This window comes from Mya arenaria, chromosome 6 (assembly GCF_026914265.1).
Source record: "Mya arenaria isolate MELC-2E11 chromosome 6, ASM2691426v1".
In the NCBI taxonomy this organism is placed as follows: domain Eukaryota; kingdom Metazoa; phylum Mollusca; class Bivalvia; order Myida; family Myidae; genus Mya; species Mya arenaria.
Window position 1 is genome coordinate 32,961,413 of NC_069127.1, and position 118,440 is coordinate 33,079,852.

The window sequence follows — 118,440 nt, forward strand, 5'->3', positions numbered from 1 at the left end:
AATGTAGTCATTGTGCTTTTGCAGACATGATTTGACTTGGATTTGGATTGATAAGCAAGAACGCTACAAAGTCGAACGATACGAAGGAAGCTTTTATACGAAACAGTATTTACATATACATTTGACAGAAACATGTTGATGCATTTCATACGATTCTTATGGGAACATCACATTTGGCGACTGATCATGACCACATGAATGGTAATCTAACCCAGTGTGTTCGGTTTTTATAATCTAATGTGGAAACTTTCTTAAACATAACACAATAGTGAAAATTATGTAAACAGATTTTTTTTTATTTCATTTGATATCAAAGGGCAGGTAAATATCATAAATCCCTACTTCGAAATCCAGGTATTGGCATGGTAATACTTTCACCTTGAAATGACTATGCCGTGCTTAATGTCCACTGCCATATGAAAGAACATTTAACATATGCATATATATTCATATCAACACACATTCCTTGAACTTTAGGAGGAAGAGTATACTTATGCTTCAAAATTAAACTAAAAATGAAAAGTATGTATAAAAATCAGTGTCACTCGATGTACTTATCGAAATGTTTCCAATACCTGATCATGTATGAAGTTGGCATTTGTAGTGAGGGCAAGGAGAGAAATGACAGGTTAGGGCCGGTATTGATAAACATTGTAAGTCATTTTCTGTCTTTAGTCACTTTCTTAAGTTAAGTATCTCACTTATGATATGATACAATTGCTTTATGACATCTAAAATACTTTTTGTCATTGATCTGATTTAAAAACACTCTTTCATGTAAAAAATACTATAGTTTTCTTTTAATGTTACTACGAAAATACTCGGAATTTAACTTAAGTTAAGAAATGACATAATACTTTGTTTTATGAATACCTCTCCAGAGCTAGAGGGTAGACTTCGGAGGTCATTTACTGTTTCGTAGCACTTGATCAGAATATAGGTTTGGACATGTTTTAAGATTGTAGAGATATCTGGTCCGTGACGTCTTTTGATTTTTAATTGAGGAGTTTGGGTAGACATTAGTCTAAAAGAATGTAGTTTGTCATGTGTCGCTTGTGATTACGGACAATTGAATATCATATGGAGGACTTTACAAGCTTAATGGTTGGCAAAATGCGGTTTGTGTTGCAATGTGTTGCAATGTTTTGCCGCGATTACGTATTATGTTATGCATTAAAAACTTTTTGCCATAAAAAAGGGTAAATTCAGCGAATGATAAACACACAATTGGTTTCGTCTAAATAATACCTTATGTGTATTTGGTGTATTTGGCACGCATTTGGTGGTTTGATTAAGTCTTTACATTGACCCTTGGATTTTGGGCTGATTGCTGCCTAAATAAAATAAATTGGTGTCATGAAAGGCTTAGCCAAGCTCGGGTTTGTTTCATTATTGTATACTAAAATAGCTGGAAGCGCGCCTGTTAGATTTGCCATGTTCTTAATTGGCTTGATTATTGCCAAACAATAATTTATTTAGCATGGACTCGAATTGGGGAAGTTCCTTTTGTTGTTTGATTGGTGCTGCCTGAGGCAGGTTGTAATATCACCGGTTTTGGGTAGATGGGCGCGCTTTATTGTACTACGCAGAGCTGTTCTGCAGATTGATTTGGGATCTCTAATCATAAAAGTGCTTGGGGTTTACCTGTACGTTTATTATTATTTGTGTTATTGATAAGATTCCTCAAGTTAATGCATACTTTGTTAAGATTTACCTTTTGTGTTTTATCTTTATTAAGGATTGTTGGGATAAGAGTGAGGTTTGTGCACAAAAACTGGTTTAAACCCCCAGTAAATTTACATTTTTCTGACCGTTCCAAGTCGGTAACAATTCTTGATAAACATACCTAATAGTATATAGCATATATGCATTGTGCTGTTTGTAGCGTTTTGTGCTGTTCTTCTATGATTTTATGTTAACTTATATGTCTTTGGCGTTTACCAAGTGCCACTAAACCGGGTTTATGTTTAAACTTTTTGCTACTTAGCTTGTTTCTGCAGCTTTTTGCATAAATATTGTCTTGACATCAGAGTGCCATCGTTTAGTACTGGTGCAGTCATGTAAATGCAAAGAAATTGAACACGACATTATACAGCATATTTTATTAACAATACGTTAAAAACTTCATATTTGCATATTAAATGGACGGAAGTAAACATTGCAAAACATCAAACAACTGTAAAATGTAATATCCCTTTAATCCACAAGATCTGACGACGACGGAAAATGGTGATGTTCCCACGCTTTCCGTGCATCTGTTGAATATATCATCGGTAGATTCACGCTAGGAAAGTCTTTACCGACTCATTAACTGGTTTACTACACACTATTAGTTTTTAAGACATCATGTCTTTGCCTTGAATTTATAACTCTATAAATAAGTGTATTAAAAGCTATTAAACAATACGGTTATACGTCAGGTCACATTAATCCAACGAAACTGAGGACGATGGTCAATGGAGATTCTCATTTATCCGAGGGATTATTGAATAGATCATCACTAGCCTCAACCTAGGAACGTCTTTATCGTCTCCACCACTGGTCTGCTACATACTGGACAGATGGATAAGTTTGATCCACATTGCACGCATGCGGCTAAATGACTACAAGGCAGCAGCAAGATTATCGCCTGTCTCTCTCGACAAACTTTGCATGTAGTTCTTTCCCTTAGTCGATCATTTTGCTCTTCTAGCTGTTCTAGCTCGTCCTCGGTGTCTATGTGGTAAGATAAAATTTATGTTTAATAAAAAATGCGTAAGATTGCTAAACCGTTTAAGTGGGATTTGCATTTTATTCCATTTAAACATTGCATAACTAATTGTATTACTATTTTAAAATGTGTCCAATTCACCTTCTATAGCACCTGATATATCCGGCTCTTCAGCATTAAGATCCTGAAATTTAATAAAAATACGTTTTAGCCAAATATTTGTACTTTTACATTAATATAATGCCCTAGTTAATTGAACCCTTCCCTAAAACAGAACATTTAATATGTACCATATATTGAATACAAGTTTAAGACATCCACGTGAGTATCGTGTTTATTGTGTACATCGAATTTGATCGGTGAGTTTATCACTTGCCATATAAACGATTGTTTCATTTTTTGCATCTGAAAATACGAAGAACAACCATGTTATGTAACATCGCATATGTCGTTTCTTACTTGATGTTCGCCTGCGAGCTCGTTCAGGAAGGCGCACGATGACGTGCAGTTTTTAATATGCTCTGACAGCGGGTCATCATCGGCGTTTAGATATCTTAGCCCAAGACCGCATGCATAACATCGAACAAGGTCGTGGTATCCTGTAGATGCAAATTTAATACTAGTCTAATATTACCTTTCACATATTCGATTTATTTGATAATTTTGATTTAGTTCTAGTAATACCTCATAATAAGCCAATGTTATTTGTTTTTACATACTTACATACTACTTGTAGATATATATCAATTTTAATATTAGGTTTGATGAACTATAAACAGTTCGGTTAAAATATATCTGGGAAGGCAAGTCACGCTTATAAAAGAGTAAAGTCATACGTGTAATACTCCTCTTCTCAGTACCTCGTCGCAATCTTCCACTGAATAATATAATTATAAACACACATTCTTAATGAATCAATTGGCCTTGTTGTGACTAAATTTTCATATCCAGATTTTACTATAAAACAGTATGAAATATATGTTGAAACAATCTAGCTTACCTGTTGCATAAAATCCAGCATTAGCAAGTTTGGAGGAATCAGAAAGGTAGCTCCAGTTGGCGAAGCTTCTAATTCTGTTGTCCAACTCTTTGAAGTCGTTACTTTCTGGCATTTAGTTTGTTTGTAACGTAGTGCACTTTTTTAACACTCGCGTCTATAAATGATACAATCCTTTTAAAGCAGTTATGAATGTATTGAGATCAATCGTCGTATTTAATTGATGCTATGTCAAAAAAGCAAATGTACAATATGAATGTTTGTTTCGTTTTTTCGTTTATATACCTGATCCAGGCCATATGACACGAAGTGGAACAGACCAGAATGATCTAGGCTAAGATAATAATATAAACAAAGTGGCTGGTATTTAGAACGATTTTATGACTCATCGTTTACTATTGAGAACATTATTCTATATTTAGAAATATTACGTGACAATGCTTTTGCGATTTGTTTACAAACATAATTTCTTATATGTAACAGTTCATCTTTAAGATAATGGTTTATTCGATTAAATCGAAAGAGCATTGTTTCAAAATCTCACCATTTAGGCCCAATACAACAAATAACGTTAGAATCAGTCAACGATATATAAAAAAAATAATCACATGTAATGTATATCAAATTGCAAATAGAAATATATTATATTGGGAACCCGCTCTGATTTATTAATAGATGTACTTTCTGATTGCTTTATAATTGTCATACGATCTTGTCAGATTAGCGTTAGGCCAAACACATGTATTCATTTGATATTTTCGAATCAGGTCAATATATTATGCTGTGCCATCTTTTTCATTATTGTAAGATCTTAGAAGCTTAATCACGAGAACTCGAGAAAAACGCATGAGTTTTATTAGTTATCCCTAAGGTACTTTCTGCCGAAGTGGCTTTTTCTACAATTTACTGTACCATATTGATTTTAATTGAAAGAGCATATGTCCTTTTATATACAATCCTTCGCTTCAAATCATGTATATAGTTTAACAAAGTTAGTGTTTGACATTAGTTTATATGCATGCATATATATTACCGTTTATTGCATTAATTTTATCATGGGTCAGGCAAGCATATATCAATAATGTACTGATCGTTATATTTCCTTGAATATACTCTCTCTTGTTAATTGTTTTACATTTAAAATGATATCAGTATAATAAACTGGTTGGTTTGTCTAATTCAAAATTTGTTGAACAAATAAAGTACAATAACAGAACGGAAACGTGACACAAACGTTTAAGTAATATTTAACAAATACAACAACACACAAACATAACATGCCACATTATCTTATCCTTGTTTCTCTTTTTCGCTCCAAGGCCATATGGTCACATAATGGAATGAGACAGACATAATCAAGATAATTTAAGCGCCTTGAAGAGTTCTTAACACTCTCCAAACCCATTTAAAACCCACATAAACCAACTATTAACCGTTAAGTTATTTCAGTAGCGAAACAATCCCAAGATGGGCACTGCCCATGCCTTTTCTTTGCCAGAACCATGAAATGTGTTATGTGAACGAAGTAACGCAATGTAGCCTGTTTATATAACATAATTCATAACTTACAAACACATCCATAGGCTTGTGCAAATATGTGAGTTATGGTTATGTTTATATACCCAGTTTAGAAAAAATAAATATTGGAACTGTTCAAGTTAACTTGGTTGATCGGATAGATACGCAACGTTTGTTATACGATATATTACCAAAACACAGCAAGAGTTAGAGAGAAGACAACATGAAATGGTCATAATCTGAATATTCAGGGGCCATACGTCCAACGTTATGGCTTGTCGATGTAAACAGGTCATACGAGAGCTATACCAACACTTTGTGACAAGCTAAGTATATGAACTGGGGGGTCAAAAAAATAGCGAAAATAACGAAAGATGAATATGCTGGCATGATATGATATTACAATATAATTACAAGATAAGCATTTGTAAAAATAAGAAAAACAAAATAATAGTTTTCATTTGTTATTAAACACATTTAATAATATTTAACAAAAGTACCTTTACATTATAACAAATAAAACTTTTGCATAATATGCAGCGTTCAATGTCTAGCGTAGTGAAACTGCGTGTAACAGGATGAAACGCGTCTCGAAAATTAAGAACATCATGGGAGGGGCCAGTTTTCATTATATGTCTATATGAAAAACTTTCCCTTTAGAAACCATCGGCCCGATTTCAAAATATCTACACAGAAATGGTTCTTGACCCTTTTTCAAAATTATTTATAAGCGGCTTTCCAACAGAATTTACAATACAAACAGAACTGTGTTCTGGGGAGTATTCCAAACACTTAACTGTCGCTTCCCTTCCGGTTCAAAGAGAGATTAAGTTTCGTCCGCAGTCATGGTTTAGTCTAGTAATGGGAAGTCGTCAGCGTACGCCCGCGCACAAAATAAGACCGACAATGCCACCCGTTGACCTATTGACTCCTATTTAAATAATCGGGAACCCCATCTGGCACAAACACGTTTCATAATCGCGTCGTCGATAAGGATCCGATGCATCGAGGTTTTACTTAAATCTGTCAATTGTGCAATTTACCGATCAGATTGCCTCCTATCAGAATATACATGTCCTTTCGTTATGGATACAAACATACACAATGTGCCAGACCTACCCATTGTGAATACCACCAATCTTCACAATAAACCCATTAAGGGATATGATCAAATTGTCCGATGTTAAGTTTTAAAAGTAAGATATTTGAAAATATGTTTCTATGAAAATGAATCTCAGATTAATAAATCTCAGAGCAGCAACGATTTGAAAGTTAATAAAGATAATATGTAAAATGTTCTGTACAAACGGCCCATTGTATGCTTTTCACAGCTGTGAATGATCTTTCTATAAATACATATTGTCATTCCCTCGATGTATAACTAAAGGTCGAATGTCGATTTAAAAATATTTAAATGTTGTGGTCCATGTTGATTGAATGGACGTCATATTGTGTTAAACATGAATATATAACGCGGTAAATGTAGTCATTGTGCTTTTGCAGACATGATTTGACTTGGATTTGGATTGATAAGCAAGAACGCTACAAAGTCGAACGATACGAAGGAAGCTTTTATACGAAACAGTATTTACATATACATTTGACAGAAACATGTTGATGCATTTCATACGATTCTTATGGGAACATCACATTTGGCGACTGATCATGACCACATGAATGGTAATCTAACCCAGTGTGTTCGGTTTTTATAATCTTATGTGGAAACTTTCTTAAACATAACACAATAGTGAAAATTATGTAAACAGAAAATTTTCTATTTCCATATTTCATTTGATATCAAAAGGCAGGTAAATATCATAAATCCCTACTTCGAAATCCAGGTATTGGCATGGTAATACTTTCACCTTGAAATGACTATGCCGTGCTTAATGTCCCCTGCCATATGAAAGAACATTTAACATAAGCAATATTCATATCAACACACATTCCTTGAACTTTAGGAGGAAGAGTATACTTATGTTTCAAAATTAAACTAAAAATGAAAAGTATGTATAAAAATCAGTGTTACTCGATGTACTTATCGAAATGTTTCCAATACCTGATCATGTATGAAGTTGTCATTTGTAGTGAGGGCAAGGAGAGAAATGACAGGTTAGGGCCGGAATTGATAAACATTGTAAGTCATTTTCTGTCTTTAGTCACTTTCTTAAGTTAAGTATCTCACTTATCATATGATACAATTGCTTTATGACATCTAAAATACTTTTTGTCATTGATCTGATTTAAAAACACTCTTTCATGTAAAAAATACTATAGTTTTCTTTTAATGTTACTACGAAAATACTCGGAATTTAACTTAAGTTAAGAAATGACATAATACTTTGTTTTATGAATACCTCTCCAGAGCTAGAGGGTAGACTTCGGAGGTCATTTACTGTTTCGTAGCACTTGATCAGAATATAGGTTTGGACATGTTTTAAGATTGTAGAGATATCTGGTCCGTGACGTCTTTTGATTTTTATTGAGGAGTTTGGGTAGACATTAGTCTAAAAGAATGTAGTTTGTCATGTGTCGCTTGTGATTACGGACAATTGAATATCATATGGAGGACTTTACAAGCTTAATGGTTGGCAAAATGCGGTTTGTGTTGCAATGTGTTGCAATGTTTTGCCGCGATTACGTATTATGTTATGCATTAAAAACTTTTTGCCATAAAAAAGGGTAAATTCAGCGAATGATAAACACACAATTGGTTTCGTCTAAATAATACCTTATGTGTATTTGGTGTATTTGGCACGCATTTGGTGGTTTGATTAAAAGTCTTTACATCGACCCTTGGATTTTTGGCTGATTGCTGCCTAAATAAAATAAATTGGTGTCATGAAAGGCTTAGCCCAGCTCGGGTTTGTTACATTATTGTATGCTAAAATAGCTGGAAGCGCGCCTGTTAGATTTGGCATGTTCTTAATTGGCTTGATTATTGCCAAACAATAATTTATTTAGCATGGACTCGAATTGGGGAAGTTCCTTTTGTTGTTTGATTGGTGCTGCCTGAGGCAGGTTGTAATATTACCGGTTTTTGAGTAGATGGGCGCGCTTTATTGTACTACGCAGAGCTGTTCTAAGTATTCTGCAGATTGATTTGGGATCTCTAATCATAGAAGTACTTGGGGTTTACCTGTACGTTTTTTTATTATTTGTTTTATTGATAAGATTCCTCAAGTTAATGCATACTTTGATAAAATTTACCTTTTGTGTTTTATCTTTATTAAGGATTGTTGGGATAAGAGTAAGGTTTGTGCACAAAAACTGGTTTAAACCCCCAGTAAATTTACATTTTTCTGACCGTTCCAAGTCGGTAACAATTCTTGATAAACATACCTAATAGTATATAGTATATATGCATTGTGCTGTTTGTAGCGTTTTGTGCTGTTCTTCTATGATTTTATGTTAACTTATATGTCTTTTGCGTTTACCAAGTGCCACTAAACCGGGTTTATGTTTAAACTTTTTGCTACTAAGCTTGTTTCTGCAGCTTTTTGCATAAATATTGTCTTGACATCAGAGTGCCATCGTTTAGTACTGGTGCAGTCATGTAAATGCAAAGAAATTGAACACGACATTATACAGCATATTTTATTAACAATACGTTAAAAACTTCATATTTGCATATTAAATGGACGGAAGTAAACATTGCAAAACATCAAACAACTATAAAATGTAAGGTCCCTTTAATCCACAAGATCTGACGACGACGGAAAATGTTGATGTTCCCACGCTTTCCGTGCATCTGTTGAATAGATCATCGGTAGATTCACACTAGGAAAGTCTTTACCGACTCATTAACTGGTTTGCTACACACTATTAGTTTTTAAGACATCATGTCTTTGCCTTGAATTTATAACTCTATAAATAAGTGTATTAAAAGCTATTAAACAATACGGTTATACGTCAGGTCACATTAATCCAACGAAACTGAGGACGATGGTCAATGGAGATGTTCTCATTTTATCCGAGGGATTATTGAATAGATCATCACTAGCCTCAACCTAGGAACGTCTTTATCGTCTGCACCACTGGTCTGCTACATACTGGACAGATGGATAAGTTTGATCCACATTGCACGCATGCGGCTAAATGACTACAAGGCAGCAGCAAGATTATCGCCTGTCTCTCTCGACAAACTTTGCATGTAGTTCTTTCCCTTAGTCGATCATTTTGCTCTTCTAGCTGTTCTAGCTCGTCCTCGGTGTCTATGTGGTAAGATAAAATTTATGTTTAATAAAAAATGCGTAAGATTGCTAAACCGTTTAAGTGGGATTTGCATTTTATTCCATTTAAACATTGCATAACTAATTGTATTACTATTTTAAAATGTGTCCAATTCACCTTCTATAGCACCTGATATATCCGGCTCTTCAGCATTAAGATCCTGAAATTTAATAAAAATACGTTTTAGCCAAATATTTGTACTTTACATTAATATAATGCCCTAGTTAATTGAACCCTTCCCTAAAACAGAACATTTAATATGTACCATATATTGAATACAAGTTTAAGACATCCACGTGAGTATCGTGTTTATTGTGTACATCGAATTTGATCGGTGAGTTTATCACTTGCCATATAAACGATTGTTTCATTTTTTGCATCTGAAAATACGAAGAACAACCATGTTATGTAACATCGCATATGTCGTTTCTTACTTGATGTTCGCCTGCGAGCTCGTTCAGGAAGGCGCACGATGACGTGCAGTTTTTAATATGCTCTGACAGCGGGTCATCATCGGCGTTTAGATATCTTAGCCCAAGACCGCATGCATAACATCGAACAAGGTCGTGGTATCCTGTAGATGCAAATTTAATACTAGTCTAATATTACCTTTCACATATTCGATTTATTTGATAATTTTGATTTAGTTCTAGTAATACCTCATAATAAGCCAATGTTATTTGTTTTTACATACTTACATACTACTTGTAGATATATATCAATTTTAATATTAGGTTTGATGAACTATAAACAGTTCGGTTAAAATATATCTGGGAAGGCAAGTCACGCTTATAAAAGAGTAAAGTCATACGTGTAATACTCCTCTTCTCAGTACCTCGTCGCAATCTTCCACTGAATAATATAATTATAAACACACATTCTTAATGAATCAATTGGCCTTGTTGTGACTAAATTTTCATATCCAGATTTTACTATAAAACAGTATGAAATATATGTTGAAACAATCTAGCTTACCTGTTGCATAAAATCCAGCATTAGCAAGTTTGGAGGAATCAGAAAGGTAGCTCCAGTTGGCGAAGCTTCTAATTCTGTTGTCCAACTCTTTGAAGTCGTTACTTTCTGGCATTTAGTTTGTTTGTAACGTAGTGCACTTTTTTAACACTCGCGTCTATAAATGATACAATCCTTTTAAAGCAGTTATGAATGTATTGAGATCAATCGTCGTATTTAATTGATGCTATGTCAAAAAAGCAAATGTACAATATGAATGTTTGTTTCGTTTTTTCGTTTATATACCTGATCCAGGCCATATGACACGAAGTGGAACAGACCAGAATGATCTAGGCTAAGATAATAATATAAACAAAGTGGCTGGTATTTAGAACGATTTTATGACTCATCGTTTACTATTGAGAACATTATTCTATATTTAGAAATATTACGTGACAATGCTTTTGCGATTTGTTTACAAACATAATTTCTTATATGTAACAGTTCATCTTTAAGATAATGGTTTATTCGATTAAATCGAAAGATCATTGTTTCAAAATCTCACCATTTAGGCCCAATACAACAAATAACGTTAGAATCAGTCAACGATATATAAAAAAAATAATCACATGTAATGTATATCAAATTGCAGATAGAAATATATTATATTGGGAACCCGCTCTGATTTATTAATAGATGTACTTTCTGATTGCTTTATAATTGTCATACGATCTTGTCAGATTAGCGTTAGGCCAAACACATGTATTCATTTGATATTTTCGAATCAGGTCAATATATTATGCTGTGCCATCTTTTTCATTATTGTAAGATCTTAGAAGCTTAATCACGAGAACTCGAGAAAAACGCATGAGTTTTATTAGTTATCCCTAAGGTACTTTCTGCCGAAGTGGCTTTTTCTACAATTTACTGTACCATATTGATTTTAATTGAAAGAGCATATGTCCTTTTATATACAATCCTTCGCTTCAAATCATGTATATAGTTTAACAAAGTTAGTGTTTGACATTAGTTTATATGCATGCATATATATTACCGTTTATTGCATTAATTTTATCATGGGTCAGGCAAGCATATATCAATAATGTACTGATCGTTATATTTCCTTGAATATACTCTCTCTTGTTAATTGTTTTACATTTAAAATGATAACAGTATAATAAACTGGTTGGTTTGTCTAATTCAAAATTTGTTGAACAAATAAAGTACAATAACAGAACGGTTCTGATTATTTTGATAATCGCACTTCACATGTATTTAAAAACACGCCTGTTGTGGCTATTTATCATTTAAACCCTTGTACGTTTACAAAGACCTTTGTACTACATATGTATGTATATATATATATATATATATATATATATATATATATATATATATATATGTGTATATATATATATACATATACAGTTCAATACTTAAACCACTGTATAACATGTAACTAATACTACGTGACTGTCTATGTCTGTTAACTGTGGCGATTGTTTATTGAGGCGAATAATCCCCTCCACATTAGTATACAGCAATGAATGTTTATACGTCTATACTTTGTTAGATAAGGGCATTATTATTATATTGTACGCTTACTTGTTCGTTGCTATACGCTTAATTGAATTTTTTCAAACGATAGCATACACTAATGTGGCGCATGGCGCATTCACAAGCATTAATTGTTGTATCATTATTATTGAAATAATTATATTTGTACAACAATACACGTTTCAGCGTGTTCTACGTATTCGTCCATTGACAAGATGGTTTTTTGATAGATGTCTAAATGCAATATTTCTATACATACTAATTCTACTTCGCTTTTTGAAGTATTGTTTGTTTCTGTTGTGTATTAGAAATAATTGTTTGTATGGTGCCTTTTTTGCACTTCTTATCCTTACGCATTTGTTTACGATAAGAATGTACTTCGGGCTTTCATCATATTACTTCCTTTTTTCAGTTTAGAAATCTGTCAAACAACGATTTCTTTTTTCTCTCTCTTAAATCATCTATATTTAGGAATATCCTTATATAATGCAACACAGACAAAGAATCATTCATATTATATCTCTTAACGTTCAAGGTTTAAGGGATAGTAGTAAACGCGCCCGTTTAATTCAATGGTTAAAGAACCAAAAAGCAGATATAGCCTTTCTACAAGAAACACATTTTACTGATAATATCGACAAAATAATTAAAAATGAATTCATTGGGTGGACTCTTATAAATAGTTATGGTGAATCGAATAGTAAGGGTTGTTCAATATTGATAAAAAATGAACTTCAAATAAATATTTTGAACTACGTAAGCGATATACAAGGCAGATATACTTTACTCAATTTAGACATATTTGATAATACATACACATTAGTGAACTTATATGCCCCAAATGGTAAAAAAGAAAGAAATGACTTTTATACCAAATTATCAAATATCATATATGAAAATAGTTCAGGTATTAAGATTATTGGGGGTGATTATAATGACACATTAACAATTAGCGATCGAATAAGCAAGTCACAAAAGACCGAGATCAATACAGTTAAAAACCTATCGAATTTAATCAAAACGCATAAATTGTGTGATATTTGGAGATTACTTAATCCAGAGAAACAACAATTTACTTGGAGGCGTAAAAATGATATTGAGAAAAGTAGAATAGATTTCTGGCTAATTGAGCATAACTTTGTACCCCAAATATATTCCACAGATATAAGACCTGCCATCATAAAAACAACGGATCATATGGCTATCTCAATGAAAATCAAAATACCTAATAAACGAGGTCCTGGGTATTGGAAAGTTAATAATTCTCTCCTTCAAAATAATGAGTACAAAACTATTATCGGCATTTCTTTAGATACCATCATTCAACAAGATATTAAACCTCAAATAAAATGGGAAATTTGTAAAATAGAAATTAGAAATCGAACAGTTGAATTTTCGAAACAACAATCGCGAACTAGCCATAACCGCCTGAATGAATTAGAAAAAGAACTTAAAATATTATATGAATCGAATGAAAATCACCCAGATGTTGAAATTTCCGCACGTATTATTTTAATTGAAGGAGAAATAAAAGAAATATATAAAAATAAAGCCATAGGCGCACAGATACGGTCAAAGGTAGATTTTATTGAAAAAGGAGAAAGTAATTCAAAATATTTCTTAAATCTTGAAAAATCACGTCAAAGTAAGAAAGTCATTAATTCACTCAAGATTGATGGGGCCAGAATACTTATAACTCAAGATATACTCAATGCAGAAGTCGAATTTTATAAGAATTTATACACATCAAACTTTAAAAACGACGAACATTATAACCAGTATTTAAATGATATCGAATTAGATTTAACATTGGATTCAAAATTAGCCGATAATTGTGAGGGAGAAATTTCTTATGAAGAAGCTACAAGAGCACTTAATGATATGAAACTTAACAAAAGTCCTGGACTCGATGGTCTTACGGTAGAGTTTTATCAAACGTTTTGGCATTTAATTGGAGACCTAGTTATTTCAGCCTTAAATGAGAGTTATGAAAAAGGTGAATTATCTTTTACTCAAAAACAAAGTGTATTTTCGCTATTATATAAAAAAGGAGACCCAGAAAATCTTGAAAACTGGCGACCTATTTCTCTCTTAAATATTGATTATAAGTTAGCAGCAAAGGTATTAGCAAAACGACTTCAATCCGTTTTACCAAGCATCATAAGTCAAGACCAACAAGGATACATAAAAAATAGAAATATATGTTTTAACATTAGGCAAATAGATGATATAATTGATTATACGGATTTAACTGATTTAGACGGTGCTATTCTATTTTTAGATTTTAAAAAAGCTTTTGATACAGTCGAGTGGCCTTTCCTGTTCGAAATTTTGAATAAATATGGATTTAAACCCTCCTTTCTTAATTGGGTGAAAACTCTGTATTGTAACATAACATCAAAAATTGCAAACAACGGATGGATCACAAACTCATTTAGACTACAACGTGGTGTACGGCAAGGTTGTCCTCTTTCTGCGTTGCTTTTTATTATAGTAGCTGAAGTCTTATCAACACAGTTAAGAAAATGTGAAAATTATGAAGGTATAAAAATTCAAGGGAAACATCTTAAAGTTACTCAACTCGCTGATGACACAACTGTCTTTTTAAAAAATCACAATGAAATACCAATTGTTCTTGATATAATCGATCAGTTTGGAAATTATTCTGGACTGAAACTAAATAGGGAAAAAACCCAAGGCCTTTGGATTGGCAAATCAAAAAATAATATAAGTAATATTATGAATAACATAAAGTTTACGTCAAGATACGTTAAATCACTTGGAGTATATTTTGGAAATGATAAACATGAATGTATAAATTTAAGCTGGAATGAAAAAATAGATAAATGTAAACAATTGATAAATAATTGGAATAAAAGAAATCTAACTGTCTTTGGCAAAATAACTGTTATAAAATCTTTACTTTTTCCAAAACTTGTATATCTTGCTCAAAATATAGTAACGTCTGATTCAATTATAAAGACTATAAACTCCATGGTTTTTGAATTTCTTTGGAGTGGAAAAAAAGATAAAATCAAGCGCAAAACAGTTATGGGAAACAGACTTGAAGGTGGTTTAGAGATGCCAGATTTTGAATATTATTCTAAAACAATGACATTAAAATGGGTGATTAATCTGACTAATACAGTTGATGCAAATTGGAAAATTATACCATCAGTAATATTAGACCAATTTGGAAAGAATTTTCTTATTTTTCATATGAACTTAGACTCCATTAAGTCTTTACCTATTAAAACAAACAAAATCACACTGTTCTATAAGCATTTGTTATTAATATGGATTCAGTTTAATCAACTTCCAGTTAATCAAACGAAAACACCCAAAAGTTACTTCAATATTAGAAAAGAAATAATATGGGGTAATAAACTCATAAAAATAAAAAATAAAAGTCTTCTATTTAAGAATTGGATTGATTCCAACATACTATACATAAACGATATTCTTTCGAATTCGGGCAACTTAGACGCTAATTGTATTCTTGATAAGCTAAAAAATAAACAAAATTGGATTGCAGAAGTAAATATTTTAAAACAAGCAATTTCTAACACTTGGAAAGAAACTCTTACATCGGATATATCTACAAAAACAAACGTCAATCCAAAATTACTAATAAGTATCCAAAATAAACCTTTTAAAGATATGACGAATAAGCAAATATATCAAATATATATAAAGCAATTTTATGAAAAGCCTTACATTCATGGTTATTGGGATCGGCGGTTGCAAGAGCATATTTGCTGGAACTCTTGGTACTATATTGTTCATAAGTCCATTGTGGATAATAAAGTAAAACAATTTAAAATAAAGTTATTGCATAATCTTGTAGCAACGAATTTTAAATTTATTTACTTGGAAATTGAAGGATTGCCCTTTATGTATTTATTGTAATGAAGTAGAAGACTACGAACACTTCTTTATTAAATGTCCATTTTTGACAACTTTCTGGAATGATATACATGATATCTTTAAAAGATGCGGAATACAGAAAGAAATTAAGAATTTAAGATATATAGTAATAGGTTACAAAATCAACCAAAAAGAGTATAATATTGTAAACATTGTTTTAAGTCAGATTGCCTATTGCATCTATAAGACCTACTTTATTTGTGAAAGGAGATCCAAACCGATACATATTATGTACCATTTATATAATGATTTGAAAGTTCTTCAAACTCACTTGAACAATAAAAGCATTTCTAAACGCTTTTTAAACGATTTTGTTAATAAAATTACAATATAATGTTAAGGTATTTTCAAAATGTTTAATATTTACCTCAATTGTTAAATGATATTGTTCCACTTCGATATATATACTTATATATATTGTATGTAATGTTCGTTTTATAAAATAAAAGTGACAGATTTAAAAAAAAAAAAAAACAATAACAGAACGGAAACGTGACACAAACGTTTAAGTAATATTTAACAAATACAACAACACACAAACATAACATGCCACATTATCTTATCCTTGTTTCTCTTTTTCGCTCCAAGGCCATATGGTCACATAATGGAATGAGACAGACATAATCAAGATAATTTAAGCGCCTTGAAGAGTTCTTAACACTCTCCAAACCCATTTAAAACCCACATAAACCAACTATTAACCGTTAAGTTATTTCAGTAGCGAAACAATCCCAAGATGGGCACTGCCCATGCCTTTTCTTTGCCAGAACCATGAAATGTGTTATGTGAACGAAGTAACGCAATGTAGCCTGTTTATATAACATAATTCATAACTTACAAACACATCCATAGGCTTGTGCAAATATGTGAGTTATGGTTATGTTTATATACCCAGTTTAGAAAAAAATAATATTGGAACTGTTCAAGTTAACTTGGTTGATCGGATAGATACGCAACGTTTGTTATACGATATATTACCAAAACACAGCAAGAGTTAGAGAGAAGACAACATGAAATGGTCATAATCTGAATATTCAGGGGCCATACGTCCAACGTTATGGCTTGTCGATGTAAACAGGTCATACGAGGGCTATACCAACACTTTGTGACAAGCTAAGTATATGAACTGGGGGGTCAAAAAAATAGCGAAAATAACGAAAGATGAATATGCTGGCATGATATGATATTACAATATAATTACAAGATAAGCATTTGTAAAAATAAGAAAAACAAAATAATAGTTTTCATTTGTTATTAAACACATTTAATAATATTTAACAAAAGTACCTTTACATTATAATAAATAAAACTTTTGCATAATATGCAGCGTTCAATGTCTGGCGTAGTGAAACTGCGTGTAACAGGATGAAACGCGTCTCGAAAATTAAGAACATCATGGGAGGGGCCAGTTTTCATTATATGTCTATATGAAAAACTTTCTCTTTAGAAACCATCGGCCCGATTTCAAAATATCTACACAGAAATGGTTCTTGACCCTTTTTCAAAATTACTTATAAGCGGCTTTCCAACAGAATTTACAATACAAACAGAACTGTGTTCTGGGGAGTATTCCAAACACTTAACTGTCGCTTCCCTTCCGGTTCAAAGAGAGATTAAGTTTCGTCCGCAGTCATGGTTTAGTCTAGTAATGGGAAGTCGTCAGCGTACGCCCGCGCACAAAATAAGACCGACAATGCCACCCGTTGACCTATTGACTCCTATTTAAATAATCGGGAACCCCATCTGGCACAAACACGTTTCATAATCGCGTCGTCGATAAGGATCCGATGCATCGAGGTTTTACTTAAATCTGTCAATTGTGCAATTTACCGATCAGATTGCCTCCTATCAGAATATACATGTCCTTTCGTTATGGATACAAACATACACAATGTGCCAGACCTACCCATTGTGAATACCACCAATCTTTACAATAAACCCATTAAGGGATATGATCAAATTGTCCGATGTTAAGTTTTAAAAGTAAGATATTTGAAAATATGTTTCTATGAAAATGAATCTCAGATTAATAAATCTCAGAGCAGCAACGATTTGAAAGTTAATAAAGATAATATGTAAAATGTTCTGTACAAACGGCCCATTGTATGCTTTTCACAGCTGTGAATGATCTTTCTATAAATACATATTGTCATTCCCTCGATGTATAACTAAAGGTCGAATGTCGATTAAAAAATATTTAAATGTTGTGGTCCATGTTGATTGAATGGACGTCATATTGTGTTAAACATGAATATATAACGCGGAAAATGTAGTCATTGTGCTTTTGCAGACATGATTTGACTTGGATTTGGATTGATAAGCAAGAACGCTACAAAGTCGAACGATACGAAGGAAGCTTTTATACGAAACAGTATTTACATATACATTTGACAGAAACATGTTGATGCATTTCATACGATTCTTATGGGAACATCACATTTGGCGACTGATCATGACCACATGAATGGTAATCTAACCCAGTGTGTTCGGTTTTTATAATCTAATGTGGAAACTTTCTTAAACATAACACAATAGTGAAAATTATGTAAACAGAATTTTTTTTATTTCATTTGATATCAAAGGGCAGGTAAATATCATAAATCCCTACTTCGAAATCCAGGTATTGGCATGGTAATACTTTCACCTTGAAATGACTATGCCTTCTTAATGTCCCCTGCCATATGAAAGAACATTTAACATAAGCAATATTCATATCAACACACATTCCTTGAACTTTAGGAGGAAGAGTATACTTATGCTTCAAAATTAAACTAAAAATGAAAAGTATGTATAAAAATCAGTGTTACTCGATGTACTTATCGAAATGTTTCCAATACCTGATCATGTATGAAGTTGGCATTTGTAGTGAGGGCAAGGAGAGAAATGACAGGTTAGGGCCGGAATTGATAAACATTGTAAGTCATTTTCTGTCTTTAGTCACTTTCTTAAGTTAAGTATCTCACTTATCATATGATACAATTGCTTTATGACATCTAAAATACTTTTTGTCATTGATCTGATTTAAAAACACTCTTTCATGTAAAAAACACTATAGTTTTCTTTTAATGTTACTACGAAAATACTCGGAATTTAACTTAAGTTAAGAAATGACATAATACTTTGTTTTATGAATACCTCTCCAGAGCTAGAGGGTAGACTTCGGAGGTCATTTACTGTTTCGTAGCACTTGATCAGAATATAGGTTTGGACATGTTTTAAGATTGTAGAGATATCTGGTCCGTGACGTCTTTTGATTTTTATTGAGGAGTTTGGGTAGACATTAGTCTAAAAGAATGTAGTTTGTCATGTGTCGCTTGTGATTACGGACAATTGAATATCATATGGAGGACTTTACAAGCTTAATGGTTGGCAAAATGCGGTTTGTGTTGCAATGTGTTGCAATGTTTTGCCGCGATTACGTATTATGTTATGCATTAAAAACTTTTTGCCATAAAAAAGGGTAAATTCAGCGAATGATAAACACACAATTGGTTTCGTCTAAATAATACCTTATGTGTATTTGGTGTATTTGGCACGCATTTGGTGGTTTGATTAAAAGTCTTTACATTGACCCTTGGATTTTTGGCTGATTGCTGCCTAAATAAAATAAATTGGTGTCATGAAAGGCTTAGCCCAGCTCGGGTTTGTTTCATTATTGTATGCTAAAATAGCTGGAAGCGCGCCTGTTAGATTTGCCATGTTCTTAATTGGCTTGATTATTGCCAAACAATAATTTATTTAGCATGGACTCGAATTGGGGAAGTTCCTTTTGTTGTTTGATTGGTGCTGCCTGAGGCAGGTTGTAATATTACCGGTTTTTGAGTAGATGGGCGCGCTTTATTGTACTACGCAGAGCTGTTCTAAGTATTCTGCAGATTGATTTGGGATCTCTAATCATAGAAGTACTTGGGGTTTACCTGTACGTTTTTTTATTATTTGTTTTATTGATAAGATTCCTCAAGTTAATGCATACTTTGATAAAATTTACCTTTTGTGTTTTATCTTTATTAAGGATTGTTGGGATAAGAGTAAGGTTTGTGCACAAAAACTGGTTTAAACCCCCAGTAAATTTACATTTTTCTGACCGTTCCAAGTCGGTAACAATTCTTGATAAACATACCTAATAGTATATATTATATATGCATTGTGCTGTTTGTAGCGTTTTGTGCTGTTCTTCTATGATTTTATGTTAACTTATATGTCTTTTGCGTTTACCAAGTGCCACTAAACCGGGTTTATGTTTAAACTTTTTGCTACTAAGCTTGTTTCTGCAGCTTTTTGCATAAATATTGTCTTGACATCAGAGTGCCATCGTTTAGTACTGGTGCAGTCATGTAAATGCAAAGAAATTGAACACGACATTATACAGCATATTTTATTAACAATACGTTAAAAACTTCATATTTGCATATTAAATGGACGGAAGTAAACATTGCAAAACATCAAACAACTATAAAATGTAAGGTCCCTTTAATCCACAAGATCTGACGACGACGGAAAATGGTGATGTTCCCACGCTTTCCGTGCATCTGTTGAATAGATCATCGGTAGATTCGCACTAGGAAAGTCTTTACCGACTCATTAACTGGTTTGCTACACACTATTAGTTTTTAAGACATCATGTCTTTGGCTTGAATTTATAACTCTATAAATAAGTGTATTAAAAGCTATTAAACAAGACGGTTATACGTCAGGTCACATTAATCCAACGAAACTGAGGACGATGGTCAATGGAGATTCTCATTTATCCGAGGGATTATTGAATAGATCATCACTAGCCTCAACCTAGGAACGTCTTTATCGTCTCCACCACTGGTCTGCTACATACTGGACAGATGGATAAGTTTGATCCACATTGCACGCATGCGGCTAAATGACTACAAGGCAGCAGCAAGATTATCGCCTGTCTCTCTCGACAAACTTTGCATGTAGTACTTTCCCTTAGTCGATCATTTTGCTCTTCTAGCTGTTCTAGCTCGTCCTCGGTGTCTATGTGGTAAGATAAAATTTATGTTTAATAAAAAATGCGTAAGATTGCTAAACCGTTTAAGTGGGATTTGCATTTTATTCCATTTAAACATTGCATAACTAATTGTATTACTATTTTAAAATGTGTCCAATTCACCTTCTATAGCACCTGATATATCCGGCTCTTCAGCATTAAGATCCTGAAATTTAATAAAAATACGTTTTAGCCAAATATTTGTACTTTACATTAATATAATGCCCTAGTTAATTGAACCCTTCCCTAAAACAGAACATTTAATATGTACCATATATTGAATACAAGTTTAAGACATCCACGTGAGTATCGTGTTTATTGTGTACATCGAATTTGATCGGTGAGTTTATCACTTGCCATATAAACGATTGTTTCATTTTTTGCATCTGAAAATACGAAGAACAACCATGTTATGTAACATCGCATATGTCGTTTCTTACTTGATGTTCGCCTGCGAGCTCGTTCAGGAAGGCGCACGATGACGTGCAGTTTTTAATATGCTCTGACAGCGGGTCATCATCGGCGTTTAGATATCTTAGCCCAAGACCGCATGCATAACATCGAACAAGGTCGTGGTATCCTGTAGATGCAAATTTAATACTAGTCTAATATTACCTTTCACATATTCGATTTATTTGATAATTTTGATTTAGTTCTAGTAATACCTCATAATAAGCCAATGTTATTTGTTTTTACATACTTACATACTACTTGTAGATATATATCAATTTTAATATTAGGTTTGATGAACTATAAACAGTTCGGTTAAAATATATCTGGGAAGGCAAGTCACGCTTATAAAAGAGTAAAGTCATACGTGTAATACTCCTCTTCTCAGTACCTCGTCGCAATCTTCCACTGAATAATATAATTATAAACACACATTCTTAATGAATCAATTGGCCTTGTTGTGACTAAATTTTCATATCCAGATTTTACTATAAAACAGTATGAAATATATGTTGAAACAATCTAGCTTACCTGTTGCATAAAATCCAGCATTAGCAAGTTTGGAGGAATCAGAAAGGTAGCTCCAGTTGGCGAAGCTTCTAATTCTGTTGTCCAACTCTTTGAAGTCGTTACTTTCTGGCATTTAGTTTGTTTGTAACGTAGTGCACTTTTTTAACACTCGCGTCTATAAATGATACAATCCTTTTAAAGCAGTTATGAATGTATTGAGATCAATCGTCGTATTTAATTGATGCTATGTCAAAAAAGCAAATGTACAATATGAATGTTTGTTTCGTTTTTTCGTTTATATACCTGATCCAGGCCATATGACACGAAGTGGAACAGACCAGAATGATCTAGGCTAAGATAATAATATAAACAAAGTGGCTGGTATTTAGAACGATTTTATGACTCATCGTTTACTATTGAGAACATTATTCTATATTTAGAAATATTACGTGACAATGCTTTTGCGATTTGTTTACAAACATAATTTCTTATATGTAACAGTTCATCTTTAAGATAATGGTTTATTCGATTAAATCGAAAGATCATTGTTTCAAAATCTCACCATTTAGGCCCAATACAACAAATAACGTTAGAATCAGTCAACGATATATAAAAAAATAATCACATGTAATGTATATCAAATTGCAGATAGAAATATATTATATTGGGAACCCGCTCTGATTTATTAATAGATGTACTTTCTGATTGCTTTATAATTGTCATACGATCTTGTCAGATTAGCGTTAGGCCAAACACATGTATTCATTTGATATTTTCGAATCAGGTCAATATATTATGCTGTGCCATCTTTTTCATTATTGTAAGATCTTAGAAGCTTAATCACGAGAACTCGAGAAAAACGCATGAGTTTTATTAGTTATCCCTAAGGTACTTTCTGCCGAAGTGGCTTTTTCTACAATTTACTGTACCATATTGATTTTAATTGAAAGAGCATATGTCCTTTTATATACAATCCTTCGCTTCAAATCATGTATATAGTTTAACAAAGTTAGTGTTTGACATTAGTTTATATGCATGCATATATATTACCGTTTATTGCATTAATTTTATCATGGGTCAGGCAAGCATATATCAATAATGTACTGATCGTTATATTTCCTTAAATATACTCTCTCTTGTTAATTGTTTTACATTTAAAATGATAACAGTATAATAAACTGGTTGGTTTGTCTAATTCAAAATTTGTTGAACAAATAAAGTACAATAACAGAACGGAAACGTGACACAAACGTTTAAGTAATATTTAACAAATACAACAACACACAAACATAACATGCCACATTATCTTATCCTTGTTTCTCTTTTTCGCTCCAAGGCCATATGGTCACATAATGGAATGAGACAGACATAATCAAGATAATTTAAGCGCCTTGAAGATTTCTTAACACTCTCCAAACCCATTTAAAACCCACATAAACCAACTATTAACCGTTAAGTTATTTCAGTAGCGAAACAATCCCAAGATGGGCACTGCCCATGCCTTTTCTTTGCCAGAACCATGAAATGTGTTATGTGAACGAAGTAACGCAATGTAGCCTGTTTATATAACATAATTCATAACTTACAAACACATCCATAGGCTTGTGCAAATATGTGAGTTATGGTTATGTTTATATACCCAGTTTAGAAAAAAATAATATTGGAACTGTTCAAGTTAACTTGGTTGATCGGATAGATACGCAACGTTTGTTATACGATATATTACCAAAACACAGCAAGAGTTAGAGAGAAGACAACATGAAATGGTCATAATCTGAATATTCAGGGGCCATACGTCCAACGTTATGGCTTGTCGATGTAAACAGGTCATACGAGGGTTATACCAACACTTTGTGACAAGCTAAGTATATGAACTGGGGGGTCAAAAAAATAGCGAAAATAACGAAAGATGAATATGCTGGCATGATATGATATTACAATATAATTACAAGATAAGCATTTGTAAAAATAAGAAAAACAAAATAATAGTTTTCATTTGTTATTAAACACATTTAATAATATTTAACAAAAGTACCTTTACATTATAATAAATAAAACTTTTGCATAATATGCAGCGTTCAATGTCTGGCGTAGTGAAACTGCGTGTAACAGGATGAAACGCGTCTCGAAAATTAAGAACATCATGGGAGGGGCCAGTTTTCATTATATGTCTATATGAAAAACTTTCTCTTTAGAAACCATCGGCCCGATTTCAAAATATCTACACAGAAATGGTTCTTGACCCTTTTTCAAAATTACTTATAAGCGGCTTTCCAACAGAATTTACAATACAAACAGAACTGTGTTCTGGGGAGTATTCCAAACACTTAACTGTCGCTTCCCTTCCGGTTCAAAGAGAGATTAAGTTTCGTCCGCAGTCATGGTTTAGTCTAGTAATGGGAAGTCGTAAGCGTACGCCCGCGCACAAAATAAGACCGACAATGCCACCCGTTGACCTATTGACTCCTATTTAAATAATCGGGAACCCCATCTGGCACAAACACGTTTCATAATCGCGTCGTCGATAAGGATCCGATGCATCGAGGTTTTACTTAAATCTGTCAATTGTGCAATTTACCGATCAGATTGCCTCCTATCAGAATATACATGTCATTTCGTTATGGATACAAACATACACAATGTGCCAGGCCTACCCATTGTGAATACCACCAATCTTTACAATAAACCCATTAAGGGATATGATCAAATTGTCCGATGTTAAGTTTTAAAAGTAAGATATTTGAAAATATGTTTCTATGAAAATGAATCTCAGATTAATAAATCTCAGAGCAGCAACGATTTGAAAGTTAATAAAGATAATATGTAAAATGTTCTGTACAAACGGCCCATTGTATGCTTTTCACAGCTGTGAATGATCTTTCTATAAATACATATTGTCATTCCCTCGATGTATAACTAAAGGTCGAATGTCGATTTAAAAATATTTAAATGTTGTGGTCCATGTTGATTGAATGGACGTCATATTGTGTTAAACATGAATATATAACGCGGAAAATGTAGTCATTGTGCTTTTGCAGACATGATTTGACTTGGATTTGGATTGATAAGCAAGAACGCTACAAAGTCGAACGATACGAAGGAAGCTTTTATACGAAACAGTATTTACATATACATTTGACAGAAACATGTTGATGCATTTCATACGATTCTTATGGGAACATCACATTTGGCGACTGATCATGACCACATGAATGGTAATCTAACCCAGTGTGTTCGGTTTTTATAATCTAATGTGGAAACTTTCTTAAACATAACACAATAGTGAAAATTATGTAAACAGAATTTTTTTTATTTCATTTGATATCAAAGGGCAGGTAAATATCATAAATCCCTACTTCGAAATCCAGGTATTGGCATGGTAATACTTTCACCTTGAAATGACTATGCCGTGCTTAATGTCCCCTGCCATATGAAAGAACATTTAACATAAGCAATATTCATATCAACACACATTCCTTGAACTTTAGGAGGAAGAGTATACTTATGCTTCAAAATTAAACTAAAAATGAAAAGTATGTATAAAAATCAGTGTTACTCGATGTACTTATCGAAATGTTTCCAATACCTAATCATGTATGAAGTTGGCATTTGTAGTGAGGGCAAGGAGAGAAATGACAGGTTAGGGCCGGTATTGATAAACATTGTAAGTCATTTTCTGTCTTTAGTCACTTTCTTAAGTTAAGTATCTCACTTATCATATGATACAATTGCTTTATGACATCTAAAATACTTTTTGTCATTGATCTGATTTAAAAACACTCTTTCATGTAAAAAACACTATAGTTTTCTTTTAATGTTACTACGAAAATACTCGGAATTTAACTTAAGTTAAGAAATGACATAATACTTTGTTTTATGAATACCTCTCCAGAGCTAGAGGGTAGACTTCGGAGGTCATTTACTGTTTCGTAGCACTTGATCAGAATATAGGTTTGGACATGTTTTAAGATTGTAGAGATATCTGGTCCGTGACGTCTTTTGATTTTTATTGAGGAGTTTGGGTAGACATTAGTCTAAAAGAATGTAGTTTGTCATGTGTCGCTTGTGATTACGGACAATTGAATATCATATGGAGGACTTTACAAGCTTAATGGTTGGCAAAATGCGGTTTGTGTTGCAATGTGTTGCAATGTTTTGCCGCGATTACGTATTATGTTATGCATTAAAAACTTTTTGCCATAAAAAAGGGTAAATTCAGCGAATGATAAACACACAATTGGTTTCGTCTAAATAATACCTTATGTGTATTTGGTGTATTTGGCACGCATTTGGTGGTTTGATTAAAAGTCTTTACATTGACCCTTGGATTTTTGGCTGATTGCTGCCTAAATAAAATAAATTGGTGTCATGAAAGGCTTAGCCCAGCTCGGGTTTGTTTCATTATTGTATGCTAAAATAGCTGGAAGCGCGCCTGTTAGATTTGCCATGTTCTTAATTGGCTTGATTATTGCCAAACAATAATTTATTTAGCATGGACTCGAATTGGGGAAGTTCATTTTGTTGTTTGATTGGTGCTGCCTGAGGCAGGTTGTAATATTACCGGTTTTTGAGTAGATGGGCGCGCTTTATTGTACTACGCAGAGCTGTTCTAAGTATTCTGCAGATTGATTTGGGATCTCTAATCATAGAAGTACTTGGGGTTTACCTGTACGTTTTTTTATTATTTGTTTTATTGATAAGATTCCTCAAGTTAATGCATACTTTGATAAAATTTACCTTTTGTGTTTTATCTTTATTAAGGATTGTTGGGATAAGAGTAAGGTTTGTGCACAAAAACTGGTTTAAACCCCCAGTAAATTTACATTTTTCTGACCGTTCCAAGTCGGTAACAATTCTTGATAAACATACCTAATGGTATATAGTATATATGCATTGTGCTGTTTGTAGCGTTTTGTGCTGTTCTTCTATGATTTTATGTTAACTTATATGTCTTTTGCGTTTACCAAGTGCCACTAAACCGGGTTTATGTTTAAACTTTTTGCTACTAAGCTTGTTTCTGCAGCTTTTTGCATAAATATTGTCTTGACATCAGAGTGCCATCGTTTAGTACTGGTGCAGTCATGTAAATGCAAAGAAATTGAACACGACATTATACAGCATATTTTATTAACAATACGTTATAAACTTCATATTTGCATATTAAATGGACGGAAGTAAACATTGCAAAACATCAAACAACTGTAAAATGTAAGGTCCCTTTAATCCACAAGATCTGACGACGACGGAAAATGGTGATGTTCCCACGCTTTCCGTGCATCTGTTGAATAGATCATCGGTAGATTCACACTAGGAAAGTCTTTACCGACTCATTAACTGGTTTGCTACACACTATTAGTTTTTAAGACATCATGTCTTTGCTTTGAATTTATAACTCTATAAATAAGTGTATTAAAAGCTATTAAACAAGACGGTTATACGTCAGGTCACATTAATCCAACGAAACTGAGGACGATGGTCAATGGAGATGTTCTCATGTTATCCGAGGGATTATTGAATAGATCATCACTAGCCTCAACCCAGGAACGTCTTGATCGTCTCCACGACTGGTCTGCTACATACTGGACAGATGGATAAGTTTGATCCACATTGCACGCATGCGGCTAGATGACTACAAGGCAGCAGCAAGATTATCGCCTGTCTCTCTCGACAAATTTTGCATGTAGTTCTTTCCCTTAGTCGATCATTTTGCTCTTCTAGCTGTTCTAGCTCCTCCTCGGTGTCTATGTGGTAAGATAAAATTTATGTTTAATATAAAATGCGTAAGATTGCTAAACTGTTTAAGTGGGATTTGCATTTTATTCCATTTTAACATTGCATAGCTTCATAACTAATTGTATTATCATTTTAAAATGTGTCCAATTCACCTTCTATAGTACCTGATATATCCGGCTCTTCAGCATTAAGATCCTGAAATTTAATAAAAATACGTTTTAGCCAAATATTTGTACTATTACATTAATATAATGCCCTAGCTAATTGAACCCTTCTCTAAAACAGGACATTTAGTATGTACCATATATTAAATACATGTTTTAGACATCCCCTTGAGTATCGTACCCATAGTATAGATCGAATTTGCTTGCTGAGCTTATCAATTGCCATATAAACGATTGTTTAGTTCTTGTATCTGAAAATACTAGGAACAACCATGTTTTGTAACATGGAATATGTCGTTTCTTACTTGATGTTCGCCTGCGAGCTCGTTCAGGAAGGCGCACGATGACGTGCAGTTTTTAATATGCTCTGATAGCGGGTCATCATCGGCGTTTAGATATCTTAGCCCAAGACCGCATGCATAACATCGAACAAGGTCGTGGTATCCTGTAGATGCAAAATTAATATCAGTTCAATATAACCTTACACATAAGTCGATTTATTGGATAATTTTTAGTTCTAGTAATAACTCATAATAAGCCAATGTTCATTATTTTTACATACTTACATCATATGTGTAGATATATAACAATTTGATATTAGGTTTGATGAACTATAAACAGTTCGGTTGAATTATATCGAGGAAGGCAGGGGACGCGTATATAAGAGAAAATTCATACGTGTAATACGTGTAATACTCCGGTCCCCAGTACTCCGTCGCAATCTGCCACTGAGTAAAATAATTATAAACACACATTCATTATAAAACAATTGGCCTTGTTTAGATTAACTTTTCATTTCCAGAGTTTATTATAAACTAATAAATGAAATATATGTTGAAAAATATATCTTACCTGTTGCATAAAATCCTGCATTAGCAAGTTTGGAGGAATCAGAAAGGAAGCTCCAGTTGGCGAAGCTTCTAATTCTGTTGTTCAACTCCTTGAAGTCGTTAATTTCTGGCATTTAATTTGTATGTAACGTAGTGCACTTATTTATTCACTTGCGTCTATCAATGATATTATCCCTCTAAAGCAGTTATGAACGTATGAATTGAGATCAATCGTCGTATTTAATTGATGTTATGTCTCAAAAGCAAATGAACAATATGAATGTACGTTTCGTTTTTTTTTTCGTTTATATACCCTATCCTGGTCAGCGCATGTGACACGAATTGGAACAAACCAGAACAATCTAGGTTAAGATAAACAAGTAAACAAAGTGTTTATACTAGTTGTCTGGTATCTAGAACGATTTTCATTACTCATCGTTTACTATTGAGAACATAATCTATATTTAGAAATACTATGCTTTTGTGATTTATTTAGAAACATTATTTCTTATATGTAAAAGTTCATTATTAAGAAGATAGTTTATTATTTAACGATTAAATCGGAAGAGCATTGTTTTAAAATCACACCATTTAGGCCCAATACAACGTTAGAATCTGTCAACGATATATACAAATAATCACAAGTAATGTAAACATACCAAATTGCAGATAAAAATAATATTGGAAACCCGCTCTGATTTATTAATAGATGTACAATCTTATTGGTTTAGAATTGTCATACGATCTTGTCAGATTTGCCTAAGGACAAACATATGCATTTATTGGATATTTTCGAATCAGGTTAAAATATTATGGTGTGCCATCGTTTTCGTTATTGTAAGATCTTAGAAGCATAATTATGAAAACTTAAGTTAAACGCCATTTCATAAGTTTTTATTAGTTATCGCTTAGGTACTTTTTGTCGAAGTTGCTTTTTCTACATTTTACCGTATCATATTGATTTTAATTGAAAGAGCATAAGTCCTATAAAATACAAGCCTTCACTCCAAACCATGTATATAGTTTAATTAAGCAATTGTTCGCCATAAGTTCATATATATGCATATATATATATTACAATTTATTGCATTAATTTTATCATGGTCATGCAAGCATATATCAAATATGTATTGATCGTTATATTTCCTTGAAATACTCTCTCTTGTTTTTTTACATTTAAAAAGATAACTACTGGTTGGTTCGTCTAATTTAAAATCTGTTGAACAAATAAAGTACAATAACAGAACGGAAACGTGACACAAACGTTAAAGTAATATCTAACAAATACAACGAAAACAACAAAAAAACATAACATGCAACATTATCCTATCCTTGTTTCGCTTTCTCGCTCCAAGGCCATATGGTCACATAATGGAATGAGACAGACAGAATCAAGATATATCGGCTTGAAAAGAGCGATTATTATACCGCCTGGAAGAGTAATCAACACTCTCAAACCCGTTTGAAAGCGATCTTTCACACTAAGCAAAACGTTATAAATATGGTGGACATTTTTAGTAAACATCAAGAATGCAAAATAACGTCAAAATCAGCGTTACAAGCGTTGTTGATACGAAGATGATGACACAAACATCAGACGCAAATATGGCAAACTTACAAACACGCGAAGCACACATACAATGCAGAATCGACATCGATATCAATACAAAAATATAAAAAAATGTTATCAAAATAAACATAAGATAAAAGAAACTCGGCAGATTATCAACAACCCTCTCAGTCATCAAATGCAATAAAACAAAAGCCAGATTAAGATTTAATTGAATACGAAAAGAAATGCCTTGATATGTTTTTTCTTTCTTTAATACTTTATTTCACTTGATGAGACCGTAAATTCCACAAATCTCGATGCGATTGAACTAAACTAATAAATTCAGTAAACTATAAAATATGTACAAGTGGCCTTATTTGACGAACGAGCGACACGAACGAGCGACCGGATATTACTTCGAGTTATGGAAAGCCCCGCAGTTTCCACCATATATTCCGAATTCTCAGTATCATGCGATAGCGTAGTTGCTTTAAGAGAGGAGAAAATATACAAAATGAATTTCATTCGATTGGAATTAGCGTGCTTCGAAAGATGGATTATAAAAACATTTTATTCGTGTTTACATCAAGGGGTAACATGATGAAAGTAGAAAAAGAAACATGTTGAATTTGGAATCCCAAGTGTTTGCGGTGTTTCTATAGTTAGAATGACCTTATAATAGAAATAAGATGAGGCCGACCTGTCAACACGCGGAAATGATTCCTTGTTACTAGCGTTTTTTGTTGATATTGTTTGTGTTAAATAAGCTCATTGATTATGCATCGGACATATTAACATTATCAAAATCACGTTTGAAATGTTGGTTAAGATTAAAAAACAAACAGAAGACCGGATTATTTATTGCTTGCCAAATTTCTCCCAGTTGCCGGTATATCTTGGGGCTACCGATTTGGAATTTACATACGAATATGAGACAATTGCGGTATAAACGCAATCGCGGTCGGACTTTTGGCATCTTCCCCATTGCGCCAATGGTTAACTGCATTAAACTTTCTTCCAATGGATTATTCTTTACCAGCATTGACGCGGTAGTTGAATGCTACAATTGTAGAGAGCGCCACGGCGACTGGCACACTAACGACGAGCTCTACCATGATAAAATACATCACCACATACCTCGATGTTCCTTCCTAGGTGCCAGCGGTTTTCCTCTAAGGAATGCATTCTCTTCGGTTCGTTTCACACACGGTATGCAAGGTAAGTTTTTCCAAATTTCTGGCTACACAGAATACGCAACGAGGGAAGAGAGAAGTAAAGTAAGGATGAATTACAGTTACAACATTAAGCCTGTTTTATGTTATTTGTATTCGTAAAACACTAGCTTCAGCTAAACTTATAAACTTTACTTGTTTTGAACACACAAGTCCTTATTCGTTTTCTAAAAAGACTATCTTAAGAATATAGGAAACTATGTTGGATTATACTGCAATGTGAATGATACTGTTGATAATGTTACGAAGATACTCGTTGCAATTTACAGTTGAGAGTGACTAATCGAAAAATGTCATATGATTACTTCGACGAAGGTCGTTTTGTTAATTATGTTAGTAAGTCACTCCTTCCTAGGGACAGGTCAGAGTTGTTAGCGTCCATGTAGGTCATAGTGGGTATTGTGTTAGGAAGTAACTCATTACAATGTGAAGGTTACAGCGACTGTATCATGTATCTATTTTCTGTAGGTCATATCGTTTATTGTGTCAATTGTTACTTATTGTATTGTACAGTTAAGAGCATCTTTGTTAAATGTGTTCACACGATGTATGTTATATTGCTTATCGTGTTAGGAAGTAACTCCTCGTAATGTACAGGTGAGAGAGATTATGTTAAAAATGTTCATCTCTATGTATTAAATATTTTTTATAGTGTTAAAAAGTAATTCCTTGCAAGGGTGATGCTTCATGTGTTTATTTCTGTGTTTTACCAACTGTTGATGGTTTTTTAACTCCCTTTAATTTACAGGTGAAGGTGACACTATTCGTTTTTTTCACTGCAATGTAGGCCTTCGCAACTGGCTGGCAGGGGATGACCCATGGGCCGAACATGCTCGATTTTCATTCGAGTTTACATTCCTGAAAATAAACATAATGCAGGCAGTCGAGACTGTTGAGAATGTAAGTTACAAAATGTTTAAACTATCTCGTTTTTGAATCTCGATTAATTGGAAGAAAAGTACATTTTCATTCGACTGTAAGTTCACTAATATAAATAAGGACAGTGTGTTAAATCCATCAAATATGTTATTAGATATAATTGTCAATTAAACTTGACGAATTCTGCTCCTAATATGACATACATGTTCATTTCAGTCGCCAGTTCAAGTAAACCGCAGAGGCAATAACTACTACAATGGTATTTTTAAAATTATGTAATTAATGCGAATTTAAATTTGATTTCTGTGCCCTTTTTGTTTTTTGTAGTAAGTTGAAACTTTCTTTGTGTCTCTGTTGTGTTATTTTCTACATATTTGTGTGAATTTTAGCTCTTTTTGATTGTTTCACTTATACAATTAAATTGCTTGAAACAATTTCTGCATTTGTTCCAGAAAAATTGGAGAGGCTGAAAGCTGAAAACGAGAACCTTAGAAGGAGTATGGCGTGTATAATATGCAAGGAACGCGAAGCGGTTGTTCTGTTTCTACCATGTACCCACTTAATCACTTGTTTGGAATGTGCCCCGAAGTTTGGTAAATGCCCTATTTGCGGAACCGATATAGAGGGAGTGATTCGTGTTTTCAGAGCATAATGGTTTTAAAGATCATTGAAAGGAAAACAGCAGAGTTCTTGTCAGTAACTGTCCTGTAAAAATGGAGTGAAAGGCACATCTTGTTGTTAAAGGAAAATGAAATTCCAGACCATTCTCTGTTAATAAGAAACATCAGATACACTGCAGTAATCGACTGTATCAGTCCCATCTTAAAGGAACGATTGGTGTTGATAGATCATATTGATATTAAATGGGTTCATTTAATTATTAGAATGTCTGCAAGTGTACTGCGAATGAAATCTACAAGGAATATATAAAAGGAATATTGCCTTTTCGGACGTTCCGTCTGAGCATTATACGGCTATCTGTGTGCCTATGCTTTTACATATTTCTGTGTAAATGATCATAAATGTAATAGGTCATTCAATTTAGAATGCATTTGAATAAGTCACAGTGTCATAATACTATATATTTGTATTTTGGAATTAAAAACTGCCATGACAGAGAAGGGATTATGCTGGTTCTACCGCGTGGTTCCTTGAGGCATGTTCAAAGTGAGTTGGTACTATTTCTCAGAAGAAACTGTCATTTTTATGGCGGTGATGTAAACTCCAGATACGAACGGACATAATTCTGTCGAAATAATACATGTGTTTAAACACATCGTCTTTGATTAAAATTGTGGAAATATAAAACTAAATCAGTTGACTGTGCCTTTCGCTGTAAATAATAAGCCCTTAATTTCATGCCTCTGATCAGGGTCCTCGTTTAAATGTTCGGCTACTGTGATCGTCCCTGGAGTTTAGACAGTTAATCGGATTAATATACTATAACGCGGTTGAGTGCAGGGCTGCAAGGCCCAACTGTCTCGAAGTGGATTCATAGAACTTAAGAGGCTCCTGTTTCACCAATACCAGACCGGCTAAATAATTTTATTGGAGATTATAAATGTATCAACTGTTAAAAAAAATTATTTTAACTTTCTCGATATGTTCATTCTATATTATTTTTGTAAATGCAAACTCTCAAATATTGCTATCCAAAACTGTTAGCGTCGGTATAGGTCATACCAGCGTTAGCTACCAAGAGTATTTATCATGTATTTCGCTTTTTTGTGAACAATTGCCACATTTTGAACACAATTTGGTTTGCCAATGTTATGGGCTGTTGCATGGGCTATATGGCATCTTCGAAAAAGAAGTTATTGCAATCGCATGGTGATATGTTTACTTTGCTTTTTGCCATATCCAAGAAACAGGACTTTCACCATGTTATCTTGACCTTTACCAAGGATCATCGCTCAATATTATAGCTAAGACGTATAGATATGATTTTTTTTACTACATGGAAATTGGTTTGAATGTATTTTTCCATGTTATTACCATTTTTAGAAATTAAATGTTTTTAGATTTTTTGCTGGTGATAAAATTGTTTTAAGTTATGCATCAAGGAAATATGTATGGATTTGTTTTTCTTAACGTTGACATGTTTTGTTAATTTTTATATTATTTTAAGAAAATTATTTTAAAGGGTGATGTTGCCTGGTATGTTTCAGAAAATTTCAAGTGTTCTTTTGAAGTAGTATGGGATAAATAACGCAATCGTAGATATTGTTCTCAAACCAAACCGAATAGTTTTGATATTCCGCTCTTTTAATTCCACGCTGAAGTCTTTTTTGCCTAGTTATTCAAAAATTCATAAACATGTTTAATCAACCTTAACATGAAATGATGATGGCATATTTTCTTGATATACAAGAGATGTTAAAAATACATTTCTCATTTCAAAAAACATAAAATACACACTGAAACTCGATTCGTAGCCCAAAATTAGCATATTGATGCAAGAATATCTCTTAATGAGTCGAACGTGGTCCCTTATATCTTTTTCAAAGTCATTGATCGTTACCTGGCCTAAGTTGTCGAATTTTATGTCTGATTACGTATCAATTAACATACCTGTTAAACATTTGGAAGTGCTGTCATAGCCTAACAATAGTATTTCCTTATTTATTTATGTTCTCCTTTTATTTGTTTTCACGTAAGGAAAGCCATCCAATATTAGGATAACCAAAATTGTAAGTACTTTTTATTTTTTAAAATCGATATTATTTCTTGTTTAATTTTTATTGGCAAACCATTATCTTTATTGAATAACACCATACTGACGCTACTTTTGTGATTTTTATATTAAATGGAGGTAATAAAACACAAGCATTTTACTATCATTATTTCGCACATTGATTAATTCGCATTTTATTAACAAAACCTAATGCCTTTATGAAAGAAGCTGCCTGTGAAAGTCATAAAATACAGTTAAACATTTTGTTTTAAATTTCAAAAAAATATCACTTATAGCATATTATTGTTAATTCTATAGATGACTTTCTTTCAAAGTCAGTTAATGCTTTACTTAACAATATACATATTAGTTTGTCTTTGTTTCATATATGAACATATATGTTATACACTTTTTCATCCAAATTTAATTTCGGATACAAAAAAAGATGTAGATGTTCGTTCTGTCTCAATTCAAACGTATTAAGCAATTCAGATGTTAGCAGCATTTTCTCTCTGCCTCCTACATCATCCCAGGAAGGTCTTGACCGTCTCCATAACTTGTCTGTTACACACGGGACAGATGCTCAGGTTTGGTTCACACTGCACGCAGGTTGCAAGGTGGCTACACGGAAGCAACAGGATGATCGCTTGTCTCTCGCGACAAACCTTGCATGTAGTTCTCGCTCTCAGTTGTGTATTCTGCTCCTCTAGGCGAGAAAGCTCGTCCATTTCGTCTGCAAATAACAAATCCAAATTACAATTTAAGACGCAAGGTACATTGTGAGCTGTAACAAAGCATAACTCCCGTTTCTTTATCGAAATCAATAACTGTTATTGATTTCGATAAAGAAACGGGAATATATTGTTCATACCTGATTCACCATTCGTCGAATTTGTCGCACCATTCTCGTCCGTTTCTTCTTGCTGAATAAAATGAAGAAAAGCTATAACATTAAGAAATTCGAAAACAGAGCAATATTTTTAAATGGTTGTATGTGCCTCAGTGTTTGTTGGTGATCAAATATTAAAATAACATTCACCTTTTCATACTTCAAACACGTTCAATTAACCATTCTTTGATATGTCAAAGCAGAATGTAGCTTGTTTGAAATATAAACCCTGAATATTGTCAGACAAAGCAATATTCATTCTGTTTCCAAAAATCTAACCTGAGTATTGTCACACATCTGGATCAAGAAGTGACACGTGGTCGGGCCGTGCTTGCTGTGCTCGATCAAGGGGTCATCTTCGGGCTTCATGTATCGTAGCCCGAGACCACAGGCATAACACCTGACAACATCGTGGTACCCTGGAAAGGTGTACGAAAATGTTGACATAGAGTTTGCTTTCGTTCATAAGATTCTTCTACAAAATGTAGCATTTTTGTATTGAAAAACGATTTAAATACGTATATTTTATTAAATATGAGCGTAAATCATGTATAAAGATTAATTAAACTTTAACCTGTAGCATAAAATCCAGCGTTTGCCAGCTTCCCTGGGTCTGTCGTAAACGTCCACTCTTCAAAACTCTTTAAACGTCCTTCTAGTTCTTCGTAGTTTGTGTCTGCGCTCATTTAGTCTGCAAGTCGGGTCAAATAGCATCATTGAAACAAAGAGAGGATACATTTAGGCAGTGTCTGTCATATGAGGCAAACATATTTATCATATGAGGCGACACATTTATATCGTAATATGTTACATATTAATACAAGATGAATAAATTACCATATGAGGCTAAGCATTTGGCATATTTTGTAACAAATCAAGACAATGTGAATAACTTATTATATGATGCTTATAAATATGGCGTAATATGTTACTAATGGAGACAATATTACTTACTTAATCAGTTAATAAATATAGTAAATGTTGAACGTGCCTTGTATCATCAACTATTCATAGATTATACACGATTTATGACTATATCTATACTCAGCGTGATCTTTTATATAAGCAATGTTCTTACCCAATATTTACAAAGATTGTGACAGCCCAATACTTTTTTATAGAGAATACAGAGACGCTAAAAATACATCAAATGTTATACTTCAATTTGGTAAATAATTTTGACAGTATTCAGCTTAATATTATGTATGCACGTCTACGGATGTATATATCACTCATGTAGTGTTCATGTGTAACAAAACTAAGCATAATAAGCAAGCATCTGCGAATCTGACCCTGCATACATGTCATAAACAGTGACTCGTTCGTTAAATTTAACTTGAATTATAAATATAGTGTCGGGGTTAACCCAGTTTCGAAATACAATGTAACATTACATAATTTGTGATTGATAAAAGTGAACACCTTGTATTATAATATCCCACATGAGTATTTACGATATTTAACATATTCTCAGATTTATATGTTCTCAGAATACATGTTAAAAATAAGATAACTGAATTGGAAACGTTAAGGAAATAAATCAAACAAAGAAATCGAATATTTGAATACATTAAGCAAAACAGAAATAACGTTTTCAAAAAATATAAATTTGAGAATATGTTAAATATTTAGTGTTTTAATAAATATAAAACATTTTTTTTTATGATTTAGTGTTTTAAGTCCATAATTTAAATCATAAATATCGTCCTTACATACCTGGCATGACTTAGCTTACCACAATGAAATTCACAATTAACTAATTACGATATATGTTGCCAATCAATTAAATATGTTAACAGTAAAGTAACCGAATCAGATTTATTCATTAAAACCGCAACATCCACAAATACGTCAGTTGCACTGAGAACGCAACACACCCAAATGATATCCTATAATGCAGCCCACACTAGTGCCAATAACTCATTTATAAATGTTAAGGCGTATCTCCATGGAGCGACATTGTTATTTATCACTATGGATTTGAGTTCTTCCACTCACACTTAACGCCCTTCACTTTGTGTTTAAACAAGCTTTTATTTGGGTGAATCAGAGTGATCATTGTCACATACTTGGTTATTTATGAACCTAGTAGATTGCTTTATATTGTGTAGTGTTGGGTACAATAAAATATGCCAGCCTCTCAGTCAACCTGTACGTTTAAGAGCTAATAAAAAAGAATGAAGGTTTCGCAACCATACCTATAAAATGGTTCAGGTGTACATGCGGACGTGCGTTTGTGGATTTTAAAGAAAAGGAACCCTAATCTTCAAAAACAATGCCTCCATGACAATCCTTGGGAAAAGGCGCTGCAAAATTTAAAGGAGGAGGCGGCGCTTCTTTTAAAACTTTTATCGTAACATGTACGATATCGTAACTTGGAAGGCTACGATAATGCTTTTAATCAAAAGGGAAAGTCAACATTATGATTGTGCGTGTGCTTACTTCCAGTTTGTCGTCTGTAAAAGTTTACTCACAGTAAACTAGTGAGTTAGTCTAGAGTTCCTTACAATTACGCTATCGTTATGAAATATCAGTTCACAGGTAATCAGACAATTATTAAGCAAGTATCCAAATATACAAAATTGTCGTTGGTTTAGTTCTAACAGCAACAGGCGGAATGGTTTTCAATTTATGTGATATCAATCTGATTTTACATATATATACCACATAATCATGTAGTTTTCAAATGTATAAAAATAACCCATTTTGAACCAGACAATGTATTACTGTTATAAAACTGAAACTTGTCTGTTATCATAAATTTTCAGTTCTTAAAATAGAATCGGGGAAACCCGCTTTCAAAACCTTTACATTAATTTAAACAGATAAACGTGAATACCATGCACTATGAAAGCCCACGCGCATATATACATTTTGAAAACAATGAATATTTACTTTTTACGGGAACACTATTTTTAACAAATATATTCATTTTTGAGAAGAGATAATTTGGTATAAGTTCAAAACATTGAAGAAGTTAATTAAGTTAAAAAAGTGAGTTTTTTTATATCTAATGTGTTAAGCAAAATAGAAATTACGTTATCAAACATTTTTTTTAGACATATTTAATATCTAGTTTTATTTATATTTAGTCATTGAATATACACTTTAACTAATCAAATTGTATACTACCATGGCAAAGAACGCATTTACCGGATTACTAGTTACCAAAAAATCATGTTTAACTATTGATGACGTATCGGAAGCAGCTTTGTCTATTGAACACCCCAATCCTAGTACATGGCGTGATTTACCCACGCTAGTTACAATTAACAATAAATGTTTAGGGGTAACGACCAGTGTTATTTAACACGATTTTGATCTTACCCACGCACTGAACGACCTCCACTGAAAGCCGTTAAGTACAATGCAGACGAAAACTGTCCTATATGTACGATAGAGAACGCGTTTATATTGCAATTGAGAATTTAAACTTCAATAAAATACCAAAGAAAATGTGTTGAAAAGCAAACTAAAAAAATGATGAAGTTAATTCTAAAATATCTGTTCACAATACCATTCTTATTTTGTTGAGAATAAAGTGTAATATCATATTAAATAAGACTATATAACATTTCACGTCCTTTTTCCTGCTTTATATGTCGATCATTCACCGAAAACTCCCGCAATTAATCGAAAATCCCCGGAAAGCTAATCATTTGTTGCCTTTTAATGACATGAAGAAGCCCACAGTGGAAAGTTTACCCCACCTCCAAACTTGATGTCGAGAGGGTATGTTTAACCCCCGTGGGTATTATGTTATATACAGTCGAACCTCGTTATGTCGACTTTTTCGGGACCTAGTGAAAAAAAGTCGAGATAACGAAAAGTCGACTCATCCGAATTACAAAATAAATCACCAATCCCAACAACTTTGAGTTGGATTGTCCGATGTTTACATCCACAATGGAACGGTCTTGTTAGTTGCAAGGTATTTCAATTTAATCTGCTCATTAATTTTGAGCCAGGTTGATAGTGTGTTTAATGAAAACGCCGTATTCTGCCGCTATCTACTTCTTTGTCTTGATACCCTTCTCGACTTCGATGATGGCTTGGTACTTCTCGGTGAAAGATTTCGATGACAATTTTCTTTAAGAACCCTTACTCCCAATGGCCGATCCAGATATCCCCCCGGATTTTATACCGGGTCCTTCTCTGAATTGGTCGATCAGAGCAGTGGAACTACCATTTGACATTTTGAAGTTATTTTTTTTGTTCCCCTTCGGGGTTGATATCTGATCAATAAAATGTTCATGTTTTATACAATACCAAAAAGAGCTTGAGCAATAAATGTCTCGTTAATTAAATACATAAACAAACAACTTTAATTATTCGCACTTACCAATTACATTTTTGTATCCCCCAATTATGACAGTTTGCTATATTGACACGCACGGTATTTTGCGACATGTCGCAAACCGTCATGAATATTTTCACAGCTACGTCTTGATCTACAGTTCGACATAAAGAACATAGGAAATGTGTGAAATTCGACCACTGGGACTGAAAAACGAGGTCGACTAAGGTTCTTTCGGGGAACCTGAATTGATGAAAAGTAAAGCATTTGTTTCCTTTGTACTTTATTTCATGAAAGAAGATCAATCGAAAACTTATATATAGTCTTCAGTAATCGCCATATCTATACAAAATTTTCTCCCACCTCAGATAAATAGATCAAAATATTTTGACCATGCTAGATATTCTTATCTCGCCCACGAGCAAACATAAAACAAGTCCCCTTTTTAAACTCTTAACACAATTACTTCCCTTGTTGAAGACCGTCGTCTAAAGCATTATGGGAACCTTGTCTCGTGGCAATTTTTAAAATGCAAATTAATTATTTCTCGCTTCAAATGGCACCATAGACATTTTTCACGCAACATTCAAGAAATAATGCTGCATTCTCCCCAGAACTATTTAAAGACCAATTTGACTATTAACATAATCTGAATTACCATTGGGCGCAGATCCATGACAACCACAAACTATCACATATCCAAACGCATTTATTTTTCACTACGCACGAAAGAGTTCCAGCAAAAAATGTTTTTGTTTAATTGCGGTGGGACAAAAAGCTTCTACCATAGCCGCTCGTGTAAGACTATAAGTATCTTCCATGGCCGAGAGTTTAAGATAGTTTCATCCCGACCCGATCGTAGGGTGTTTTGCGGAAACGAGGTTTACCGAATTTTCGCAAAACACCCTGCTCGAGGGTCGGAATGAACCTATGGTAGATGTTTTTCTCCTACCTCATAAAAACAAAATTAAGTAAAAATGTATTTGTTGCTGGAACTCTTTTGTTCTTAGTGAAATAATTGCCTATTGATATGCGACAATTCGTGGTTGCCATGGACATGTGCGCAGAGATTCCGATTATGTTAATAGTCAAACCGGTCTTAAAAAGTTCTAAGGAGGGTGAAGCATTATTTCTTAAAAGGTGCGCGAAAACTGTTTTATAATGACATTTGAAGCGAGAAATAATTAATGAGCGTTCTAAATATTGCCACAAGACAAGGTTTCCATCATGTTTAAGACGACAGTCTTTAAAAGGGAGGTAATTACAATATGGTGACCATTAAAAAGAAGTTTCATACGGCCATTCTATCTTCACCCGTGGGCAAGATAAGAATTTCTAGTATGGTTAAATTATTGGATCTACTTATCTGAGGTGGAAGAAAGGTTCATCCTAACCCTCGCGCAGGGTTTTTGCGGAAACTCGGTAAATCTAATTTCCGCAAAACAAACTACGCTCGGGTCTGGATGAACCTATCTTACACTCTATCGGTGATGCAAGATTCATATAATATCCAGATTTCATTTGTTTAATGCAAATAGTGAATTCAATAACTTTTCAAATACATCATTAATTAAGCTGATCTTTTGCTTTATTTCTGTGTTTGGAATATTTTGGGACATAACTCAAAGTCATGAATGAACCCAAAGATATATAACCGAACCAATATTTTGAAATAACATTTACAAAAGTTGCGTCCCCTCTTTAATTTGAAAAATAAATGATTCAATATAAAGAATGGTGATGATACTAAGCAGCCCGGCCAATGAAATACGCGGGGATAAAGATGTCGTGAACGAATTATTCGCTGCACATAAAGGATGCCGTATATGGTGGCCATGTTTACGAACACTTAATCAGTACGTGACAGTTATGAGCCATATTCATACGCGTATAGATACGTATTAAAGACGATGTTTTAAGTACGACAATTTCATTGTAATGTGCTAAACGGAAACTCTCGATGTTGAAGTACTCTAGTACGTTACCGGTACGTGCTAACAACAGTTGAAAGTCAGGCCCGAAAAAGTTGGAGTATAAGTACAGAGAAAATATAATAATCAGCTAATAACTAATTAAACACACTCACTGACTCACTCAAGGACTGACTGACTGACTGACTGACTGACTTGACTGACTGACTGACTGACTGACTGACTGACTGACTGACTGACTGACTGACTGACTGACTGACTGACTGACTGACTGACTGACTGACTGACTGACTTACTGACTGACTGACTGACTGACTCACTGACTCACTCACTCACTCACTCACTCACTCACTCACTCACTCACTCACTCACTCACTCACTCACTCACTCACTCACTCACTCAATCAATCAATCAATTAATCAATCAATCAATCACTCACACACTCACTCACTCACTCACTCACTCACTCACTCACTCACTCCCCTCACTCACTTACTCACTCAACCACTCAACCACTCAACCTCTCACTCAACCACCCACCAAAAACCCACCAAAAACCAACCAACCCACACACCCACCCACCAAAACACCCACCCAAAATAAACCCTTCCATCCACCAACCCACCCCCACGTTATTGAATAACACAATACTGACGATACTTTTGTGATTAAATGTACCAATGGAGGTAATTAAACACAAGCATTTTAATATCATTATTTAGCACCTTTAATAATTCGCATTATATTAACACAGCCTAATGCCTTCATGAAAGAAGCTGCCTGTGAAAGCCACAAAAACAGTTATTTTTTTTGTTTAAAATTTCAAAGAAATATCACTTAAAGCATATATTTTTTTTTTAGATGACTTTCTATCAAAGTGATGTTCATGTTAAATTAACAATAAAAATGTTAGATTGTCTTTGTTTCATGTATGAACATAAAAATTATAAACTTTTTTTATCCAAATATGATTTCGGATCCAAATAATACATATGTTTGTTCTGTCTCAATTCAAACGAATTCAGCAATGCAGATGTAAGCAGCATTCTTTTCTCTGGCTCTTAGATCATCCTAAGAAGGTCTTGACCGTCTCCACAACTTGTCTGTTACACACGGGACAGATGGTTAGGTTTTGCTCACACTGCACGCAGGTTGCAAGGTGGCTACACGGAAGCAACAGGATGATCGCTTGTCTCTCCCGACAAACCTTGCATGAAGTTCTCGCTCTCAGTTGTGTATTCTGCTCCTCTAGGCGAGAAAGCTCGTCCATTTCGTCTGCAAATAATAAATCCAAATTACAATTTAAGACGCAAGATACACTGTGAGCTGTAGCAAAGCATAACTCCATAGTTATTGATTTCGATAAAGAAACGGAAATATATTGTTCATACCTGATTCACCATTCGTCGAATTTGTCGCACCATTCTCGTCCGTTTGTTTTTGCTGAATAAAATGAAGTAAAGCTATAACATTAAGAAATTCGAAAACAGATCAATATTTTTAAATGGTTGTATGTGCCTCAGTGTTTGTTGTTGATCAAATACCGCTTAACCCGATGCTTGCCGATGTTGACAGTGTCGTATCAACCATGGTTAAACACTGAAATTAAAACCTGGGTCAAACTTTGGACGTCTCCAGATTGATATTTTCTCCTGAACTTAATTTCAAAATGAGAGTAAATTTCGGACGAGCGATCCTTCAGAAGTACACATTCCACTTTGTATTAAAATAACATTCAGCTATTCATACTTCCAACACTTTCAATTAGCCATTATTTGACCTACCAAAGCAGAATGTAGCTTGTTTGAAATATAAACCCTGAATATTGTCAGACAAAGCAATATTCATTCTGTTACAAAGAATCAAACCTGAGTATTGTCAGACATGTGGTTCAAGAAGTGACACGTGGACGGGCCGTGCTTCATGTGCTCGATCAAGGGGTCATCTTCGGGCTTCATGTATCGTAGCCCAAGACCACAGGCAAAACATCTAACAACGTCGTGGTACCCTGGAGTGTTGTACGAAATAGTTAACATAAAGTTTGCTAATATCAATATAATTATTTTACAAAATGTAGCATCTTTTTATTGAACAAGGTTTTCATACGTAAATTTTATTAAATATGAGCGTATGTCATTTATATATATATATATATATATATATATATATATATATATATATATATATAATGATCTTTAACCTGTAGCATAAAATCCAGCGTTTGCCAGCTTCCCTGGGTCTGTCGTAAACGTCCACTCTTCAAAACTCTTTAAACGTCCTTCTAGTTCTTCGTAGTTTGTATCTTCACTCATTTAGTCTGCAAGTCGGGTAAAATAACATCATTTAAAAAAAGAAACATTTATGCGTTGTCTGTCTTTTGAGGCAACTATATGTATCATACGAGGCGACGATTTTATGTGGTTAAATGTTATAAATCAAGACAATGTGAATCACCTATGATATGATGCTTATATATGGCGAGATAATATTTACTTAATTAGTAGAGAAATATAGGAATAGTTAATCACACCTAGTTTAAAATAATCGTAGAGAATAGATGATACATTTATAATCAACGTGGCCTTTTATATTAGCAATGTTCTTACCCAATATTGACAAAAATTGCAACATCTATTGCCCAATATCATGTTTGTTAAGCATCTGACTATAAATAAATGTTATAAACTGGGACTAGTTCGTTAAGTTTAACTTGAATTCTAAATATAGTATCGGGGTAAACCCAGTTTCGAAATACTTTGAAACATTACATTATTTGAAATTGATCAAAGTGAACACCATGTATGATGATATCCCACAGGAATATTTACGATATTTTAAAAATTGGATAATTTACTTGTAATGAGTACATGTTAAAAAAAAGATAAAAAAAAGACGAAATCAGATTTATTCATTAAAACTGCAATATTATAAAATACGTCAGCTGCACGGAGAACGCAGCACACCCAAATGATATCCTATAATGCAGGTTGTCAGCCCACACTAGTGCCAATAACTCATTTATGAATGTTAAAGCGTATCTCCATGAATCGACAATGTTATTTATCACTATGAGTTTAAGTTCTTTCACTCACACTTAATTAACGCCCATTGACTTTTTGTTTAAACAAACTTTTATTTTGGTGAATCTGAGGTATCATTGTCACATACTTGGTTATTTGTGAACTTCGTAGATTGCATTATATTATGTAATGTTGGGTACAATGAAATATGCCAGCCTCACAGTCAACCTGTACGTTCAAGTACTAATAAAAATGCATGAAGGTTTCGCAACCCTACCTTTAAATTGACTCAGGTGTACATGCGGATATGCGTTTGTGGACTTGAGGAAAAGGAACCTTCATCTTCAAAAACAATGCCTCCATGACAATCCCTGGGAAAAGGCGTTGCAAAATTTTAAAGGGGGAGGGGGGCGCTTCTTTTAAAACTTTTATCGTAACATGTACGATTTCGTAACATGGAAAGCTAAGATAATTTAATAAATAGATCGCAAGTGCCGCGTAAGGTAAGTGTGTAACCAAACGTTTAAGGGAAGGTAATCAGACAGTTATTAAGGAAGTATCCAAATAAACATAATTATCGTTGGCTTAGTTCTAACAGCAACCTGCGGAATCGGTTCAATTTATAATTTATCAAACGGAGTATATATATATATATATATATATATATATATATATATATATATATATATATATATATATATATATATATATATATACTTTTATACATAATACATAGCCAGGCTCAAAATGGGTTATTTTGTATATTTTGTATGGCTATGTATATCTGTTATAAAACTTTATTTGATAACATAGACTTTCTGTTCTTAAAATATGACCGGGGAAACCTGCTTTTGCAATCTTTACATCAATCGAAACTGATCAATGTGAATACCTTAAACATGATAGCCCACGCGGATATATAATTTTTGAAAACAATGAATAATTTACATTTTACGGGAACAATATTTTTAACAATATATATATATTTTTGAGAAACGATAATTTGGTATCAGTTCAAAACATTGATAATGTTAATTAAGCTAAACAAGTGATTCTTTTATATCTAATCTGTTGAGCAAAATAGAAATTACCTTCTCAAACAATATTTTTAGACAATCATTCAGTATCTAGTTTTATTTATATTTAGTCAATGAATTTACACTTTAACTAATCAAATTGTATACCTGGAATAACTAAGCCTTCCACGGCGAAGAACACATTTAACTGAATAAAAGTTTCAATTAAACATGGCAATGGTGACGTACCAGAAGCAGCTTAGTGTATTAATCACCCCAATTATAGTACATTGCGTGATTTGCCTACACTAGATGCAATGAACAATAAATGTAAAGAGGTAACTTAAAAGTACGATCATTGTTATTTACCACGATTACATCTTACCCACGCACTAAACGACCTACCCGCTAAAATCCTTTAAAAGCAATGCAGTTGAAATCTTCCCTTTATGTACGATAGAGGACGCGGTTATATGGCAATTGAGAAATACAACTTTTAATAAAAATCCATAGAAAATGTGTTGAAAAGCACACTGAACAAAATGATGAAGTTAATTCTAAAATATCTGTTCACAATACCATTCTTATTTTGTTGAGAATAAAGTGTAATATCATATTAAATAAGACTATATAACATTTCACGTCCTTTTTCCTGCTTTATATGTCGATCATTCACCGAAAACTCCCGCAATTAATCGAAATAACCTCGGAAAGTTAATTATTTGATGCGTTTATATGACATGAAGAAGCCCACTGTGGAAAGTTAACCCAACCTCCAGGCTCGATGGCGAGAGGGTATATTTAACCCCCGTGGTTGTTTGCGTTTTGACTTTATACAGTTTGCCAACTATGGTTAAAATCGTCATATATAAGGCAATATTATATATGATTCGGGTGATTGTTGTTCGCGCATATCGGTCCCCGATTTTTTTAAGTAAAAAGTGTTTTTTACTCGCCCGTTATTACTTTCTTTAGTGATGTCTCAACAACTTCAGCTTTAGGTTATATTATCTCAATAATTTAGATTATTTTAAGAAGAGAAAAACGCTTCAAAACTGAATAAAACGCTTTTAATTACGGGGGTTTTCTCCTGTGAGATAACAATAACCAGATTTTATCAACAGCTTAACATTATAATTGTGGGCTGAAATATATTTACCGTTTGTAGTGAAGAACCTTTACGTACAATTTTGATCATTTTTTCATCGAATAGAAGGTCAAATAAAAACGGCTGGTTATTTTTCAGGGTACAAAAATCGCAAACAAACCCAGGACGTTGATGAAAACGCAAAACTACGACAGTACGATGATAATAATGCGATACACTATCGTGTTTTCATCATCGTACTGTCGTGTTTTCACCATCCTAGTTTCGTGATTTCGCGTTTTCATCATCGTACTGTCGCGTTTTTATCATCGTACCGTCGCGTTTTCATCATCGTACTATCGCGTTTTAACCATCGTACTATCGCGTTTTCATCATCGTACTATCGCCTAGACGTAGTAGAATTATCATTCGTAAAAAAAATCAATACTACTACTACTACTACTGCTACTGCTACTACTACTACTACTACTACTACTACTACTACTACAACTACTACTACTACTACTACTACTACTACTACTACTACTACTACTACTACTACTACTACTACTACTATTACTTCTATCACTACTACAACAACTGCTACTACTACTACTACTACTACTACTAATCCTAATAATACTACTTCTACTACTACTACTACTACTACTACTACTACTACTACAACAACAACTACTACTACTACTTCTACTACAACTACTACTTCTACTACTACTTCTACGGCTACTTCTACTACTACTGTTTTTACTACCACTACAACTGTTTCTACTACTACTATTTAACCATCGTTGTTTAAACTTTTAATGAACAGTATTTCAGATTAATTCAAAATGCGTTATAAAAGCTTCAGTTGAAGACATGATCCAATGACTTAAAACAAGCACTGTTCTATGCGCATGCGCACCGGAAGGCGATAGTACCATAATGAAAACACTACAGTACGATGATGAAAACACGACAGTACGATGGTGAAAACGTGATTGTAGATGATGAAAAAACAACAGTACGATGATGAAAACGCGATAGTACGATGATGAAAACACGACAGTACGATGATGAAAACGTGATACTACAATGGTGAAAAAGCGATAGTACGATGATGAAAACACGACAGTACGATGATGAAAAGCGATAGTACGATGATGAAAACGCGACAGTACGATAGTACGATGATGAAAGCGCGAACTCACGATATTACGATGGTGAAAACGCGAAAGTACGATTGTAAAAACTCGATAGTTTATTGCATTATCATCATCGTACTGCCGTATTTTCGCGTTTTCGTTATCGCACTGTCGCGTTTTCATCATCGTACTGTCGCGTTTTCACCATTGTAGTTTCGTGATTTCGCGTTTTTGTCATCGTACTATCAAGTATCTCGTTTCTGATCAATACATTCATTGTCGATGGCCCTAACGGCATTCCGTATATTTGTGGTATTTTAGATGCCGTTTAAGTTTAAAACTGTTTGACAATTTGTCTTAAAAAGGCAGTAAACGCACATTCAATGAGACCTTACTTGTCTAGTTGATAGTGTTCAGTGTCACTGATCAAAACGGTCTTTCTTTTCGATTGATTACTCATGGTATTTGGATAGAGATACACATTTGAGCATATACAATATAAATATAAACTATTTTGCAGTTTATTCACAGCATGTTTTTAACAAAGTTTACTTTGATTCACTCATTTAATTCTCTGTTGTATCTTATGCATGAATGGCACAACATAAAACAATGTATTCAACTTATTGAATACAAAAAACTCGAACAAAAACTGTACTATATCAACAACAAAATTGAAACCAGGCAGTTTCTCAGTTTCTCAGTTTTACAATAAATGTGAGTCTCAGAAAAAAGAATGTCAAATTCAACGCCTGTTTTTTCTTAAGAGTGACCATATGCTGATTACAGATATGTTACTAATTATCAATTGATAGTTTATATTATAATGAAAACTACATGGTCAACCCCAGTTACAAAATCAATATTTTAATTTAATCAGTTAATATTGTCTATACCAGGACAAACATATATGTAGGCATCGTTTAAAGCTCCATGCCATCATGCTACATCATCAATGAAGTTTCATATGATTTTAATGTTCATTATAATGCAGTACGATTACAGTATGTCTAAACATGACTGATTAGTGACTTCTACCTTCTGGCAAATCATTTATTTCTCAAGCAACTCAATTCCGTTTTGTTAATGCACATAAAAAAAACAAAAACAAATGCGCCATTTTATACACTCTGACTACCTGAAAGTATTGAGCATTGTTTTTACTTGAGACTATAAGTATCTATCATGTGTTTCCGGTACGGAAAGAAATATCCGACCCGAGGGCACGCGGGTATAAATTTGTGGAAAAATTGATGAAGAAAACGCACTTTTGTACATTCACCAAAAAGCGCGTGCGACGTTGGGTGACGTCATAAAACGCAGTAATTTTGAATCACCTTTGACGTCAATTATTTCCTCTAAAATTCGCGCTTTTACGGTTATTTATTTTTAATTTTAAATAAAGATATTGCGTACTTATATATTTGATTGCGCTTTATTGAAATGGTTAATCTACTTTTCAAAAACCATACAATAAAATAAGAAGTGGCGCTTTAATGGGCGGGACTCATCTTACATAGGGGATGTAAGACGAGTTTTTCAAGCACTTGTCACATGACCGGAAACACACGTCCGGTATGCAAGAAAATACTTTCTAACATCAGCTAAGTTAAACCTTTGAAAACGGGCTTCCATGTTTTAATTCATACAACAACTAAGTTGTTTATAACTACTTGAATGCTCAACCCGCACTAACAGACATAGGATGCCTCACTGTCGGTCGGGTTGGTGGTGGGAACCAACAGCATGTTTTTAACGATTTAACTTATAGAAACTTCAACTGAACCAAGGACCATATCCGCTCAACATCTGTTTTGGGGAACCAGAATTGGAGAAAAGTAAAGCTTTTGTTTCCTTTTTTACTTTATTCATAAAAGAATGTTTTATCGAAAACTTATATATAGTCTTCAGCAATCGCCATATCAAAACCAGATTATAACCAGATTTCAATTATTTATGTCTTTGATTTAAGTTAGAAATAACGAATAAAATAAGAAAAACTACCGGGACAAGCTTAAATGCTACCAAGTGTTAAGTCTAATATAATTTTCAACAGTCCGTTAGGAGAAAGAGTGATCTATATCTACTTCAATCAAATATCAAACGTTATTTCAGTTCATGGACGAATAATTTGTGAAACTGAAGATCGTTTAAAAATAAAGTTGTTAGGAATAATGACTTTAACATAATATTTTTAATTGAGTCATTAAAATTCCTGGGACATTACTCAAAGTCATAAATGAACCCAAAGATATATAACCGAACCCATATTTTGCAAAAGCGTTTACAAAAGTTGCGTCCCCTGTTTATTTTGAAAAATAAATGATTCAATACTAAAACTTATTAGATGATGATACTTAGCAACCCGGCAAATGTAAGACGCGGGGATAAAGACGTTGTGCACGAATTCTTCGCTGAACATAAAGAATGCCGTATATGGCGGCCATGTTTACGTCACAGTTACGAGACATCTTGGCACGCGTAGAGATGCGTACAAAATACGATGTTTTAAGTACGACAATTTCATTTTAATGTGTTTAACAGAAAATCTTGAAGTTGAGTTACTCTAGTACGTAACCGGTACGTACTAACAACAGTTAAAAGAGAGGCCCCAGAAGTTTGACTAATAGTACAGGGAAAATATAATAATCAACTAATAGTTTAAAAACCCGAAAATAAAAGTGTAAGTGGTCAGAAAAAATTGCTGTTTGATGCTTTCGTTTTGTTTATTGCTTTTTTATATAAGTATCCGTGATTTCATTGAAAACTCACTCACTCACTCACACGCTCACTCACTCACACGCTCGCTCACTCACTCACTCACTCACTCACTCACTCACTCACTCACTCGCTCACTCACTCACTCACTCACTCACCGAAATCACTCACTCACCCACCCAAATCACTAACATTAGCCATCCATCATTAGGATGAAGAAAATTATTAGTGCATTTTATATTTTAAAATCGATATTATTTCTTGTTTATTTTTTATTGGTTAATCATTTTATCATTTTTGCATTAATTACGTTATTGAAAAACACCATAGTGACGCTACATTTGTGATTTGATGTATGAAATGGAGGTAATTAAACACATATCATTATTTAGCACCTTTATTAATTCGCATTTTATTAACAAAACCTAATGCCTTTATGAAAGAAGCTGCCCGTTAAAGCCACAAAAAACCTTTAAACATTTTGTTTTAAATTTCAAAGAAATATCACTTATAGCATATTGTTGTTATTTTTAAAGAAGACTTTCCTTCAAAGTCATTTTCATGCTATATTTAACAATCAAAATGTTACATTTTCTTTGTTTCATATATGAACATATATGTTATATACTTTTTCATCCAAATATCATTTTGGATCCAACAATATACAGATGTTCGTTCTGTCTCCAATCAAACGAATTCAGCAATTCAGATGTTAGCAGCATTTACTCCCTGGCTCCTAGATCATCCCAAGAAGGTCTTGACCGTCTCCACAACTTGTCTGTTACACACGGGGCAGATGGTTAGGTTTTGCTCACACTGGACGCAGGTTGCAAGGTGGCTACATGGAATCAACAGGATAAGTGCTTGTCTTTCCCGACAAACCTTGCATGTAGTTCTCGCCCTCAGTTGTGTATTCTGCTCCTCTAGGCGAGAAAGCTCGTCCATTTCGTCTGCAAATAATAAATCCAAATTACAATTTAAGACGCAAGATACACTGTGAACTGTGACAAAGTCTAACTCAACAGTTATTGATTTCGATAAAGAAACGAAAATATATTGTCCTTACCTGATTCACCATTCGTCGAATTTGTCGCACCATTTTCGTCCGTTTCTTTTTGCTGAATAAAATAAAGTAAAGCTGTAATATTAAGAAATTCGAAAACAGATCAATATTTTTAAAATGGTTGTATGAGCCTCAGTGTTTGTTGTTGATCAAATACCGCTTAACCCGATGCTTGCCGATGTTGACAGTGTCGTATCAACCATGGTTAAACACTCAAACTAAAACCTGATTCAAACTTGGACGTCTCAAGATTAATATTTTCTCCTGAACCTAATTTCAAAATGAGAGTAAATTTCGGACGAGCGATCCTTCAGAAGTACACATTCCACTTTGTATTAAAATAACATTCAGCTATTCATACTTCCAACACTTTCAATTAGCCATTATTTGACCTACCAAAGCAGAATGTAGCTTGTTTGAAATATAAACCCTGAATATTGTCAGACAAAGCAATATTCATTCTGTTTCCAAAAATCTAACCTGAGTATTGTCACACATCTGGATCAAGAAGTGACACGTGGTCGGGCCGTGCTTGCTGTGCTCGATCAATGGGTCATCTTCAGGCTTCATGTATCGTAGCCCGAGACCACAGGCAAAACATCTAACAACGTCGTGGTACCCTGGAAAGTTGTACGAAAATGTTGACTTAAAGTTTACTTACATCAGCATAATTACTTTACAAAATGTAGCATATTTGTTTACAACAACGATTTAAATACGTATATTTTATTATATATATATATATATATAGTTTTTCGTAGTTCGTATCTTCACTCATATATATATATATATACATATATATATATATATATATATATATATATATATATATATATATATATATATATATATATATATATATATATATATATATATATATATATATATATCAAATAATCTTAAACCTGTAGCATAAAATCCAGCGTTTGCCAGCTTCTGTGGGTCTGTCGCAAACGTCCAGTCTTCAAAACTCTTTAAACGTCCCTCTAGTTTTTCGTAGTTCGTATCTTCACTCATTTAGTCTGGCACCATGAAGTAAAATAAAACAAATTATGTTTCTGTTATATTTGGCAAATAGTTTTAGTCATATGAGGCAAAACGCACGTAGTTCTATACTTTTGTAAATAATATTTATGACTGAATTTACAATCAAGGTGGCCTTTTATATAAGCTGTGGAATTACACAAGACTGATGCAACAGTCATTGCACATTACCTGAAAATAGTTACACGCTGTACAAACAATACTATTATACTACTTTCTTAAGGATATGTGGTTTTCAAATGAACTACAAAATAACTTTTTCAAACCTGACTCTGCATAACTGTCTATGTGCTAATATGCATTTGAGTTCTAAATATAGTTTCGGGGAAACCCGGTTTCGGATACTTTGTAACATTGTTAGAAGTAGTTCTATGATATCCTACTCGAACATTTACGAAATTCAAAAGATTGGATCATTAAACTAAACCAGTTCAGTATCAAATTAAATAAAAGAATAAGCCAGGAAGTTTGGTAACTATTCAATACGTTGATGAAATAAATTAAACAAAGAAAAATAATATGTTAGTATGTTTTGCAATATTTAACATACGTTTCATAAACGTGAAAACCTTTTACTGTGGTAGCCCACGCGGATATATACTAAGTTTTAAAGATTTAATAATTTACTTTTATATACATATATATGTATATGTATATATATGTAAAATTTCAAATCGTTGAAGAAGTTAATTAGATAAAGAAAAAAATAAGAAAAAACAGAATGTACGTTATCAAACAATATTTTTAAAAGTTTATTATACAGTTCATACCATTCATATTAAGCCAATGAATTAAAACTTTAAGAAATCAAATTGCTTACCTAGAATAAGCAAGCTTTCCACGGCAAAGAACACATTTAACTGAATACGAATTTCAATAAAGCATGGTAATGGTGACGTACCGGAAGCAGCTTTGTTTAGTAAATACCCCTATTCTATAATACAATATATTTCCGTATTGGGACGCACGCGCGATCAAAAATCCCGTATTTGTTCCGTCCCATGTTAATAATCATTATCATTATCTTTATTATAATAATACCTAAGATTATTATTATTATTATTATTATTATTATTAGCGGCTCTTCAAATACGACTTTCCAAGCTGTGTACTCGTAGAAAGATATATCCATATTATACAGAACAATGTTAAATAACCTTTATCCGAGTGCCCACAATAGTTGCAATTAACAAAACTGTTTGGGAGAAACTCCAAAGTGCGACCTGTGTTATTTAACACGATTTTGATCTTACCCACGCACTGAACGACCTCCACTGAAAGCCTTTAAGTACAATGCAGAGGTAAACTTCCCTATATTTACCATAGATGACGTGTTTATATGGCGATTGAAATTTTAAACTTTTAATAAAATGCCAACGAAAAGTGTTTTAAACGAACACTGAACAAAATGATGAACCTAATACTACAATATCTGTATACACTGCTACTCTTATTCTGTCGAGAACAAAGTTTAATTTTATATTAAATGAGACTATATGGACAATTTCCTTCCTCCTTTTCTGGTTTATTTGTCAATCGTATACTGAAAACTCCCGAGAAACATAGAAATACCCTCGAGGAGGCAAACTATTTTTGTTGCGTTTATATGTCATGATGAACCCACGGAAAAATACCAACCTCAAGGCTCGAGAACACGATGGTAAATCCCCCCCTGTTCGTGTTGTTTTTCGTTTATGTGCACATATTTGACCCACGAGGGTATATCTCGTCATATAAATGTGACTTGTAGATATGATTCTGGTGCTTTTGTTCGGTCCCCGCGTTTTGTTGCAGCAAAACATCTTCCTTTACTATCCCATGATTATTTTTTTTTCAGTGGTGTCTCAACTACTAAAGCTTAATTTAAGTTATATAAGCACAAAACACAAGTTTATATAACAAATGTTAGGACATTGGAAAATTAATAAAATAAACTAAACGATTTTCATCACGGTTTCATTTTTCCTGCGAGAAAGGATTCCGTTTTGCTAATGCACATAAAAAACAAAAAAAAGAAAGGCGCCATTTTATACACTATAACTACCTGAAAGTATTGTTGATACTTGAGACAATACTTTCTAACATAAGTCTTTCAAAACGGGCTTTTGTGTTTTAATTCATACAGCAACTAATTTGTTCATTTCTGCTTGAATGCTCAACGTATACCCCTTCTTACAGACATAGGATGCCTCACTGTGTAGGTCGGGTTGGTGATGGGGACCAACAGCATGTATTTTACTGTAAGTAACTTCAACCGAACCAAGGGATGCGCTTGGGTCTGTGAATAGTCATAGACGCACTCCTCCGTTCGACATCTGTATCGGGGAACCGGAATAGCAGAAAATAAAGCACATGTTTCCTTTGAACTTTATTTCTTGAAAGAAGGTAAATCGAAATTGATATTTAATCTTCAGCAAACGTCATATCAAGACCAGATCATATCCAGATTTCATAACATATTTTCTTTGATTTAATTTAAGAAACTACTATGAACACAATAGAAACTACAGGGACATGCTTAACCTCTAAGGAGCGCTTAAGTCTGCACTATGAGTTGAAACTATTATTCTTAACAGTCAGTTAGGAGAAAGAGTGATCTTCATCTACTTGAATTAAATTTCTAACGTTATTGTCGTTCCGGGAAGAATCATTTGTGTAACTGAGGATCATTTAAAATTTATTAGGAATAATTACTTTAACATAATATTTGTAATTGAGTCATTAAAAATCCTGCTATTCAATTACATGAGCATTACATACATATCTTCTCAGGTGTTTTAACTTATATTCAAAAATATATTGATACAGCAGACAGAGCAGGATTTCGTTAACTACATGATCATTGTCAATTATTCTTCAAGAGTGTCGATGTACACAAGTCATCATTTGATAAACAAATGCAAATTATGAATAATGTACACGGTTTTCGAATACATCATAAAATTATCTGATCTTTTTCTGTATTTCGATTTTTGGCATATTGTGGGGACATAACTCAAAGTCATGAATGGAAGAACAAATAGCATTTAATCATGACAAATATGAGACCCACAAACAAAAATGGAGAGTACTTGATATCGTATATGATTAATTTAAAAAAAAATGACATGAGTAGCCACAACAATATTAACAAAAAGAACCTTTTATAAAAAAACAAAACTAATTTTCATGAAAAAAGAGACATCACTCTGTAGGTGTGTTCATCCGTGCTAATGAGTTTTGTGTGGGCGTTTGTGTGTGTGTGAGAGAGCGTGTTTTCGTACGTGTGTACGTGTGTGTGTTTTTTTTGTAAATTGTATTGAGCATTGAATGTTTTTTTTTTTTTCAAAATATCATTTCCGTTGCCTTTTATGTTCACATACTAATAGTATGTAGAAAATTAATGAGAAAAAAGTCATGAATGAACCCAAAGATATATAACCGAACCCATACTTTGCATTATCATATAAAACAGTTGTGTCCCCTGTTCATTTTGAAAAATAAATGATTCAATTTTAAGATTTATTAAGTGAGGCTACTTAGTAACCTGGCCAATGTAAGACTCGGGGATAAAGACGTTATGCACGAATTATCCACTGCCCATTAAGGGTGCCGTATATGGCGGCCATGCTTACGAACATTTTACAGTTACGAGACATATTGACGCGCGTAGAAATACGTACAAAAGACGATTTGTAAGTGCAACAAATTTATTGTAATGTGTTTAAGAGAAAATCCCGATGTTGAGATACTCTAGTACGATAACGGTACTAACAACAGATAAAAGAGAGGCACCAGACAGTTGATGTATTAGTACAGAGAAAATATAATAAAATATAACAATCAACTGAAAGTTTATAAAACAGAGAAAAGTATAAGTGGTCAGGTATAATTGCTAAAAGTATTTAATGCTATCGTTTTTTAAGGTTAATAACCGTGATTTCATTTTAAACTCACTCGCTCGCTCCCTCCCTCACTCACTCACTCACTCACTCACTCACTCACTCACTCACTCACTCACTCACTCACTCACTCACTCACTCACTCACTCACTCACTCACTCACTCACTCACTCACTCACTCACTCACTCACTCACTCACTCACTCACTCACTCACTCCTTTTCGTTATTCTCCTCCTTTTTATTCTCATCCTAACCAGCATCATGATCATCAGCCTCAATATCATTTTAAATGTGTTATATTATGATCCGGTTTATGGTAAACAATGGAGTGCACTGTATATCTAAATTGCGAAGCTTCAATCAAGTTAAATGTCACCCTTTTTCACAACTGGAAACAGCTTGCGGTGAGCTTGACATAGTTGACACAATGGAGGCACGGTTTCTGTTTGTCACGCCGTCTGTGCGTGCGCGCATCTGTCTGGTTTTGGCTTGTTCGAGCTGTAATAAGTACATCCAATGGGTGATTTTAAGAAGAAACTGATAAAAGTGCTCACCATGAGACGACGGCTTGTCACGTATAAAATCGATGTCCATAGGTCAATGTTCAAGGTCACTTTTGAACTACAAGGTATGTTTTCAGTTTTATTTATATTTGTATAAGAAGCGAGCTCGGAATTTTTGCATTTCAAAAAAACAACATTGACAAATTTATCATTATCTTTTTATATGAACGTGCTGAACGACATTAGCCTTATTTCTCACTCCTTTTCATATCAATATTTCAAATTATATCTGTAATCGTAATGACTGTTAAAATATTTACCAATAATTTATCAACCATAATAATTTGTTTGTCATTGATGTTTGCTTGTTTGTTATTTTCTATTTTTTAATCTGATTCCGATTTAGTCTATACGTTGACTCTGTGCTAGCATATCGCGGCATCCGTAAGACTGCAAAATGGGGAGGGGGGCAATGCGGACACCAAAAGGGTATATTTTTTAAATTGCATTTCTGTAATCATAAAGTGAATTTCAGTCAATGTTTTACACTATTGTATCCAACGGCTTTCTTTTTAAAATTAAGTCAAATTAAAACGTAACAGGACATTGTTCAATGGAAGATCTCGAGCCTTTTGACACTAATTTGTATTGTCAAATAACTTTCTGTAAAATGCCAACGAAAATTCAACAAGAAATAAAAATCTTTGTTAACTTTTTTCACCTTCTCTTTTGCACCAACACATATAACAAGGAATGCTTCATCTACACTTTCTCAATCGTGCACCTCCGATCTAAATAGATAAGCATGTCTTTTAAACCTAAGCGTTTAATTCTTTACTAAATCTTGTCCATATTGGATATTTCTATGGGTTGATACTATTTGGTTTTAGCACGATTTAAAGACAGCTGAAAGCTTATATGTATTTATTTCTTTTTTTGTTTCCTGGACATAAACCAGTTCTAGTGTAATTTTGAGAGGTCAGAGAAATTACCCCTTGTGTTCTTGGGCAACCAACCTTTTGGGGCGGACACCTCTATCGCAAAACTACTCTCATTTTAGGAAATGTAATTAGATGATGATAGATAGAGAAATATTATTCGACTACAGCAATGTTAACAATATTTATATGAAAAACTACAGAATCAAGTTGTCGAAAGTTTAAACACAATCCCCGTTTTATGGTACAGGGTTAAAGCCAAAGACATAGAGTTTTTTCCCCTTCTTTTTGCACAAAAACATATAGCAAGGAATGTTTCATCTACACTTTCTCAATCGTGCACCTCCGATCTGAATAATTAGGCATGTCTTTACAACTTATGCGTTTATTTTTTTACTAAATCTTGTCGACGTCTCTTCTTGGATATTTCTATGGGTTGATACTCCCTGGTTTTATCTCGATTTGAAGAAAGGTGAAAGTTGATATGAATTTATTTCTTGTTTTTTGTTTTGTTTTCTGTATATAAACTATTGCGCGTGTGATTTTGAGAGGCCAGATAAAGTACCCCATGTGTTCTTGAGCAAACAACCTCTTGGGCGACAGGCAGACACCTCTATCACAAGGCCACTCTCATTTTAGGAAATGTAATTAGACAATGATAGATAGAGAAATATTTTTTCGACTACAGCAATGTTAACAATATAATAATCCCCGTTTTATGGCACAGGGTTAAAGCCAAAGACATAGAACACAAAAACTAACAATCACAAGGTTGAACCAGAAACATGGACCAACATCACAAAATGCCACACACAATGCAGTTTAAAATGTAGGTATGTAAATCAAAACCCTCATATATTAAATTATAAAAACCAAAGTATTGATATACGAAATAAAATGTTCTGGCTTTATTCAACCAGTTTCGTTTAAAATATGACGCAGACATCAACACAAATTACACTTCTGAGAAAGACATTAATGATCATATACTGGAATCGTTTGCTGCTTAGAGTTAGATCGCAACCCTAACACATCGTGTATGATTCTTTCTAGTTGTGTTTTTCGGTATGTATATGACTTGCTTTTGAATATGTGCTCAGCTTTCTTGTCGTTCGGGTACCATCCTGGTGCTGGTCGCGATAGCTGGCAGACTCTCTGTAAAGGAATTAATTCGTCATTTTAAAGGATGTGACCGGGCAACACTAAGACAAGTTTAGTTTTTAATATAATATAGTGTAGATTCACTATAGATGTTTAATGTACTTCTAAATAGTTTAACAAAGCTTTTGGTCGGAGTAACTGTGGGGAAAAACAAAATGTCAAAACCCATACAGATCAGCTCAAACGAGAAGTTGAACAAATGACAACAAATGGATTGAAGTCCGAGTGGTTTTGTGTTCCCGATGCAGATAAATCCTCTCCTGGCAAGACTTTCATCAGCATTTATTTTGAGGAGTTACGATAAAGGTCGTTTACCTTCTAGGGTTACTTTATTCTTATACTTTACATATAATGCTGGCCTCTAAGAGGCTATTGGGAAAAGATAAAAGCTTTGTGCATATAAACTAGTTTAAAACCACACCTTATGAACGCCTTTAACACTAACCGTTGAAAGGCGGTAATCCCATCATGTGTTAGTAAAGCTGACTTGATGTGTTACTTTGTGCCTCTGAATAGGGTTAATATTAAAATGATTTACTGTTGGCCGTGTCCATGTTGTTTTAAGTGTATTATTTATCCTAAGATTTTTATATATTAAAAGTTGAAACATATTCACCTTTATTTTGCAATCAATTAAATATTTTATACGAACTGATAAACTAACCTCTGTTATTGTACCCGTGCCTTTAATAGCCACCAAAGAAGACGCAACAACAAATATGCTGATAAGCGGAGCAAAGGCGATGGTACACCGAAGTTGACCGCAGAGGTGATCAGAATGGTCTTGTACATTTATAATTTATTTATAAAGAGCACATTAATCACTTGTAACAGATATCTGGCACAAAGAATTTTACTTTGTAAACATAAAAGTCGAGCCAAGTTTAATGATTTTCAGGACAAATTTGTCCCAGTGAACGAACTTTAAATAATATTTATTGGAACTGATCACAACTTTCTCAATTTGTATGCTTTTGCTTAACAAGTATGTGTGTTATGAAATAAAACGAATTATTTGATAAAGGTGCAATGATACAATGTCTAAACGTGTGTTGTTAAATAGAGGCGCAAAGAAAATGCAGAGATATCAGTGCGGAAGACTTTAAAGTATCTGATGTACACAGCAGTTTGCCATTGCATCGAGACCGTTATAGATATGTTAAATATTGATACCTGGTGACCATTTATCATTTTAACTTAATGTAAAAGGACATTGTTTGCTGATTGCCATTTTAAGCATGCGAAGCAATTTATAACATGTTTGGTTTTTGATTATCAAGTTTGCCATGAAATAATTATTTGCTCTTTTTCGTTCTTTTAAACTCAGACTCAAAAAGCTAGTAGATATATCCCCAATTGTTTGTAGAAAATGGTAATTGGTTTTAAAGTCTGTGTTTGTTTTCTAATCAACGGTTCTTTTAAAAAAATAAGCGCAACTGGCAATGTTTGTCAACTACTCTGAACGTGTTTCTTGGTATAAAACTTTAGCAACCTCAACACACTTGCTATGACAAATGGTTTCAAGTACATACTAGACCATCATATTTAATTTGATTTTGTAGTTTCGCAGAATATTTAAATATAATTTTGAAAAAGAAAGTGAAATGACCGATACTGCAAACTATTAAGGCCACAGAGCGTATTTGTTATATTGTTATTGGTATAATATTTACAATTTCTTTCTCTAGACTTATTCTCTTTCATTTTAAACCAAAATAGTCTGAAGTCACAAGTTATCAAATATTCACTTAACTTTTACTATGATAACTTTACATAGTAAAAGAGAATTTGAGAAACAAAGGGGCAACACTCGAAAAGTACTAAGGTATGGGCATGACATGTGCGTTTTTTCTCTGGCAATATATGTTCCAGTTTTCATTCGAATATTTCGAATGATTTCGGAGTTATGCCAAGTATGAAAATAATTGCACGACATCGACAATTGCCGATATCATAAAGGTTAAGACACTGTCTCGACGTTTTGGTTTTTAGACCAAATAAGCTTAAAATTAAAGTAAGAACTTCAGAATCTTCAAATAGTACTTCTCATACCGGCATTAGTTGATACGGAATTTACTTTACTAAATGTATTCCAGCTGTGTCCGGTTAGATGAAATAGCGTATCAATCCAGCGCTATTTATAGACACATAATTTATTGAAATGAGTAAAGAAAAGCTAGGCAACAATACACAATGATATGTATGCATATATCTTCCAGGTGACAGAGCTATACAATTACTTCCAACATCATTCCCGAACTACTTACGGATATGAATAATGGTATGATTATGGACCAGACGATTCGGACTAACAGAGGCGGGCGGTTGCCTGTCATCATCTCTATGTCTTGGCTGAAACGGTTTGCACCTGTAAAAGAGATGAAAAGTGTTACATACCTTTCATGAAGAGACAAGCCCAATAACGCGCAAACTTAATCAAACTTAAGAATCTATGCCTTCTGAGTTTTATTGGGACTGTTTATTGACAGCAATGGTAATTGTTTACACCATGATTTCGTTTAACATAAAATCATCTATCACTGCGCCATTTCGGTTACGTCTCTGGTTTGAAAATAGAAAACAATCACTTCATACTTATAACGTTTCGAAAATAACGTGATGGCCAATTGGAGCTTCTTTCATGTTTTTGTTTTACATTATACAGGGTTATGATAGGCGCCATAATAAAAAATACCATAGTATTTTAATAGAGTAGTTGATGGTCGATATATCATATAAATTTAACATATCAAACATTTGCTATGTCTTTAGATTCAACGGTATAAAAGCATTATAACAAATATCATTCTAGTCGGTTTATTTGTAGGGTGGTATCAACTCGATTTTGCTGTGTAGTATATTAACGATGTAAACAAACACAAACATCGGCGATAGATTCAGCCGAATAACGTAGCATTGTTTTTTTATGTTATAAATATACAACAAAGACTTTTGTTGCAAAGCATCAAACTGCGCCATAAATCAGTTTGTAATGTTAACAATTTTGTATGGAAATGGATGACACACGAAAAAGAATTGTTTTGTTTAATATGATTTCATCGGTTTAATAAAACATCAAGTGACTGTTTTCGTCATATGAGGGTTGTACCGATATATCAATAAACGTTTCGCGATATATGTCACGATACGCTACACACTTGTTAGGAGATATTGCGATACATATTCTTGTTTGCAACTTTAAAGTTATTCCATATACGCTGGTAAGACTATATTTTTTATAACAACGACTTTCATAAACATGAAAATACTGTTTGCTTGTTTATCTGTTATCGCATTTAAGACATATGTATTACAATTGCATGTTTATTTTACAGTTGCTGTAACAGTATCATTATTATTTTTTATTCAAGTGGCGAAACAATGCCCAAATTATTTAATGTTTCATGCTATTTTTTCAGTTCAAAATATAAACACATTTTGAACGGAATGATGGTCCATAAATATGCATTTATCTGTTGTCCTGGAATCAAGCCCTGGCTTTAAGTATTTTTAGGTTTAATTTGCAGTATGTCTGTCATCGCCTTTCCTAGGGAAACTTTAAAGTTTAAGCAATGGTTCAAGGTTAAAAAAATCTTCAAATTTTCAAAGGGGATTGACTTAGAGTAGTCTACATATCGTTACGTTCAAAGGAAATACCGGCCAGGCGAAAATGTTGTCTGCTTCGCTTTTCATTTTAAGCAGAAATAATGTCGTCATATTCTGAAAATTAATTCGTTGGGACTAGCTGTCCATTTTTATAGATGTTAAAAGTGTTTTTTATTAAGCGTGCTAAGGAAGGACTACAATAGTTCTATTTTTACAATGTTCTTGCCGTGTTTAAAACATTTCATCATTTAAATTTAACCAAAACGATGGACGATTAACTTAACGACTTTTATACGAATTTCATTTCTTACTAATTCCTTCTATGGACAACCACAAAACTCGTTACATAAAAGCCGCCCCGCTTCAGCGGTGAAGCAAATAAGACCAAAGTATGCCTGTTTAGGTTTGCGCAGTAATGCGAAAGTGTCAAGGGACCATACAATAAGGTGTTTATTATGAAAAGTATTTCATGTCGTATATACCGTACGGTTAATTTTTTTTAGAAAGTTAGACGGGACGTTTAAATGATAGAATAATTGATATTTCCCATCCCCCTCCCTTACCGTATATCCAAGAAATGATGATCGTCTTCAACAGGGCAACGAACACGATGCTGAAGATTGCGATATACCAGTCGGTCAACATAAAGATGTAGTATCCTCCCTGGAAAATTGCCCGTTATGAATTTTATCAACTGTAAAAGCCCCCTGTTCTAGTTTCAGACAAAACTCTACGAGCAAGTCAAGAAGCAAATTAAGATCATTATTGGTACAAACACTTTAGACGGGACGTTTAAATGATAGAATAATTGATATTTTCCACCCCCCTACCTTACCGTATATCCAAGAAATGATGATCGTCTCCAACAGGGCAACGAACACGATGCTGAAGTTTGCGATATACCAGTCGGTCAACATAAAGATGTAGTATCCTCCCTGGAAAATTGCCCGTTATGAATTTTATCAACTGTAAAAGCCCCCTGTTCTAGTTTCAGACAAAACTCTACGAGCAAGTCAAGAAGCAAATTAAGATCATTATTGGTACAAACACTTTATATCAATTTGTTGTAAAAAGGGTTCGTGTTTTCAAAAGGAAACTCTGGTCTAGTATCTTAATGAATTCTCCTTTTTGCAATGATAACATTTTCAGTTATTCAGGTAAAATATTATTAAGTCGGGTTAAAGTACGAGTGTTTCTCAATACAACTGTACAAGTCTGCAATATGACAGTTGTAGTGATTCAACAATGACAACATATTTTTAAATATTAATATTACCACTAAAATATCATATATTGTATCGTAGGAATATCATAGTCTTCATGAACAAACTCATTATCTACGAGACAAAGAGTGGATCAAAGAAAATCTTTTAGCACACATAAATCATTTAATATTTTGGGTTTCAGCTTTTAAATACACGGTTACAATTTTTCTATCAGTTATTAATATTTTCCATAAAATGTATTATTTAGTTAGTAATTACAGGTTTATCACTCTCAATTTATGTGTTTTATATATGTGTATGTATTGATTTGTCATTTTAAATCATGTTGTCAAGAACAACTTTTCAAAAGCGTCTAAGTGAATACCGTTATCATATCTCAACACGATACTATAGCACGATGAATCCCTAGGTGTGTATAAAATATTTTGGATCTAAAACGTTGTCCCCAACCCGAACTTTCACCGCATCAACAAAATAGGTGTGTTTAAACAATTTGCTTTCTCTGATACTTAATGTTAAACATTATCACAACAAGTTCATGTAAAACGTAAGGTAAGAATTGTATATTAATAGCTTAAAAAGTGCTTTCGATTTAATGTAGTTTGAAATTTGACTAAATTTAAAGCATATGATAACGAAAAATCCTACTTCATATTTATGACAGGAAAACTCTTATATATATATCACCTCCGAGCTCCTTTGATAAAAAGGCGAGTAAATCTAATAAAATCAATGAAAAAAGTACATATTCTTGTGTTCAATTTCAACGTCCCAATGCTGTTATGAATTTCATTGAATGGAATCTACAACACATCTTTAAGTAAAAAAGGTCATACACGATAAAACCTCGCAATCTTATATTCTTACTGATGTGCACAGTGGGATGCTGCCGGCAATGTTCAGAACGGTTAGCAAAGCGGTTATGTGGATGCGATATCGGTGGAGCCGCCGAAAATCATAGTCAACGATCGCATTAATCACCACTTCAAACGTCCCAAACTGAAATCAATCTAAGGGGTTAACCACATGTTGTATAACAATGTTTATTCTATTACAAACAATAAATGATTTAATTCGTTCATCAAATTCATCAAATAATTCTGAATAAACCTATATTAACTACATTTAAAAAAAGTCGTGACTTAAACCGTATCAGACGAGTATTTAGTTATGTTTATCTAAATCAATACGAAAATAAACAAGGCGTTTAAAACTGATAATTAGTTAGATAAGCTAATACAAATAGCATTTAATTTGTCAAGAAATACATACAATAACATTTGGTAATTAGCTGGCTTTCAATAAGCATATAAAGATGTAAAAAGCCCTAACATTTTTTTAAGAAAAATAGATACGGTTCTGTATTAAAATACGTCACTAGCTAAATACATTTTCTGTGCAAACTTAACATATCGATCCTTAAAAAAAAAAAAATGCCATATTTAATGTTGATAAAGCTTATTTTGAAAAGTGTCATTGATTGCAAACTTTAACTCGTTAGCAATACTTTGATCATTGAATAAATGTTAACCATTTAATGCCAGTCATTCTTTTAAAGCACACTACTTTTATCCGCTAGAATATAATACTTTAACAGTCCAAAGAAATGGTAGTGATATTTAAACATACAAATGAGTCGACGCCAACTAAAATAAGAGTGATGAAGAACAGCACAGCCCAGAGGTTTGGTAATGGAAGTCTGCTCAGTGCCTCTGGGTAGGCAATAAACGCCAGGGAGGCACCTGAAACACCCCAATTCAGTACGTTTTCCATTTGTTTCTTTTTATAATTGATAACTGACAAGGCACTTTCGAGTTTTACTCAAGGTACTTAACACATGTAGACTTTTTAGTGTACTAATTTCTAAAAACAAATCAACTCAAATGGATGGAAATCTGACACCATTGCCTATATTCGATTATTTATTTTTACACCACTAAAAGAAAATGAATATTCTTTTTTCAAGATTTAATCATTTATAAAGCAGTTTAAATTATCTTAAAGAACATTTGGAAACATTTTAATGCAGGATTTTTTGCCAATTTACAATATTTACACCTCAACTTCCATTCCTTAAATGAACTGCCTTTCGGCAATTACGTTTATTAATTGATCAATATCAATATCTTCGCATATGTTCGGATCGCAATTCATCGCATAACAATATACATGAAACATATTGATCTTGTTATTGGTTGTATTGTGTCTGCAGGTCCCGTAAAATATAGATCAACATTTTTAAAAGTGTTAGTTTATTATATTTTAAATATAATGGTACCAGAAGTGTTTCAAATTTATATTTTAAAGTGATTTCAAGTGGTTGATCTTTTTCCGCGTTTTTGTGACGTCATTTGAAAAAAATGTTTCCGGTTATAGTCGGGTCGTTCTATTTACAGAATGGGTAAGAACGGATTACTTAAAGGTTTTCTTAAATGAAATGAAGAATTTTTTTAACAATTCTTGAATGAAATAATGAACTATTGGTGTAAATATAAGGAATGAATTGCGGCGTTGATGTCATTATCGGGGATAAGAACGCAATTGGGTTGGTCAAAGTACGGGTGGAGTCCTTCGGACTCCACACACATTGACCAACCCAATCGCGTTCATACCCCGATAATGACATCAACCCCGCAATTCATTCCTTAATCAAAAACTTCATTGGTGGCCTTACCTGAAAAAGGAAGGTCGTCAATAGAGACGCCGGTTTCCTTGGCAAGGAATCCAAGAACTGAAAAAACAACCAGTCCACCAAAAAAGCCAGTAAACCCGTCCGCAAAACACACGATCACCGTATCCCTGAAAACAATCCTTGGATTAGTTTATCTCCCTTTATAGCAATAGATAAACACGTTGTTCTGAGGCTTTAACATTGTTGAAGAGTAGAGATAAATTATAATACAAGTGCTTGATTATGTAATAAGAAAAAGAAACTGTTGATTGCGAATTTATTTTCGTTCTGTTTATATAATTGTTATAAGTACACCAACACATTAATAAAGTTTTCTTACGTATATCATGTATAAGTCCTAACGATACTAAAACTACCTTAATGCGTTATGGCTGAACTTGTTGAAACTAGCCATAGTGATGACACCTCCCCATGCCGGTCCCAGCGAATAGAAGCACTGCACCCGCAGCCTCGATCCATAACTGAAAAACGGAAGGAAAACGTCAAGTGCTCCATGTTAGAGAGTGTTTTCGTTATCGATATATATATGATACCCATACTAGTGATTGAACGTTGACATGTAATTATTAAATGTTGACATGGTACAACAGAGTTACTTTATCCACAATCCTTCTTGATTAAAATTAAACAGTTTGCGGTATGCGATCGTGCTCTATTTCATCAATAGGGGCAGGGAGTGCAATATCATTTAATGAAAAGTGAATGTTAGTTTCGATAAAGACAAAAACATATTGTTATTATCATTATTATTATTATTTTTATAATTGTTTGTATTATCATTATTTTTATTAGTATAATTATGATTATTATTATTATTATTATTATTATTATTATTATTATTATTATTATTATTATTATTATTATTATTATTATTGTACAGCTGTGTCTGTTTAAATAAAACTAATTAAAACAAATACATAAAACATTATCAGTGTACCAAGGAACGGCAAATGAAGCATACTACTTCTAAAATCCTTTTAAATCAATTTAGTCTTCGCATGATTCATTTTAACTTACAAAGTCGTATTTGTAACAATGGTTGTATACATTTCGCCTCCTTCGATTGATGTTTTCTGAACAAACTGAGGAGACGGTACCTTTCTACCTTCCTTATGTTCTCGTACTCGTTAGGCCCGAAAGCAAAGAAAAGATATTGATAGACTGAATATTTGTGTCTTTGTTAAATGTGTGGGTACTTAGCTTTTTCTTGCGATTGATGATGAAATGTATTCAACAGGAAAATAATAATGGAGGAAAATGTTAAAGATAAAAGACAATTTATTTGATTGTGTAGCATCTGTACCTAAAATTTCCACTAAAAATGTATTTATCAAGGTATCATAATTGGAATTTGTAATGTATTACTTCAATACACGTTATTGCCCGTTTAAAAGTAATAGTCTAGGCAAGACAACTTAAATATTTATCAAGATGCATGTCAGTAAATACTTATATCATTAAAGCGTTATCATTTTGCACCGGTTGCGAAATAGGTTATTACATCAACATATATATCTAGGTGGTTGGCATTATGTAATGTGACAATGTGATCTTGGGTTTTGTGAAAAGCGTAGTCCCGGAGAAAACGATTATTCCGGCTAAGTTAATAATTCTAAAGAAGTAAAGAGTAATGACAGGGCATGCCATTTTAAGCATGCGAAGCAATTTATAACAGTTTTGGTTTTTGATTATCAAGTTTGCCATGAAATAATTATTTGCTCTTTTTCGTTCTTTTAAACTCAGACTCAAAAAGCTAGTAGATATATCCCCAATTGTTTGTAGAAAATGGTAATTGGTTTTAAAGTCTGTGTTTGTTTTCAAATCAACGGTTCTTTTAAAAAAATAAGCGCAACTGGCAATGTTTGTCAACTACTCTGAACGTGTTTCTTGGTATAAAACTTTAGCAACCTCAACACACTTTTTATATCTTCAAACTTCATCAAACAGCGTGAGATTCCAAAGCAGTTATCTAAAAAAGTAACTGATCTACTCATTGTGAACATATACTTTTTCTTACTCCCAAAATTCTGTGGCCGAAGTAGAAAAAATCAATTGTTCAGATTTATTTGGTGCCAGTTGTAACTTCATTTCCGTCAAATTTGTTGATGCATCTGAAAAGAGGGTTACTTGAAATCCTTGAAAGATAATAATATGGTGTACTGACCTTTTTAAACATATTTTTGTATGATTTTTCAAGCAAACTACCACGCGCAATGAAATTGGTAATAAAGTGGGTATAACCGTCAGTTTAATTCTCAATAGGGTACCCGAACATGCTATAGATATGATATAAAATAATTGTGTTACGTCTAAATTGTCGAGTGCATACAAGTTTAAGAGCAATCTCAAAATTATCAAAATTGTATTATTACAATTCAAGTATATTTTACTAGACATGTGAAAATTATAACGAACCTATACACAACTCCGTGTTCCAAGGCTGACCACAAGAGGCCCAAGTAAGGCTTGAGTGAAAGGAGTGAATGAGGTAGTAGATGATCCAGGCAAAACACGCCCCGAAGTACCAGTTCACTAAAAGGGATAGTCCAACCATCACAAACCCTATTCTTGGGGGAAAAGGAAATAGCCTCAAAATGTACCAAACCAAGTTTTGCAATGAATTTAATGTTTTCTCTTTTCAAGCCTTAACTTTTAAATGTATGTTAGGACTTGAGTCAAGTGGCACTTACAGGTTAAAAATATGTATACTGAGCTTGTCTCTGTAGTTTTCATTTTAGTATGCTAATTTTGCCTGGAATACCTGATTTTCAATTAAACAGAAATATTCAACCATCATAAACGAAACATTTGACATTGTATTTATAACATTACCCAAAACGTTTGATCATTTCATTAATATTGTGTTACCCAGGCGAAACACGCTACGCTTAAAACACGCTACAAAATAATCTGTATTGTCCTCATTGTATCAAGGATATTTAATAATCATATAAATCTTACATATCAGCTTTTATTAGCGGACAAAATATACTACTAAAGTTGGCTACGGATCACTTAAGCTACCAATACACCTCATCAGCTCTTCGTTCACTTAAACATATACTGTTTGAAAGAATACAGGAATTGTACCAATAATTCAGTCAAATGATTCGATCATTTGATTCTGCATGTGCCATAACATTAGTAACACTAACTTGCGATATATTAGAGTGCTGAGTATCATTTTCAGTCGTATATATCAGACTTACTAAAATCGTTGAATTCGGTTCATGTTTTATATGGTTTACTATACATATTAATATTTATATTTTTGAAACGTCTTGATAGGGACAACAACTATTGGTCGAATAGAAAATGTCTTGTTAATTGTTGTTTACATTTAATCTAGCAGGTAATATTTCTAATTACAGCTATAGCTTTTGGAACAAAAATAATTACAGGTTATCCTTAGCAAAGATCGAGTAGTAAAGACAATAAACTATACCCAACTGGTCATACCAAATTTTAGCATGGAAGTACTTGAAAACAAAAACTTCATTCAACGAACCTCTGATTAACGGACATATATACCAGACATCAACGGAGGACTGCCAAGGCAGACCTCAATGTAGTATAGAGGTCCTCCACACGATACCAAAAATAGCAGGAAAGGAATCAGAGCCACACCTGCAACAATGTTATTGTTATAAAAGAAAGGGGGCAATAAATGACACTGTCATAACACATTTTCAGTTTTAAGAAAATTTTAATTGAAATGGCGATAATTTGAAAATCATTGCGTTTTCCACAATTTTTGGTAACATTCTTAGATTTTGGAATTGCAGTTTGGTTAGTGGATTTGAGGGTTGTGTTCTTTCGGTAAGGTTTAAATTGCCCTTGGTATTTCGAATCGCTCATTGATATAATGCCATTGTAGACTTCATTGCAATACTCTGATTTGACAAGCCAATATTCCTTTCAACTGATATGAGCAATGATATATAAAACAATGTGCTGTTCTGTTCTTATACTATTTAAAATAATATGTAAACATACCTCCACCATTACGCTTTTCAAAATACGGGAACCTCCAAATGTTACTCAGCCCGACTGTATATCCCACCACAGAAAGGAGAAACTCAAACCGCCCTGACCACGTCTCCCTTACCACTTTTGGCCCCGTTGAGCTAGAGTCATGAGAACCGGAAACATAGTCCCCATTGTATATGGCACTCACATTAGCAGAAATGTCCATTTCGATATCATAATTGACATCTGCTTTTAATTCAGCTGCATTTACGTCCTCCCCAGTTAATCGCTAAAGTTCTAAACTTGTTTCGTTTGCGTTCATTTTCTCCTGGTGATGTTTACAATTCAACAATTCTCTGTTCGATAAACTCGCATCAGATATATCGATCTTGTGTTTCTTGCAAAGGAAGATATAGCTAAATGATACGGGTAATTTATTCTGGGTTGTATAAGTTTTTAAATTAAATGTATTTGCCGGATGGCTTCACTGAGTAATTCTGTTCACTTGTATAGTTTTCTTCATCACTACAACGACTTTATTATTATTACAATATTAAGTAACTTGTCAAAACACTTTACTTAACTATATGTTTTATATAAATGATATGTTTATGGTTACATAAACAAATGCTACTACATGAATTTGTAGTGTGCCTTAAGGTACTCACTCTTCTTGATGATAGAGGGGCCAGACACAACGCATACGTTAAGCATATGGATGAATTAGTTATCTTTGTTCGGTTCTATGCAAACTTTTATAATGAAGACACTTTTCCACGTAAGATTGATCACTGAAAATGAGATCACTATCCCAAGTAATTCAGCCATGGATTTCTAGAGAAATAGATAGCTATAATCCCGGACATAAAGAAAAACAATGTTGTCTATCGATCAGCTCAATACGTACCCACAATAGTGCACATTTAGGGAACTTTTTTAACTTTTGGATATTCATTTTGTTCCCTAAACGCCACAAGTAAACTGAGCCGTACCAATGTCAAATATATTCTTCAACTGTTACTCTACAATATATACAATTGTTAACATTCCGAATAAACACGGACATAACCGAACTATGACGGTTAAAATAACTTTCTAGATTGCAGTTACTCGGTCGTCTCCGGCATGCATAAATTATGTAGACAGGTACCTTGTATTATCACCGATAAAATTATTGGTGTCGGGTCGACTCGGCCGAGATATCATTTCGGCCTGATCCTTTTCGGTCTACTTTTATTCATTAATGTTCGTTTTAAATCGTGAGAATTACGCTTTGAACTTTCATTTTATATCAGTTAAATTTAAATTGTGTTAATTTCGTTATTGCGACTTATATGTGTTATTGTGCAACAACCTATATTGTATGCATGTAAAACAGTAATATCCCAAATCACATCTTACCAAGAAAATGATATTAACATGAAGTATGGAAACTTTAGATCTTGGGTTATTATCAATCAAACAAGTAGGATTTTCAGAAATGTTGCATCTTAAAATGTAAGGGTAGGAATGCTGTCCGACTAAGGATTGGAATTGCTGTGTGGCACAAAGGAGCAATGCTGTTCGACAGAGGATCGAAGCTACTGTGTGGCGCAAGGGTAGAGATGTGGTCCTGTAGCAAATCGGTACTGCTGTGTGGCACAATGGTAGGAATATTGTCAGACAGCGGATCGGAACTACTGTGTGGCGCAAGGGTAGAGATGTTGTCAAACAGAGGATCGGCACTACTGTGTAGCGCAAGGGTAGGGATGTTGTTTGAAATAGGATCGGAACTGCAGTGTGGCACAAGGGTATACATGGTGTCAGAAAGAGGATCGGGACAGCTGTGTGTGACAAGGGTAGGGATATTGTCAGAAAGTGGATCGGGACGGCTGTATGGCGAAAGGGTAGGAATGTTGTCAGAAAGAGGATCAGGACGGCTGTGTGTGAAAAGGGTAGGAATATTATCAAAAAGAGGATCGGTGCTGTTGTGTGGCACAAGGGTATGTATGTTGTCAGAAAGAGGATTGGGACGGTTGTGTGTTACGAGAGTACGAATGTTGTTAGAAAGGGAATCGGGATGGCTGTGTGTGACAAGGGTATGGATGTAGTCAGAAAGAGGATTGGAAAAGCTGTGTGTTACGAGAGTAGGGATGTTGTCAGAAAGGGGATCGGGACGGCTGTGTGGCTAAAGGGTAGGAATGTTGTAAGAAAGAGGATCGGGACGGCGGTGCGTGAAAAAGGTAGGGATATTGTCAAAAAGAGGATCGGTGCTGTTGTGTGGCCCAAGGGTACGGATGTTGTCAGAAAAGGGATTGGGAAGACTGTGTTACGAGAGTAGGGATGTTGTCAGAAAGGGGATCGGGACGGCCTTGTGTGACAAGGGAAGAGATGTCGTCAGAAAGAGGATCGGGACGGCTTTGTGACGCAATGGTAGAGATGCTGTCAGAAAGAGGATAGGTACTGCTGTGTGGCGCGAGGGTAGGGATGTTGTCAGACAAACGATCGGTGCTGCTGTGTAGCACAAGGGAAGGGATGTTATCAGACAGAGTATCGGTACTGCTGTCTGTGACAAGGATAGGAATGTTTTCAGATAGAAGATCGGGACGGATGTCTGTGACGAGGGTAGGGATGTTGTCAGACAGAGGATCGAGACTGCTGTTCGACGCAAGTGAAGCAGTGCTGTCTGACAAAGGATCGGTACTTCTGTGTTGCACAAGGTAAGGGGCGCTGTCCGACAGGGGATCGGTTCTACTATGTGGCGTAGGGTACAGATGCTGTCGGACTAAAGATCGGTTCTGCTGTGTGGCGCTAGGGTAGAGATGATGTCCGACAGAGGATCGGTACGACAATATGGCGCAAGGTTAGAGATGATATCCAACAGAGAATTGGTACGACAATGTGGCGCAAGGGTAGAGATGATGTCCAACAGCAGATTGGTATTCCTGTGTGGTTCAATGGTAGAGATAATGTTCGACTGAAGATCGGTACTACAGTGAAGCGCAAATACGACAGAGTATCGGTACTGCTGTGTGACGAAAAGGAAGCGATGTTGTCAGACAGAGGATCGGAACTGCTGTATGATGCATGGAAAGCGATGCTGTGCGACACAGGATCGGTACTTCCGTGTTGCGCATGGAATGCGATATTGTCCGACACAGGATGGGTACTTCGTTGTGACGAATGGAAAGCGATGCTGTCCGATACAGGATCGGTACTTCTGCCTGGTGCAAGGGTTGGTTTGCTGTCCGACAGAGGATTGGTACTGTTGTGTGAAGACTGTTATAACGGACAAACTAGTTTGAAATATAAACATAAGACAATACAGACAATACATCATTATATATGAATCAGTTATCAAAAATACCTCCATATATAAAAATGTGATTTTTTTTCCTTACTGAATATGTTTACATAGTGATGATAATTATGTTAGTAGCCATAAATAGCTACCTAAATACAGCGAGAAGTGTGAAGCCATAATAATGACAGGAATGCATCTTTTTTGCAATGTGGCTTGAAAGTGGTTCTTTTTTTAAAATTTATGTCAAAATCGATGTAACTCACAGGTAAAATTTGTAACTTTGGTCATTACAATACACACTTGTGGTAAAATGTATGGATGCTGCAAAGATATATTGCAGTTTTGTTTTTTCGTGCAGTAACTTGGCCATGCATTACAAATGAATTAACATAAATGTTCACTTGCAAAGATAGGCTGTCGTGTTCAAGACCTATATCTTGAGGTCAAGGTCAATATCACACCCAATTGTCAGTTGTCAAAATATTTTTGCATACAAGGGATCACTTTTCGGAATAAATGTAGGTACACGGTATGAACTTCTTTCTATAATAGGCTTCAAAGGAACCAAATCAGATTTGAAATATACTATCCCAAGCGTTTTCATGGTTCGATTTAAACCAAATCTCGACGCCACTCACTCATGACGTCATAAATCATGTCGAGTCACATGCAATCAAAACAAACAATGATGTTTTAAAAAGTAGCCAATTATATAAAACTGGTGAATTATTTTGTTTGGTTAAACTAAGCTATAATGTACATTGATTGGCAAATATTTATCCGATAATTACTAAGTCACCAATGAAATTATTTACAAGTGTAAACTAGCCAAAATTAACATGTGGATAAGTAAAAGAAATACATCGTTTTAATACAAACAATTTGCGATCACTAACATATTTGTATATTATGTAGTGTGTCAACACATGTATTACTTGTAATGCACCAGGAAAACTGGACTGTATTTGTACTGTAATTAACACCGTTAAATGAATACATAGAATCAGAACAGCAATGACATTTAATAACAACATCTGAGTAAAAGTTTATAGACATCCATGCATTTGTATTAAAAGATATATAAAACAAAACATCTCCGACACGTATAAAGCATAGAAATGTCTGACACAAAGCATTCACACATTAAACTTAATTTCAAATGACCCTACAAATCAATAGTGGAAATAATAATAATTCCCGTGCGACTAAATTGACCTTTTGACATATCCCTTATAAACAGTTAAAAGCTTTACACGAGTGTATTACATCTGTAAAAGACAGTGTATCTATTATGCCAATATGCCAAGCTTCACTGAGTCAATAGCGTTCCATTTGCCACTGTACTATTCATATTTTGGGTTGCGCCCCATGCCAGCGAGTCGATATTTCCAGTATGAGAGCATTCAACACCAAAGCCGGTAACAGACGCATTTGATACAATAATGAATAGCACAAGAACGTTCCTTACTTTGTCTAGCCGATCTTCAATGACCTTATGTCGTTTTTCTGTTGCGGCTAATGTATCTGGCACATGGGCAGTAGTCGTGGTACTGGTTGTTGCAGTTTCCGTGGTTCTCGTCTCCAGCCTTCGCTCGTTGAACCATATGACGAGCATGCAGATGGTAAAAATCACTTGTAAGCTGATGGAAAGGCAAATGAAGGTCAATGTTTAGGGGTAACTCTATTGTATGAATAGTGTAATTAAACCTGATCTGGATATAACCCACGCACTGAACGATCTCCACCCTGTGAGCCGTTAAGTACAATGCAGCCGAAAACTCCCCTAATGTACGATAGAGGGCGCGTTCATATGGCAATTGAGAATTTAAACTTTTAAGAAAATGCCAAAGAAAATTTGTTGAAAAGCACACTAAGCAAAATGATGAAGTTAAATCTTAAATATCTGTGCACACTGCCATTTTTATTTTGTTGAGATTAATGTTTAATATTATATTAAATCAGACTTTATTTACAATTTACGTCATTTTTCCTGCTTAACTTGTCGAACATCCACCGAAAACTCCCGAAATTATCAAATTAGGAAAGGTTAATATCGTCATATTAATTCGACATTAATTATAATTTTGGTGAATTTTGATCGTAAATATCGGTCCCCGGTTTGTTGTTTTTATTGCAGAAAAAAACAAACGCTTTTTACTACACCATGATTATTTACTTCAGTTATGTTTCAAGAAGTTAAGCTTATGGTTATATTAGAACAATAATTTAGTTTATTTCAAGAATAGAAAATGCTTGAAAACTGAATAAAAAGAGGATATTTGTTTATTACAGTGTAAGATCGTATCTTATTTCACGAGTGTCATAGAAAAACATGTCTTCACCAGTGGAGAAGCCACGAGTATAAATATTGTTTTACTATGATCACGAGTGAAATAAGATACGATCTGACACATAAATAAATTTTCTGTTTCTTTTATGCTTATTACGGAGTTTTATTTTTTTTTTTAATTTATTTCTTAATTACCCCCTTTTTGAAAAGGGTGTTATTAACCCGCTACCCGTGGGGAGCCCCTCACGCAAAATTATAGCTGTCAACTTTTCTATTTCCGGTTTGTTGAGATAATGTTCTCTGCTATTCTTTCTTATAGTTTATTATTCGCTCGTTTTTAAGTGTAAAGCTTTAATGAACAGTAATCAATGAAGTTTTGTGAGTGAACATATGTTCCAAAAAAACAATGAAAACAATTTTATTTTAAGCGGGGCATTAATGCATAACCAAATTACTATGCCACCTTTTAATAAATGAAAATTTGGAAGGTCAAATGTGTTAGCAAAAAAATGCGGAGAATCAATGGATTTTTAACATTTATATTTTGAGGCGTGGGTTTTGATAAAAAAAAATCAGTTTATCTGTCCTAGTTTTAGACTGTGTTCCATAAAACATTAATATTCAGTCATCTTATTGTTTGAGACCAGTCTTTTTCGCTTGAAAACAGGTTTGTTTTCAAGATTAAGAGTGAATGCCACGCTAGTTTGTTGACAAATTTTGAGGCGTGGGTTTTGGTAAAAAATATCAGTTTATCTGTCAATTGTCGTGTAGATTTTCCGGGAAGCTCGTTTTACGTATTATAAAAACAAACAGTAAATAATATTCATGTTCGAACAGTTGTTTTCGTCTGTAATTTGTTTGGTATGAAAGCAACTGTCAGCTAAGTTAAGCCTTTCAAAACGGGCTCCATGTTTCAATTCATTCAACAACTAAGATGTTCATAACTGCTTCTATGCTCAACCCGTACTTATAGACATGATATGCCTCACTGTCGGTCAGGTAAGTGATGGGGACCAACAACATGTTTTAACGAAGTTTTTTTTTAAGTAACTTCAACTGAACCAAGGCCCATAGGGATGTGGTTTGGTCTGTGAACAGCCATAGCCGCATTCTTCCGCTCGACATCTGTTTCATAAAACCAGAATTGGAGAAAAGTAAAGCATTTGTTTCCTTTGTACTTTATTTCATGAAAGAAGATTAATCGAAAACCCTAATACAGTCTTCAGCAAACGTCCTTTCAAGACCAGATCATATCTAGACTTCATAACATTTTTACCTTGATTTAATTTAAAAAAATACTATGAACACAATAGAAACTACATAATTAACCACTAAGGAGTGGTAAGTCTGCATTATGATTTGAAAATATCATTTTCACAGTCAATTAGGAGGAAGAGTGATCTGTAACTACTTCAATTGAATTTCAAACGTTGTGTTCGTTCCAGGACGTTCCAGAATTTGTCTACTGAAGATCATTTAAATGTAATGCTGTTAGGAATAATTACTTTAACATAATATATGTTACTGAGTCATTTAAAATCCTGCTATTCAATAACATGAGCATTACACACATATCTACTCAGGTGTTTTAACTTACTTTAAAATATAATGATACAGCAGACAGAGCAGAATTTCGTAAACCACATGATCAAGCTCAATTCACCTTAAGAGTGTCGATGTACACAAGTCATCATTTGATGAGCAAGTGAACAATTATGAATAATGTACACGCTTTTCAAATACATTATTAATTTGCCTCCTTTTTAATGTATTTGTATTTTTGGCATAGTTTTGGGACATAACTCAAAGTCATGAATTAACCCAAACAGTTGTGTCCCCTTTTTATTTTAAAAAAATAAATGATTCAATATTAAGACTTATTAGGTGACTAATTAGCAGCCCGGCCAATGTAAGACGCGGGGATAAAGACGCTGTGCACAAATTATTCAATCAGAGTCTCTTTCAGATTTACCTTAAAAACTATTTTATTTTCGAGCATGACTAATTGAAAATTGAGAATTATCAGTAATTGTTATGAAAATTATCATTAATATATTTATTAAAAAAAGGGTTCTACGCTTTTAATTCTTATATTGATAACGTCTTTATGTAACAATACCATCGGCATAGGGTAGATAGAGTGATATAACAAAAAATAGAACAAAACTCACAAACAGAAGTCAACATAATAACATTAATCGTCATATAAACTAATCTAACTTTGTCACATTTATAAGCAAAATCAAATTTATCCCATTATGTAAATCTACATAGTTCTGGAATGGGTCCATCACTTTTGTTAAAGTGCAGTGTTCTTGCGCTAAACAATAAAATAATTTACATACCGGTCGATTGAAAGTTCACTCTGGTGCGAGTGATCTTCCGTAGTTTTCGTAATTGTCGAAATTTTGTCAGAAGGCACAAAAAGGAACGACGCGGCTCATATTTATTGTAAACCTGAATTAAGTCAAGTCAATATTTTATTTGCAAATACATTTAATACATTGCCATTACACTGAATAAACAAGCATGGCGGTGAAATTTACAGTAAATCAGCATAATTGTAGCATCATATTATGGGAAAAAAGGTATGCAAACTATATGGGTTGCTAAGATCATCTTCAAAGTCTATTGATAATGTATAATTTGTCCCTGACTAGCGTAGCTTTTTCCTCCCTCATCTCTAGCTTTCCGGAGTGCCGAGAACAGCTGGCGTCGACGCTCGTTTATTAACTCGGCAGATATCGATCGCTGATTGAGTTATTGGTCTTTAAAAGTTTTCATTAAAATAGTTTAATATTATGAAAGACAAACTGCAAATACCATACATTGAAAAAAAGTTTGAAACGTGACAAAAGAAGTCTGGACTCACCTAAACGACAACACAGATCCCTAGGGGTGCAGTAAAAAGTGTAATGTAATCCATTCTGTTGAAACGGATCTAACGCCAGTTTAATCCAAATTAAAAAGACATTAGATGGGACAAGTTTAACTGTTATGGAGTGTTTTCGACGATGGTACGTATTTTCTAAATATTTTCTAAGATTATGGTGCCAGATTTTCCAATTATTTATCAACCTTAAAATTTTGTTTGTCATTGATGTTTGCTTGTTTGCTTTTTCTATTTTTGATTCTGATTCCGCTTTTCTCCATTCGCTGAGTCTTCACATATCGCTGCGTCCGGAAGACGGCAAAATGGGCGGCAATATGGGTACCAACAGGGGTTGCATTTTTGTAACCAGAAAGTGCACTTCAGTCAATGTTTTACAATATTGTATCCAACGGCTTTCTTTTTAAAATTAAGTCAAATTAAAACGTCACAGATCATTGTTAAATGGACGATCTCGAATATTTTGAAACTAATTTGTATTTTTTTCTGCAAACGAAAATTCAACAAGAAATAGAACTCTTTGTAAAGATTTTTCACCTTCTCATTGCACCAAAACATATAACAAGGAATTTTTCATCTGCACTTTCTCAATCGTGCACCTTCGATCTAAATAGATAGTCATGTCTTTTCAACCTAAGCGTTTAATTCTTAACTAAATCTTGTCCATATTGGATATTGATATGTGTTGATACTATTTGGTTTTAGCTCGATTTAAAGATAGCTGAAAGCTGATATGTATTAATTTCTTTTCATTTTTCCTGGATATGAACCAGTTCTAGTGTGATTTTAGAGATCAGAGAAAAACTACAAAATCAAGCAAAGTTGTCGAAAGTTTAAACACAATCCCCGTTTTATGGCACAGGGTTAAAGCCAAAGACATAGAATACAAAAAACTAACAATCACAAACCAGCACATGGACCAACACCACAAAATTCGAAACATAATGCAATTCAAAATGTAGGTAAGTAAATCAAAGCCCTTATATATACAATTGTATAAACCAAAGTATTGATATACGAAATTAAATGTTCGAAAATATATTCTGGCTTTGTTCAACCAGTTTCGTTTAACAAATGACACAAAACTGTACACAAATTTAACTTCTAAAAAGGACATTAATAATCATATACTGGAATCGTATGCTGCTTAGAGTTAGATCGCACCCCTAACACATGGTATATGATTCTTTCTTGTAGTGATGTTCGGTATGTATAGGACTTGCTTTTGAATATATGCTCAGCTTTCTCGTCGTTCGGGTACCATCCTGGTGCCGGTCGCGTTAGCTGGCGGACTCTCTGTAAAGGAATTAATTCGTCACTTTAAAGGATGTGACCGGGCAACACTAAGACAAGCCTTAGTTTTTAATATAATATAGTGTAGATTCATTATAGATGTTTAATGTTTTTCTTAATAGTTTAACAAATCTTTTGGTCGGAGTAACTGTGGGGAAAATAATGTCAAAACCCATACAGATCCGCTCAAACGAGAAGTTGAACATATGACAACAAATGGATTGAAGTCCGAGTGTTTTTGTGTTCCCGATGCAGATAAATCCTCTCTTGGCAACACTTTCATCAACATTTATTTTGAGGAGTTACGATAAAGGTCGTTTACCTTCTAGGGTTACTTTATTCTTATTCTTTTACATATGATGCTGGCCTCGAAGAGGCTGTTGGAACAAGATAAAAGTTATGTGCATATAAACTAGTTTAAAACCACACCTTATGAACGCGTTTTTCACTAACCGTTGAAAGGCGGTAGTCCCAACTTTTGTTAGTGTTACTAACAATCTTGATGTGTTACTTTGTGCCACTTAATAGGGTTTATATTTAAATGATTGACTGTTGGCCGTGTCCATATATATGCAAAAAGCTACAGAAACATCCTCAGTAGCAAAAAGTTTAAACATAAACCCATGTTGGTTTAGAGTAGCATTTATCCTTAGGTTTTCTATCATTGAACGTTGAAACACATTCACCTTTATTTTGCAATCAATTCATTATTTTTTTAAACTAATATACAAACCTGTATAATTGTACCCGTGCCTTTAATAGCTACCAAAACAGCTGCCACAACAAATATGCTGATAAGCGGAGCGAATGCGAGCACGTTACCCAGCACAACAGCATAGTCCGGGTACTGGTATCCTCCCTTGCCGAACGATGGTACGCCGAAGTTGACCGCAGAGGTGATCAGAATGGTCTTGTACATTTATGATTATAAAGAGCATATTAATCGCTTGTATAAGATTTCTGGCACAAAGAATTTCACTTTATAAACACAAAAGCTGAACCAAGTTTAATGATTTCCAAGACAAATTTGTCTCAGTGAACGAACTTTAAATAATATTTATTGGAACTGATTACAACGTACTCAATTTATACGCTTTTGCTAAACAAGTAAGTGTGTTATGAATCAACACAAAATATATAATAAAGGTGAAATGATACAATGTCTAAACGTGTGTTGTTAAATAGAGGCGCAAAGAAAATGCAGAGATATCAGTGCGGAAAAGGAGACTTTAAAGTATCCGATGTACACAGCAGTTTGCCATTGCATCGAGACCGTTATAGATATGTTAAATATTGATACCTGGTGACCATTCATCATTTTAACTTAATGTAAAAGGACATTGTTTGCTGATTGCCAAGATGTATGACAAATGGTTTCAAGTACATACTAGACCATCATATTTAATTTGATTTTGTAGTTTCGCAGAATATTTAAATATAATATTGAAAAAGAAAGTGAAATGACCGATACTGCAAACTATTAAGGCCACAGAGAGAATTTGTAATATTTTTATTGGTATAATATTTACAATTTCTTTCTCTAGACTTGTTCTCTTTCATTTTAAACCAAAATAGTCTGAAGTCACAAGTTATCAAATATTCACATAACTTTTACTAGGATAACTTTACCTAGTAAAAGTGTATGTGAGAAACAAAGGGGCAACACTCGAAAAGTACAAAGGTATGGGCATGACATGTGCGTTTTTTCTCTGGCAATAAATGTTCCAGTTTTCATTCGAATATTTCGAATGATTTCGGAGTTATGCCAAGTATGAAAATAATTGCACGACATCGACAATTGCCGATATCATAAAGGTTAAGACACTGTCTCGACGTTTTGGTTTTTAGACCAAATAAGCTTAAAATTAAAGTAAGAACTTCAGAATCTTCAAATAGTACTTCTCATACCGGCATTAGTTGATACGGAATTTACTTTACTAAATGTATTCCAGCTGTGTCCGGTTAGATGAAATAGCGTATCAATCCAGCGCTATTTATAAACACATACTACTTACGGATATGAATAATGGTATGATTAAGGACCAGACGATTCGGACTAACAGAGGCGGGCGGTTGCCTGTCATCATCTCTATGTCTTGGCTGAAACGGTTTGCACCTGTAAAAGAGATGAAAAGTGTTACATACGTTTCATGAAGAGAAAAGCCCAATAGCACGCAAACTCAATCAAACGTAAGAATCTAGTTTTATAGGGACTGTTCATTGACAGCAATGGTAATTGTTTACACCATGATTTCGTTTAACTTAAAATCATCTATCACTGCGCCATTTCGGCTACGTCTCTGGGTCGAAAATAGAAAACACTCACTTCATACGTATAACATTTCGAAAATAACGTGATGGACAATCGGAGCTTCTTTCATGTTTTTGTTTTACATTATACAGGGTTATGATAGGCGCCATAATAAAAAATACCATAGTATTTTAATAGAGTAGTTGATGGTCGATATATCATATAAATTTTAACATATCAAACATTTGCTATGTTTTTAGATTCAACGGTATAAAAGCATTATAACAAATATCATTATAGTCGGTTTATTTGTAGGGTGGTATCAACTCGATTTTTCTGTGTAGTCTATTAACGATGTAAACTCACACAAACATCGGCGATAGATTCAGCCGAATAACGAAGCATTGTTTTTTTATGTTATAAATATACAACAAAGACTTTTGTTGCAAAGCATCAAACTGCGCCATAAATCAGTTTGTAATGTTAACAATTTTGTATGGAAATGGATGACACACTAAAAAGAAATAATATTTTTTTAAATATGTTTTCATCGGTTTAATAAAACATCAAGTGACTGTTCTCGTCATATGAGGGTTGTACTGATATATCAATAAACGTTTCGCGATATATGTCACGATACGCTAGACACTTGTTAGGAGATATTGCGATACATATTCTTATTTGCAACTTTAAAGTTATTCCATATACGCTGGTAAGACTATATTTTTTATAACAACGACTTTCATAAACATGAAAATACTGTTTGCTTGTTTATCTGTTATCGCATTTAAGACATATGTATTACAATTGCATGTTTATTTTACAGTTGCTGTAACAGTATCATTATTATTTTTTATTCAAGTGGCGAAACAATGCCAAAATTATTTAATGTTTCATGCTATTTTTTCACTTCAAAATATAAACGCATTTTGAACGGAATGATGGTCCATAAATATGCATTTATCTGTTGTCCTGGAATCAAGCCCTGGCTTTAAGTATTTTTAGGTTTAATTTGCCGTATGCCGTATGTCTGCCATCGCCTTTCCTAGGGAAACTTTAAAGTTTAAGCAATGGTTCAAGGTTAAAAAAATCTTCAAATTTTCAAAGGGGATTGACCTAGAGTAGTCTACATATCGTTACGTTCAAAGGAAATACCAGCCAGGCGAAAATGTTGTCTGCTTCGCTTTTCATTTTAAGCAGAAATAATGTCGTCATATTCTGAAAATTAATTCGTTGGGACAAGCTGCCCATTTTTATAGATGTTAAAAGTGTTTTTATTAAGCGTGCTAAGGAAGGACTACAATAGTTCTATTTTTACAATGTTCTTGCCGTGTTTAAAACATTTCATCATTTAAATTTAACCAAAACGATGTACGATTAACTTAACGACTTTTATACGAATTTCATTTATTACTATTCCTTCTATGGACAACCACAAAACTCGTTACATAAAAGCCGCCCCGCTTCAGCGGTGAAGCAAATAAGATTAAATTTGACCAAAGTATGCCGGTTTAGGTTTGCGCAGTAATGCGAAAGTGTCAAGGGACCATATAATAGGGTGTTTATTATGAAAAGTATTTCCTGTCGTATATACCGTACGGTTAATTTTTTTTAGAAAGTTAGACGGGACGTTTAAATGATAAAATAATTGATATTTTCCGTCCCCCCTACCTTACCGTATATCCAAGAAATGATGATCGTCTCCAACAGGGCAACGAACACGATGTTGAAGTTTGCGATATACCAGTCGGTCAACATAAAGATGTAGTATCCTCCCTGGAAAATTGCCCGTTATGAATTTTATCAACTGTAAAAGCCCCCTGTTCTAGTTTCAGACAAAACTCTACGAGAAAGTCAAGAAGCAAATTAAGATCATTATTGGTACAAACACTTTATATCAATTTGTTGTAAAAAGGGTTCGTGTTTTCAAAAGGAAACTCTGGTCTAGTATCTTAATAAATTCACCTTTTTGCAATTATAACATTTTCAGTTGTTCAGGTAAAATATTATTAAGTCTGGTTAAATTACAGGTGTTTCTCAATACAACTATACAAGTCTGTAATATGACAGTTGTAGTGATTCAACAATGACAACATATCTTTATATATTAATATTACCACTAAAACATCACTTTCATATACTGTATCGTAGGAATATCATAGTCTTAATGAACAAACTCATTATCTACGAGACGAGAGTGGATCAAAGAAAATCTTTTAGCACACATAAATCATTTAATATTTTGGGTTTCAGGTTTTAAATACACGGTTACAATTTTGCTATCAGTTATTAATATTTTCAATAAAATGCATTATTTAGTTAGTAATTACAGGTTTATCACTCTCAATTTATGTGTTTTATATATGTGTATGTATTGATTTGTCATTTTAAATCATGTTGTCAAGAACAACTTTTCAAAAGCGTCTAAGTGAATACCGTTATCATATCTCAACACGATACTATAGCACGAAGAATCCGTAGGTGTGTTAAAAGTATTTTGGATCTAAAACGTTGTCCCCAAACCGAACTTTCACCGCATCAACAAAATAGGTGTGTTTAAACAATTTGCTTTCTCTTATACTTAATGGTAAACATTATCACAACAAGTTCATGTAAAACGTAAGGTAAGAATTGTATATTAATAGTTTAAAAAGTGCTTTTGATTTAATGTAGTTTGAAATTTGACTAAATTTAAAGCATATGATAACGAAAAATCATACTTCATATTTATGACAGGAAAACTCATATATATATATCACCTCCGAGCTCCTTTGATAAAAAGGCGAGTAAATCTAAAAAAAAATCAATGAAAAAAGTACATATTCTTGTGTTCAATATCAACGCCCCGTTGTTGTTATGAATTTCATTGAATGGAATCTACAAACCATCTTTAAGTAAAAAAGGTCATACACGATCAAACCTCGCAATCTTATATTCTTACTGATGTGCACAGTGGGATGCTGCCGGCAATGTTCAGAACGGTTAGCAAAGCGGTTATGTGGATGCGATATCAGTGGAGCCGCCGAAAATCATAGTCAACGATCGCATTAATCACTGTTTCAAACGTCACAAACTGAAATCAATCTACGGGTTAACCACATGTTGTATAACAGAATGTTTACTCCATTACAAACAATAAATGATTCATTTCGTTCATCAAATTCATCAAACAATTCTGAATAAAACTATGTTAACTACAGAGAAAAGCCCTTAGCCGACCATTTAAAAAAAGTCGTGACTTTAACCGTATCAGACGAGTATTTAGTTATGTTTATCTGAATCAATACGAAAATAAACAAGGCGTTTAAAACTGATAATTAGTTAGATAAGCTAATACAAAAAGCTTTTCATTTGTCAAGAAATACTTACCATTACATTTGGTAATCAGCTGGCTTTCAATAAGCATATAAAGATGTAAAAAGCCCTAACATTTTTTTAAGAAAAATAGATACGGTTCTGTATTAAAATACGTCACTAGCTAAATACATTTTCTGTGCAAACTTAACATATCGATCCTTAGAAAAATAAAAATAAATGCCATATTTAATGTTGATAAAGCTTATTTTGAAAAGTGTCATTGATTGCAAACTTTAACTCGTTAGCAATACTTTGATCATTGAATAAATGTTAACCATTTAATGCCAGTCATTCTTTTAAAGCACACTACTTTTATCCGCTAGAATATAATACTTTAACAGTCCAAAGAAATGGTAGCGATAATTAAACATACAAATGAGTCGACGCCAACTAAAATAAGAGTGATGAAGAACAGCACAGCCCAGAGGTTTGGTAATGGAAGTCTGCTCAGTGCTTCTGGGTAGGCAATAAACGCCAGGGAGGCACCTGAAACACCCCTAATTCAGCACGTTTTCCATTTGTTTCTTTTTATAATTGATAACTGACAAGGCAGTTTCGAGTTTTACTCAAGGTACTTAACACATGTAGACTTTTTAGTGTACTAATTTCTAAAAACAAATCAACTCAAATGGATGGAAATCTGACACCATTGCCTATATTCGATTATTTATTTTTACACCACTAAAAGAAAATGAATATTCTTTTTTCAAGATTTAATCATTTATAAAGCAGTTTAAATTATCTTAAAGAACATTTGGAAACATTTTAATGCAGGATTTTTTGCCAATTTACAATATTTACACCTCAACTTCCATTCCGTAAATGAATGCCTGTCAGCAATTGCGTTCATCAATCGATGAACGCAACATCTTCGCATATGTTCTGATCGTAATCTATTGCATAACAATATACATGAAAGCTATTTATCTTGTTATTGGTTGTATTGTGTCTGCAGGTCCCGTTAAATATAGATCAACATTTTTAAAAGTGTTAGGTTATTATATTTTAAATATAATGGTACCAGAAGTGTTTCAATTTTACGTTTTATAGTGATTTCAAGTGGTTGATCTTTTCCCGCGTTATTGTGACGTCATTTGAAAAATTTATTTCCGGTTATAGTCGGGTCGTTCTATTTACAGAATGGATAAGAACGGATTACTTAAAGGTTTTCTGAAATGAAACGAACATTTTTTTTAACAATTCTTCAATGAAATAATGAACTATTGGTGTAAATATAAGGAATGAATTGCGGGGTTGATGTCATTATCGGGGATATGGACGCAATTGGGTTGGGCTCCACACACATTGACCAACCCAATCGCGTTCATACATCGATATTGACATCAACCCCGCAATTCATTCCGTAATTAAAAACTTCATTCTTTGGTGGCCTTACCTGAAAATGGAAGGTCGTCAATAGAGACGCCGGTTTCCTTGGCAAGGAATCCAAGAACTGAAAAAACAACCAGTCCACCAAAAAAGCCAGTAAACCCGTCCGCAAAACACACGATCACCGTATCCCTGAAAACAATCCTTAGATTAGCTTATCTCCCTTTAAAGCAATTGATAAACACGTTGTTCTGAGGCTTAAACATTGTTGAAGAGTAGAGATAAATTATTATACAAGTGCTTGATTATGTAATAAGATAAGAAACTGTTCATTGCGAATTTATTTTCGTTCTGTTTATATAAGTGTTATAAGTACACCAACACATTAATAAAGTTTTCTTACGTATATCATGTATAAGTCCTAACGATACTAAAACTACCTTAATGCGTTATGGCTGAACTTGTTGAAACTAGCCATAGTGATGACACCTCCCCATGCCGGTCCCAGCGAATAGAAGCACTGCACCGCAGCCTCGATCCATAACTGAACAACGGAAGGAAAACGTCAAGTGCTCCATGTTAGAGAGTGTTTTCGTTATATATATATATATATATATATATATATATATATATATATATATATATATATATATATATATATATATATATATATATATATATATATATATATATATATGATACCCATACTAGTTATTGAACGTTGACATGTAATTATTGAACGTTGACATGGTACAACAGAGTTACTTTATCCACAACCCTTCTTGATTAAAATTAAACAGTTTGTGGTATGCGATCGTGCTCTATTTCAATCAATAGGGGCAGGGAGTGCAATAACTTTTAATGAAAAATGAATGTTAGTTTCGATAATGAAAAACACATATTATTATTATCATTATTATTATTATTTTTATAATTATTTTTATAAGTATTATTAGTATTATTATTATGATTATGATTATTATTATTATTATTATTATTATTATTATTATTATTATTTTTATTATTGTACAGTTGTGTCTGTTTAAATAAGACTAATTAAAACAAATACATAAAACATTATCAGTGTACCAAGGAAATAAATCTCACCCTCATCACGCTAATACAAAATGTTTGATATAGATGCCAATGACACTAAAGATACTGTGTACATAAAAATAATAATATCGTGCATCTGCAATGGTAAGGTACTCGCCATCGAACTGTCATAAAAAGAAATAGGGGATGACTAAACGGCAAGCGACAGTTTTCATTTAATTAAACCAAAACGAAAAATGTACCAGTGACAAATACTAACTATAACTATTACAATTGATATACTTATAATATACTATTTTTTTTACTTGTGCTTTCAATAGTTTGCTAAAGTCTGGATAAAGGTAGTGCTTGATTCCGTCAACCGCACCGTCCAGAGTGACGCCGCGAATCAGGAGCACAGTCAACAATACGTAGGGCAATGTCGCCGTCACGTACACAACCTACAAACGTTGTATTGTTACGATGGAAATTTGAAATATGTATACATGTATGGAAACGCAGTATCAATTACTTCAACTCAATAATACATTTAAGATTGTTAAGGAAAAAACGTATAATATAAACAAATATCACGTCATTCAATTGATGCATGATGATGTATCACATTGCATTTATTGTGTTAAGTTACATCGCTCTCGATGTGAGCTGGTTTTAAAAAATGAACAATGATGCAACCCGATATATCAGCTGACAAGCATAATAAAGATTGTTTTACGACGAAATCTTAATCAAAACAATTTGTCTTACTTTTCCAAGTGACTTGATACCTTTCCAGAGGCAGAGGAACACCAGAAGCCATCCGAGTGCCAGGCAACCAAGCAAGTGCATCTGTACAGATCCCAAGTCGTCTATACCACGTGACTTGGCCAAAACATTGTTTCTGCGACACAACCACAAGCAGACATTTCGGATAAATTAGTAGAAATTGTAAGACTATTTTGACGTCGACAGCGAGACCGAATTATATGGTGGCTGTCAGATTGAGGAAAGTCTAATTGTATTTAGTAAATTGATACACTTAATAAAAGAAATCGACCGAAATGGGAAAAATGCATTGGAGGACTGTGTGTAAAATAATATTCAAAAACGCTTCGATTGCCTTCTAGATTCGGTAAATTATGAACGGCATATGAAGCATAATACTTTTAAAAACCTTTTAAATCAATTTATTCTCCGCATGATTCATTTTAACTTACAAAGTCGTATTTGTTACAATGGTTGTATACATTTCGCCTCCTTCGATTGATGTTTTCTGAACAAACTGAGGAGACGGTACCTTTCTACCTTCCTATTGTTCTCGTACTCGGTTAGGCCCGAAAATGTTAAAGATATGTCAATTTATTTGATTGTGTAGCATCTGTACCTAAAATTTCCACTAAAATGTATTTTATCAAGGTATCATTATTGGAATCTGTGATGTATTACTTCAATACCCGTTATTGGCCGTTTAAAAGTAATAGTCTAGGCAAGACAACTTAAATATTTGCCAAGATACATGTCAGTAAATACTTATATCATTAAAGGGTTATCATTTTGCACCGGTTGCGAAATAGGTTATTACATCAACATATATATTTACGTGGTTGGCAATATGTAGTGTGACAATGTGATCTTTGGTTTTGTGAAAAGCGTAGTCCCGCAGAAAACTATTATTCCGGCTAAGTTAATAATTCTAAAGAAGTAAAGAGTAATGACAGGGCATGCCATTTTAAGCATGCGAAGCAATTTATAACAGTTTTGGTTTTTGATTATCAAGTTTGCCATGAAATAATTATTTGCTCTTTTTCGTTCTTTTAAACTCAGACTCAAAAAGCTAGTAGATATATCCCCGATTGTTTGTAGAAAATGGTAACTGGTTGTAAAGTCTGTGTTTGTTTTTAAATCAACGGTTCTGTTACAAAATAAGCGCAACTGACAATTAGTCAACTACTCTAAACGTGTTTCTTGGTTTAAAACTTTAGCAACCTCAACACACTTTTTATATTTTCAAACTTCATCATAACAGCATGAGATTCCAAAGCAGTTATCTAAAAAAAGTAACTGATCTACTCATTGTGAACATTTAATTTTCTTACACCCAAAATTCTGTGGCCGAAGTAGAAAAAATCAATTGATCAGATTTATTTGGTGCCATTTGTAACTTCATTTCCGTCAAATTTGTTGATGCATCTGAAAAAAAGAGTTACTTGAAATCCATGAAAGATAATAATATTGTGCACTGACCTTTTTAAACATGTTTTTGTATGATTTTTCAAGCAAACTACCACGCGCAATGAAATTGGTAATAAAGTGGGTATAACCGTCAGTTTGATTCTCAATAGGGTACCCGAGCATGCTATAGATATGATATAAAATAATTGTGTTACGTCTAAATTGTCGAGTGCATACAAGTTTAAGAGCAATCTCAAAATTATCAAAATTGTGTTATTACAATTCAAGTATATTATACTAGACATGTGAAAATTATAACGTACCTATACACAACTCCGTGTTCCAAGGCTGACCACAAGAGGCCCAAGTAAGGCTTGAGTGAAAGGAGTGAATGAGGTAGTAGATGATCCAGGCAAAACACGCCCCGAAGTACCAGTTCACTAAAAGGGATAGTCCAACCATCACAAACCCTATTCCTGGGGAAAAAGGAAATAGCCTCAAAATGTACCAAACCAAGTTTTGCAATGAATTTAATGTTTTCTCTTTTCAAGTCTTAACTTTTAAATGTATGTTAGGACTTGAGTCAAGTGGCACTTACAGGTTAAAAATATGTATACTGAGCTTGTCTCTGTAGTTTCCATTTAAGTATTCTAATTTTGATAGACCTGGAATACCTGATATTCAAATAAACAGAAATATTCAACCATCATAAACGAAACATTTGACATTTTATTTATAACATTACCCAAAACCATTGATCATTTCATTAATATTGTGTTACCCAGGCGAAACACGCTACGCTTAAAAACAGGCTACAAATCAATCTGTATTGACCTCACTGTATGGTTTTTGCGACTTGAAGAATATTTTATGATCATATAAATCTTACATATCAGCTTTTATTAGCGGAACAAATATTCTACTAAAGTTGGCTACGGATCACTTAAGCTACCAATACACCTCATCAGCTCTTCGTTTGTGTATAAAAGATGGAATAGGAAAACTAATACAACGTAAATAAGTTCACTTAAACATATTCTGTTAAAAAGAATACAGGAATTGTACCAATAATTCAGTCAAATGATTCGATCATTTGATTCTTCCAAGTGCCATGACATTAGTTAAATAACTTGAGATATATGAGAGTGCTGAGTATTATTTTCAGACGTATATGTCTGACTTACTAAAATGCATTGCAGTCGGTTCATGTTTTATACGGTTTACTAGTACATACTAATATTTGTATTTTTTAAATGTCTTGATAAAGACAAACAACTTTTGGTCAAATAGAAAATGTCTTAATTGTCGTTTACGTATAATCTAGCAGTTAATATTTTTAATTACACATATACCTTTTGAAAACAAAAATAAATACAGGTTATCATTAATAAAGACCGAGTAGCAAAGATAATAAACTATACCCAACTGATCATACCAAATTTTAGCATGGAAGTACTTGAACACAAAAACTTCATTCAACGAACCTCTGAATAACGGACATATATCCCAGACATTAACGGGGGACTTCCCAGAGAACTGGCCAAGGCAGACCTCAATGTAGTATAGAGGTCCTCCACACGATACCAAAAACAGCAGAAAAGGAATCAGAGCCACACCTGCAACAATGTTATTGTTATAAGAAAGGCAATAAACGTACACTGTCATAACACAAGGCTCAATTAGTTAAGGGCATTGCACAACAAATAATCATTACTGTTTTAAACATCCGTCGAAACAAAACCGTTACATACATATTGCAGCGGTATTTGGGTGGTTAAAATTGGACCAGCAAAACACATCCAATTGCTAGAAGTTGATCAATCGTTCACTCTATAAGATAGCAATGGTAGGTTTCAAATCATTTCGCGGTCGTAACTATTGACCTACAATGGTTATTTTTTAATCGGTTTTGCTCATTCTTTCAAACAAAACTTATTATTAAGAACTACAGTCGGCGCTTTATAAAAATAATTATGATAATTGGCTCTTTTGTATAAAGCTAGAAAAAGTGCTGGTATGGAATATTCCAAAACAAAACTGTATATCATTTAACGTCGGTCCTTTGCAGATACTATGGACCTTTAGGCATCAGCTTGCTGGTAATAAGTTAATTTTGATTCTTCATACTTCACCAAAAAGAATGAAAGAAAGACATAATTTTACCCAATTATACTACCCGAGTTTAAAAATAATGTCCACGTTGGGATAACATTATGTAACTTAATGCACATACAGAAGTTTAAAATATGGTATTGACATCTCTGGACTTACCTTATATTGAATCAAGATACCAGCGTTCCGCTTTACCATATTACTGTTATTATATTGTTGTTGCATTTACTGTGGCCTAAATACATGCCTAGTTTCGAGATGCTTTTGATCATATAGATATTTATGCTATCAATTACATATTACATGGAAATGGATTAGCTAAATGTAGTATAATTTTGCATGTAACTTTCTTAATTAACCAATTTTCGACTTGATTGTCACTCCATTAAAATGTCTTCTCATTGCAATGATGATTATAAGCATGAGATGAAGGGCACTTTTTGTTGCCATGGTATGTTTCCATTGTTTACTTTAACCACAGACATAAAATACAACAGATATATGAACTGCAATAAGTCAACAGGTTTAATGGTCATTTCATTATGGAAAAACGATTAAGTGGAAATCGGTTTCAAATATTCATGCGAAAAAACTGGAATATTCCAAGGCAAAGAATAATATTTCATAAAACAATATAATTTGAATGTTATGTGTTTCATTGCAATTATTAACAAAAAATAAATTGAACTTAAATAATGTAGGACTTGAGTTTATATAACGGTTTATGTGTCTTTCACATTTTCTCTTTATGGTATTAAGGCTGATGACAGCCATTTTGGATTTGGGCGGCCCACAAAGAAAACATTTAGGTTGATCATGGAACCTTTTAACCTTACCTTGAATGTACTTCAATAAGCTAATACTAGAGCAATCAAATGTTTGTTTACTGATTGCCTAGCATTATCAAAGGAGTTACTGTGCTAATAATCGCTTCTGCTTACATACACTATAGTTTGGTAACACAGACATTATTTAGCATTACCTATATTTAAATATGTATAATAGTACATACACTTCAGCTGAATTTCAGTATATTATTGATATTTATTTTACCAAGTGGCTATATAAAATAACATTTTCACGAGTTGCTTCTCTAAAGCAATTCAACACATTTTTAGTTTTAAGAAAATTTTAATTGAAATGGCGTTCATTTGAAAATCCTTACATGTTCCACAATTTTGGGTAACAGTCTTGGATTATGGAATTGCAATTTTGTTTGATTAATGGATTAGAGGGTTATTTTCATTAGGTAAGCTTAACATTGCCCTTGTTATTTCGAATCGCTCATTGATATGATGCCATATTATATTTCATTGCTATACTCTGATTTGGCAAGTCAACTTCAAACGTCGTGTCGAATATCCGCCGCTCCTATCGACAACCAGTATAGGCCGATAATTTATTTATCTTCGTAATTTTACCCGAAATACTGTTTATCAGGCTTGACAATATAACATAACATTGAAAGAACATTACTTTCAACTGACATCAGCAATGATATAAAATAAAGGTTATGTTGATATTTAAAATATTGTGTATACATACCTCCGCCATTACGCTTAACAAAGTACGGGAACCTCCAAATGTTTCCCAGCCCCACTGTGTAACCCACCACAGAGAGGAGAAACTCAAACTGCCCTGACCACGTCTCCCTAACAACTACTGGCCCCGTTGAGCTAGAGTCATGAGAACCGGAAACATAGTCCCCATTGTATCTGGCACTCACATTAGCAGAAATGTCCATTTCGATATCATAATTGACATCTGCTCCTAATTCGGCTGCATTTATATCCTCTCCATTTAATCGCTGAAGTTCTACACTGGTTTCGTCTGCGTTCATCTTCTCCTGGTGATATTTACTATTCAAGAATTAATTATCCGCACGGTGGACTCAGATATACCGATCATGTGTTCCTTGCAAAAGAAGACCTAGCTTAATAATACGGGTCATTAATTCTTGGTTAAACTTTTAGATTTAATCTATTTTCCGGATGGCTTCACAATGTAATTCTGTTCACTTGTATAGTTGCCTTCATATCTCCAACGACTAGGGGTAAAGTGAAGTGTGATCAAACAACCTTTACCATTCAACAATTTTCAGCTGTGTATAAAGAAAAGAACATATTGAAGAGTGATTTTATTATGTTCTCGTATCAAATAGTTGATAACTTCTCAAAACACTTTAGTAAAAATATATGTTTTATATTTAAAGTGTGTTATGAGGGAACGTTCCCAAGGTTTGATTATTACAACACTTTTCCACGTAATATTTAACATTAAAAGTGAGATCACTACGCTTTGTAATTCAGCCATGGCTTTCTAGGAAAACTGATTGCCAAAGTCTCGGACATAGAGATAAACAATGTCGTTTTTTGTTAAGCTCAATACAGTGACCCTCTTAAAAGCAAACTGTACATTTTGGGAAATCAGATGAGCCGGACTTTTACAAAAGCTCTGTAGTTTTCTTCCCATAAAGTTAAATTTAGTAGCTATGTCTATTGAAGATAAATTAGTTATTTTCAACAACATAATAAAATATGTTTTCATAACCGAAACATCAAAATTAAATCTCATTGTAATTATTGATATAGGCAAAGGTTATTTCCATATGAGTTATATCGCACTTGAAGATACTTTGATAATGCACGCGATAAAATATTTCTTTTATTCACATCATAATTTGCATACATATTAACTTCTTGCGATTTAATTTATGAGTTTTTTTATGACTTCGATCATAATCTGCAACGTATATTACATTTTTACTTTCTTTTACACCAATGTTCAATTATAAAAGTACAGAGTCTTTTGAAATAACAAATTATCAACACTCACATGATGATTATGAATTCTTCTTGATAACACAATTGTTCCTATATTATACATAAATACGAGCACTTTAGTTATCAAGATAAACAAAGAAATAAAAACGCTTATCTGCAAGTTGTGTCTCTGTATATACTATAATATACTATGTATATACTCTGACTCCCGCTACAAACTATAGCAACTGTTATAATTGTTATATTTGACAAGTTGCAATTATATCAACTTTGATCACGCACTTTAACACATGTTTTATTGCAACTTCCCGATTACAACTCTCTATGATTTTTTGTAGTTCTTGTTTTGAAGTCAAGACAGCAACAGCAGTAAAGTAAACATCATTTAGTTAACAGTAAAATTAAAAACATCTATATCAGTTTCCTAATATAGTTTAACTGATAAATTTTTGCATCTGATGAATAAGTATAAGTCATCCTAAGTCAAAACAGGAGTATCATGATTTGAGCAGTACTTTACAAAGAAATTTATATATAAATAAATATTTAATGTTATTTTTTTCTTGTTTTTGTTCGATATCCTAAATAAAATGAAAATCGGGATACGCAAATTATAGTATATTAACAAGTATCTTATTTTACTACAGAAATTAACATAATAACAAAACAGTAACAACCAGTGCAATAACCTGGAACACATCTGTCAAATACGTAGTTATCTGAGGTAGTGATATTTAAAAGACGATCAAAGCAGGAATATTCATATGACTTATGTTAATGAGGTACAGATTCAAACCTATAAATGATGTATTGGCGCTTTCTTAACGTTGAAAGGTTTGGCAACGTAGCTATTCATTAAAAAATGATTGATGAAGGCTAATATTTGATTAATTTGTACTTAAATCATGAACTTTTTTATCGCTTAATTCAAATGAATTAAACATGATAATGCATTAATATTATAAAGAAATCATGTTTGTGCAACAACCTATATTGTGTGCCTTTAAAACAGTTATATCCCGAATCACATCTTACAAGAAATGGGCGATGGCTGCGCCCCCTGCCTGAGATTCGATGTTTCCAGTACGAGAGCCTTTAACACCAGAGCCGGTAACAAGCACATCTGATACGATAATAAATAGCACTAGAGCGTTCCCCACTGTGTCAAGCAATGTACCTGGCACATGGGCAGTAGTCGTGGTACTGCTTGTTGCAGTCTCATTGGTTGTCTCCTCCAGCCTTCGCTCGTTCGATAGTATAAATGGCCTGTAAAGAGATTGAAGGGCAAATGAAGGTCAATGTTTATGGGTAACTCTTTTGTACGACCAGTGTTTTTAAACCTGATCTGGATATTACCCACGCACTGAACGACCTCCACGCTGTGAACCGTTCAGTACAATACAGCCAAAAACTCCCCTTTATGTACGATAGAGGACGCGTTTATATGGCAATTGAGAATTTCAACTTTTAATTAAATACCAAAGAAAATGTGTTAAAAAGCACACTGAACAAAATGATGAAGTTAATTCTAAAATATCTGTTCACACTACCATAATTTAGTTTATTTTAAGAAGAGCAAAATGCTTTAAAACTGAATAAAACGCTTTTCATTACGGCGGTTTTCTCCTGTGAAATAACAATAACCAATATCTTATCAATAGCTTAAGGTTATATTTCCATGCTGAAATACATTAACCGTCAAAGGTTAAAAAAAACGGCACGTAATTTTACAGGATGCAAAAAACGCAAACAAACCCATGACGTATTTGTGGTATTTAGATGCCGTTTATGTTTAAATTTGTTTGACAATTTGTCTGAAGATTTAACGCACATGAAAACTCGTCTAGTCAATAGTGTTCAGTGCCATTAATCAATACGGTCATTTCGATTGATTACTCATGGTATTTTGGATAGAGACAAACATTTGAGCATATACAAATATGAATGTAACACATTTTCAAGTTCATTTACGCATTCCTCCGCTCGATATCTGTTTCATGGAACCAGAATTGGCGAAAAGTAAAGCATGTGTTTCCTTTGAACTTTATTTCTTGAAAGAAGGTAAATCGAAATTGATATTTAATCTTCAGCAAACGTCATATCAAGACCAGATTTCATATTTTTTTTTTCTTTAAGTTAAAAATATACGACGAAAACCATAGAAACTACTGGGACAGACTTAAACGCTACCAAGTGCTAAGTCTGCATTATTATTTAAAAATATCATTTTCTTTCAACAGTCAGTTAGGAGAAAGAGTGATCTGTTACTACTTAAATATCAAACGTTATTTTCGTTCCTGGACGAATTATTTGTGTAACTGAAGATCATCAAAAAAGAAGTTGTCAGGAATAATTACTTTAATATAATATTTTTAATTGAGTCATTAAAATCCTGCTATTGAATAACTTTAGCATTACAGACATATCTACTCAGGTGTTTTGACTTATATTAAGAAATATATTGATACAGCAGACATAGCAAGATTTCGTAAACTACATGACCATTCTCAATTCTACTTCAATAGTGTTGATATACACGATCCATCATTTGATGAACAAATGCAAATTATGAATAATGTACAGGTTTTTCAAATACATCATGAATTTAGCTGATCTTTTGCTGTATTTATATTTTTGGCATATTGTGGGGACATAACTCAAAGTCATGAATGAGCTCAAAGATATATAACCGAACCTATATTTTGCAATAGGATTTACAAAAGTTGCGTCCCCTGTATATTTTGAAAAATAAATGATTCAATATTAAGAATCATTAGGTGATGATACTTCGCAACCAGGCAAATGTAAGACGCGGGGATAAGACGTTGTTCACGAAGTCTTCGCTGTCCATTAAGGATGCCGTATATGCGGTCATGTATACGAACACTTAATCAGTACGTGACAGGTACGAGACATATTGGCACGCGTAGAGATACGTAATTAATACGATGTTTTAAGTACGACAATACCATTACATAATGTGTTAAACAGAAAATCTCGATGTTGAGGTACTCTTGTACGTTACCGGTAAGTACTAACAATAGTTAAAAGAGAGGCCCCATAAAGTTGGAGTATTAGTACAGAGAAAATATAATAATCAACTAATAGTTTATTAACCCGAAAATAAAAGTTAAAGTGGTCAGGAAAAATTGATTAAAGTGTTTAATGCTTTCGTTTTGTTTATTTCTTTCTTTTAAATATCAGTGACTTCATTTCAAACTCACCGACTCACTCACTCACTCACCCGCTCCCTCACTCCCTCACTCACTCACTCACTCACTCACTCACTCACTCACTCACTCACTCACTCACTCACTCACTCACTCACTCACTCACTCACTCACTCACTCACTCACTCACTCACTCACTCACTCACTCACTCACTCACTCACTCACTCACTCACTCACTCACTCACTCACTCACTCACTCACTCACTCACTCACTCACTCACTCACTCACTCACTCACTCACTCACTCACTCACACACACACACCACTCACTCACTCACTCACTCACTCACTCACTCACTCACTCACTCACTCACTCACTCACTCACTCACTCACTCACTCACTCACTCACTCACTCACTCACTCACTCACTCACTCACTCACTCACTCACTCACTCACTCACTCACTCACTCACTCACTCACTCACTCACTCACTCACTCACTCACTCACTCACTCACTCACTCACTCACTCACTCACTCACTCACTCACTCACTCACTCACTCACTCACTCACTCACTCACTCACTCACTCACTCACTCACTCACTCACTCACTCACTCACTCACTCACTCACTCACTCACTCACTCACTCACTCACTCACTCACTCACTCACTCTTCGTCATCCTAGTCCATATTCTCATCCTAACCTGTTGTGTGACTATTTGAATGTCAACCTTTTTTTACAACTGTGAACTGCTTGCGATGAGCTCTACATAGTTAACAGAATGGTTGCATTGCGTATGTTTGTCACGCCGTCTTTGCCTGTGTGCATCTGTCCGGTCTTGACTTGTTCAACTATAATAAGTACATGCATTGGGTGATTTTAAAAAGAAAATGGTAAAAGTGTTCACCATGAGGCGACGGCTTGGTACGAATAAAATCCATGTCGATAGGTCAATGTTCAAGGTCACTCTTGAACTACTAGGTTTTTTTTAGATGTGTTTTCATATTTGTATAAGCAGCGAGCTCGAAATCTTTTCCGTTTCGAAAAAAAACAACTTCGACGACTTTATTTTTAACATATGAACGTGCTGAATGTGTTTTACCTTATTTATCACTCTTTCATATCAATTATTCAAATAATGGCTACGACTTTATTATTAACACTTTATATGCACGTGCTGACTGACTTCTACCTTATTTTTACTCTTTCATATCATTAATTCAAATAATGGCTACAACTTATTAATAACACTTTATATGAACGTGCTGAATGACTTTAACCTTATTTCTCACTCTTTTTCATATCAATATTTCAAATAATGACTGTTATTGGAATAACTCTTAAATAGTTTGCTAAAACACGTTAGAAACGCTATTTCAACTGTTTTGGGCTTGATCTTAAAAAAATATGATTTAACTGAGGAAATGTTTTTTTTTATTGTCTGGTGATTTTTTGATCAAGTGAAGTAAAAATACTTTTTTTCTTAATGTTTCAACAAATATTTGCAAACACAAAACAATCAAAGTCTTTTTAAGATTTACCTTAAAAACTATTCTATTTTCTAACATTATGATTAATTGAAAAATGAGAATTATAAATAATTATAATGAAAATTGTCATTAATACATTTATAGAAAAAAAGTTTCAACGCTCTTAAATTTATTGTTTTTAACGTCTCAATGTTAAAATACGGTTGTTATTGACTATATAGGGTTTTATAACAAAAATCAAGAACAAATCTACAAATGGGTCAATCGATTTTGTTCAAAGTGCAGTGTTCTTGCGCTAAACAATAAAACAATTAACATACAGGTCGAATCAAAGTCCACACGGGTGCGAGTCATCTTCTGGGTTTTTTTTGTAAGTGTCGAAAATGTTTTTCCGAAGGCGCAAAACGGAACGACGCGGCTCATATTTATTGTAAACTTTAATTAAGTCAAATTAAGTCAAGTCAATATTTTGTTGACAAATACATTAAATACATTGCCATAACACTGAATAAGCATGGTGGTTAACTTTACAATAAATCAGCATAATTATAGCATAATATTATGGAGAAAAGTATGCAAACTAGATAGGTTGCTAAGATCATCTTCAAAGTCTATTGATAATGAATTATTTGTCACTGACTAGTGAAGCTTTCCCCCTCACCTTTCCGGTGTACCGAGAACAGCTGGTGTCGACGCTCGTTTATTTCCGGCGGATATTGATCGCTGATTAAGATTTAGTTTTTGGTCTTTAAAAGTTTTCATGAAAATAGTTTTATTATAAAAGACAACCTGCAAATTCTATACATTGACAAAAAGTTTGAAACGTGACTAAAGACGTCTGGACTCAACTAAACTGAGACACTGATTCCCAGTTGGGTGCAGTGAAAAGGGTTATGTAATCCATTCTGTTGGAACGGATCTAACGCCAGTTTAATTCAAATTAAAAAGGCATTAAATGGGCCATTTTTGACAGTTTAACTGTTATGGAGGGTTTTCACCGATGGTATTTTCTAAATATTATCTAAGATTATGGTGCCAGATTAACCAATTATTTATCAACCATAATAATTTGTTTGTCATTTATGTTTGCTTGTTTGCTTTTTCTATTTCTGAGTTTGATTTCGATTTGCTCTATACGTTGAATCTGTCTTAACATATCGCTGCATCCGGAATACTGCAAAATGGGCGGCAATGCGGGTAACAACAGTTGTTGCATTTTTGTAAAGATAAAGTGAATTTCAGTCAATGTTTAACACTATTTCGTCCAAAGGTTTTCTTTTTATAGTTAAGTCAAATTAAAACGTCACAAGACATTGGAGGACCTCGTACATTTTGACACTAATTTTTATCGTCAAATAATTTTGTGTAAAATGCAATTGAAAATTCAAGAAGAAATAGAAATCTTTGTAACGCTTTTCTCATCTTCTTTTCACAAAAAAACATATAGCAAGGAATGTTTCATCTGCACTTTCTCAATCGTGCAGCTTCCATCTAAAAAACTAGGCATGTCCTTACAACGTAATCGTTTAATTCTTTAATAAGTCTTGTCGATGTTTCTTGAACCATTATTGGATATTTCTATGAGTCGATACTATTTGGTTTTAGCTCGATTGAAAGACAGCTTAACGCTGATGTGAATTTCTTTCGCTGAATGTTTCCTGGATAGAAACCAGTACAAGTGTGATTTTGAGAGGTCAGTGAAAGTACCTTTTGCGTCCTTGGGCAAACAAACTCATGGGCTACAGGCGGATACCTCTATCACAAGATCACTTTCATTTTAGGAAGTATAATTAGACGATGATAGATAGAGAAAATATATTTGACTACAGCAATGTAAACAATATTTATATGAAAAACTACAGAATCAAGCAAAGTTGTCGAAAGTTTAAACATAAACACCGTTAAATGGCACAGGGTAAACGCCAAAGACATAGAACGCAAAACCTAACTATCACAAACCAGAAACATTGACCAACATAACAAAACTCCTCAATCAATGCAGTTCAACATGTAGGTTAGTAAATCAAACCCTCATATATACAATTTATTCAACCAGTTTCGTTTAACAAATGACGCAAAAAATGTACACAAATTTCGCTTCTGAAAAGGACATTAATGATCATATACTGGAATGTGCTGCCTAGAGTTAGATCGCAACCCTAACACATCGTATATGATTCTTTCTTGTAGTGTTTTTCGGTATGTATAGGACTTGCTTTTGAATATGTGCTCAGCATTCTCGTCGTTCGGGTACCATTCTGGTGCCGGTCGCGTTAGCTGGCAGACTCTCTGTAAAGGGATTAATTCGTCGTTTAAAGGATGCGGACTGGCAACACTATGATAAGCCTTAGATTTTAATGAAATATAGTCCAGATTCATAAATGTTCAATGTATTTCTAAATAGTTTTACAATTCTTTTGGACGGAATAACTGTTGGAAAAAAGACATAATGTCAAAACCCAAACAGAACCGCTCAAACGAGTAGTTGAACATATGGCAAAAAAAAGGATTGAAATCCGAGTGGATTGTGTTCCTGACGCAGATAAATCCTCTCCTGGCAACACTTTCATCAGCATTTATTTTGAATAGTTACGATAAAGGTCGTTTACCGTCTGGGGTTATTTTATTCTTATTTTCTACGGATGATGCTGGCCTCGAAGAGGCTGTTGGGGACAAGATAAAAGGTAAGTACTAGTTTAAAACCACGCCTTCTTATGAGAGTGTTTTTTACTAACCGTTCTAAGGCGGTAGTCCCATCTTTTGTTAGTAAAGCTGTCTTGATGTGTTACTTTATGCCTCCGAATAGGGTTTATATTTAAATGATTGGCTGTTTGCCGTGTCCATTTTGGTTTAAGTGTACTATTTATCCTTCATTTTGCAATCAATTAAATATTTTATACCAACTAATATACAAACCTGTGTTATTGTACCCGTGCCTTTAATAGCCACCAAAACACCTGCGACAACAAATATGCTGACAAGTGGAGCGAAGGCGAGCACATTTCCCAGCACAACAGCATAGTCCGGGTACTGGTATCCTCCCTTGCCGAACGATGGTACGCCGAAGTTGACCGCAGAGGTGATCAGAATGGTCTTGTACATTTATAATTATAAAAAGCACATTAATCGCTTGTATAAGATATCTGGCACAAAGAATTTTACTTAATAAACACAAATTTGAGCCAAGCTGAATGATTTTCAGGACAAATTTGTCTCATTGAACCAACTCCATTTAATATTTATTGGAACTAATCACAACGTTCTCAATTTATATGCTTTTGCTAAACAATTATGTGTGTTATGAATAAAGACAAAAAATAAAATGAAGGTACAATGATACAATGTCTAAACGTTTGTTTTTAAAAAAAGACGCGCAAAGAAAATGCAGAGATATCAGTGCGTAATAGGAGACTTTAAAGTATCAGATGTACACAGAAGTTTGCCGTTGCATCGAGACCGTATGAAAATATGTTAAATATTGATGCCTGGTGACCCTTAGTAATTTAGCTTAATGTAAAAGTGCATCGCTTGCTGATTACTAGAATGTATGAAAAATGGCTTAAAGTACTTAATAAATCATTTAATTTAATCTAATTGTGTAATTTTGCTCAATATCTAAATCTAATTTTGAAAAAGAAAGAGAAATGACCTATACTTCAAACTTCAAGGCCACAGAGGGTATTTGTAATATTTCTATCGGTATAATATTTACAATATCTTCCTCTAGCATTATTCTCTTTCGTTTTAAACCAAAATAGTCTAAGGTCACAAGTTATCAAATATTCACATAACTTCTTGAAAGATAACTTTACATCTTAAAATATTATGTGAGAAACAAGGGGCAACACTCGACAAGTACTAAGGTATGGGCTTGACATGTGCGTTTTTTCTATGGCAATATGTGTTCTAGTTTTCATTTGAATATTATGAATGATTTCGGAGTTATTGCAAGTATAAAAACAGTTGTACGACACCGACAACTCAGTCGGCGATATCATTATGGTTAAGACACTGTCTCGACGTTTTGGTTTTAAGACAAAATAAGCTTAAAATTAAAGTAAGAACTTTAGAATCTTCAAATAGTACTTCTCACATCGGCAATAATAGTTGATACAGAATTCACATTACTAAATGTATTCCAGCTGTGTACGGTCACCTGAAATAGCGTATCAATCCAGCGCTATTTATAGACACATGATTTATGGAAATGAGTAAAGAAAAGCTAGGTTACAATAAACAATGACATGTATGCCTGTATCTTTCAGGTGACAGAGATAAACAATTACTTTCAACTTCAATCACGAACTACTTACGGATATGAATATGGGTATAATTAAGGACCAGACGATTCGGACTAACAGAGGCGGGCGGTTGCCTGTCATCATCTCGATGTCTTCGCTGAAACGGTTGGCACCTGGAAAAGAGATGAAGTGTTACATAAAAGAATAATCCCAATAAAGCACAAACGAAGGCCAACGTAAGAATCTAGCCATCTGAGTTTTATTTAGACTGTTAACTGACAGACAAAGAATAGTTTAATAGTGTTCTTGCCGTCTTTAAAAACTTGTCATCGTTTAAGTTAAACAAACACGATGTTCGATTACCCGTCCTTCTATATACAAACAACAAAGGCTCGTTTCATAAAGGACGTCCCGCTTCATCGGGGAGCCAATAGAATTAAATTTGACCAAAATATGCCTGGTTTGTGTCAAGGGACAATAACATAGGGTATTCATTACGAAAGGTATTTCCGGTTGATAGGATAAAGAAAATTAGACTAGACGTTTACATTAATAAAACAATTGACATTTTTTGAGTGTTCCCTGTTTACCGTATATCCAAGAAATGATGATCGTTTCCATCAGGGCAACAAACACGATGTTGAAGGTTGCGATATACCAGTCGCTCAACATAAAGATGTAGTATCCTCCCAGGAAAATTACCCCGCTATGAATTTAATCAACTTGTAAAAGACACCTGTTCTAGGTTCAAACAAACTCTACGAGCAAGCCAAGAAATAAACTAATAAGTTCCGGTACAAAAACTCAAAAACAGTCTGTTTTAAATAAGGGATCGTGTTTTCAAAAGGAAACTTTGGTCTAGTATCTAAATGTATTAGACTCTTTGCATTGATAATATTTTCAGTTATTCAGATACAATATTCTTAAGTTTGATTAAAAATATAGGTTTTTCTCAATAAAACTAAACAAATCTGCAATTTGACAGTTGAAGTGATTCAACAATAACAATATAATAGTTTTTCTATTAATTTTACCACTAATTTTCACTTTCAAATATCTTTAGAATGTCGTAGTTAAATGGAACAAAACCCATTATCATTACATTTCATAATTTACAAACAGTTATAAAATGTAACATACTAAATAAGGAAAACATATATTGCCGCACAAAACACACAGACAGGCCGATCATGAACCAATTGCGAAGACTATTATTTACTTCCTTAGACCAATGGCACCGCGAGCTGTAGAATACACAGGTTTGGTGATACCTATGCTTAAGCGTAAGATGGTTAGGGATGGAGTCATTGTTTTATTGATGCACCCTTACTCCCAAATACGATTTACCACAATTAAGATGAAGGTTTTAATAAATCCGAAAAAGGTTGAATAAATGTCGAAAACAATGGGTCTTATGAAGGATAACAAGTTTAATTTGAAAGAAAGGTGCAGCAAAAACACGGTATTTTTACATAACGAGACGATAGTGGATCACAGAAACTATTGAAGCACACATAAATCCATTAATATTTTGCGTTTTCAGCTATCAAATTCACGGTTACAATTTTGTTATCATTTAATATTTTTTTCCCAAAAATGCATAATTTAGCAAGAAAATACAGGTTTATCACTCAAAACGTATGTTGTTATATATGTGTATGTATTGATTTTGAAAAAAATCACTTTAAACCATTTTGTCAAAAACATCTTTAAAAAGGTAGCATGCGTCTAGTCCGCACGGTTAGCTCAATCGGTAGAGCGTTGGACTGTGAATCGGTCAACCCGTGTTCGATTCCCGGCCGAACCAGGTCCCTTCTGTTGTGATTGGTTATGAAAAGCTTCCTACGACCATTCGCACTGTACCACTCCCCCTGGCATGTGCAGAAGTAATCAGTTCCTTGCAGAGGTGAAGGTACCAAGTACTCGTTAACCACCTGACAGTCTTCTCAGGATAGATGTGCGGTGGTCGAACTGTCACTTTGAGACACTTCAATATGCTCACGCCGGGATCCGTAGCATAAACTACTAACCCCATCAGTGTCTAAGTGAATGACATTGTCAACATTGTCATATCTCAACACGATAGTGATAGCTAGGTGAATCTCCGCACTAGTGTAACCGTTTAATGTGAGTTGATGTACCGGTAAAGACGAAAAGAGGAAACACTCTCCATTATGATACAAATATAAACAGATAAAGTATTTTGGATCTAAAACGTTGTCCCCACCCCGAACTTGCATCGCATTAACAAAATAGGTGTGTTAAAACAATTTTCCTGAATACGAAAGCTTTCTCTAACACTTAATGTTAAACATTATCACAACAAGTTCATGTAAAAACGAATTGTACTTTAATAGCTTAAAATGTGCTTTCGATTTTAATGTAGTTTGACATTTGACTGAATTCAAAGCATATGATAACTTCATATTTATGACAGGAAAATTCATATATATCACGTCCGAGCTCCTGTGATAAAAATCTAATCTAATAAAATTAAAAAAAATCATATTCTCAACGCCCCAATGTTGTTATGAATTTCATTGAATGAAATCTAAAACACATATTTAAGTAAAAAAGGTCATAAACGGTCAAAACTCGCAATCTTCTATACTAACTGATGTGCACAGCGGGATGCTGCCGGCAATGTTCAGAACGGTTAGCGAAACGGTTATGTGGATGCGATATCGGTGGAGCCGCCGAAAATCATAGTCAACGATCGCATTAATCACTGTTTCAAACGTCCCAAACTGAAATCAATCAATAATGGAAGTCTGCTCAATGCCTCTGGGTAGGCAATAAACGCCAGGGAGGCACCTGAAACACCCCAAATTAAGTACGTTTTCCATTTGTTTCTTTTTATAATTGATAACAGACAAGGCACTTTCGAATTTTACTCAGGGTATTTAACACATGTAGACTAATTAGTATAATAATTTCTAAAACAAATCAACTCAAATGGATGGAAATATCACATCATTGCCTATATTCGATTATTTATTTTTTTACACCACTAAAAGAAAATGAATATTTTTTTTCAAGATTTAATAATCGATAAAGCAGTTCATATTATGCTGACAGATATTTTTTTTTCTTTTATATCATATATAACATTTCGAAACCAAAATTTTTAATGCAGGTTGGGTGTTCCAATTTGCATTAAAAACTACATTGAAGGCCTTACCTGAAAATGGAAGGTCGTCAATAGAGACACCGGTTTCCTTGGCAAGGAATCCAATGACTGAAAAAACAACCAGTCCAGAAAAAAAGCCGGTAAACGCGTCCGCAAAACATACGATCACCATATCCCTGAAAACGATCCTTAAATTAGCGTATCCCCCTTTAAAGCAATTGATACACACGTTGTTCTGGGGCTTTAACATTGTTGAAGAATAGAGATAAACTATTATACAAGTGCTTTATTATGTAATAAGAAAAAGAAACTGTTGATTCCGAGTTTATTTTCGTTCTGTTTTTATAATTGTAATAAGTACACCAACACATTAATAAAGTTTTCTTACGTATATCATGTAAAAGCCCTAACGATACTATAACTACCTGAATGCGTTATGGCTGAACTTGTTGAAACTAGCCATAGTGATGACACCTCCCCATGCCGGTCCCAGCGAATAGAAACACTGCACCGCAGCCTCGATCAATAGCTGGAAAACGGAAGGAAAACGTCAAGTGCTCCATTTCAGAGAGTGTTTTCGTTATATATATACATATAACTTATGTTCTAACCGTTCAATCATTATCGTGCGGATAAATTACAAATATGCTAACTGATACCCACACTAGTTATTGAACGTTGACATGGTACAACAGAGTTACTTTATCCACAATCCTTCTTGATTAAAATTAAACCGTTATCGTACAGTTGTGTCTGTTTAAATAAAACTAATTAAAACAAATACATAATGCATCATCAGTGTTTCAAGGAAAGAAATCTCACGCTCATCACGCTAATACAAAATGTTTGATACAGATGCCAATGACACTAAAGATACGGAGTACATAAATATAATAATATCGTGTATCTGTAATGGTTAGGTAATCGCCATCGAACTGTCAGAAAAAGAAATAAGGGATGACTTAACGGCAAGCAACAGTTGTCATTTAATAAAACCAAAACGAAAACATGTAGCAATGACAAATACTAACTATAACTATTACAATTGATATGTTTATAATATTTGTTTCACCTGTACTTTCAAAAGTTTGCTAAAGTCTGGATAAGGTAGTGCTTGATTCAGTCAACCGCACCGTCCAGAGTGGCGCCGCGAATCAGGAGAACTGTTAACAATACGTAAGGCAATGTCGCCGTCACGTACACAACCTACAAACGTTGAATTGTTACGATGAACACTTGAAATATGAATACATGTATGGAAACGCAGTCTCAATTATTTCAACTCAATAATATATTAAAAAAGGTATTGTTAAGAAACAAACGTATAATATAAACAAATATTACGTAATTCAATTGATACATGATGATATATCCCATCGCATTTATTGTGTTAAGTTACATCGCTCTCGATGTGAGCTGGTTTTAAAAATTGAACATTGATGCAACCCAAAATATAAGTTGACTAGCATAGTAAAGATTGTTTGAAGACAAAATCTTAATCAAAACAATTTTTCTTACTTTTCCAAGTGACTTGATGCCTTTCCAGAGGCAGAGGAACACCAGAAGCCATCCGAGTGCCAGGCAACCCAGCAAGTGCATCTGTACAGATCCCAAGTCGTCTATACCACGTGACGTGGCCAAAACGTTGTTCCTGCGAAACAACCACAAGCAGAAATTTCGGATAAATTAGAAGAAAGTGTAAAACTATTTTGACGTCGACAGCGAGACCGAATGCTATGGTGGCAGTCAAATTGAGAAAAGTTTAATTGTATTTCGTAAAGCATTATATTTTAAAGAAATTGACCGAAATGTGAAAAAAATGCATTGGAGGTCTGTGTATAAAATGAGATTCAAAAGCATGAACGACATATGAATCATAATACTTCTCAAAATCTTTTAAATGAATTTGTTCCTCCGCATGATTCATTTTAACTTACAAAGTCGTATGTATTACAATGGTTGTATACATTTCGTCTCCTTCGATCGATGTTTTCTGAACAAACTGAGGAGACAGTACCTTTCTACCTTCCTTATGTTCTCGTACTCGGCTAAGGCCCGAAACCAAAGAAAATATATTGATAGACTGAGTATTTGGGTCTTTGTTAAATGTTTGGGTATTTCTTGCGATTTATGATTAAATGTATTCAACAGGAAAATAATACGGCGGAAAATGTTAAAGATATGTCAATTTATGTGATTGTGTAGAAACTGTACCTAAAATTTCCACTAAAAATGTATTTTATTAAGGTATCATTATTGGAATCTGTGATGTATTACTTCAATACCCGTTATTGGCCGTTTAAGAGTAATAGTCTAGGCACGACAACTTAAATATTTACCATGATACATCTTAGCAAACTTATGAATACTTATATCATTAAAGCGTTATCATTTGCACCGGTTGCTAAATAGGTTATTACATCAACATATATATCTACGTGGTTGGCATTATGTACCGTGACAATGTGATCTTGGGTATTGTGAAAAGCGGAGTCCCGGAGAAAACCATTTTTCCGGCTTAGTTAATAATTCTAAAGAAGTAAAGAGAGTAATGTCAGGGCATGCCATTTTAAGCATGTGAAGCAATTTATAACAGTTTTGCTTTTTGATTATCAAGTTTGCCATGAAATATTTTTTTGCTCTTTTTCGTTCTTTTCAACTCAGACTCAAAAAGCTAGTAGATATATCCCAAGTTGTTTGTAGAAAATGGTAACTGGTTGCAAAGTCTGTGTTTGTTTTTCTACTCTGAACGTGTTTTTGGATTAAAACTTTAGCAACCTCAACACACTTTTTATATTTTCAAACTTCATCATAACAGCATGAGATTCCAAAGCAGTTATCTAAAAAAGTAACTGATCTACTCATTGTGAACATTTAATTTTCTTACACCCAAAATTCTGTGGCCGAAGTAGAAAAAATCAATTGATCAGATTTATTTGGTGCCATTTGTAACTTCATTTCCGTCAAATTTGTTGATGCATCTGAAAAAAAGAGTTACTTGAAATCCATGAAAGATAATAATATTGTGCACTGACCTTTTTAAACATGTTTTTGTATGATTTTTCAAGCAAACTACCACGCGCAATGAAATTGGTAATAAAGTGGGTATAACCGTCAGTTTGATTCCTAATAGTGCACCCTAACATGCTATAGACATTATATAAAATAGTTGTGTTATTTTCGTAAGTTGTTGAGTGCATACAAGTTTAAGAGCAATTCTAAAAAATATCAAATTTGTGTTATTACAATTAGGGTATTATTTTACTGTAGAAATTATAACGTACCTATACAAAACTCCGTGTTCCAAGGCTGACCACAAGAGGCCCAAGTAAGGCTTGAGTGAAAGGAGTGAATGAGGTAGTAGATGGTCCAGGCAAAACACGCCCCGAAGTACCAGTTGACCAGGGATAGTTCAACCATCACAAACCCAATTCCTGGGTGAAAATGAAATAGCCTCAAAATGTACTAAACCAAGTTTTTCAATGAATTTAATGTTTTCTGTTCTCGTTTCGTGCCTTAACTTAAAAATGTATGTAAGGACTTGAGTCAAGTGGCACTTACAGGTTAAAAATATGGATACTGATCTTGTCTATGTAGTTTTCAATTTAGTATTCTAATTTTGATAGACTTGGAATACCTGATATTTAAATAAACAGAAATGTTCAACCATCATAAACGAAACATTTAACATTTTGTTTATAACATTACTCAAAACGTTTGATCATTTCATGAATATTGTGTTACCCAGGCGAATCACGCCACGCATTAAAACACGCCACAAAATAATCTGTATTGTCCTCATTGTATGGTTATTGCGACATCAAGGATATTTAATGATCATATAAATCTTACATATCAGCTTTTATTAGCGGACAAAATATACTACTAATGTGTGCTAAGGATCACTTAAGCTACCACTAACACCTTATCAGCTCTTCGTGTGTGTCTAAAAGATGGACAAGGAAAACTAATACAACGTAAATAAGTTCACTTAAACATATACTGTTTGAAAGAATACAGGAATTGTACTAATAATTCAGTCAAAGGATTCGATCATTTGATTTTGCCAAGTGCCATGACATTAGTAACACTAACTTGCGATATATTAAAGTGCTGAGTATTATTTTCAGTCGTATATATCAGACTTACTAAAATCGTTGAATTCGGTTCATGTTTTATATGGTTTTCTAGAACATATTGATATTTATATTTTTGAAAAGGGACAAACAACTATTGGTCGAATATAAAATGTCTTGTTAATTGTCGTCAACGTATAATCTAGCAGTTAATATTTCTAATTACAGCTATACCTTTTGAAACAAAAATGATTACAGGGTATCCTTAGCAAAGATCGAGTAGTAAAGATAATAACTTATACCGAACTGGTCATACCAAATTTTAGCATGAAAGTACTTGAAAACAAAAACTTCATTCAACGAACCTCTGAATAACGGACATATATCCCAGACATTAACGGGGGACTTCCCAGAGAACTGGCCAAGGCAGACCTCAATGTAGTATAGAGGTCCTCCACACGATACCAAAAATAGCAGGAAAGGAATCAGAGCCACACCTGCAACAATGTTATTGTTATAAAAGAAAGGGGGCAATAAACGTACACTGTCATAACACATTTTCAGTTTTAAGAAAATTTTAATTGAAATGGCGATAATTTGAAAATCATTGCGTTTTCCACAATTTTGGGTAACATTCTTAGATTTTGGAATTGCAGTTTGGTTAGTGGATTTGAGGGCTGTGTTCATTCGGTAAGGTTTACATTGCCCTTGGTATTTCGAATCGCTCATTGATATAATGCCATTGTAGACTTCATTGCAATACTCTGATTTGACAAGCCAACATTTCTTTCGAATGATATGAGCAATGATATATAAAACAATGTGCTGTTCTGTTCTTATACCATTTAAAATAATATGTAAACACCTCCGCCATTACGCTTTACAAAATACGGGAACCTCCAAATTTTACCCACCCCGACTGTATATCCCACCACAGAAAGGAGAAACTCAAACCGCCCTGACCACGTCTCCCTTACCACTTTTGGCCCCGTTGAGCTAGAGTCATGAGACCCGGAAACATAGTCCCCATTGTATTTGGCACTCACATTAGCAGAAATGTCCATTTCGATATCATAATTGACATCTGCTCCTAATTCAGCTACATTTACGTCCTCCCCAGTTAATCGCTGAAGTTCTAAACTTGTTTCGTTTGCATTCATTTTCTCCTGGTGATGTTTACAATTCAACAATTTTCTGTTCGATGGTCTCGTATCAGATATATCGATCTTGTGTTTCTTGCAAAAGAAGATATAGCTATATGATACGGGTAATTAATTCTGGGTTATATACATTTTTAAATTAAATATATTTAATGGATCTCTTCACTGAGTAATTCTTTTCACTTGTACATTTTCCTTCATCACTACAGCGACTTTCTTATTATTACAATATTAAGTAACTTGTCAAAACACTTTACTTAAAATATATGTTTTATATAAATGATATGTTTATGGTTACATAAACAAATGCTACTGCATGAATTTTTAGTGTGCCTTAAGGTACTTACTCTTCTTGATGATACAGAGGCTAGACACAACGCATACGTTAAGCATATGAATGAGTTAGTTATCTTAGTTTGTTTGGTTCTAAGCAAAATATTATAATTATGAAGACACTTTTCCACGTATAATTTATCATTGAAAATGAGATCACTATCCCAAGTAATTCAGCCATGGATTTCTAGAGAAAGTGATAGCTATAGTCCCGGACATAAAGAAAGACAATGTTGTTTATCGATCAGCTTAATACGTAGCCACAATAATGCACGTTTAGGGAACTTTTTTAACTTTAAGATATTCATTTTGTTCCCTAAACGCCACAAGTCAACTGAGCCGTACCAATGTCAAATATATTCTTCAACTGTTACTCTACAATACTTAACACTTCACTGTTAAATTAAAACACAAAAGTTACACTTTAATTATTTAAGCCAATTCTTTTTACTTATCACACTAAAATTTGTGAAACACCAATAATTAGTTTAATTTAGATCGACTTCTGTCAATAAAGCATCGCCATTTTGAAGTCATCTAGCACGTGCCCGTTATCTTTCCGCTCAATATACTTAGCGCTGTGATCTGACATTCTTGGCTAAACAAACAACAAGTGGGTTATGAATGACTAGAGTCGAAAATCGAAAATCGTCAAAGACTCTGAAGCGGCTGTTTATATGGACAACTGAATACGGTGATCCTCCTGGATGAATTTTAATGCTTGGTAACGCAAATTATACATTTTAGGAATCAGATGAGCTAAAAAATTACAAGAGCTAAGTAGTTTTCTTGCCCTTAAAGTTAAATTTAGTAGCAATTTCTATCAAAAATAATCACTTGGAGATATTTTGATAATGAACGCGATAAAATATTTCTATTATTCACATCATAAGTTGCATATATATTAATTTCTTGCGGTTTAGTTTATGAGATGGTTTATGACTTAGATCATAATCTGCAACGTTTATTACATTTTCGTTTCTTTAACTCCAATTTTCAATTATAAAAGTAAAGAGCATTTTGAAATAACAAATTATCAACACTCACATGATCCTGCCAGTTGTGTCTCAGTATATACTATAAAAAAACCTATGACTCCCGCCACAAACAACAGCAACTTTTATAATTTGAACATTTGACAAGTTGCAATTACATCAACTTTGATCACGCACTTTATCACATGATTTATTGTAACTCCCTATTACAACTCTCTCTTTGTTTGTATTTCTTGTTTGAAGTCAACAACAGTAAAAAAAATCATCATTTAAATACATTTTGTTTTACAGTAATATTAAAAACATCTGTATCATTTAATACATACTTAATATAGTTTACCTAGTTTACCGAAATTTTTGCGTTTTATGAATAAGCATAAAATATCCTGAATCAAAACAGTAGTATCACGATTTGAGCAGTACTTAACACAGAAAATTATACATAAATAAATGTTTAGTGTTGTTTTTTCTTCAAGCTTTGTGTTCGATATCCTAATAAATGAAAATCAGGATACGCAAACTTTACTTATATTTACAAGGATCCTATTTTACTTCAGATAATCACACAATAACATAGCAGTAACTACTAGTGCAATAACCTGGAACACATATGTCAAATACGTAGTTACTCTGAGATAATAATATACCTCATTAAAAACACGATCAAAGCATCAAATATGCATATGATTTATGTTTATGAGGTACAGACACAAACCTTTAATCGATGTATTGGCGCTCTTTCAACGTTGAAGGTTGTGGCCACGTAGCTATTCATTTAAAACCGATTGATGAAGGCTAATACTTGTTTAATTTGTACCTAAACCATGAGCTTTTTTATCGCTTAATTCAAATAAGTTAAACATGATAATGCACTAACATTTAAAAGAATCATGTTTGTGCAACAACCTATATTGTATGCGTGTAAAACAGTAATATCCCAAATCACATCTTACCAAGAAAATGATATTAACATGAAGTATGGAAACTTTAGATCTTGGGTTATTATCAATCAAACAAGTAGGATTTTCAGACATGTTGCATCTTAAAATGTAAGGGTAGGAATGCTGTCCGACTAAGGATTGGAATTGCTGTGTGGCACAAGGGAGCAATGCTGTTCGACAGAGGATCGAAGCTACTGTGTGGCGAAAGGGTAGAGATGTGTTCCTGTAGCAAATCGGTACTGCTGTGTGGCACAATGGTAGGAATATTGTCAGACAGCGGATCGGAACTACTGTGTGGCGCAAGGGTAGAGATGTTGTCAAACAGAGGATCGGCACTACTGTGTAGCGCAAGGGTAGGGATGTTGTTTGAAATAGGATCGGAACTGCAGTGTGGCACAAGGGTATACATGGTGTCAGAAAGAGGATCGGGACAGCTGTGTGTGACAAGGGTAGGGATATTGTCAGAAAGTGGATCGGGACGGCTGTATGGCGAAAGGGTAGGAATGTTGTCAGAAAGAGGATCAGGACGGCTGTGTGTGAAAAGGGTAGGGATATTATCAAAAAGAGGATCGGTGCTGTTGTGTGGCACAAGGGTATGGATGTTGTCAGAAAGAGGATTGGGACGGCTGTGTGTTACGAGAGTACGGATGTTGTCAGAAAGGGAATCGGGATGGCTGTGTGTGACAAGGGTATGAATGTCGTCAGAAAGAGGATTGGAAAAGCTGTGTGTTATGAGAGTAGGGATGTTGTCAGAAAGGGGATCGGGACGGCTGTGTGACACAAGGGTAGGGATGTCGTCAGGAAAAGGATCGGGACGGCTGTGTGGCTAAAGGATAGGAATGTTGTTAGAAAGAGGATCGGGACGGCGGTGTGTGAAAAGGGTAGGGATATTGTCAAAAAGAGGATCGGTGCTGTTGTGTGGCCCAAGGGTACGGATGTTGTCAGAAAAGGGATTGGGAAGACTGTGTGTTACGAGAGTAGGGATGTTGTCAGAAAGGGGATCGGGACGGCCTTGTGTGACAAGGGAAGAGATGTCGTCAGAAAGAGGATCGGGACGGCTTTGTGACGCAATGGTAGAGATGCTGTCAGAAAGAGGATAGGTACTGCTGTGTGGCAGAAGGTTAGGGATGGTGTCAGAAAGAGGATCGGGAATGCCGTGTGGCGCAACGGTAGGGATGTCGTCATACAGAGGATCGGTACTGCTGTGTGACGCGAGGGTAGGGATGTTGTCAGACAGAAGATCGGTGCTGCTGTGTAGCACAAGGAAAGGGATGTTATCAGACAGAGTATCGGTACTGCTGCCTGTGACTAGGATAGGAATGTTTTCAGACAGAAGATCGGGACGGATGTCTGTGACAAGGGTAGGGATGTTGTCAGACAGAGGATCGAGACTGCTGTTCGACGCAAGTGAAGCAGTGCTGTCTGACAGAGGATCGGAATTTCTGTGTTGCACAAGATTAGAGGCGCTGTCCGACAGAGGATCGGTACTACTATGTGGCGTAGGGTAAAGATGCTGTCGGACAAAAGATCGGTTCTACTGTGTGGCGCTAGGGTAGAGATGATGTCCGACAGAGAATCGGTACGACAATATGGCGCAAGGCTAGAGATGATGTCCAACAGAGAATTGGTACGACAATGTGGCGCAAGGGTAGAGATGATGTCCAACAGCAGATTGGTATTCCTGTGTGGCTCAATGGTAGAGATAATGTTCGACTGAAGATCGGTACTACAGTGAAGCGCAAATACGACAGAGTATCGGTACTGCTGTGTGACGGAAGGGAAGCGATGTTATCCGACAGAGGATCGGTACTAATGTGCGGCGTAATAGTAGGCGTACTGTCAGACAGAGGATCGGAACTGCTGTATGATGCATGGAAAGCGATGCTGTGCGACACAGGATCGGTACTTCCGTGTTGCGCATGGAATGCGATATTGTCCGACACAGGATGGGTACTTCGTAGTGGCGAATGGAAAGCGATGCTGTCCGATACAGGATCGGTACTTCTGTGTGGTGCAAGGGTTGGTTTGCTGTCCGACAGAGGATTGGTACTGTTGTGTGAAGACTGTTATAACGGACAAACTAGTTTAAAATATAAACATTAGACAATACAGGATAATACATCAAGAACTTCTTATATATGAATCAGTTATCAAAAATACCTCCATATATAAAAATGTGATTTTTCCTTACTGAATATGTTTACATAGTGATGATAATTATGTTAGTAGCCATAAATAGCTACCTAAATACAGCGAGAAGTGTGAAGCCATAATAATGACAGGAATGCATCTTTTTTGCAATGTGGCTTGAAAGTGGTTCTTTTTTTTAAATTTATGTCAAAATCGATGTAACTCACAGGTAAAATTCGTAACTTTGGTCATTACAATACACACTTGTGGTAAAATGTATGGATGCTGCAATTATATATTGCAGTTTTGTTTTTTCGTGCAGTAACTTGGCCATGCATTCCAAATGAATTAACATAAATGTTCACTTGCAAAGACAGGCTGTCGTGTTCAAGACCTATATCTTGAGGTCAAGGTCAATATCACACCCAATGGTCAGTTGTCAAAATATTTTTGCATCCATCGGATCACTTTTCGGAATAAATGTAGGTACACGGTATGAACTTCTTTCTATAATAGGCTTCAAAGGAACCAAATCCGATTTAAAATGTACTATCTCAAACGATTTCATGGTTCGGTTTAAACCAGATTTCGACGCCACACACTCATGACGTCATAAATCATGTCGAGTCACACGCAATCAAAACAAACAATGATGTTTTAAAAAGTAGCCAATTATATAAAACTGGTGAAATATTTTGTTTGGTTAAACTAAGCTATAATGTACATTGATTGGCAAATGTTCATCCGATAATTACTAAGTCACCAATGAAATTATTTACAAGTGTAAACTAGCCAAAATTAACATGTGGATAAGTAAAAGAAATACATCCTTTTTATACAAACAATTTGCGATCACTAACATATTT

The 118,440-nt window shown here is 33.9% G+C and overlaps 11 protein-coding genes and 1 long non-coding RNA gene across 31 annotated transcripts; 1 reads left to right on the forward strand and 11 right to left on the reverse strand.

Annotated features, from left to right (window-relative positions):
* Positions 1–2,087: 2,087 nt before the first annotated feature.
* Positions 2,088–4,000, reverse strand: LOC128238639 (baculoviral IAP repeat-containing protein 3-like). Of its 5 annotated transcripts, XR_008261747.1 has the most exons (5): positions 3,711–3,997; positions 3,547–3,587; positions 3,170–3,309; positions 2,852–2,894; positions 2,088–2,715 (listed from the first exon to the last, which is right to left on the reverse strand). XR_008261747.1 is itself a non-coding variant. In XM_052954759.1 (4 exons), exons 1-4 carry the CDS (start codon positions 3,820–3,822, stop codon positions 2,507–2,509), a joined length of 492 nt encoding a protein of 163 aa, XP_052810719.1. In that variant the 5' UTR covers positions 3,823–4,000; the 3' UTR covers positions 2,088–2,506. The 5 variants fall into 5 exon arrangements, 2 of the variants coding, with proteins under 2 accessions (XP_052810719.1, XP_052810718.1); XR_008261748.1 differs by having other exon boundaries at positions 3,170–3,587; positions 3,711–3,998; XR_008261749.1 differs by having other exon boundaries at positions 3,547–3,997.
* Positions 4,001–8,808: 4,808 nt separating this feature from the next.
* On the reverse strand, positions 8,809–10,728 carry LOC128238562 (baculoviral IAP repeat-containing protein 3-like). Of its 5 annotated transcripts, XR_008261724.1 has the most exons (5): positions 10,434–10,722; positions 10,270–10,310; positions 9,893–10,032; positions 9,576–9,618; positions 8,809–9,439 (listed from the first exon to the last, which is right to left on the reverse strand). XR_008261724.1 is itself a non-coding variant. In XM_052954607.1 (4 exons), the coding sequence occupies exons 1-4, from the start codon at positions 10,543–10,545 to the stop codon at positions 9,231–9,233; spliced, it is 492 nt and encodes a 163-aa protein (XP_052810567.1). In that variant the 5' UTR covers positions 10,546–10,728; the 3' UTR covers positions 8,809–9,230. The 5 variants fall into 5 exon arrangements, 2 of the variants coding, with proteins under 2 accessions (XP_052810567.1, XP_052810565.1); XR_008261725.1 differs by having other exon boundaries at positions 9,893–10,310; positions 10,434–10,723; XR_008261726.1 differs by having other exon boundaries at positions 10,270–10,722.
* Positions 10,729–20,254: 9,526 nt separating this feature from the next.
* Positions 20,255–22,170, reverse strand: LOC128238641 (baculoviral IAP repeat-containing protein 3-like). 5 transcript variants are annotated; one of them, XR_008261751.1, is made up of 5 exons: positions 21,877–22,168; positions 21,713–21,753; positions 21,336–21,475; positions 21,019–21,061; positions 20,255–20,882 (listed from the first exon to the last, which is right to left on the reverse strand). XR_008261751.1 is itself a non-coding variant. In XM_052954762.1 (4 exons), exons 1-4 carry the CDS (start codon positions 21,986–21,988, stop codon positions 20,674–20,676), a joined length of 492 nt encoding a protein of 163 aa, XP_052810722.1. In that variant the 5' UTR covers positions 21,989–22,170; the 3' UTR covers positions 20,255–20,673. The 5 variants fall into 5 exon arrangements, 2 of the variants coding, with proteins under 2 accessions (XP_052810722.1, XP_052810721.1); XR_008261752.1 differs by having other exon boundaries at positions 21,713–22,168; XR_008261750.1 differs by having other exon boundaries at positions 21,336–21,753; positions 21,877–22,167.
* A 4,795-nt stretch (positions 22,171–26,965) lies between these two features.
* LOC128236493 (putative inhibitor of apoptosis) lies at positions 26,966–28,902 on the reverse strand. 5 transcript variants are annotated; one of them, XR_008261369.1, is made up of 5 exons: positions 28,605–28,897; positions 28,431–28,480; positions 28,058–28,197; positions 27,753–27,783; positions 26,966–27,596 (listed from the first exon to the last, which is right to left on the reverse strand). XR_008261369.1 is itself a non-coding variant. In XM_052951379.1 (4 exons), the coding sequence occupies exons 1-4, from the start codon at positions 28,714–28,716 to the stop codon at positions 27,388–27,390; spliced, it is 504 nt and encodes a 167-aa protein (XP_052807339.1). In that variant the 5' UTR covers positions 28,717–28,887; the 3' UTR covers positions 26,966–27,387. The 5 variants fall into 5 exon arrangements, 2 of the variants coding, with proteins under 2 accessions (XP_052807339.1, XP_052807340.1); XR_008261367.1 differs by having other exon boundaries at positions 28,058–28,480; positions 28,605–28,902; XR_008261368.1 differs by having other exon boundaries at positions 28,431–28,891.
* A 1,666-nt stretch (positions 28,903–30,568) lies between these two features.
* Positions 30,569–35,026, forward strand: LOC128238233 (baculoviral IAP repeat-containing protein 3-like). The gene is made up of 4 exons (XM_052953911.1): positions 30,569–31,352; positions 32,115–32,266; positions 32,462–32,504; positions 32,698–35,026. Exons 1-4 carry the CDS (start codon positions 31,064–31,066, stop codon positions 32,895–32,897), a joined length of 684 nt encoding a protein of 227 aa, XP_052809871.1. The 5' UTR covers positions 30,569–31,063; the 3' UTR covers positions 32,898–35,026.
* A 195-nt stretch (positions 35,027–35,221) lies between these two features.
* Positions 35,222–44,597, reverse strand: LOC128238234 (putative inhibitor of apoptosis). 2 transcript variants are annotated; one of them, XM_052953912.1, is made up of 5 exons: positions 44,492–44,597; positions 44,238–44,354; positions 43,906–44,045; positions 35,791–35,842; positions 35,222–35,652 (listed from the first exon to the last, which is right to left on the reverse strand). In XM_052953912.1, the coding sequence occupies exons 2-5, from the start codon at positions 44,347–44,349 to the stop codon at positions 35,444–35,446; spliced, it is 513 nt and encodes a 170-aa protein (XP_052809872.1). In that variant the 5' UTR covers positions 44,350–44,354; positions 44,492–44,597; the 3' UTR covers positions 35,222–35,443. The 2 variants fall into 2 exon arrangements, with proteins under 2 accessions (XP_052809872.1, XP_052809873.1); XM_052953913.1 differs by having other exon boundaries at positions 44,531–44,561.
* LOC128238237 (uncharacterized) lies at positions 42,725–43,618 on the reverse strand. Its single transcript, XR_008261656.1, has 2 exons — positions 43,429–43,618; positions 42,725–43,312 (listed from the first exon to the last, which is right to left on the reverse strand). It is a non-coding gene; the product is annotated as an uncharacterized LOC128238237 (long non-coding RNA).
* Positions 44,598–50,907: 6,310 nt separating the features above from the next.
* LOC128238235 (baculoviral IAP repeat-containing protein 8-like) lies at positions 50,908–54,312 on the reverse strand. Of its 2 annotated transcripts, none has more exons than XM_052953915.1 (5): positions 54,288–54,312; positions 52,992–53,108; positions 52,567–52,706; positions 52,090–52,141; positions 50,908–51,973 (listed from the first exon to the last, which is right to left on the reverse strand). In XM_052953915.1, the coding sequence occupies exons 2-5, from the start codon at positions 53,101–53,103 to the stop codon at positions 51,765–51,767; spliced, it is 513 nt and encodes a 170-aa protein (XP_052809875.1). In that variant the 5' UTR covers positions 53,104–53,108; positions 54,288–54,312; the 3' UTR covers positions 50,908–51,764. The 2 variants fall into 2 exon arrangements, with proteins under 2 accessions (XP_052809875.1, XP_052809874.1); XM_052953914.1 differs by lacking the exon at positions 54,288–54,312 and adding an exon at positions 53,951–54,222.
* Positions 54,313–59,153: 4,841 nt separating this feature from the next.
* LOC128238866 (uncharacterized) lies at positions 59,154–65,479 on the reverse strand. The gene is made up of 6 exons (XM_052955160.1): positions 65,314–65,479; positions 64,056–64,155; positions 63,784–63,883; positions 61,882–61,982; positions 60,279–60,397; positions 59,154–59,608 (listed from the first exon to the last, which is right to left on the reverse strand). Exons 2-6 carry the CDS (start codon positions 64,135–64,137, stop codon positions 59,429–59,431), a joined length of 582 nt encoding a protein of 193 aa, XP_052811120.1. The 5' UTR covers positions 64,138–64,155; positions 65,314–65,479; the 3' UTR covers positions 59,154–59,428.
* A 448-nt stretch (positions 65,480–65,927) lies between these two features.
* On the reverse strand, positions 65,928–67,556 carry LOC128238867 (sodium- and chloride-dependent betaine transporter-like). Its single transcript, XM_052955161.1, has 3 exons — positions 67,495–67,556; positions 67,121–67,245; positions 65,928–66,188 (listed from the first exon to the last, which is right to left on the reverse strand). Exons 1-3 carry the CDS (start codon positions 67,530–67,532, stop codon positions 66,037–66,039), a joined length of 315 nt encoding a protein of 104 aa, XP_052811121.1. The 5' UTR covers positions 67,533–67,556; the 3' UTR covers positions 65,928–66,036.
* Positions 67,557–80,058: 12,502 nt separating this feature from the next.
* Positions 80,059–94,997, reverse strand: LOC128237732 (sodium- and chloride-dependent glycine transporter 1-like). The gene is made up of 14 exons (XM_052953315.1): positions 94,665–94,997; positions 92,492–92,623; positions 91,331–91,483; positions 90,932–91,025; positions 89,604–89,745; positions 89,162–89,296; positions 88,241–88,344; positions 87,868–87,992; positions 86,845–86,957; positions 86,056–86,187; positions 84,791–84,890; positions 82,879–82,979; positions 81,597–81,773; positions 80,059–80,866 (listed from the first exon to the last, which is right to left on the reverse strand). The coding sequence occupies exons 1-10, from the start codon at positions 94,957–94,959 to the stop codon at positions 86,125–86,127; spliced, it is 1,356 nt and encodes a 451-aa protein (XP_052809275.1). The 5' UTR covers positions 94,960–94,997; the 3' UTR covers positions 80,059–80,866; positions 81,597–81,773; positions 82,879–82,979; positions 84,791–84,890; positions 86,056–86,124.
* A 7,601-nt stretch (positions 94,998–102,598) lies between these two features.
* On the reverse strand, positions 102,599–108,463 carry LOC128236925 (uncharacterized). Of its 2 annotated transcripts, XR_008261464.1 has the most exons (6): positions 108,365–108,463; positions 107,991–108,047; positions 107,425–107,623; positions 104,882–104,982; positions 103,485–103,661; positions 102,599–102,857 (listed from the first exon to the last, which is right to left on the reverse strand). XR_008261464.1 is itself a non-coding variant. In XM_052952063.1 (3 exons), exons 1-3 carry the CDS (start codon positions 104,951–104,953, stop codon positions 102,681–102,683), a joined length of 426 nt encoding a protein of 141 aa, XP_052808023.1. In that variant the 5' UTR covers positions 104,954–105,045; the 3' UTR covers positions 102,599–102,680. The 2 variants fall into 2 exon arrangements, 1 of the variants encoding a protein (XP_052808023.1); XM_052952063.1 differs by lacking the exons at positions 107,425–107,623; positions 107,991–108,047; positions 108,365–108,463 and having other exon boundaries at positions 104,882–105,045.
* Positions 108,464–118,440: the final 9,977 nt, after the last annotated feature.

Bases quoted from the DNA above. Each gene is read 5' to 3' on its own strand.
- LOC128238562 (XM_052954605.1), bottom strand. From the start codon at position 10,545: ATGCCAGAAAGTAACGACTTCAAAGAGTTGGACAACAGAATTAGAAGC. The intron at 10,033-10,433 runs GTAAGCTAGATT...TTGCATCTACAG, and splicing joins TGCTGGATTTTATGCAACAG to GATACCACGACCTTGTTCGA. The intron at 9,440-9,575 runs GTGAATTGGACA...CTTACCACATAG, and splicing joins TATATCAGGTGCTATAGAAG to ACACCGAGGACGAGCTAGAA.
- LOC128238639 (XM_052954758.1), bottom strand. From the start codon at position 3,822: ATGCCAGAAAGTAACGACTTCAAAGAGTTGGACAACAGAATTAGAAGC. The intron at 2,895-3,169 runs GTAAGAAACGAC...ATTAAATTTCAG, and splicing joins AGCTCGCAGGCGAACATCAA to GATCTTAATGCTGAAGAGCC. The intron at 2,716-2,851 runs GTGAATTGGACA...CTTACCACATAG, and splicing joins TATATCAGGTGCTATAGAAG to ACACCGAGGACGAGCTAGAA.
- LOC128238867 (XM_052955161.1), bottom strand. From the start codon at position 67,532: ATGGCTAGTTTCAACAAGTTCAGCCATAACGCATTAAG. The intron at 67,246-67,494 runs GTAGTTTTAGTA...GATTGTTTTCAG, and splicing joins TTCAGCCATAACGCATTAAG to GGATACGGTGATCGTGTGTT. The intron at 66,189-67,120 runs GTAAGGCCACCA...GGGGTGTTTCAG, and splicing joins TGACGACCTTCCTTTTTCAG to GTGCCTCCCTGGCGTTTATT.
- LOC128238233 (XM_052953911.1), top strand. From the start codon at position 31,064: ATGAGACAATTGCGGTATAAACGCAATCGCGGTCGGACTTTTGGCATC. The intron at 31,353-32,114 runs GTAAGTTTTTCC...TTTAATTTACAG, and splicing joins TTTCACACACGGTATGCAAG to GTGAAGGTGACACTATTCGT. The intron at 32,267-32,461 runs GTAAGTTACAAA...TGTTCATTTCAG, and splicing joins CAGTCGAGACTGTTGAGAAT to TCGCCAGTTCAAGTAAACCG.
- LOC128238641 (XM_052954761.1), bottom strand. From the start codon at position 21,988: ATGCCAGAAAGTAACGACTTCAAAGAGTTGGACAACAGAATTAGAAGC. The intron at 21,062-21,335 runs GTAAGAAACGAC...ATTAAATTTCAG, and splicing joins AGCTCGCAGGCGAACATCAA to GATCTTAATGCTGAAGAGCC. The intron at 20,883-21,018 runs GTGAATTGGACA...CTTACCACATAG, and splicing joins TATATCAGGTGCTATAGAAG to ACACCGAGGACGAGCTAGAA.
- LOC128238234 (XM_052953912.1), bottom strand. From the start codon at position 44,349: ATGAGTGAAGATACAAACTACGAAGAACTAGAAGGACGTTTAAAGAGT. The intron at 44,046-44,237 runs GTTAAAGATCAT...ACAACACTCCAG, and splicing joins CGCTGGATTTTATGCTACAG to GGTACCACGACGTTGTTAGA. The intron at 35,653-35,790 runs GTATGAACAATA...TGTTATTTGCAG, and splicing joins TTCGACGAATGGTGAATCAG to ACGAAATGGACGAGCTTTCT.
- LOC128237732 (XM_052953315.1), bottom strand. From the start codon at position 94,959: ATGAACGCAGACGAAACCAGTGTAGAACTTCAGCGATTAAATGGAGAG. The intron at 91,484-92,491 runs GTTCGTTGAATG...CTTTTTCCCCAG, and splicing joins TATATGTCCGTTATTCAGAG to GAATAGGGTTTGTGATGGTT. The intron at 88,345-89,161 runs GTAAAAAAAATA...TCCGTTGTTCAG, and splicing joins GCAAACTATTGAAAGCACAA to TTATGGATCGAGGCTGCGGT.
- LOC128238866 (XM_052955160.1), bottom strand. From the start codon at position 64,137: ATGTTGACCGACTGGTATATCGCAAACTTCAGCATCGTGTTCGTTGCC. The intron at 61,983-63,783 runs GTAAGGGAGGGG...TCTCTTTTACAG, and splicing joins CATCATTTCTTGGATATACG to GTGCAAACCGTTTCAGCCAA. The intron at 59,609-60,278 runs GTTAGTTTATCA...ATTCCTTTACAG, and splicing joins GCACGGGTACAATAACAGAG to AGAGTCTGCCAGCTATCGCG.
- LOC128236493 (XM_052951379.1), bottom strand. From the start codon at position 28,716: ATGCCAGAAATTAACGACTTCAAGGAGTTGAACAACAGAATTAGAAGC. The intron at 27,784-28,057 runs GTAAGAAACGAC...ATTAAATTTCAG, and splicing joins AGCTCGCAGGCGAACATCAA to GATCTTAATGCTGAAGAGCC. The intron at 27,597-27,740 runs GTGAATTGGACA...CTTACCACATAG, and splicing joins TATATCAGGTACTATAGAAG to ACACCGAGGAGGAGCTAGAA.
- LOC128236925 (XM_052952063.1), bottom strand. From the start codon at position 104,953: ATGATGACAGGCAACCGCCCGCCTCTGTTAGTCCGAATCGTCTGGTCC. The intron at 103,662-104,881 runs GTAAGTAGTTCG...TAAATGTACAAG, and splicing joins TTATACCCATATTCATATCC to ACCATTCTGATCACCTCTGC. The intron at 102,858-103,484 runs GTTTGTATATTA...ATCCCTTTACAG, and splicing joins GCACGGGTACAATAACACAG to AGAGTCTGCCAGCTAACGCG.
- LOC128238235 (XM_052953915.1), bottom strand. From the start codon at position 53,103: ATGAGTGAAGATACGAACTACGAAAAACTAGAGGGACGTTTAAAGAGT. The intron at 52,142-52,566 runs GTTAGATTTTTG...TATTTTATTCAG, and splicing joins AGATGTGTGACAATACTCAG to CAAAAAGAAACGGACGAAAA. The intron at 51,974-52,089 runs GTAAGGACAATA...TATTATTTGCAG, and splicing joins TTCGACGAATGGTGAATCAG to ACGAAATGGACGAGCTTTCT.